The sequence below is a fragment of the Manis pentadactyla genome, chromosome 2 (assembly GCF_030020395.1).
Source record: "Manis pentadactyla isolate mManPen7 chromosome 2, mManPen7.hap1, whole genome shotgun sequence".
NCBI classification, from domain to species: domain Eukaryota; kingdom Metazoa; phylum Chordata; class Mammalia; order Pholidota; family Manidae; genus Manis; species Manis pentadactyla.
In genome coordinates, this window is record NC_080020.1 from 17,697,930 (window position 1) to 17,842,108 (window position 144,179).

Below are 144,179 nucleotides of genomic sequence, written 5' to 3' on the forward strand. Positions count from 1 at the left end.
TGCATATGCAGTAAGCTAGGGCTTCGTGGGCCCCATAGATTTTTGCTCCCTTTGCAGAGCCTGCTTTGGTTTTGTGGAGTATGTTGGTCTGTTCAGGAGCTCAGAGTGCCACATGTATGGACATGCCATTCATAATGTGGTAGAGAATTGTTTGGGGAGGGTCTGAGATTTCAGGCCTCCTGGAGAAGTTCTGGAGCAGAACGCAGGTCTTTGCCAGTCAGTGCCAGGGAGCACACCCTTACACTACAAGCCCTGGCAGCATAGCACCTCCAGCTTCCGCGATGGGCCTAGAACCCACATGGGCCACTGAGCCACACTTCTGTTCTGGAGTTCTGGCCACAAATTATCTCTGTGGAGCCGGATTAGGGCTAATGGTGGTGTGGGTTGCTGGTTAGGTCTCCTGGCCCTTCCTGCCCGTACTATCCTTAGTGATGCGGGGTTCTTGTTCACGGAGCCAAGGAATAAACTTCACAAACACTCAAGGTAGGAGAGCAAGGTACAGGCTTTTATTTAGAGATAAAGTAAAAGGACAGAGCTCCTGGCTCATGCCAGGAGGGGACAAGAGAGTCCGGGATGGTGCTTGTCTAGGGGGTTTTATAGGCAGTTGAGGATTTTTGAAAACATGAAAAAAGGCTTAGGGGTGTGGACTTGTTAAGTGGTCCCTGAATATTTAGAATTAACTTAACACAAGCAACTTCCTGCTCTGATTATTTCTTCCTGAGATACCAGCATCTTGGTCTGGGGGCATATGAAACAAGGCCACCTGCCCAGCCCCCAAGGTGGGCTGAAGTATTGTTTGCTAAAGAGTAAGTTAAGAATTTCTAATGTCTTAACTTCTTGGGTATTAAAATGTAATCTTGTCTTTAAAGTGGAGTCCTTCTTGCCTTTTACTGTGTTATTTATGGCTGGGCCTGCATGCTAAATTAGTTGCCCAGTTTGCAAATCACCTCATCAGATCTGAAGGAGGAAAGACAGCACATAGGCCTGGGCCTTTTAGCACGCTAAGGTGAATCTTACACATGATTACAAATGATTAGTATAATAAAAACATGCTACTCTTCTTTATCTGGGGAATATTAACTCATCTCACAGGAGAATGACTCTAGAGCTGAATGTTTAACACAGAGTTTCAGTAGGGGGTTTCCTTGCATGTAGTTACACTGTTCTGACTGCAGATATTCTGCCTTGCTTTTTCCGGAGGCCCTCACGCTACTCTGACTGCACCCACGGTCCCTGTCGCATCAGGACTCCTTTGGGCTGGGGTGCTGCTGCTTCTCTAGGGCGAGGCGGCAAGGCGGCGAGGCGCTGAGGCCAAGGCGGGAGAGTGGCTTCTCCTAACTCTGGACTGTTTAATTTGAGGAGCGCGCAGACGCTCGCGGAGGGCCTGAGCAGCGCAGTCACAGCCTCCCAGCGTGGGGTCGGGAGAGAAACTGGTCCGGACTGGGTAGGTTTCAGCCAGCGGGCGTCGCGGGGCGTGGGGGTGCAGGGAGCAGGGTCGGAGGTGGGGGGTTGTACAGGGGAGAGGGGACCATGGGGTGCGGAAAGAGGGGCTGCGGGGCTGGGAGAGAGGCCCCGCGGGGCACGGGGCCACGGGAGAGGTAACAGTGGGGGGGCGTGGCAGGAGAGAGGGGCTCAGGGGCAAGGAGTTGGGGGCGCGGGGGCGTGGAGTGGGGAGCGGAGAGGAGGCGCGAGGGACTCGAGGGGAAAGGGGGCTGCGAGGAGCAGTGGGGGGCGGGCGGCGGGGCTCAGGGGGCGCAGCAGGGAGGAGAGGGTGGGCTTTGGGGCGAGGGGGTGGGGCCTCTGCTTTGTGTTGCCCTAAACGGAGCGGCGTAAAGCCAGCGGAATGACTTCGCTCTCACCTCTCCTGGGAGGCTTTTTTGGTCTCCCAGGCTACAAGTTGCTTTATTTATACCTATGGGTTTACAGATTCTTATTTAATTCTATTCATTATAATCCGTTGCTATAATTATTTCATTGCCCAGCAAATTATTTGGTAGCTAGAGATAATCTGATTCTAATGATTTTACACGGAGAGACAAAAGACACACAGTAGCCAACACAATACTGAAGAGAAGAACAGAGTTGGAGGACCGATGCTACCTGATTTAGAGACTTAGTAAAAAACTACAGTCGTGGAGAGAGTGGAATAGGTGGAAGAACAGACAAATAGATCAATGGAACACAATAAAGAACCGTCATCAATATAGTCAGCTGATCTTTGACAAAGGAACAAAGGCAATAACAAAGGAGCAAAGACTGTCTTTTCAACAAATGGTCCTGGTGAAAGTGAACATCCACATGCAGAAAAATTAATCTAGATACAGACCTTACACCCTCCACAAAATTAACTCAAAATAGACAGACCTTAAGGTAAGATGAAAAATTACAAAACTCCAAGAGGAAAAATTGGAGAAAATATAGATAACTTTTGGTTTGATGATGACTTTTTTGATACAGCACCAAAAGCATTAACCATGAGAGAAAGAATTGATAAGCCGAACTTCAATAAAATTAAGATTATGCTCTGCAAAAGACACTGTCGCTAGAATAAAAAGACAAGCCATAGGGTTGAAAGAAAATATTTGCCAAAGACATATTTGATAAAAGACTGTTACTCAAAATGTACAAAGATCTCTTAAAACTCAACAATAATAAAACAACCTAATTAATAAATGGGCCAATAACCTTAACAAATACCTCAGCAAAGATATATAGGTGGCAAAGGAGCGTATGAAAAGATGCTCCATCTCATATATCATCAAATAAATACAAACTAAAACAAAAATGAGCTCACTATACTATTAGAATGGCCAGAATCTGGAACACCAACAACACCAAATGTTAACAATGATGTGGAGCAACAGGAATTCTCATTCATTGCTGGTGGGAATGCAAAATGGTATAGCCACTTTGGAAGACAGTTTGGCAGTTTCTCAAAAACTAAACATACTTTTACCATATGACCCAGCAGTGACTGCTAGGTATTTACCCTAAGGTGTTGAAAATTGTGTCCACACAAAAACTTGCACACACATGTTTGTAGCGACTTTATTCATAACTGCCAAACTTGGAAACAACCAAGATGTTCTTCAGTAGGTGAATAGATAAACTGTGGTTCATCAGGACAATGGAATAGTATTCAGCATGACAAAGATATGAACTATCAAACCATGAAAAAACAGGAAAGAAGTGCATATTGCTAAGTGAAAGAACACAGTCTGAAAAGGATACATACTTTACAATTTCAACTATATGACATTCTGGAAAGTGCAAAACTATGGAAAGAGTAAAAAAATCTGGTTGCCAGGGGTTGGGTGGGGAGGGGAATGAACAGGTATAGCATAGAGGAGTTTTAAGGCAGTGAAAATATTCTGTATACTACTATTATGGAGGATACATATCACTTTAATTTTTCACACCCATAGAATGTACAACCAGGAATGAACCCTACTCTTAAGTTCTGGACTCTGGGTGACAATGATGTGTCAATGTAGGTTCATCAGCTGTACAAATCCCATTCTGTTGGGGAATGTTGATAATGGGGGAGGCTGTGCATATGTGGGGGCAGGGAGTGAATGGGAAATCTACCTTCCTCTTAATTTTATGGTGAACCTAAAACTGCTCTAGAAAATAAAGTTGAAAAAAATGATAGTACCTACCTTAAAAGATTGTTATGAAGAAAAATGAGTTAATAAGTGTAAGGCAATTAAGAAAATACTTGGCAGATTTTGGTTTGTCACAACTGAGCGTGGACGCTATTGGCATCCAGTGGGTAGAAGCCAGTAATGTTGAACATTCCTCATAACAAATGAATATTTGGTCCAAAATGTGAATAGCATGAGGTTTAGAAAATCTGCTCTAATGCTTCTGAGGACCCTGGTGTGGATGGTCTAACCTCGGGAATGAGTGTACCTAAAGAAGACAGGAGGACTTAGACCTGTGGTTCTCCCACATACTGAAGTGAACATTAACAAGGACGATATGGAGACTGAGCAGTGGCCAGAAGGTGTGAGAACACCAGGAGAATGTGATAGTACAGGAGCCGGAACATTGTTTCACAAAGGTAGGAGGAAAGTGGTCAATAAGAAGAAGAATATTTATCGTGTCAGAATATTTTTCAAAGGTTATGCTTTAATTTACTTAATATGCATAATAACTCTGTTAAGTATTATTCCCATATTATACAGATCTACAATGTCAAATGCTGCTGAAAGATCTGTGATTTGAATGTTGCATCTGATAAAGTGGAAGCTGTGACAAGAGGCTTCAGAGGAAGGGAATAAAGAGATAGACATCTGATTAGTTCGGCTGAAGGTGAAATCAAGTGGTGAGCAAATGGAGACAAAATATAAAGCATCCTTCTTTCTTTGTTTCTTAGTAAAGAAATAGCTAAAGGACAACATATGGTCTAGGAAGGGTTTTTTGCTTTATTTTTAATTGAAGTATGGTTGACATTCAATATTACATTAGTTGCAGTTGTAAAACACAGAAATTTGACATTTGTATACATTACAAAATGCTCACCATGACAAAATAGTTACCGTCTGTCACCAAAGAAATTACAGTATTATTGACTATATTCCTTATGCTGTACATTTTGTCCCCATGACTTACTTATTTCATAACTGGAAGTTTGCACCTCTTTATCCCCTTTACTTATTTCATCCATCCCTCCTCCCTCCCTCCTTTTTTCTTAAAGATGAGTTATATCAGCAATTTGTTTTGAAGACAGAAATATTTTAATACAGATCAAATCATTAACTTGGGAAAAAGATTAGATAACTGCAGAAGCAAAGTACTTTGAAAGAAGATACTATCCAGGGGCTTGCCCTTAGAAGAGATCATTGGCAATTCATTCATTTTAACAGGCGGGAAGGTAGCATATATGCATATATAACTGCACATGGAATTAGGTTGTTAGATTTGGGGTTGACAGAATGAGGCAATGTTATTCTGATTGTGCCTTTTTCTTTAATGAAATGAATAGAAGTTGACAATATTGGTTATGATTAAGTTGAGGAGGAGTGTTTATCCGGCGAGAGAGAAAATAGTGTGAAATCATTGTATAGGAAATTAGGTGAGATAAATAACTAGGAGCTGAGGTCCCACCTGATATTTGTGGTTGTGGGTAAATTTGTAATATTTCCAGAATATCTCACCTGGCTTTAGTGCATATGCTTATCAACAGGCATTTCTCAGCGGTGGAGAAAAGTTCATCTCCATATCAATGGGTAATTGCCTGGGCAACAGAGGGCTTATCTGAACCTGAGAGGTGAGGGGGAGGGCTGGTTGGCTTCTGCTGGAGCAGGAGAGAGAAATGCCCCAGACTGCAGTTTGTAAGCAATAAATGGGTTTTAAACTTTATTTCTCCCTTCGACTGATTTTGGTTTTGGAGGTGTTTTGTCTTGGGATTTCCTCTTCCTGGACTTACAAATGGGTAGACTGGTTTCCCCAATGACTCACCCTTTCCTTCAGCAGTGGTTGCAAAATACCCGTCACACCTGAGAGAACCAGGCACTTCTGGGTTGGCTGACTGTAGCAGTTAGGGCAATTTGACCTAATCAGGGTGATTTAGCATACTTCCCTACTAGCTGGGAAACATATGCAGAGCTCCAGCAGGTATTACGGGAGCTGAGCATGAGAAGTATCATCTATAATATGGACCCTGAGGGCCCCAGTGAGGAGTTGTTCACCACGGAAATGAGAAATCTGGTGCTGCATACAGCTCCCCCATGCTTCTTTGGGTCCCTAGTGACCATTCTTGCCCCCCACATAGGGCAACCTAATGCTTAATCTAATAAGTGAGATTACTTGCACTATAGCAAATCTGGGAGAGGTTGAAACAATAAGAGCATGGAAGGAAGTATGGTCTACAATTGAAAGAAGAGGTTCAGAGAGCCCCGTGAAGGTCTCGAGGACCCAGATGTGGGTTGATTTGATATTTGATAAGTGTGGGGGTAGTAAAAGAAAAACTTGATGGGCAGCCCAATAGACTCTTGTTAGAACTGTGGCACCAATTAAAGTCAGAGCAGAGGTTCCAGCCACTGAAGTCCAAGACATGGAAGCTGGAGGCAAAGGCCCATGTCCCGCCCGTGTGCCTGCAGGACTTCCTGGGGGACAATACTCAGACCCTGTCTGGGCCCTAGCTCCCACAGGAGGGCATTTGGACATTGCCATTTGACTGAGGGGGGGGTTAAGTCCCCCACCATGGGGACCATGGGGAATGTGGTGGGGACCAGAGGCCACATGTTGAATTAGCAATTCATTGGTCCCCTGTGAATGTACAATGTGTCTTGGTGCTGGTGGACACAGGAGCTGAATGTTCTCTGACTTAATGGCAACCCTGAATGGTTTCCTGGGACCGCTGCTGTGATAGAGGCTATGGGGTTAAGGTAGTTAGAATGAAGAAAGCCCAGATCCCCTTGGAAGTAGGGTGTTTACCCACTAAGGAGTATATTGTGTACATTTCTCCCATCCCTGAATCTATTTTGGGGGCAGATATCCTGCAGGGCCTGTGGTTACAGACCACTGCAGGTGAGTTCAGACTGAGGATGTGTGTGGTAAGGGTAAGCACACACCTGCAACTCTTCCTGTACCTCAGTGGGTGACAAATACTATACAGTATAAATTCCCTGGGGGGCACAAAGAAATTGGAGAAACTCTAGAGGAGCTGGAGAAGGTGGGCATCATAAAGCCCACTCACAGTCCTTTTAATTCCCCAGTGTGATGAGTGAAAAAGCCAGATGGCTCCTGGTGCATGACCATGGACTACAGAGAACTGAATGAAGTCACACCCCCTTTGCATGCTGTTGTCTCCCCTAGAGCAGCCCTTATGGACACCCTCAGGCATGAGTTAGGGATGTATCATTATGTTGTGGAAATTGCTATGTTTTCTTCTCTATTGACATAGCACAGAAAAGTCAGGAACAGTTTGCCTTCACATGAGAAGGCCAGCAGTGGACATTCACTGTCCTTCCACAGGGATACCTCCACAGTCCCACCATCTGTCATGGACTTGTAGCCCAGGACTTGGCCACATGGAAGAAACTTCCAATAGTGTGGTTGTATCACTACACTGATGGTATCATGCTCACATCTGATTGTCTTGCAGGTTTAGAAGGGGTAATTCCTAGACAGCTGCAACATCTATAAGAGAAAGGATGGGTTGTGAACAGCACCAAGGTTCAGGGATCTAGTTTGTCTGTAAATTTCTTGGGGGTTGTCTGGTTGGGTAAATCTAAAGTTATCCCAGAAGGAGTAATAGACAAGGTCCAGGCTTTCCCCACCCCTACCACTTTGGCAGTATTACAAGAGTTTTTGGGTTTTGTAGGCTCCTGTTGAGTGTTTATCCCACACTTGGCACAAATTCTGAAGGCCTTATCCTATTTGGTACAAAAGGGCATCAGGTGGGGCTGGGATAAAATGTGTGCAGTTACCTCTACCGTTGCAAAGTGGACAAACTAGATGTCTGTGCGACTGGGGCCTCTGTCAGCAACTTGCAAGCCATTTGCTTTGGCATCCCCATGGAATGATGCAGCAGATGACGTGGTCCAGGGCAGAGGGCACTGTGGGCTGTGGGCTGTCAGGAGGCCTTCCTCTGATATTTGAAGACGTCAGCAGAGCCTGACAGGAGTGCATTATGTGAGTGAGCCCCACAGCAACCTGGAGACTACATGACCTGGACACCTCAACACATGGGCCAGTGATGGCCGGCCCTGCTGGCACCTTGGGGACAAGGCCTGGAAGCTGGCCTCCTGTGGTCCTGGAGTAACTGCAGAGCAGCCCCTAAAGGTCAGGGTAGTGCACCCACATAGCTGGAAGGTAAAAGCACTTTGCGGGGAAGTTTGTTTTATTATTGTGGCCAGTGCCTGTGCTTCTAGTAGCTCCACATCCACCCCGTTCCTGCCACCATCTTATCACAGGACCACTCTCTGCACACATCCCACCTGCTCTACCCCATCACAAGACCACTCTGCATGCATCCTACTTGATGGACAGGAGTTGCCTATGCTGACGTCATTAAAACATGTGTTTTAATGCTGTTAAGGTTATTGTCTTCTACAGTCCTTGTGAATTGGGCCCACCTCCTGGCTACAGCTGCTGCTTGCTGAGTGTGCACTGAGCTCCCTACCAGCTCAGCAGCTGGCCTCCTGTGGAATGGGAGAACTATGGACTTAATCTGTGTAGGACTTTGAACCTAACTGGATTCTCAGGCTTGAGGATTATCATGATGTTATTGCTACCTGTATGTCTGCTGTTACTGTATATAATTAATCTGGTTACAGTGCTCTAGATTTCTCACAGCAGAGGCCATTATGGAAGATGGGAAGCATGTAGATTGTGAGGTGAGAATTCTGGAGGGATGGGTTGTCGGGTAAATTGCAGTATTTCCAGAATGTCTCGCTTGACCTTAGCCTATTTACATATACCACAGCTTCTGGGGCGCAGTGAGAAGAGAGGCAGTTCTCCCATCCCTTCCATTGCCTAATTGGTCTGGTGCCTGTCAGTCGCTGGGGACCTGTCTGTGGAGTTTCTCCCAGAAGGGGCGGGTGGAGAGGTGAGCAGGCACTGTGACCCCGGGTGTCTGGGGAGATGGAGAGCTCCGAGGGGGCTTTCCCTAGTGGGGACTGGGAGAAAGGAGAGAGCACACACGAACGGAGCCGGGCCTCCCAGTGAGCAACAAAAGGGCTTCTCCCAATCTAGCCTTTCCCTAGACTGATTTCAGTCACACCGGTTTATTTGCCCCTGGCTGGGAACACTCTTTTCTCCCAGAGCTACAGGTGGTCACGGGGGAGAGAGAGGGTAAAGAAGAGGGAGAGAGGGAGAAGGGGAGTTTATGTTGGCATGCTTTTGGGAGCTGGAATTTTTATGGAAAGAAAGAGGAAAATGGTCTCCTGGTTGCAAGGGATCATGGAGAATGTTGTGTATCCCATCCATAAGTCCAGTGACATATGGGATATAGGAAATAAACCCATTCACTTCTCAGGAAGGCTGCAAGGAAGCAGTTTTCATAGGAAAATCATGTTCCAGTTAAAGCGGGAAAGTGAAGTTCAGAGGAAAAATTAAGGACAGGGGATTTTGTTGATGACAGAGAGTGTTTCCAAGTGCTCACTCAATAGAAGGCTTTGGAACAACTGAGAGGAGGGAGGGATTGGGTCAGATTGAAGAATTTACAGAGCTGTATGGGGATTAGAGTCTGGGTATTAGATTTAGGGTGGTAAACTGAGGTAAATAGGGATTAGTCCTGATGGTGTTCTATTTTTATTTTTTGGATAGTTAAACTTTTTTTTTGGTTTAAGCTATAATTTAAATAACGTAACCTTGACTCTTTTAGTGTACCATTCTACCAAGTTTTGACAAGTACGTAAGATTTTGTAGCCACCACCACCACAATCAAGATATAGTTCCACATTTCAAGATTTCCCTGTGTCCCCTTGTAGTAGCTCCTGGCCACCACTGTATTCTGTAACTACAGTTTTGCCTTTTCCGGAATGTTATGTACACACTACATAACCTCTTGGGTTAGTTTGTTCCTTATATCAGTAGTTTATTCCTTTTTATTTCTGAGCATATCTTAGTATATGAATGTACCACTGCTTATCCATTCACCAGTTAGACATTTGGGTTGTTGCCAGTTTCTGTTGATTCAGATAAAGCCCCTCTAAAGATTAACATACAGGTTTTTGTGTGAACGCAAATTTTCATTTCACTTGGATGCATAGTTAGGAGTAGGATTGCTGTTCTAAAGTAAGCATATGTTCAACTTCATGAGAAAACACTGTTTTGCAATGACTGCTAATTCATTTCCTTTTTACATTCACTGAAGACTTATCATGTGCTAGGAGTGGTACTTGGCAGGATCGAGTAGTTTTGTAGACACTCTGTGGCTCGCAAATCTTAAAATATTTGAAATCTGGCTCTTTAAAGAAATCGCTCGTTGACCCTTGTCACAGAGCATGGTCCATAGGAATTCATGTCTAGTTGTACTACTTTCATAAGCAACTTCATGGAGTCCTTCTCTGAGCTGAATAATCAACAGTACAATTATTTCAGAGTTCATTGATTTATTATGAAATATAATACCTTGCTCTTGAAACTGGGCAGACATAAACGTGTTTTTATGTTTCATTTACTGGGAAATATCTCGTTATTCAATGCTATATATAAAATCTGCAGGTTTCATTTTCCTGTAGTCATTGAAAATTGAGCTGGATATCCATAAAAGAATATGGATATTCCCTAACTCATTGTATTTTCACACATCACCCAATTTTTCCTTTAACTGCAACCAACAATCTAGTCTCCGTTACGCGACTGCGAAACTGCATTTCTCCGAGCTCCGGGCTTGGAACCCGAACGTCTATAATGTCGTGCGCACGCGCGTGCTAGCTACAGAACCGTTGGCGCCAAGGATGCGCAGGCGCATTGGTTCAGGCGACGGCGTCTCTTCTAACCGCGACTTGTGGCCGCGCCATTTTGGATGTGTGGCCGCTGCGAGCGTGAACCTGAGCAGGCGGGTGCCGGCGGGACCGTGTAGCAGTCCTCTCGCTCTCCTTATTCCGTTTCCATAGGTATCTATAGAGACATAGATACGGCTCGAGGATCACGATCACATCCGGTATCGAGGTGAACTCACTACGATGATGCTACGAGGAAACCTGAAGCAAGTGCGCATTGAGAAAAACCCGGCCCGCCTTCGCGCCCTGGAGTCGGCGGCCGGAGAGAGCGAACCGGCGGCCGCCATGGCGCTCGCGCTGGCCGGGGAGCCGGGGCCGCCCGGCCCCGCGCCCCCGGAGGATCGTCCCGACGAGGAGATGGGCTTCACCATCGACATCAAGAGCTTCCTCAAGCCAGGGGAGAAGACGTACACGCAGCGCTGCCGCCTCTTCGTAGGGAACCTGCCCACCGACATCACCGAGGAGGACTTCAAGAGGCTCTTCGAACGCTACGGCGAGCCCAGCGAGGTCTTTATCAACCGGGACCGCGGCTTCGGCTTCATCCGCCTGGTGAGTGTCGGGCCAGGAAGCGGCCGCGCGCCGCCCGCGGGGGGCATCCCCGCTCGGAGGGGGCTCGGGGCGCGGGGCCGCTTCCTGCAGGCTGACGAACGGAGGCCTCGGTCTCACCCGAGATTTCATCGGGCAGGAAGGACCCACCGGCGGGCTTGCTTCTTGAAAAACTCCCCACCTCGTTCTTTGGCTTCAAGCTGACTTGCATGCTTGTAACGGTGAACCTCTTTTTGCCTCTCCTCACCTCAGAGCAGCCCGCCATTTACCTTAAACTGCCCCCATTCCTAAACTCAGCAGCGTTGGGACGGTGTTGAATTCTTAGGTATCTAATGTGTCCCTCCCGAACCTTTCTGGAAATCTTAACGTTTTTGCCGGGAAAGACGAATTATATATACTATTTTTATTTTACTTATATATTTTAGTATTGCAATTGTGTATGTTTTACCCCGTTGTAACTTATATCTTACAAAGTTTTCAATAACATGCAAATATTGTGACTCCCTTATTTATATTTTAAGAACAGCTTGAAGCATAAGGGTTTACAGTTACAGGACAAAATCTCTGTTAGGTTTTCCTGTGTGCTTTGTGGTAATCAGTGTCCGTTATACAACATTATTGCAACTCATATTTAGATGCTTTTTTTTCTCCCAAGAAAATAGGTTTCTTGAAGACATTTTTGCATAAATAGGTGATTTTTGTGTGTTTGACCCTTTCTAGTTTGACCCTCAAATTTTATGTTCATTGCAGTTCATGGGAGCTTTCTTAATGGAATTTCAACTTTGAAAATTGGATTCTCTCCGTGACTGAACAAAGCAAATTTAATATGTAGAGAAAGCTGATTGGAATTAAGTGACATTGAATTTTTTAGGTATTTGAATATCTAAATGGTTTCAAGAAAAGGGTAAATTTTCAAAGGGTATTAATGAGACATGGAATTTACTTAAAATTCAAGCTAGGTAATGCTGTCCTGAACATAAAGTTACAAATAGATTTTATTATCTTTGGAATATTAGTAAAACAGTTGTCACTTCATGCAATTATTTTTAAGTTTCTACAATAAGGTATTACATGCAACTTAAATTTTCCAAAAGGATGTTACTTACTTAACATTTTCATAATCTTTAGCTCTGGCATCATCTTGGTCTATTCTGAAGTTGACATTCTGGGGGAAGAATGGTAGGACTGCATTGCCCTTTGTTTTTGATGACAACAGTTAAATAAGCCAAGAAACATTTTATTGACACGCAAAAGTCTATCTTTAAAGCTACCAATAATCTTTTCTGCTTGTGTGTATTAGCAGTGTCCAGTAGAACTTCTTGCAGTGATCGATATGCTTACGTATCTGTGATGTCTGGTGGAGTAGTCTGCTAGCCGTATGTGACTGTTGAGCACTTGAAATGTGGCCATTGAGGCTGAGGACTTGAGTTTTAAATATTATTTATTATTATTTTAAATTTAAATAGCCACATTTGACTAGAGACTATTTTGTTAAACAGCACAGCTCATTCCTTTTTCTTTCTTTAAAAAAAATCTCTATGGGATTATGAAATGGAAGGTGAGAAGGGCTTCTGCTGTCTGCTTCTTAGGGATATGTTCCTCCAAACTTGTCACCCTAAATTTCTGTGTAGGAAATCAGAAATCAGAATTTAATTTGCAGAGTTGGACTTTATGGATAACTGTTCTGTTTAATATGAGCTCTATTATTAACAGGTAAATTTAAAAGCTTTAAGTATTTCTGAGCTATTATACATATTTTTCTACTTAGGAAAATCATACAGCATGTACCTAATATGAATATAAATAATGATGTAGTGACTGTATGTGTATTGGTGGTGTAGTGGCGCTAAAGTAGTGGTGTGATTATATTTGTTTTTTTTTAGAAACAGTTTTTACTTGTTCAGTAATAAATCTTTAAATGCAAATAAACTTTCTTAGACTAGTAGTTATACTTTTCCAGTTAAGTTGTGAGGTGGGATAGTATTTTTGAGGTGGTATAGTGTCACCATTCCTATTATGTGATGGTGGGCAAAGAATTGAAATGGCAGTTTCTCCTAAGGTTCTTTCTAAACCATATTATGATCCCATGGGACATTAGGGATGAGATAGACTGTGTGTGTATTTTGGATACATTTTGTGGGATTTCAGACCCAAAACCTTAGGTTTTTGACTAGTTGCGGACAGTTTCGATTGTATAACTTAACTGAGAAGTCGTAGTGCATTTTAAATCTAGTTTAATGTTAAAACGAGTATTGGTTTGACCTGAACTCAGTTTCTGCTTTTTTTTTTCCCTCTACTTGTAGCTTTAGTAAGCCAGATTTCTGGAGCAGTGATTCACAGAAGTGTGGTTCCTGTCCAACAGCTTCAGGTCTCTTCCTAGTATAAGCAGAAGACAGCTTGAATTATTTTCCCTGCTATTCATGCTAGCATTGTTGACCCTAAATCATCTCAAAAATTGTCTTGCTTCATCAGTTAACTGAGAAATTGTTAGAAGTGCAAATTCTAGGGCCTCACCGTAGATCTACTTGAATCAGAAATTTTAGGGTAGGGGCCCAGCAATTTTGGGTTTCAACCAACTCTCCATGTTATTTTTATGCTTGCTAAAGTTTAAGAACCATTCTCTAATGAAAGAATTAAACATCAACTGAATTTACTTATTTAGTTATTGAATACTAAATCCCTTCCCCTCATCTGCTTTTTTTAAATTATGGAAGGATATATGCTTCTTACAGAATGTTCAAATGTTAGAGAAAACATAGCAGAATCCATTTAGTGGACCTGACCAGCATATAATTTCAAATCAAGATATTCTAGAGAAGTTTTCTTAATTACAATATTAACAGTAGGGAATGATCTTCCCTTCCTCTAGTAAACTTACTAAGTGTGATCATTGTTTAACCTTTGTGTAATTATACAGTAAAAAGCCATTCTGTATATTGTATTGTAAATTGAGTTTTTCATTTAATATATCTGTGACATCTTTTCATGTCATTACATTCTTTTTAATGACCATACTGTATTTCTCAGTATGAATGTACTGCTAGTTAACCAGCTTTCTCTTAATTGACTTGAATGCTATTTCCATTTTGGATCAGTGGATTTCCTTAACTTAGTACTTTTGTAGTGGGGAATTTTAACCAATAGTAAACTGTGGGAGAAAAGATCACGTGCTTTGGAAAGGTTCTAATGGAAATCATTAGTCCCTAGTTCAGTCCCATCTTGGGGTAGTCACTTAGCTTCTTTTTGTTTTTTTGTGTATTCCTTTCAGTTAAGAATCTATAGTTTTACTTTTTATGCAGTGATGCTGGGATACCAGTTGGAAGCTAGGATTTATGGCATACTGGTGGAGACTGAATTCTGAATAGATTAAGATCTATATTTGAAATAGGATCTTGGGCAAGTTAATTCTCTAGGCCCGTTTCCTTATATGTGAAGTGGGGACAGTAACCATTTCATAAGATTGTTGGTGAGGGTAATGAAAAGTAATGCATGTGTACACACACGTTGGTAATGGCTGGCATGTAGTAAATAAGTACGTGGCACAAGCTATTCTGAGGGATGAAGTAAAGAAATCTTTGGTTTCGTTTCAAATATGTAATTTTAAATGATTTTACAGATGCTTAAGAAAATTTGACTTCATGGATAACTTTACTGTTTAATCTGAGCTGTTATTAACACATAAATTTAAAGGCACGTTTGGAGCAGCAATTCTCAGATGGTTGGTTTTGCTTCCCAGGGGACATTTGACAATGTCTGAAGACATTTCTGGTTGTCAAAAGGTGGATCTTCTGGCATAAACATCCTACAATGGCCAGGACAGCCCCTCACCACAAGAATTACCTTGCCCATAATGTTGGTAGTGCTGAGGTTGAGAAACCCTGATATAGAACCATGAAAGGTACAAATTTTGAAAAAGGATTATGGCATTTAAAATTTCTGACAGCATAAACATTTTATTTGGCCACAAAGTATTACAAATTGAACTCTCTGCCATCAGTTAGACAATTGATTTAACGTAAAAATTGCTTACCCTGAAAAAACAAAATGTGTGATATTATGACTATATCAAAAAGGAGATGCCCTTTAGAAACACAGTTTTAGAGTCAACACCAGGTTCTCTCTATCCTCCTCCCACTCAAATTTCAGATAACAGAAATGAACATCCGTACATCCACCACATAGATTTTACAATTAAATTTTGCTGTGTTTTTCACATAAACATCTCTCCATCCATGACTTGAATCTTAAGCATGCCAACATGCTTATCATTAACTAGAGTCCAGTTTTTTAAAGGTATTTGAAATCTACATACAGCAAAGTGCAGACATTTTAAGTGATTGTAGACATACCTGTTTCATTAAAACCCCAAGATACAGAACATCATCATCACCCTGTGAAATTTTTCTTCATGTCTCCCTTCCCATCCCCAGTTATATCTGCAGCATTTTAATTCAAGGCTCCATTCCTAAAAAATCTACCTTTGAGAGTTGTTAGATTATATGACGTATTAGGTACAAAGTACTTATCACTTGTTAAGTATATTCATTAAATGTTTGCTGGTATTACTGCTGCTATTAGAGTAATAAGCAAAATGGCCGTTTTGAGTATCTGTAAAAAGGTTATATTTATCTTTGTAAAATTAGTTTAGATTTTTGCATAAGTGGAGTAATTGAAAGTTGTGAACATTTTAGGGACTGAATAATGACCTAATGTGATCTTAAGACTTTTCCTAAGACAGTACATTTGTATTCTTACAAATGCATATAAAGCCTATTTCAGTCCTTCCTGGAAAGTTGTCAACACAAAGAAAAAGAAAATATCTGTATTAAGTTTATCAGCTTGTTTGTTTTAGATGCCTATATTCTGTTCCAACTTGGAATTCTTCAAGGAGGAAGTTCTCTTGTGATTTTAGCAGTAAACATATTTTCTAGTTCACAGTAAGTGCATTTGCACTGCTTCTCTATATAATGGAGAAAACTCTATAGGCCATGAAACGTATTTGCTTCTGTCAATATAATGGTGAGAAACGTGTAACCCAAGAAAGTATTTCAGGAGAAGTGGTTAAAAATACCTAATAGTAGTTTTTACAGATAATGTTAAAGAGAAATGGAAATTAAAAGTTAAGGGGATTTGTCTGGCTTTGGAGAGATAGGATGATTAATTAAGATATGAATATCATAAAAGTGTGGTATACAGAGAATTAGTCTGTTTTCCATAATAGTTTCTGGTAACTGGTACTTTGTTTTGAGTGATGCAGTATTTCTTTTAATATATGTTGGAGATTTTAAAAAGATACTGCTTTGAATATTTAATTACTGATAGTCTGTTTATGAGCAGGTAGTCTTTATAAGTGATTCTGATTACTTACAACAGGACATTGGGGTTGGGATTTTGTATGGTTGACTGTTAAACCACACAGTTAACTGTGTGGGTCAACTTACATGCGATTTTTTTTTTTCCAATAAATATAATGGCAAAATTTTTGAAGATTTGCAACAATTTGAAAAATTTGTCTAGCTTTCTTTATTGTAAAATACAGTAATATGTGTTAATCAACTGTTTACGTTACTCTCAAGGCTTCTGGTCAACATAGCTATTAATAGTTAAATGTTTGGGGAGTCGAGTTATACTTGGATTTTTGACTACGTGATTGTTGTTGCCCCAGCCACTGCATTGTTCAGGAGTCAGCTATACCTGAAATATTTAAGATTACTTATTTTTGAATAGTTAATAAAATGCATGTGATAACCAAAATTGACACAGAAACAAAGTGACCCTATCAGTCATTTTCTAAAGCTACCAAACTCTCCTCCCTAGAAACAAACCACTACTTAAAATTTGTGTTGCTATTATCTTTAAAAAGTGATTTTTCCTTCTAAAAAGGAATCCAGAACACTGGCTGAAATTGCAAAAGCAGAGCTGGATGGCACCATTTTGAAGAGCAGACCTCTACGAATTCGTTTCGCTACACATGGAGCAGCCCTGACTGTCAAGAACCTTTCTCCAGTTGTTTCCAATGAGCTTCTAGAGCAAGCATTTTCCCAGTTTGGTCCAGTAGAGAAAGCCGTTGTGGTTGTGGATGATCGTGGTAGAGCTACTGGAAAAGGTTTTGTAGAATTTGCAGCAAAACCTCCTGCACGAAAGGCTCTGGAAAGATGTGGTGATGGGGCATTCTTACTAACAACGTAAGTTTCAAACATCTTGTCATTCTTTTTTGCAGTTCTTTTATTCTTTTCTTTGTTCGTGGAGTTCTCTTTACTTCTAGTTCATACTTTCTTGGTATGTGGTAAGTAGGTGTTGAGTAAATAACTCAATAAATATAAATAAGGAATTTTTGTGTATCTAGGAGTCAGGAGTGATACCTTGTTTAAACTTAAGTGTATTGCCTGTTGATTATCAGGAATGTTTCACAGTATCATTTTGATTCAGCTTACTGAATGTTATATGCAAAGCAAAACTATATTTAAATAATAAATGAATGATATTTTAATTAATACTTACATATATTTTACATACATTAAAATGCACCCAATTTTAAATGTAGAGCTCATTGAATTTTAACAAATGCATGTACTCAAGTAACCTATCACCATAATTAAGATATAATTTCCATCATCCAACAAAAGTTCCTATATGCCCTTTTGTAGTTATTTCTCACCTCATCTGTCAATAGACCGCTGTTGATCTTTCTGCTACTATAAATTAGTTTTGCCTTTCCTGGATTTCACATAAATGAAATCATATAGTATATACTCCTGTGTGTCTCATTTCTTTTACTTAGCTTAATGTTTATGAAATACCATCCATATCATTATATCAGTATTTTGTTACTTTTTATGGTTGAGTTGTATTCCATCATTGGGATGTAGCTGCAGTTTGTCCTGTGTCCTGGATGTCCTGATTGCCTCTTGCGAATGAAGTTTTTACAGACATTTGTGTGCCAGCCTTGTGAATATTATGATTTCATGTGGCTTGGGTAATATTTAGGGGGTAAATGCCTGTTTATAAGAAATTGCAAACTGTTTTCCAAAATGTTTGTACCATTTTAAAACATTCCCTCCAGCAGTGCATGAAAGCATTCTAGTTGCTCTGTATCCTCAGCAACAACTGATATTTTCAGTCTTTTAGATATTCTGTTGAGTGTAAAGATGTCTAATTGTGGTTTAAATTTTATTTTCCTAAAAATTAGTGATGAGCGTCTTTTCATCTGGTGTTTGGGGCTGTTTTATATCTTTTGTGAACAGTCTGTTGAAACATTTTGCCTCTTTAATTAGGTGGTGTGTCTTCCTGGATTAAGGTACAAGTCTAGGTATAAGTCTGCATTGTGACTGTTTCTTCTAGTGACTTGGTTTTTAATTTTCTTAATAGTGTTCTTCAAAGAGTGGAGCTTTTCGTATTTCATGAAGTCCACTTTATCAGTTTTTCTCTCTTAATGGTTTGTGCTGTTTGTATATTACTATATGATATCTTTACTTTTCTAAAGTAGCAAAGCTTTTGTCACATTTTGTTGAGAAATTTTACAGCTTTTAATTTATGCCTGTGATCTATTTTGGGTATGATGTGAGGTAACAATTCATTTTTATTTAATAGGATACACAGTTCTAGCACTGTTAATTGAAAAGATTATGATTTTCCCCTTTGTTACCTTTTACCTTTATCAAAAATCTGGGGGAAAAAAATTGCCCTTGTTTATGTTTCGTTGATCATTATGTCTGTTAACCAGTACTGACTGTACTTCCTTAATAGCTTTGTCCTAAGCTTTGAAACCAGGTAATATCGCCCAACTTTATTAATTTTTTCATCATTGTTCTTGTTATGTCTTTGTATATCATTACTTTAAACCCAGCTTGTCAATTTAAAAACTGCTGGGCTTTTGATAGGTACTGTGTTGAATCTACAGATCATTCTGAGGAACATTGACATCTTCACAGTATTTACTTTTTCCAATCTGTGAATGTGGTGTATCTCTCCATTTACTTTAAAATATTTTTAACTGCAGGCATACCTCAGAGGTAATTGGGTTTGGTTCCAGACCACCACAAAAAAGCGATTATCGCAGCAGAGTGAGTCAAGTGAATATTTTGTTTTCTCAGTGCATATAAAAGCTGTATTTACACTATACTGTAGTCTATTAAGTGCATTAATTAGCATTATGTCTGAAAAAACAATGTACACATCTTTATTAAAAAATACATTATTGTGAGAATCCCAAATTGTCACATATATGAAGTGAGCAAACGCTGTTGGAAAAATGGCTCTGATAGAGTTGCCTAGATTGCCACAAACTTTCAATTTTTCAAAAACAAAAACACAAACTGCAAGACCTGAGAAGCACAATACAGTGAGATATGCCTGTAATTATAATAGTCCTTCAACCTGTTGCCATATTAACATGCCTTTCCTTTCAGTTCGTCCATAAGGAAGTCCTTAGTCTTCAGACTGGATTTGTAAAAATTTCTTAATTGAGTATTGCATTGATTCCTTTTATCTATGATAACTGCCCGCCTTTGACACTTCTTGTGCTGTTGATTGGTCATTAAAATACTTTAGGGTTTGGGGAATTGTATACAGAGATAATGTAAAAATTGTTTCTTGGCCTCATGGAGCTTAGTTTGGTGAATTGTAAAGCATTTTTCGATTTGTTTTTGATTATTTACTTTTCATGCTAAAGCTGTAACTCATGCTGCATCTGCTATTTTACAACACTGCCAGTTTGTTCTCATACACTTTGGTTTTCCTGTCCTCCAGATCCAGGTGTTGCTCTCCATTTCATTCACATTTTGCTAAGATGTTATATCTTCAGGAAGCTATTTTATCTTAAAATACCCATCCCTTCTGCACCATCACTGATGCTTTACTTTCCAGTTTATTTTTCTTCATAGAACCTAACTGTTTTAATTTGCATGTCTTTCTCTGCTGTAGAATGTAAGCTCCGAGAGGGCAGGAACCTTGTCTTGGTCAACACCTTAATCCCAGCACCTAATATTCTATTAATTCCTGACCACATAGTAAGGTTATAATAATTATTTAAGGAATGAAGGAACTAAAGCAATAGGTAAGGCATGTGATTAGTATTTTTATTTTTCCACTGCAAGCTTTGATTAATTGGTGTTAGAGGTTATTGGCCAGACATTGGTAAATGATAACAATTTTATACAAATGCTTTTTAGAATAATTCAGTAAAGTTTTGAGGGAATGGGCTAGGTGTTGAACATTTCATTATCTGTCAGATCTTTCATAATTATGGTCTTTTGGATTTCCACAACACTGGTTATTTCAGATGAGAAAATTGGCCCAGAGATGTTAAGTAATTTGCTTAAAATTGCACAGGTAAAACACGTTTGGTCTGATGTCAAATCCTGTGCTTTTTGTACTGTAAGAGAAGTGGTTTATTCTTTCTGTAGACACTCCTTGCTCAGGAACTTGGTTAGTCAAACCTCATAGAACTCAGGATGCTCTTCCTGCTGTTTGGATAGTTGGTCTCAGCTAAAGGGTCTCTTCAGGGAGAGGATTTTCCTGACTACCTTATCTAGTGAGTTCCCTCTGTTGGCCTTTCTGGCAGCATTTTTTTCTTCTTAACTTTAAAAATGATTATTTTATTTGTTTACTCATTTTTTTTTCTTCTCTTGTAAGACCTTAGGGATTTTGGTATCCCTAGCTCCAAGTACAATCTTGGTACATATTAGGTAGTCAAATATTGATGGATGACTGACTGAATCTCATATATCTGAGATAATACAAGCAATTTATAGGAGTGGTATCATAAGAGTTTAATTTCTACATGTAGACATCTTGTGTGATCAAAACTTCTGTGATAAGTGCTTTTAAGTTGTCATAAAATGTATACTATATGTGGTTTTAGGTAAACAGCCTTGTGTAGTACATAAAATAAGCACACATTATGCAAAAGTATGTGTAAATTACATATTTTTGCTGTTTTGAAATGATAGAAGAAGCATTAAAATGGGGAGAAAAGGAAAATTTAAAACCTTTACCTTTAATGGTATGTCCACATCTTTAAACACTAAGAGTCACACCAAGATGATTTATAGATGCTCATGCCCTAGAGCTACAGGAATTGAGTAGGACACTATGCCTAGATTATGCCTAGAAATTGAGTAGGCATGATGATAGGTGCTCATCATGAAAGTTAGATTTTCTCTCTCTGGCCTTTTTTTTTTTTTAAGCTCATTGCAGGTTAAATTAAAATACAACATTTTGCCACTTTTCTTTCCCCCACTGTGTACACAAAATTTTTTTGCTAATTAATTTGAGAATCAGCTATAGGTACCATACTTTACCCGTGCAATGTAGTACTTGGTATGTATCTCCTAAGAATGTTCTCTTATACAGCCACAATCTAATTGTCATACTGAGGAAATTTAATGTTAGTATACTATTTTAATCTAATATATACAGTTGGTATTTAAGTTTCCCCCATTGCCTAACAATATCTTTAAAAACTTTTTTCTATCTAGTATTCAGAGATTAAACATGGAATTTAGTTACCATGTCTATAATTCCCTTTTGTCTGTAATAGTTTTCTAAATGACAAAAATGTCAGTGTCATGACACTAGTATTTTTGAAGAGTTCAGGACAATTGTTTTTTAGAATGTGCATTGATTTGGATTTGTTTCCTTTTAGGCTTTTAAGGGTTTGCACTGTTACTCTCTTTTTTAACTTTGTAGGAAAGAAGATTCCAATATATAAAGAACTTCATTTTTCACTACTTATTTTATTACCTTTGGGATTTATTTATTATAGTAAACCCAAGAATTTCTCATTAATAGGCATCCTCTTTTTACAATGTTTTCCTTACATTTATGTTGTGAGCTGTTCTCATATCATTAAAAATGCTGTATAGTACTTCATTATATTTATGCCAGACTTAACTATTCATTTATGGGACATTAGACATTTTATTACTAGATATGTAGGTTGTTTCCCTTTTTCTATGATAAAAACAAGCCTTGTGACAAACATTATGGGTACACATTCTTTGTTTCCTAGGTTTATATTTTTATTTTGTTTCTGAATAGGATTTAGGTACTGGTTATGTAAAAGCTAAGATTCTCTGACTAGATTTTTATGGGCAGACTTACTCCAGAATTTCCTTGGAAAAAGCATAAATGGTTTCCTTTTAAAGTATTTGAACTTTGGTAACCCAAACGCTATTAAAAGTCAAGGATTCAAGAGTGCAAGACTATTTGTAAAGCCTTAAACTTTGGAGATACCCTCCTGACTTGTATTACATGAGGAATAATCTCTTTTCTGTTATGACTAGTAATGTGGCTCAAATTCTTGTTGGGTGTAGCATTACTGTATATGCTAATTATTTGTCCCTTTTATTTTTGTTTTTTTTGGGGAGAGAGAAAATTTATTCCTCCCTATGCCTGTTCTCTTTCAACTCTATATTTCTGTGCTATTGATTCAGGAGAGAGACATTTGTGGCTTTAATAGTGGTTTTTAAGATTGACGGCTAGATATTTAAATAATTCTTTAGTGTAAAGTAAAAACAAATTAAAACTTTCTTTTTTTGATCTGTTGGCAAAGATTTAAAAATATCCAGTGAATGAAAGTGAAGCCACATGACTATTTTTAAAACTCCTGGTGCTAATAGAAATTGGTTATTTTGTTTCTGGATGGGATTTAGGTACTGATTATGTAAAAGCTAAGATTCTCTAACTAATGTAACAGAGGTATATTTTAAGTAAATATTTTGACTCAAAGGTTTGGTGTGTCCCTTTATATCTGGTTTATCACTTCATTTCTAATAAAACTTGGACAGATAAATTTCTTAGCAAATGGTCAAGTAAATTATATGTACAGTGGATTAATGTGTAGTTACTTTGCAAAAAATATTTCATGACACTGGAAGATAAAACACTCGAGAAAAATTTTTTAAATGGAGTACATACCATAAAGTCAGAAAGTAGACTAATAGTTGCCAGAAGCTCAGGGGCAGGGGAGTGGGGAGTTAAAGGTTAATAAGTTTGGGATTCCTTTTTGGGGTGATAGAAATGTTTTTGGATTAGATAGTGATGTTGGTTGCACATTCTAAAAACCACTGAGCTGTATACTTAAAAAGTGAATTTTAGGTTATGTGGATTGTATCTCCATAAAAATAAAAACAAATTCCATCTTTGTTTATGGAAGAACATAATGGCAGTGCACATATGCTGTGTTAACAACTGCTCAAAACCTTTTCATTATAATCATTAATTTAGCAAGAAAAAAGGAAGGACTCAAAACTAGATGTATGCTGTGATAAACCTTGTGTTATTAAACTAGTGAGAAAAAATGTGAGTATGTCAGCAGAAGTTATAATTGATGAGTATACTTACAGGTGTATCTTGGGCATCTTCAAGGCCATTCTGAGGTTTTGTGGATCTTAGGAAGACTCAGGTCTCAGCAATGTAGTCTTATAACTAAGATTTATTACAGTGAAAGTATACAGAAGAAAAATTAGTAAAGGAAAAATGTACATGGGGTGAACTCTGGAGGAAACTTGGAAGGTAAGCTTCTAAGACTCCTTTACCAGTTGATTCACACAGGACCTGCTTAATTCCTCCAGCAACTAGTTGAGACAGCATGAATGAAACGTTACCTGTCGGGAGGTTCACCTAATCCTAGGTGTGTGTGTATGTGAGTGGGTAGAAGGTGGAGTGTCAGTTTTGTATTCCCATTTATCTGACTTTACCAAAATTTCAGACTTAGAAGGAAACAAACTCAGAAGGGTCAACATAAACTATAGTGTACAAACAACTTTGGCACAGAAAATCAGTCCTATTGGTTAGGGTGATGGGATAGCATTGTCAGGCCTGCTATGTTACTTTTTTCTGCATATAAGTGATTGTTCCACTAAGAGTTTTTTATACTTTACTATTTTATACTTATGTTTAAAAGGGATTACTTTCCAACATTTTATTTGCTTCATCACGTCTTTCCATTAAATGGGATTACTTTTAGATTCAGAAAAAATATTAATAAAAGCAGCATTGCAATATTTCTTTTTTAATATTGGAAATGAGATTATCTAGACCTACCTGCTGGTGGTAGAAGTATAAATTACAACTTTGTGGAAAAGCACCCTTAACCTTCAGTATTCAATCAGTGTTAATTGGGTCCAATTTTAGTTTTTACTTTCTTTTTTGAGCAGTCCTAATTATTTTTAAGAATTGATTTTTATTACTTCTTCTTGAGGTCTTCAAAATAACAAATCTAAAAAGTAGAATAAACTCTTTTCAACCTTAAAATTATCATATGGGTCCCACTGAGTCATTTTATAACTTTAAGATAGAGACTTAAGATTTTATTTTTCCTCTGTCATAAAACATCTTACTTCATCATCCTAAGAATTACTCTTAAATTCTCAACTATTTTTTAAAAAACAAATGAAAATCCCTTACAAAATGGTGTACGTTTGCATAGATGATTTAGTAGTGAAACAAATTGTCATAATTACATAATCCCTCATTTTTTAAAATTGCATGCACAAAATATGGTATTGTCTCTTAAATCACCATGTTTTTAGTACTGTATATTTCACCGTGTTCTCACAATTCTAAAGAGGTAGTCGAACAGGTGAGGAATGATCAGTTATAAATAAGTTAATCATGTATCTTATAGAAAAGATGAAAACCTTGAATGCAGGCCAGTTGCTGTACATGCATACATCTGAAATGGTGGCATTTTATATACAGGATGTCTGAAGAAAGCATGTATAGGTGATTCATTCTGTGTTAAATTATGTATATCTAGTGGAAAGGAAAATTAGAAATAGATGTTCATGAAGCATGATCAGAGGTCTTCTCCAGATGACAGGATTTCATGGGACTTACATTCTTCTATAAAAATTATTATGCTGTTTAAATTTCTCCAAAATGGAACATTTATCACTTAGACAACCAAACTGATGATTAGGGACAAAGTGAGGAGAAAACCTAAAGATAATTCCAGATTTAACATTGTGGTAGACCACTTTGATTTGTTCTGTCAGTCTTTTTTTTTACATACAATACTTACCTATAATTGTAAAAGAGTTAGTTTAATAATTATACCTATAAACAATTTAAGTTAGGTTTTAAAAACTTTTGTTAACGTCTGAAGATCAAAGTGGAATAAACAAGATTGGCAAGACAACAGGGAATTTTCTACAGGGAGTTGTTGATACAGTGAAACCATAAATGTTCACATTTTTGCATATATCCCAGAGAAAACATGACACAATTCCTTAAGGACTGTGTATACCACACATGGTCTTTTTGTATTATATAATGTGATAAATGTGGTTTTGATTGATCTTTGCTCACTTATTCATGTATCTTTTTAGAAATGGAATCACAGGAACAAGGCATAAATATATACCATTTGCCATGTGTATGAATTGGTCAGGTTTTTCTCAGGGCTGTACTCCCCCCCAGCATGTATAAGAGTGTGGCCCATATTCACATGTGAAAATTGAAAATTTATAGTAAAAATTAGTTGACATTATTTGCGAGTGTAGACGAGATGTTACTCTTTTTTTCACCATTTCCTTGACTTCATAAAATTAATCTTGTCAATTCTAAGTAACTTGTCATATTCTGAATAACAAATGTATGTGTTTCTTCTTGAGTCTCCTTTCCTGATTTTTCTCTTGGGTGTTGGTGTCCTTGTGGTATTGAGGTGGCTGGGTATGACTTCTGCTTTTATTGGCCTCTGCTCAGGTGTAGTTCTTACTGTCCCTATTAACTATTCTGATATTTGTGGTCCTGCCATGGCTTCTAGCGGGTATGTGGTCCCTATAGTGCATCTTCTTTTCTATGTCCTTGGGTACCTGTGGGTTCTCTTAGAAGTTCCATGGGTTGGGTGGGCCCAGAAGCTCTCAGTTGCTTTCTCAGACTTTTGTGGGTTGTGTGTAGTCTTTGCGGCTGTTCTCATTTTTTATTTCCTGTTTTAACATGTTGGATATGAGGTCTCAACCTTGGAAATGGAGGCCTGTTGTTTTCCTTTTGAGTTCCTACTCAAGTTTATCTGAGGTTTCTGTGATCTCAGTGTCTCCACCACCCCATGTTATTCCATGCCTGCTTCTGATTCTTTTGCTCTGAAATGTCTCTCCTATTCCAGGAATCATTTTTAAATAATGATTTTTATATTTTTCCCTACAGTTCAGGATTTAAACTCTCATAATCTTTCTTGATCTTTACTTAATTGTGAAGGGAAGCTTTTAGAATCCCCTTAACCAAAGCACCTTCACCTTTCTGGATCTTTTGTTAACACCTCAGAAGTTAAGTGATTTGTTTTTCTCTGAAGCATCTCTGTTTAGAAGGCAGAATAAATAGATTTTACTGCTGCTTGCCTCATGGGAGACTGATAGAAATATTTTAGTATCAGTATATCATCCACTCCACTTACTGCCCTTCTTATTTGTCTTTCCCCAGTGAACTTTCCCTTCCTCCTGTTTAATTTAGGAAAATAACAGAGGGTTTTCAAGTTAATAGCTTCCATCATCCACTCTTCTTGTCTTTCTCTCCTCCCAACTTTCTCCTCAGTGTGTTGTGTCTTTTGGTTCTCCCTCCTCCTTTTTTGCTTGGCTGATGTCTTTCAGGTTTCATTTTAGGTTTTATAAAGACTGAACCAGACTGTTAAGACACAGAGAGGCAGGGAGGTGGGTGGAGATGCAAATTTGAGGCAGTGGGATCTGGGGATGGTGATACCACATACGTAAACATGAGTTAGGTACTTGTTCTTTTCCATCATACTTTGTAAAAGTTAACTACAGTGGTTATACAGGTTCCTAGTTGTTGATCTTCTTTTCTGTCATCTTGAATAGACAATGTTCTAAATTTAAACAAGCATCTCTCACTTTTACATTTGTGTCTAGCACAGCAAATATTTATTGACTGGTTTTATGAATGTATATGATAACTTAGGAGACATTTTTTTCAAGAGAGAAATTTTCCAAGTACATACATATCTTGGAATTATATTTATAAGAGGAAATTTATTCTAAACACTCTATTGTATTAATTTTTACTGATGCTTTTTACCTATCCAGGACTCCTCGGCCAGTCATTGTGGAGCCTATGGAGCAGTTTGATGATGAAGATGGCTTGCCAGAGAAGCTAATGCAGAAAACTCAACAATATCATAAGTAAGATTTTATTAATAAAAGGTATTTTAGCAATCAAGGGTATTTATTACATTGTATTTGTTATCAAGTATTGTTGACTGTAAGGTGTCTTAGTATTATAATCTGATTAATAGAGTGGTTTTGTCCACATGGAATGCTAATGTTCTTTTGTATATGGGTAAAATAGTAACTTAGAAAAGTTTCTACTTTTTCTAACTCTGCAGGTGTGGGTAGGTAGGAGGAGATTGTCAGTAATTATGCCAGAGAAATAGTGAAGTCTAGGTAACATGAAAATACTTAATTTATATGCTTCAGCTGTATTATAAGTTAAAAGAAGACTTTATTGAAGAGCAGAGTAAGGGAGGACCTAGTTAAATAATGTGGTACAAGATAAGAAGACCTCTTAGGGGTTAAAAAAAGCTTATTTTCAAAATGTATATTATTCTTTTACCAATTCCTTTTCACTCAATATGAAAAATATTTTTACATAAGTTGTTTATGTGAACATATTGTGTTGCTTTTGACCTATCTCTTGCTTATTATGACAAAACCATAGCATATTTTCCATGCATGAATTCAGCAAATATTGAAGCGCCTTTGTGCCAGGCCCTGTTCTAGGTGCTGTGTGACTGAGTGGTTTCTGCCATCATGAAGCTTATATTTCTGGTGGTGGAGAGATACAATAAAGAACAGATGAAAGATTATAAAACATTCTAACTAGTGAGGAGTACTACTTAAAAAGACCACTAAAGTAAGGTATAAAGGTGTAGGTCAAAAGTAGGCATGTTTAAAGCTGATTAATACTAGCAAATGGTTCTTGAGAAATATACCAATTTACACTCATTGGTGTTTGTATAAAAGTATTTTTCTTCATCCTGACAAAAAAAATTCACGTTACAATTTTAAGATCTGATAGTCTGTTCAAGATGGTATTATATGCATGTTATTTTAATTAGCATTCTTTGATTTTAGTGTAATTGCATGTTTTCCCTTGTAGTTAATTTAAATGACAGAGTACTTTCTATATGCCTGGTACTGGAGATGTATCATGAACAAAATAGACCAGAAATTCATGCTTTTTGGGGATGGTAAGGAAGTAAATAAAATGAGTAAGATACATATGGCAAAAAGAGACAGGGCAAAGTGGTTGCTGGGACACAGAGGAGTGTGGCTGTTTTATAGACTTGGTTAGGGAAGTCTGTTTGAGAAGGGTGACATTTGATGAGCAGCTTGAAGGAGAGGGAGAGGAAGCTAGCCATGTAGCTATCAGAACAGGGATGGAGTAGAGAATAGTGGTCCCACAGTAGGAATAGTAACTATCAGGGCCTTGAGGGGAGGACTCTGGCACTGTTCCAGGAACAGTAGAGAAAATCTGTTTAGCCTGGAGCGTGGCATATAAGGGGGGCAGAGTAGTAGGGATGAGGTAGAGATAGGGCATACTAGGAGTACAGATTATTGGGCTTTGTAGGCTGTTGAGCTACTTTGCCTTTTGTATTTTAGAGAAAAGAAGGAGCAGAGTAGTGACTTAAGTTTAACAGTAGTTTCCTGGTTGCTCTTTTAAGAGTAGATTGTGAAGAGTCAAGGATGGAATTGAGATAATAGCGATAAGGTTAGGAGTCTGCTAACATTAAGTAGTCACAATGGTGATAGTGAGAAGTGGTCATATTCTGGATATAGTTTGAAAATAGACATTGGCTTTGTTGATGGATATTGAGATATGTGAGCAAGAGAGTTAAAAGAATGATTACGAGGTTTTTGGCCTAAGAAACTGGAAGTATGGAAATGGTGCTAATGACTGATTTGGAGAATCCTATGGAGGAGCAGTTTTGGGGAAGGAAGACAGAACTCTGTTGTGGACCTGTTAAGTTTGAGATGGCTTTTGACCATCCAAGTGGAGATGTCAAGTAAGTAGTTGGATTTATATCTAGCATTTAGGTGAATTGTCTGGGCTAGAGTTATCACATGTGGTAGAAAATTATGTCAAAGGACTGAGCTGTGGACTATTCCGAATATAGAGGCTTGGGAAGATGAGAAGCAATCAGCAGAGACTGAATGGGAGTAGTCATTGGAATAAATGGGGGGTGTGTCCTGGAAGCAGGGGAAGAAAGTATTTCAGGGAAGAAGGATCAGTAGCAATTGCTTGTCATTCATAACCATTTAAATTTCTCTTATAAGTCTGTTTTTCAAAGACTGATTTTTCTGTTCACTTGACCTTTTTTCTGGTTAAAGCTTATCATTACCTATTTGAAATAGAGCATACTTTTGGATTCAGAAGTTAGAGAATTCAAATTGTAAAAGGGTGTTACAAGAAGTGGAATTTATAGGTAGTGTTTGTTTATATAATGATTTACAGGCTTACCTGGTTTTAGTGCACTTCACTTTATTGCACTTTGTACTGCATTTTTACAAATTGAAGGTTTGTTGCAACCCTGTGTCAAGCAAGTCTTTTGGTGCTGTTTTTCAAACAGCGTTTGTTCACTTTATATCTCTGTCACATTTTGGCAATTCAAAATATTTCAAACTTTCTCACTATTATTTGGTTATCTGTGATCAATGATTATGACTTGCTGAAAGTTCAGATAGATGGTTAGCATTTTTTGACAAAACATTTTTTCATTAAGCTATATACATTGTTTTCTCAGACATTATGCTGTTGCATACTTAATACACTATGGTAGAGTCTAAACAAAACTTTTATATGCATTGGGAAACCAGAAAATTCATTTGGCTTATTTTATTGCAATGTTTGCTTTATTGTGGTAGTCTGGAACTGAACCCAGGATATCTCCAAGGTATGCCTGTAATTATCACAGCAAGCCTTATAAAATTTTTGTTATACTCCCAGTTTTACTGCTGAAGAGTTTTGCTCAGAAAGGATTGTTCACTAAGAATAGGAGCCCCAATTCTTATTTAGTTCTAACTTCCCCAAATCCTAATCTTTTCAGTAGTGTTTCCCTTGGGAGAAAATGAAGAACTTTTTATATTTATAGTCAATGTCTGATTTGTGAACTGCTGACTAATAATTCTTTATGAAAAATAAGTGGATGGTAATCCCCCTATATCTTTTTCTTTTTCAGAGCCTTAAAAAGAAAAAAATGCCAAGTCTGGTTTTTAGGCATAGAACACCTAAGATAATGGTTAACTTTGATTTTCCTTATATACTTATGAAGATGTTTGAAGCTGTTTTCTTACTACATTTTTCTCTCTGTGACAACATCCCCATTTATCTCCCAACTTTGTCCCACCCATCCATCTTCCCTCCCCAACCCAAAATACAAGTTAAAATTTATGATTGCAAGGCACCTATACTTTTATTGGTTGGGGTAGGGATTGTTTTCTGATCAGTACTTTTAAATAGAAACTGTGATATACAAGAATAATTTAAAAATTTATTTGAATTTCAGCACATTCATAGGTCTTTATCTTTTAAAAAAAATTTTGGCTATTTGTTTGCTCATCATTCATTCATTCATTCATTCAAGAAATAAATATTAAATGTGTACAATGTACCATATACTAGTACTTGAGGTACAGCAGTTACCAGACATAGTTCATGTTCTCATTGAGTTTACAGTCTAGCAAGGGAAACAAGCATTAAACAAATAAAATAAAATTGTAGTAAGGTAGATCTTTATTTTTTGGCTTAGCCAATTAACCTTGCGAATAATACTCATACTCTGCTTTTATTAACTATCCCTAAAAGTTACTACTTTTAGAGAAATAACTTCTGATTCCAGGCACATTTGATTAATATATTGCAGACTTCCTTCTGTAAAATTGTTGAGTGAAAACCAGAAAGGCCTCATTGGAGGTGATAATTAGGGGAGTACAGGTTGTGGCATCAGATTGCTTAGGTTTGAATCCTGGGTCCGTTACTTATTTATTAGTTAGGCAATTTCTCAAACTAAGGCTGTTGAACTGCATTAGAGTATTGCCGTGAGGTAGTTCATGTAGAGTACTTGCTTGACACAGTGCCATGAATACTGTATATATGCAGTAAATAGTAGTTCTTGTTATGCTTACTTGTTGTTTTACCTTTTAAACATACACTTCTGTATGTTTTCAAATGTAAACTTAGGGAAAGAGAACAGCCACCACGTTTTGCTCAACCTGGGACATTTGAATTTGAGTATGCATCTCGATGGAAGGCTCTTGATGAAATGGAAAAGCAGCAACGTGAGCAGGTTGATAGAAACATCAGAGAAGCCAAAGAGAAATTGGAGGCAGAAATGGAAGCAGCTAGGCACGAACACCAATTAATGCTAATGAGGCAAGGTAAAAATGGGTTTTCATATAGATGTGGTATGATTTTTTTTTTTTCCCTTGGGGTTCATTCTCCCACTATTGTTTCAAATTGCCAGTTAGGACTTTAGAGACACTTGGAACTCCAACATACTAGAAACAAAAATCTCCCTTTTCCTAGACAACTTCCATTAAAAATGAGTTCTTTATTACATAACCTACATAAATAGTATTGTTGGAGGTAATTAAGATTGTTAAATTTTTCCAGTAGCAAATACATGATTCTGCTGGCAAAAGAGAAACAGAGTGGTTAATTCTTGGTTTGTACATATGGTATGTCACATACTAAGATTTTGTTCGGTGGAAGAAGTAGGACAAATGCCGGCTATTTAAAATTCTTACTACATTTCAGAGGGATGGATAATCTTTCACAGAGATGAAAAAGATTCATGTGTGTTAGTGGATATGGGGATTCAGGAAGACTGAATTCTTAGTTATTGGCAAGAACGTTTTAAATACTTCAGACTGAGCAAACTGAATTTCTAAGAGCAGTCAAAATGGTGGTAATTCACACCCATATTCACTGGTGACATATCCAGCAACATGACAAACTGCTTAAATACATTTCAGAAGCTCACTTCCCTTTTCCTCTTAGATTTCTTTTTTTTTTCCAGAATTTTTTTTTTAATTAAAGTATTATTGATACACAATGTTATATTGGTTTCAAATACACAACACAGTGCTTAAGTTTCTTTTTGTGCATATTTATCTTCATTATCTCTCCCCGTCTTCTGTCTTTAATTCTCCAAATAACTTTTCCTGATTCTTCCTACAATTCATCTTTTCCACTATACGTAATAGTTTTATATTTCTTAAAATAAACTTCTGATTGCTTTCTTTTTTGCTCTTAAATATTTTGTTTTGTTTTAATTTAACATTTGTCTGCTCCCAGTGATTGAGGCACCACAGATGCCTGCTTGGATTTCTGTAGTAGCCCACCAATTGGGCTTGCACCATCTAATTTTGACCTCCTCTAAGCCTTCTTTATTTCTTTAAAGGGTGAAAATTTGATCATCATTCATTGCTAAGTCCTTGGTAGATTCTTGTTTTCTCTAGGATAAACTGGAGGTGGTTCCCGTAGCATATTGAGTAAATGTTTATTGAGCATTAAAGATAAACTAAGTTTGAAAATTGTTATATGAGATAAAGTTGCAGAATCATTGGTTGCTTAGAGCTGGAAGAGAGAGCTTCAAGTTTATCCAGCCTGGTGGTTTTATGGTTTTAAAATTTGGTTACACATCACAATCAACTGGGAATTTAAAGTTTGCTAGGTATCATAGTTGCTCTAGTACTTCTCTCCAATGTGAATTGTTCTCTGCTTATAGCCTGTTAGGCACTTTGCCACATGATTTTCTATAGTCATGCCTTAATTAGGAAATAACACTGATCACATGTGAAAGCATTTGTATTAAAAGATACTTGTTGCTGCTACTGACAACAGTAGTATGTATGCCAGTCATTACTTCAGCACATATTTAGTGTTAGTTGTAGAAGTCACTGAATTACTGAGGATGTCATGGTGATGACAATGAACGACATTTCTTTAGGCCTCATGGAGCCCTTGTGAACGCTTAGAAAACTGTCTCATCTCAACTCCTTAGGGCATTTTGGCTTTTGAAACACAGTTTTGCAAAGTTCCCATGAGCTTTTTTTTATTTCATTGCTTTTTGTTTATTCGTAATCCTGTTACTATTTTAATTTATAATATTAGAAAAGCACATTGCTGAATGTGTTCTACCACTTGCTTCTGTTTACTTCTGCTGAAGCACATCATGTATTTCCTCCAGCAAAAGTCTGCAGGAGATAAATTTGTTTCAGTGTTAAAAAAATTTTCTTTTAAACTTCGGAGTTTTGTCTCTTCTACAATTTTATATTTCATTCAGCATTTCTTAAGAGTGTGTTCAAGTAAGAAAGTGACTTTAGGTGTTATTAGTTCTGTCTTTCTGCAGAAATGCAGGGCTCTATATCTGATCTGTTATGAACTAAAAAGCTCAGACAATATAGAAAGTGTCCTTTCCCCTGCCTCCACTTTCTGTTTTTTTGTAGGAATCACTGTTTCTTCTGCATTTTAACAGTTTCTTTTGTATCATTTAATGAAAAACCTTGAATGACAGTAGATGTGTATTTAGAACCCAGAAAAGTCCACCTATTTTTTTCTGCACTTTGCTATTTTATTTCCTGCATAAGTACATAAATATAGATTACATATAAATAAATCTGCATCTTAATGTCTGCATGATAGTCCATTAAGTGGCTATAGTTAGCTTAGCTCATCCTCTATTGATTGATGTCTAGTTCTCTTTCCAGTTTATTAGTAACTGCTGCAAAGAATATTTATGCATGTATCTTAGTAAATTTTTATAAATATTGATTCTTACTGAACACACCAGTATCTTTTAATAATTGCTTCATTTATACTTTATTGTTTATTTAGTCCTTTCTAGAGCCAAATCCCATTACACTTACTACTACACATTACTTTTTTTTCCTTCTCCATCTATTTTTGATCATCAGTATAGGGGGCACTTCCTGAATTTTCTTTGTGGTTATTTTTTTATGTTACCTTTGTTATTATAGTTATGTAACCCTCAATAGAATGATACTGGCTCTGCAGTGCATCTGGCTATTACTCTTTTCCTTTTCCACCGTTGCATTTTACTTGATTACATTATCATTCTTTATGTATGCCTTTGTACTGGTAAGTCAAGTAATAAAAGTATATTTATTTCCTTTAAATAATACCAGTTGATTCCTTATTACCAAAGGAAAAAGAACAAGAAAGAGGCATGTTTGGCTCCTCCTTTGCTTTTCTTGTCAGTATTTATTTTGCTTCTGATTTTTCTGGATTTATGTCATTGACTTAATATTTTTTTTGTTTTATTTTTTATTAAGGTATCATTGATACACAATCTTATGAAGGTCTCACATGAGCAACATGTGGTTACTACATTCACCCTATTACTTAGTTTGTTTTTAGTTTTTTAAGGTGTAAAAGTTTTTTTGGTGAGAGTATGTAAGTTTCACTCTCAGTGACTTTCAGTTATAAAATACAGTGTTAACACATGTAACTAACACTGTATTTTTATCTGAAAGTTTATACCATTTTAACAGCCTCTCCCTATTTCTCCCATGTCCCAGCTCCTGGCAGCCACTTTTCTATTCTTGTTTCTGTGTTTGACTTTTTTTTTTAAACTTCTCTGTTTAAGTGATACATGCTGTTTTTGTCTTTGTCTTATTCCACTGAGCATAATTCCCTCACATGCCATCCATGTTATTGCAAACACCAGGGTTTCCTTTTCTCATGGCTGAATAATATTCCTCTATGTGTGTGTGTGTATATATACACCACAATGTATATAAGTATACATATACACACTACATCTTTATCCATTTGTCCATTGCCAGACACTTAGATTGTTTCTGTATCTCGGGTATTGCGAATAATGCTGCAGTGAAAATGGGGGTGCAGATAATCTCTTTGATATCCTATTTTCATTTCTACTTAATGTTCTTTAACCATAATTCTCATAGTGTTTAAATCTTACTCCTCTTTTAAATAGATTCATGACTTTCCTGTTTTCTTGATGGTCTATGTTTGTTCTCATGATTTCTTAAAGTAGGGTTCAGAGGACCAATATTCCTTGAGTTCTTACATGTTCTAAAGATAACTGTCATCTCTGTACTTTAAAACTGGTGCTTCCAGACTCACAGAACCCAAGAATGGACTACCATTTACCAAAGAGAAAGGGACTGGGGAGGATGTGTCAGAAGGGGGGAAAAGGGACATTACGATTAACACACATAATGTAGTACGGGGGGGACACGGGAAAGGCAGTATATATAGAGAAGACAACTAATGATTCTATAGCATCTTACTATGCTGATGGACAGTGACTGTAATGGGGTATGTTGGGGGGACTTGATAATAAGGGGAGTCTAGTAACCATAATGTTGCTCAAGTAATGTACATTAACGATATCAAAATAAAACAAAAAAACTGGTGCTTGAATGGTATAAAATTCATGGGTCTTTTCCTCCCTGCCTTTCTTATATGCTTGATAGCATGTTTCATTGTCTTTTAACATTGAATATTTTTGTGGGGAAGTCTTGAGATAAGCAAGAATTCTTTTCCCCCTTTTAAGTGTCTTGATCCTTTTATCAGGCTTTCATGTGAATTCTTGATTGTTGAAGTCTAGTATTAGGCTATGTTTCCCTACCAGAACTTTGTTATGAGAAATGTTAAGCATTAAAAAAATTGAAAGACTTTTTTTTTTTATTAAAGTGTCATTGATACACAATCTTATGTTGGTTTCAAATATACAACACAATGGTTAAACAGTCATCCATATTATTAAATCCTCACCCCTTCTAGTGCAATCACTATCTATCAATGTAGTAAGGTGTTATGAAATCATTAACTATTCTCCATGCTGTACTACCCTCCGTTACCAACTTACATTGTGATTGCCAATTATTGTGTCCCTTTAGCCCCTTCCCCCTCCCCCCACAACCCTTTCCCCTTGGTAACCACTAGTCCCTTCTCAGTGTCTATGAGTCTACTGCTATTTTGTTCCTTCTGTTTTGCTTTTTTTTAAATTAAAGTATCCTTGATATACAATCTTATGTTGGTTTCAAATACACAACACAGTGGTTCAACATTCACCCATATTATCAAGTCCTCAACCCCCTTCAGTGGAGTCACTATCCATCAACATAGTAAGATGTTACAGAATCATTAACTGTATTCTCCATGCTGTACTACCGTCCCTGTGACCAACCTGTATTGTAATTGAGAATTATTGTGCCCCTTAATCCCCTTCTCCCTCCCCTCCTACCCTTCCCACTCTCCCCCACTCCTACCCTCCCCCACTCCGGTAACCGCTAGTCCTTTCTTGGTGTCTGTGAGTCTGTTGCTAGTTTGTTCCTTCTGTTTTGCTTTGTTTATATACTCCACAACTAAGTGAAATCATTTGGTATTTTTCTTTCTCTAGCATAATACTCTCTAGATCCATCCATGTTGTCGCAAATGGCAGGATTTTTTTTATTTTTATGGCTGAATAATATTCCATTTTGTGTATGTACCACATCTTTATCCATTCATCTACTGATGGACACATAGGTTGCTTCCATATCTTGGCTATTGCAAATAGTGCTGCGATACACAGGGATGCATATGTCTTTTTGAATCAGGGATTTTGTTTTCTTCAAGTAAATTATGAAATACTTTTAAGGTGTTCACTACTTAGATTCTGTTAACATTTTATCATACTTATTACATCATCCCATCATCCTTTCTGTATTCAAGATGTATCTGTAAATATTTCAACTTTTCCTTGGGACTAGATGCCCTTTCAGTCTGTAATTGAAACTTAAATTTCTGGAAGTAGACTTGTCTTAGAGAACAGTCAGTTTTTCTATTTGAAAATTTGCAATTTGAAATTTCAACTTGAGGATATTACATTGAAACACTTTGTTATAATCTAGCAAATCAGTTTTAAATTTGTGTTTCCCTCTATTCCCTTTTGCTGTGTACCCATATTTGTAGTGTATTGAAATCATAGATAAATTTTATGTTAACACTAAATTGGTTAGGTAGACATTTAAAAATGTTATTTGGTCTAGTAATTAGTTACAGCGATGTTGGCATGTCTATGGATGTATTTGGATTATTATTTTAAAGAAAAACCCCTATGTGTGTGATTTAAGATCAAAGGATAACACCTCTAATTATATTTTTTTTTGGTAATTTTTTCCCCAGAAGAATATTATCATAACAGTTGTACAAATACATAAGCTTTAGTGAAACTTTAGGAACTTTGGATATTGGCAACTTAAAAGAAATAATTTAGTAAATGTAAAATGGTAGTCTTGTTTCAAGTGGATAATGCTCCTACTTGGTATCAGATAATGTGCTTATCTGGTAATATGAAGTCAGATCCTGTGAGCTAATTATTATAGCACAGTTACAGGTGAGGACACGAGATCTGGTTAAAGCAGCTTTCTCCCCTGACACATCTTAAAGGGAGAGGATCCAGTTGTCAGAAAAGAAGCATTCATGTTCTTATTCCTTTTCGTGGAAGAAAATGTAATGCATATTTTTACATTTGTTGTTATACACAGTAGGAACTCCAGGATTTAAGAGCAGCTATCCTATGAAACCGTGATAAAATCATTACAGGATATAGTGGATTGACTTTCTTAGATAATTAATCTATTAGTAGGATACTTTTCATTGTTTGGCCTATTGAAGCATTTCCTTTTAGGAATATAAGTAGATTATGTATTTTTAGTTTCTGCTAGGTCTCTCCCACTCAAGTTTTGTTCTTGAGGAGTCGGCAAAGATACGATGATAGTGTGAATGTTTGTCTTGTTTAAAACAATCTTGTTCAGGTCACTCTTTTTCCCTTTCAAGAATTCTCTCATTGCCCACCTTCATAAGACATTGACTTATGAAGGAGGAATCTTAGGCTAATTGTATTGGGAGGGATGGTCTTTGGGTTTTATGTGTCTTATCTCATTATTCCTGTTCTTTTTCTGGTCTGGTTCCTATGTGCTCTCTGCTGATGTCTGTCAAGGCATCATTTTAGGCTTTGCGTCTGCTGCTGAAAAATATTGTTTGTTCAAAAGGATGGAAATGAAAATGTAACTACCATTTATTCTGTTTTTGTATGTTTTAGGCCCTGTGTAAACAGTTACTGTGGATTTTAATTTCTTAACATTACAATGAATTTTTATTATTCTCTTCATACACATGAGGAAATAGGCCTGGAAAGGAATTTAATCTGATAAACTACACAGTTTATAATGTCATATTATAACATGATAAAATAAACGAGAAGCTAGCTGCATTAGTATGAATAAGTTACCAAATATATTGTAGGTACTAGAGAATGTAAATGCTTATTGATAAAAAAATAGAGAAAGGGAAGCTAAAAATACTAATGTGTAATCAATATTTTATAGATCTAATGAGACGTCAAGAAGAACTCAGACGCTTGGAAGAACTCAGAAACCAAGAGCTGCAAAAAAGGAAGCAAATACAGCTAAGGTAAAAACATAATTGTAACATATGTGAATATGTGTAGTTTTCATTGTGTATTATTAATAAAACTCCCCACTGCCTATTATAAACAAGTAGTACAAGTTAGAAAACACAGAAATAAAATTGTTCATTTTTTATTACACTTAGGAAATTACTCCACAAACTAGCATAATTCTTTATTGTTAGGATTTTTTTAGCTGGTTATGCATGCTTGGATTGCATACACTACGAATTTACCTAAGGGGCTTAGACATTATGGCATGGAATTTATTGTTAAAAACACACTATGATTTACTGGATCTTTTTTCCAGAGATGGATATGTTTGAATTGCTATTAGTTTAAAATTTTTCATGCATGTTACACTACCATAAATATCTTTATGCATCTTTGTGCTTCTGATAATTTGTTAAAAAAGATTTCTGAAAGTGGAATCTGTCATGAAAGGATTTACAATCTCAGTATGTAAGAGGCAGCTGTGATGGTCAGATTAAAATCTTGTATGTTAGGTAAGGAAGTTTGGAGACTGGTTGATAAGATGTATAAACAAAAATTAACAACTTTCTTTGTACTTGGTAATATTTAATTGTGAAATATAATGTTTATTCTTAAAAGTTTTAAAAACTCATAATTATGAAATGTTATGAACCAAAGCTATGATAGATTAAACTGAAATTTTGTCTTTGAAAATACTATAAAAATAGTAAGTGCTTGTGGTAGGAAGTAAGGTATCCATGGCAAATAAAAAATAGAGAAGAAAGTGAAAAACTGTGAATTGAGTGTGAAGTGTCTTCACAGTCTGGAGATAGGTAGTATTCAATGTCTTTTAATGTACTTTTTACAACTTTGTACCTGATTCTATCTGTATCTTTCCTTCTCCTCTTTCTTCCTTCCTCCCTTCGTCCCTCCTTCCCTTCTCCCCTTCTCCTCCTCTCCCCCCCTCCTCCCCTACCCCCCTCCCCTTTGTCTTGGAGCTACTATGATTTTACTCTAACCTACTTATTCTCAAATTATGGTGTTTGGACAGGCAGCATCAGCATTCTTAGCAGGAGAATTGTTAGAAGGTCTCCAAACCTCTTTCTCCTAAGAATAAATCAGAAACTGTTGGGGTGGAAACCCAGCCACCTGTGCTTTCATAAATCCTGTAGGTGATTATGATGCATCCTAAAGTTTGAGGACCCCTATTGTATACAGCTTTCCACCTCAACTCCTTATACAAGGGAACTTTTCAACTTCTTTCTTTTTTGTGTAAAGCATTCAGGTATTTCTGCTTTTAAAAAGAAAAGGATACCACCTCTTCCCCAACATAAAAACCTGTCTAAATCCAGCTTTCTTCTCTTATATGTATACTTGACATCTAGGCCTTCAGAGTTAGTACTTTACCCATCACATGCTGAAAAAAATAAATAATTAAAACCAAACAATGTGGGAGAACCCAAAATAGGTTATAAAAATATAGAAAATGAACCTAACTGTATTACAAATGGATAACCGTATCACACTGAAAGGGGACAGGAAAGAAAATAAGGCACCTTGGTAACTTTGGCAAATAGTATCTTGACTAGAATACATAGGTTTAGTGACAGGAAGAACAATATATATGTTCTGTAATCCAGAGGGTAAATGTGTTTCTTAAAAACAAGAATATAGGTTAGTGATTCTGATAAAAATGGCAGTAATATTTTGTGTATGTACTTTGTTCCCCATCTTTGATCAGGCCTTTATTGTATATACTATTTTAAATGAACAAATTAGTAAAAATAGGTGATGAGACCAGTTTTCTTACTGTTAAGGAAAGAAAGGAGAAAGGCTAAAATAAAAGGAATCTTTTGGTGTTGGAGTGGAATCCAAGCTACCACTATGAACTCGGTGGTATTTAATTTAGATGGGTAGATAGATAAATATAGGTATGTGTATATGTGTGGGTTCATATATGTATTTCATAGCCCTATCTACCGGAAGCAGGGATGCTTCAGTAACAGTGAACACATCTAGTGCCCAGATTTATGTTTCTAAATATCACTTTCAATAAAAGGAACCAAGGTTTTTTGAAGTGCGTGACTCTAATACTGAAAAGTCCAAGATGAGTCTGGAATAGTTTGTGCCAGAGAGTAAAAAAGTATTCAAAGAAGGATGGAACATACTGAAAGAACACAGGAGCCAAACTGAAGGCACTCCTGATGGCCAAAGTTGAAACAATTTCAGGAACAAAATAAAAAATAATAGTATTAGGTTTTTAAGCTGTAGAATAAAGTAAATCCATAGTGATAGAAGTAAACAAATAGAGGAGAATGGACAATTTTTCCTTACAGAGAATTCCAGTTAAAATATGGAAGGAATGAGAGAATATTATCAATGGGCAAGTACAACACTTACTAGTGGATGCTAGTTGTTGAATAGAAACTTGAGAAGTGGGATTGGCAGAGCTTCAGATTTGTATTAGGTACAGAAAGAAAAGTAGTAAATTTAAAGTGAAAGAATTTAAAGAAATGCAGCAGACATCACCATACCAAAGTGTTACAGTTCATATCACCTGTAGTAAGATGCTGACACCAGGAAGCCCTTGGTATGGTACACTGAGAAGGCTGTAATGTCATGGTTTTCTTGCCGTAAATTTATAATCTGGTGCTAATTTTACAAATTTCAGAAAATTTAAGACAAACCAGAATTGAGGGACATCCTGCAGAATACTCAGTTCTTTTTAAAAGTGTCACATTCATGAAAGATCAAGAAATAATGTTACAGACTGGAGACTAAGGAGAAATAATAATTAAATAAAAGATGGGATTCTGGATAGGGTCCTGGAACAGAAGGACATTAGCAAGGAAACTGGTGAAATCTGAGTAACATCCATGGTTTGAGTGTAGCCAGTGTTAATTCCTCATTTTTGTAATTGTATCATGGTTAAGATTTTAATATTAGGGGATGCTGCATAAGGGATATATAGGGATTCTGTTCTATTTTTGCAACTTTTCTGTGTGTTTAAAATTGGGGGAAAAAATAAGTATTGTAGGTATTGGGGATTCATTGGGGAACAACAGAGACAAGCTCTGCCACTATGGAACTTATGGTAATGCAGGAGAGAGGCAGACATTAGTCAGAATGATCAGATTATTAAAAAGAAAGTAAAGTATATAGAAACAGTTTGGAGTACTTAATAAGAATTTTTAATAGGTTATCTGGTCTCATAATAGGTGAAATATTGGTTGCTTGGTGTAAGTATTCTGTGCACGTGGTAATTTTTCATTGAGGTTTTTCAGTCTTTTTTAGTATGTAGAAGCATATCGGATTCAACTTGAAATTTACTTAACTATGTACTAACAGTAAAAATACCTAAACAATTAGGTTATAATTTGATGGGTAATCTTTATGTTTGGCTATATTCTGGCAAATACAGGCAGTGACAACTCTGTTTACAATCTTACCCTGTGCCTGATGGTTGGGGAGTTTCTTTTGAAAATAACTAAGAATCTTTTTTTTTTTGGTAGATAATTATTTTTTATTGAAGGGTAGTTGACACACAGTATTACATTAGTTTCAGGTGTACAACACAGTGATTCAACATTTATATACATGATAATTCTATATACCAGCTATCACCATACCAAGTTGTTACAATATTTTGACTATATTCCTTATGCTATACATTACATCCCGGTTACTTATTTATTTCACAATTGGAAGTGTGTATTTTTTTGTGTGTGTGTGTGTGAGGGCATCTCTCATATTTATTGATAAAATGGTTGTCAACAACAATAAAATTCTTTATAGGGGGGTCAATGCTCAATGCACAGTCATTAATCTACCCCAAGCCTAATTTTCGTCAGTTTCCATTCTTCTGAAGCATAACGAACAAGTTCTTACATGGAGAACAGATTCTTACATAGTGAATAAGTTACATGGTGAACAGTACAAGGGCAGTCATCACAGAAACTTTAGGTTTTGCTCATGCATTATGAACTATATAAACAGTCAGTTCAAATATGAATACTCATTTGATTTTTATACTTGATTTATATGTGGATACCACATTTCTCTCTTTATTATTATTATTTTTAATAAAATGCTGAAGTGGTAGGTAGATACAAGATAAAGGTAGAAAACATAGTTTAGTGTTGTAAGAGAGCAAATGTAGATGATCAGGTGTGTGCCTGTAGACTATGTGTTAATCCAAGCTAGACAAGGGCAATAAAACATCCACACATGCAGAAGATTTCTCTCAGAACAGGGGGGGTGAGGTTCTAAGCCTCACCTCTGTAGATCCCCAATTTCTCACCTGATGGCCCCCCTGCGACTGTGCCTGTCTTAGGTTGTTCCTCCCTTGAGGAATCTTACCCGTCTCTGGCTGACCAGTCATCTTCCGGAGCCATACAGGGAAATGTAAAGTTGGTAAGTGAGAGAGAAGCCTTATTGTTTGAAAAGGTTAGCTTTTTACTTCTTTGCATATTTATGCCCTGTGGCTTCTTTACCCAGCATTTGTCTTGAGGTATCTTTACCACTTGGAAGAATTATGGTACTCAGTAAATTCGATATGAGGCATGAATTCTATTTAAGGGTTGTAATTAGGAAGGAAGAAGAAAAGCTATAGAAGTAGCAGGCGGAAGAAAACTTGGGAAGATTGATTATTTCTTTGACATATCTTCTTGTAGAGTAACTTCAGCATGTATAGGTTTTAAACTACTAATTAAATTGCGCACACACATTAACATAATAGTAGTACAGTTACATAACCAAAGCAGACCTATAATTACCAGCCATCTCCAGTGAAACCAAGAAAACCAGTTAGGCACCTTAGGCATTTGTGAAAACTTATCTATGATATGATGGATATTGTCCAACTGAACTTGAACAGTCTGAGAGAAATCAGACAAATTAAAACAACCCATTCCTGGGGACTGTTGCACATCCCATATGTTCTTTTAACAGTAGATAGTCTGTAACTAAGAATCTTGATTAAAGAAATGTGAACAACTTGTCTTAAAATTGAGTAGTTTTACATCATCTGTCAAGGAAAGGAAAAATATTATGTTTAAAAGTTTAGTACTAATAATCTTTAAATATACCCTGTACTTTCAAGACAAAGCAAATAAAACTAGCTGTTAGGCTGAAGAAATTTATCTGACTGAGGCTGCTACCATATAAAACAGATTTAATTGTCAACAAGCCAGATGGTTTGCACTTTATTTTTCTTACACCTTAGTTGGAAGATTGAAAAGATTGGCTTAAGAACGCACATTTTGAGATAAATTAATTTGGAAGATACAAGTTTGTGGTTTTTCTTTCAGCGATGCAATTAAACTATTTTATTTTTTGTGTGTCGCACTTCTTCAGAGACTGTGGCAGTGAAGAAGAAAGACCAGGATGAGCTGGTTTGAGCTGTGCCTTCACCACTTAGTTGTTCATTTATTCCTTTCTTCCTTCTCTTACCGCCCTCCTACTCACTCACCTATCTATTTACTCCTTCTTTCCCTTATTATGTCATTGGACATATTATAAAGATCTTATGGTATGTTGAGAACTGCAATAGGTGTGGCAGGCATAGTGCTGAACAGTAACAGAGAATGACAGGTTGTTGTTAATCTGTTGCTGATACCATAGCTTAGTACCTAGAGCCTCAGTTTTTCAAAATACAAGAGACCTGAAAATAATTAGTATGCTTCAAATGAAAATAAATTGTAAAATTGAGCTTTTATCAGGTTCCAATTGATTATATAACAAGAATGTTAAAATTTGTCACACTTCCTTACTTACTAGTTCATTTGTGAATATGACCTAAGAAGTTATTCTTGACCTAAAGAGACATTAAATACAAATACAAGGATGATCAGGAAAGCATTTTGTGGAATAGAAAAAAATTAAATGCAAACGTGTGTACAATAGGGGATGTTCCTGTATGCTGTCTGTGTGTACATTTGGATTATGGAGTTGTCAGTGTGGTACGAGCACAGTTCAGTTCAAAATAAAGTAAGAAATTCTGGAATTTATAGACAAAGGAATGGGAAGAGAAAATAACAAATGTTTAAAATGATTTTACCTTTTTACTATATTTTTTCTCCTAATTTGTAAATCTGTTCTCACATTATTATCAGAAAAGTGCTTCTACAATGGGAGAAGTACATACTCAGTTTAGTTTGAAATATTTTATTTGGTTTTATTAAAAATGTTATGGCAATACATGCTTAAAACAAAACTTAAGTGATGCACATGTATATAAAATTAAAAGGGTAATGCTCCTGTTACCCAGATTATTATTCCCTGTGTGATAAAAACTTTTTCATACCCTTTTCTTCAAACAGATGATTTTTAAAAGCCATAATAGGAATGCTGTTCTTTTACTTGCCCATTTTCTGACAGCGGTATTTTAGACATTCGTGTCAGTAAATGCTAATCTACCTCTTTGAAACAATTGTGTTTCTTGGCATCAGTGAACCATAATTGTCCCCTATTCATAATTGGTTTTGCCCTCAATGTTTTGTCTTTAATTAATGCCACAGTGTATAGTTGTGTATACATACATCCTTGCATACTTGCACAAATATTTGTTTAGTTTATTTGAAATGGACTTGAACATCTAAAAATTTGTGTTACAAGTTGGCCCTCAACAAGATCATTTTTGCAGTTTTGAAAACCAAAAATGATTTGAAAATCCAAAGCTTTTTCATGTATCATTCAGTGGCAGGATCTGATATGAGCCTATTTGATGGCAAAAAGTGACCTACACTTACATTGTGGCTATGTCAAACCTTTATTAGTGCCATACAATGTGAATGTTCATCTTACTCTAGAAATATTAATGTGGATATTGACCCTTTTTAAATTTGGAAAAACTCAATTTCTAAACACATGTGGCTTTGGAGGTTTTGAATAAGGGAATTTCTAACCTGTACCTGTGTATATTTTTAGTAGTATATGAATATGAAAATTATTTTTTTAAACTAAAATTTATGAGTGTGTCAATGTCCAAGAAATGGATTAACCAGTTTAGTTGAGTAATCAGTTTACTTGAACAGGGTTGTATATTGGGGACCTAGAGAAAAGTCTCAGTAGTCCAGATTTTGCTTGATTTGTTGCCTTGTGGTGTAACCACAGTCCTAACAGCCAGTTTTTCTGCTGGCTGTGGGAGATGTCACCATTTCATTCATTTGTTGGACTTGTGTTTAGGATGACTGTTGTATAATAAATGACGACAAACTATCTTGAAATTAGAGTATTACACCTTTCTACAAAAGGGGCTTATAAGAGCAGCCTGGAAAATGAGCCCTATTTAGTGGGCATCAGCATGTTTATAAAGTCCTCACTGTTAAAAGTGCTTTCTTGTTTTTGAGGGGAGGGTGTAAATATTTGAATTGCATTGATTTAAATGCCAATATAATGTGAGCCTGTACGTCAAAATTATTTTGTAGGCTTTCCCTCTTAAATGTAACTACTAAAATAGTAGTTCTGCACATACATATAGTTCAATTCTCTTTTTCTTCTGGCATGGTTGAATATGCCTGTAGGGTAGAGGTGGCATACTTTTTCTATGAAAAGGTTAGATAATGAAGTTTTGGGGTTTTGCAGGTCATTTGGTCCCTGTCTCAACTATTTGACTGCTGTAGCTTGAAAGTAGCCATGGACAGTAAAGAAATGATTGTCCTACAAAACTGTACTTTACAGAAACAAATAGTAGGCTTATACCTGCTGTAGGGAATTTCCTCAATGTGTTGATGAGATGGGGAGAGAGGGTTTTGCTTTCTTTTACACAAGAATTTTTGTCTTGACAGTGTAGTACTTTGCAGTGGTTTCTTTCAAGGTAGGTTGTGAGTGTCTTTAAGTACTCTGCTATGCTAGTGATAGATCCCAGGCTTTTCTTTTTATACAGTAATAGAGTACATGTTTGAGCTTTTGGACTCTTAGTTTCTTGACTGTAAGCGTATCACTATCTTAGTTACATGTTTTTTTTTACCCTAGCAGAGTTTCTTTATTTCTTCAGTTTATTTAAAGACTTAGAGCAAAATAGGAGGAGGAAGGTAAATTTACTAAGAGAGTCATTTTTCACAGATTTAGCATAATGTAACTTGAATAAATGATTCTGTTTTGCTTGAAATAACATATCCAATTATGGCTTACATGTCAACCATGCTGAAATTCTTATTTAAAAATCTTTCAGACATGAAGAAGAGCATCGTCGTCGCGAGGAAGAAATGATCCGACACAGAGAACAGGAGGAGCTGAGGCGACAGCAAGAGGGCTTTAAGCCAAACTATATGGAAAATGTAAGTAAAAAAATACTAGATAAATGATTTTGTATTGTCAGATGGACAATGTATATTTAGAATTCCTTAGATATACTGTTTTATATAGTCATTCCTAAATTTTCTGAATTTCATGTTTGTTTATATTAAACTAATGATTTTCTTAACCCCTTACAGGAAGTAAATTAAAGTTAGTTTCTAAAGATAATATTCATGTGTTATGAAAAGGATGTAAACTTTTCTCCACTTCTAATTTAGATGCTACTAAATTAGAAATCTTGATAAATCCATCATTTCTACTTCATTGATTTTCACCATTTACTGATATTAAAAATTACTAATTTTGGAAGATTTTAGACATATACAAAAGTAGACTAGTATGTGCTCATCACCCATTTACTGATACTAAAAATTACTAATTTTGGAAGATTTTAGACATATACAAAAGTAGACTAGTATGTGCTCATCACCCAACCATAACAATTATCAACATATGGCTGAACTTTTTAGCTTTATGTATACCACATTCCTGAATTATTTTGTATGAAATCCCTTTGTATGATTTCATTCATAAGGATTTCAATATGTATATGCAAAAGAGAAGGACCCTCTTTAAAATTGTCTTTACCATATCTTAAAATCTGTCTGTTCTTAATATTAACTAGTAAAAGCCCAAAATTGTCCAGGTTTTATAAAAGAGAGAGAGAGAGTGTGTGTGTGTCTGTATGTTTTTTAATACAGTTGGTTTCTTCAAATTGGCTGATAAATGTGTTCTTTAGTCTGTAGGTTTTCTTTTTAAAATTTTTCCTTAAGAAACAGCTTCATTGTATAAAGTATCTCCCATTCTGGATCTGCTGATCTATCTTAGCAGTTATTTTTAAGTTCTTTATGCCTGAATTTCTCCTAAACTGGAGTTACTTCCAAAGACTTGATCTGACTCAGGTTTTTATTTTGGGGAAGCAAAATGGTAAGGCAAACAAGGGTACCTCAAATATGTTAAAATCCACAATACAAGTTCTTCATGATAATTAACAAAGAGTCTGATTGTCTACCTTAGATGAATGACAGCTTAACAGCTCATTCTGTGAAATACTTTCTAGTTATTTTTTTCTCTAGCTGTTAAAAAGCTATGGTTCTTTAATAAGTTTCTAAAGCTAAAACTATTAATTCAAGGTATGGTCCCTTTTTCCCTGACCTGTCTATCCCATTGCTTTGTCCTTAGAAAAATTTTAAACTTTTTTTTTTTTTTATTAAAGAGTACAAATACAGTAAAGTAAATCCTAAATTATATAGCAATAAGAAACTTCTAGCTTACCTTCCATCAAATAAGTATCGTTTGAATGGAAATCGTGGCATTTAAATACAGTTAATTAGAGAAGTTTATTATTATGTCATTCTTTTAAGTTTAACTTAATTGATTTTTAAATTCTATTACCGAATTAGTTGAGGTTTTTGAAACATTGTAATTTTGGGGGGAATAATTTCTAGTATTAGTTTGTAATTCTCTTTTCCTTGGATAAGTAGCACTTGCTTATGACATATTTTAAATTTGGTTTTAGGTGTTTTTGGTTGTTACATTTGAACATAATTTGCTGAATTTATCAATGTGAACATATTTTATGATGTTATTAAAGAATGTGGAATTTCAAAAATTTGTCAGGCCTGTATTTTGACAGCTAGTAATAATAGTGTTTTAATCTGCAGATATAATCAAGATATAAGCTACATACAATATATTTGTTAGGGAAACTTTTATTTTATTCCATTGAGGAAATATACCTGAACATTTATTTTACTAAAGTGCTAGCTTATGATAAACTTGGTGAAGTTAACTTGCTTAATACCTTACTTAATAATTTTCTGGTTTCATAAACATTATATTCTTGGAGTAGATGTGTAGCTATTTGTAATACTGTCATGCATAAATTATTTACAGGACTAGAAGGAAATGAAACTTTACTAGAAGTACTGTTAAACTTGATTAACTTGGCTGTATCACAAAATTGATTGCAGACTTTTTATCCTTTGAAATCATTTGATAATTTTTAGAAATTATAAGTTTTTTAAATATGTTAAGGACATTTAATGAAGGTATAATTAATGAAAGACAGTTTTAATTTCACTTTCTTATTCAAAAAGTATTTGAAAATGTTGCTACAATTTAAAATGGAAATAATGCAAATTCTTATTTTAATTTGAAAATGTTTGTATATTTAAAATTAATTTTAATGGGTAAAATTTTACAGATGTCCAGTGAACTTTGAGAATAAATAAACTAGTAATTTAAAAGTACTCATGGTAGATTTATTGGCATTTCAAAAATAGATTTATTGTTTTATAAAATTATGCTCTTAGAAAACTTAGATGATTATATAATTCAATATTAAGATATTTTGTTTTCAAATAGTCAAAGTATGTGTTGCATATTAGAAGCATCATAAGATTAATTTGGCTAGAGCAGAGGTCTGCAAACTGTAGCTGGGAACCACCCCAGTTTTCATACCATCCTACCCCAGAGCTAAGAATTTTTAAAGAGTTGGTGGATAAGGGAAAAAAAAGAACATTAGTGTTTGTGGCCCACAAAACCTAAAATTTACTCTTTGGCCCTTTACAGTAAAAGTTTGCTGAACCACTGGGTCGGAAAATTGTTCACTTTTTTTTCTAATTAGTATTCATGTTAGGCCTCAAAGTTATTCTGTTTTTAATTTTCTGAAGAGGAACCATATTTTAAATAATACATAACAATGGAATTCAATATTTAGGGGAAAATAGAATCTTTATTCTACTTTTAGATTTTTTTGTGATTAGAAATTATGAATAGAAACAAGTTAATATTTTGGTGTCAGCTTCATAATGCTTGCTAATACAAACTGAGTACTGAAGAATTATAGTATGGCATAGTATAATCAAGTACTAAAGAAATATAACAGCTCTTTACAGGTCTCAGCTTTTGTGTTAATAGAAAAGACATTGAGGCAATTATTGAATCATTTATTCATTTATTTTGAAAACTTTCTTTGGAAAAAATTGTTAAACAGTTTTAACGTTTTTGTTTTTAAAAGCTTTGAAATTAGGCTCTCTTATGTGCTTTCTCTTTTTTTACTGTTGAGTTTAAAGGGAAGAATCAAATGGTAAGTGTTCAGTTTGCCCACGTAATAAGAGCAAAGTAGATTTACTTGGTTTGTTTAACGATATCAGCTCTCATTTCTTTCTCATATTCCTATTAGAAATATTCCAACACAACTAATAATATGGGCTTTGAATTATAAAATAAATACTGATTTCCATATTTTGTGTCTTGGATAATTATTAAGAATGTTAACAAGATGGGGGAAAACACCCCCCATATCTATCTGGTCATGTATTTCTTTGTTAGCCTTCAGCTTCATTGTAATTTTATGACATGCAGTGAACATATGGCACATGCAGTGAACATTTTTAGAGTCTCAAGGATATGTCAGCACTTAATTAGAAGTAATCATTTTTATTTCATACCTTTTTTCTCCAAGTCACGCTCTTTGATAATAGCTCTGATAATTACAAATTAAACTTTATTTTTCACTCCTGTAGCCTAATTTATTTTTGATTGCCATAAAAGTATATTTTTTTATGCTGTGCCTTAAGTACATTTAGGTTTATTTTTACCATGATGTGAAGTGTATTTTGAACCATTTTATAGGTAGTATTACAAGGATGAAATTTTCTATTACAGTTTTACAGCCTTTGGGACACATCACAAGAGATTATTCTGATAATAAGAATGTATGAAATTGTCCTTTATGTTTGTCCTTTTGATTTTTTTTGTATCAGTTTGATAGCTCCACTTACTGTAAATTTAAGTACTGCATTGTACCAGTCTTTATTTGTAATACAATTTGGGTTGGAGTAAAGGGGAGATTTTAATTATAATATTTTTTAATGCAGTTTCCTAGAATAAACTTTGCTTTCTTGGGAAAAAGATAATGTCATAAAGTTATCTAAATGTAATTTTAGTCTTAGTAGTTATATAATTATAAATACTTTGTTTAGGAAAAAACTGGGGCAATGTTTAGCTTGGTTGCTACTTTGAAGTTTCTTTTTAGAAGTTTATTTTTCTGGTATGGTAAATGTAATTGGTTTTTAGTGAAGAAAAGAATAACCCTTTATATCTTTTTTAAAATATATACATGAATAGATATTGAAGAATTTTTTATTCCTATTTGAGTAGGTGGGAATAGCCCTCGATATTTGAACACACATACGTAATAAACCTGCGAATATAAATACGTATTATATGTTTAGGCAATAATATGACCGAGTTATGTTCCTTTGTCAGAGGTGCTGCATTGTGGCTCTCTGGTATTATGTAATATGGCCAAAAGTATCGAGGAGGCATAGCCAGAGGCTAAAGATGTAATGCTTCTTAGGTGGTAGTGTTTTTCAAATGAGTGCATATTAACCACTTGGAGCTTTTTAAAAATGTGGGTTCTTACAAATCAATTCTTTGTGATCCAGGTAGATTCAGATATGTTGACCATTTATCACATTTTTAGTTAAATCCATTAGTTTTCAGCCTTTGGGACACATTGCATTAGATCTTTGCAGCATATCTGCGGAAATTAAGAAAAATGCCTGAGATCCAGTCCACCAAATAGTTTGATACAATGGGTCTGGGTTGGAGCCGTGGGATCTGCATTTTAAGAACTCTTGCTTGCTTATTTTCATTCGCAAAGGTAGAAAACCACTGCCACATTTTAAGATGAGTATAGTAGTAGTTGAAATTTTTTATGGGATCTGGGAGTTTAAGGAGGGTCTCAAAGTCATTCAACATGGGAGACAGGATTTATACAGTTAGCATAAATAGCACAATATTCTATGTAAGTAATAATCTGTGGTATTTTAGTGTGATAACTTTTAATCAGGTTTTCAGCCTGTATATAGAAGAGGTATCATTGTAAGTGATGCATTAATTTTTAGTCTTTTAGGTATTTCATCTAAACCTGGGGATCAACAGACTGCGATAACCCAGTCCAAATCTGAACACTGCCTGATTTTACAACAGTTTTATTGGAACAGCCATGTTTATGTTTAGGTCATGATTGTTTTGCCTAAAGTGGCAGGGGTAGACTCGACTAGTTGTGGCACAGTTGTATGAGCCTATATCAAGACTGTATCGCATGCACAGCCTGAAGTATTTATTATCTGGCCCTTTATGGAAAGGGTTTGCTGACCTCTGATCTAGGGCCAGTCTGAGAGTTGGGGCAAATCTATAAAAACTGGCACATATTAACCAAACTCATAAAGAGTTTGTGAATTCAAATGAAATTACTAACTTATATGTTCTTTTCCAGTGATTTTAGAAGGGTCATTGAGCAGAGCACTTCATATCCTAGAACCGAGGCTCCAGAAGAAACCAAATTACTGTCCAGAAGGTTATAAATCAGAGCAAAAGTTATGGGAAGAACTGATAAAGTGTCACTGCCCCATAGCTGATACCTTGGAGGTTTCAAATCCTGTATGTTTTTGGTCAGTAGAGACATAAAGCATTATTCTTTCCCCTTGGTTAGTATTGCCAAATTTGGCCTGCTACTTAATCATTTGTCAGTCTCTTTTCCTCCTTCTTGAGTTGGCATTGTTTCTCTTACTATTTGCCCTTGATTTAGTTATAACCCAACTTTCCCTGATGTGCCATGTACAAAATTCATAACAGGAAGTCCTGCCAAACATAAAATTTCATTATTAGGTGCTAGCAGAAGGAACTGATCTCAATTGTTACTAATGAGTAGGAACAAATATGTTTTCTGAAACATTTTTGTGAGAAGTTGCCATTTTGTGGTTTCCATATAGTCATCACTCTCCTCTTTCTTCTATACATTTTTTAGTTCTAACAAGTGATTTGATTGTGTTACAGTAGAAGATTGTTTATTTGGAAGTCTAAGCACCTGAAGCATTCAAACAGGACATATTTCACAAGTGATTTTTAGCCTCTTCATCCTATGGAAATAACTAAGTATTTATTTGCTGTAGTGGTTTGTGTCAGATTTAGGTGTGACCTGCTGGGCAGGATATTACCTCTTGCTGGTATAATGGCAGCCAGTTCTGGTGGTTTGGATGTGATGGTGAAAATCAAAATGGACAATGACAGTTAAAATTACAGTGGTCTCATATATAATGCTCTAGTTGTGGCCAGTTTTTTTATTGTTAATTAATTGTTTTCATTTATTTATTCACTAAGGTAATTTGATTTCCTAAAATGAGCTAAGAACATTTCTGAATATTTGGGATGGTACATAATTGGAACTTGACTTAGACTTTTGTACCCAAATGAAAACAAAGATACATATTTATAATATTTACATATGCTCTTGGAAGTGATCTTTAGGATTTTGACTATTTGGGGTATTTGGGTTGAAGATATGTGTCAGTTTTAACCAGCTGTTGGAAATCTTTGATCACTTCTGAAAAGGGCTATTTAATAGTTTTTAATAATACCTAATCATATGTAGGGAAAACTTAAAGTTTTTATCCAAACTGATGAAAGTGAATATGAGTACTGTTTAAAATTACTTTTTTATAACGCTTAAAATGGATTGTCTCAAGCAAACAAGATGTTTGGTAACCGTAATCTTCAGTTACAATTATAAGTGGTAGATTTTTTTCTGTTTTATTATTCATATTTAATAGTCTTCTGAATGAGTCCAGATGGAAATGATTACTGAGTCCCTTATACACCATACACTCTCTACCAGAGGATATTATTTTACTTAACTATTTCTTACTAAGATGACTCTAGTGTCTTTTTTTTGGTCTTAACCTTCCATTAGAGTTTCAGAGGGGCTCATAATCCTGAAAATTTTCCATTATCTCTTTTTTTCCCTCCTGGAGAATATCTGTATATACTCAGCACATACATAATCTCCTCCGACTACTCACACAAATGTGATCCTATATAATTTTTAGTTCTCTCTTTTAGTACTTTACATTGTTTTCTGATTGTAGGTACTTAAGTGTAAGCTGCAAGAATTAAATGATGGATTGATTTCTTTTTTTTCCAGATGCCAGTGTAGCTCAGTCATGTTTTCAGTGTTCTTTATGGGCACTATACCTTGTTATTACTAATGTTAAACATCAGTAGTTTTGAAACATGGGTGGCATTGGGGTGCAGCTGTTGATGCATTTTTATAGACTTCATAATAGAATCACATAACGAAGAGTAAATTTTAAAACAGTCAAATAACCACCAATTTTTTGTGCTTCATTTTCAGCACACCTAACTTTTTAATATGCAGATTGCACTTGAATATCCTTTCAGAGTATTAGACTTATAGGAAGACTTTCAGGTTTCTATTTAGTAAGAAAAGTTTGTTCACTGTTTTCCTGTGTTCAAAACACAGTGCTAAGTACCATAGAATATAAAGAGAAGAATTAAACCGAGGGTCATGCCTTCTGCAGAGTACCTGTACAGAGTATGTTAAGAGGTACAACTAAATGACAGTTTAGAGAAACAGTCTTTCTAGGGAGTGTCAGAGGTGTTACCGAGTAGTTTCAGCACTGTTGCGGACCTCATTTTGGGTGTTTTTTTTTTTTTCATCTTCTTAACTGATACAGTTAGTTTATTATCCCACCATGTTGTAGGTATACCTCATGTCTTTAATTTGAAAGAAATGGTAAGTTCTCATCTTTCTTAATTCAGAATGGTAAGATCTTTTAGCTACTATGTACCGTCTTTGAGGGGTTGAAGACGAGGAGAGTCACAATTAGGAAATAGAAATGTTCAACTAAAGTAACATGTTTTTGGAAATGTCCAATATATATAATATGAATAATAATAATTTAATTTAATTATTAAATAGTTTGAATTAGTAACTAGATTTTAGGAAGACATAAAAATTCAACTTGTTGCTTCTACTTCGTGATTTCTTAATGTAAGATTTAGAGTGCCTTACCAGAGTTGTCCTACAAAGTGATTATGTAAAAAAAAATTTTTTTTTAGGCCAATGAATATCTAATGTCTTCGGTACTTCATATTGAGGGCATTGAAGCTCTGTAGTATCACCTGAAATGTCAGAATTGTATACCAAATCAAACTAGGTTAATGTCAATATATCCATAGTTAATTATTAAGTAACTACTAGTGGTAATTGTTAAGGAACTTGGGTTTATAAGCATGCTCTGCTGATGAAACACATTTATTTCCGTTTAAAATTTCAAATAACTGAAAAATATATGGGTATATTTGCTTCTTTGTCTCATGGTATCCTTTACTATATTGTGCACCACATTTCAAATCCTGTTTTTGCTTTTGTAAATTTACCATGTTTCTCACAAGATAACTTTTGCATTTGGCTTATTACTGCTTTTCCTAAATCCTGCTTTTAAACAGTTATAAACCTATTATAGTAGTAGCTTCTCAAATTATAAATTTTAAATAACTTCTTGAATTTTAGTTAGCTATCACTAGATATGTAAAAATTAATTGTATGTTGAGTCTGTTGCTTTGAGTTACCTACTTAGAAACAGTATACAATTTGTCAAAATTCCAAAGCTTCTGATAGACTGCTAAGGTAATTTGTTTTAATGCCTAGTATCACAAACAGAAAAAGATACTCTACTCAGTTCTTTATCCATTGGAACACATCTGCTTTGTTTGCTTCTTCCACTGCTTTCTTCTGTTGGTGAGACCAATTTAGAATTGCTTCTTATGAAGTTTATATCTGTTCTTTTGTTTCATCTTTCATATCTTGATCTGGCCAATCATGGTAGTTGTTTTGACTTTGATATGGAATTGTACACACTGAGAGTTTATGGATAAATAAATGGCAGACCAGACACCAGTATTAGGTGAGCTTTTGTAAGATACTGTTAAAAGTATTATGTTTGTTTTGTAGCTGATACCATCTTTGCTGATTTCTTTAAGCATTTGGGGAAAAAAAATGAAGTATTCCTAATCAATTTCAGTTTTTAAAAGTGCCTCTTCAGAGACAGCTTGTCGTGACAGTTGAAAATGATGATCTTGAAAATGTCCTTCAGATATGTAGATTAAAGATAAAATTCTCAGCTGAATGTAAGTTTAATTCTTCTGTCTCTTGATGTCTGCTAGATTTTATGTAATTACATTTAATTCATCTTCAGTTAGAAAGCAGCAGTTAATTTTGCTACGTGAGCAGTTGAATTTGTCAGTGACATCAGAGTAAACTCATTACTAAGCTGCCTGAACTAGGCTTTAAAAATACATTGAATGAATCTAGTTTCTCAGGTACATGTCTTAAGGTTAATGAGTATGGTCAGCTAAGAATAAGTCCCCCTGTTATATTTGTTTGTTGCCTGTATTTCTGATTAAGAATTTAACAAGTAACATATTTATTATTTCATGACTAAAACTTACGGTGTAAATTAAGATAGAATTGATTATCCAAAAAGAAACATTCTGAAGTTTTTTTTACTTTACTTTTTAGAGTAGTTTTAGGGTTCACAGCAAAATTTAGAAGAAGGTGTAGGGATTTCCCATGCACCTTCTCCTGACATGCACAGATTGCATTACTGTCACAGCCCCACACTGCAGAGTGGTACATCTGTTGCAGTTATACCTGGATGCGATTATACCAGCAATAGGTAATGACGTGGAGCAGGTCATGCCTCGTTACCCAAAGTTCATAGTTTAGGGTTCAGTCTTGGTGTTGCATATTCTCTGGGTTTGGACAAATGTATAAAGACATACACCCACCATTATAATATCATACAGAAGAGTTTCACTGTCCTAAAAATCTTCCTTAACTTATCCTTTCAATCACTGATTGTTTTGCTGTCTCCACAGTTTTGCCTTTCCCCCAAATGTCATGTACTTGGAATCATACAGTATGTAACCTTTCCATAGTGACTTCTTCACAGTGCACTTAAGGTTTCTCTGTGTCTTTTCATGGCTTGATAGCACATTTATTTTTAGTGCTGAATGTTCCATTGTCTGGATGTACCACAATTTATTTATTCATTCACCTATTGAAGGACATCTTTGTTACTTCCAAGTTTCAGCTTTTATAAATAAAGCTGCTATAAACATCAATGTGCAGGTTTTTGTGTGGATGTAGTTTTCAACTAACTCCTTTGGGTAAATAACCAAGAATGCTGGTTGCTGGAGCATATGGCAAACATATGTTTAGTTTTGTAGGAAACTTACATGATTTTCCAAAGTGGGCACAACATTTTCTTTCCTACCAGCAGCAAATGAGAATTTTTCTCCACATCCTTGCCTGCATTTTGTTATCAGTGTTTAGGATTTTGACCATTCTAATTGCTCTGTTGTATCGCTCCTTAATTTGCATTTCCCTAATGATACATGAGTCAGTGTTTCATTTTAATCATAATCATGATTATAATCATCATTGATGATTATAAAACAGGAACAATTTCCCAGTACTCATGGATGCAGATATTTTGAAATGCATATATTCAAATTGAGGGGGAAAACCACCATACATTGTATATATAGAAAGTCTGTCTTGTTACATAAAACATCCTTCCCTACCACCTTTTTTTTTAAAGCAGTGAATGATAAAATGCTTTGAAAATTATTGTTTCTAATTCCTTAAATTAAAAATGTTAAGTTTTCTCTGTTGTGTTGGAATTTGCATGCTATTATTTGAGTTGTATCCGTGGGAACATGTTTTTACCGTTTAGTTTAAAATTACCTTTATTAAGGAAAATTTACTTTGTTGATGTACATCTTTCAGTATCTTGATTTTTAAATGAGTGAATGATTTCTTTGCAAAGAGGCCAGTTTTTTGAGCTTTTGTCTGTTACATCTGTTTCTTATTATTTCCCGTAATTGATTTTTCTATTCTAAATATGTTGTTTGTTACACAGTATTTCCAGATACTAATAGTTCCTACTTAATTTCTCCATTAAAGTTTGGCTAGTTATCTAATAATCTTATTTTTCTTTTTTGTAAACTTCTCTAGTGAAAGAAAGATCTATTTTCATGTGCTAAATGTAATTTATTTTTAGGAAAAGTTTTAGGAATATTTGATGATAAAAGGTTGGATCTTGTTACTTGCTAGTATACTTACACATTTCTCTAGAATTATGTTTCCTTTAGTAGGTTTAAATACTCTATGTCAGTATTTTTAGATAAGGATTTTTAACTTTCTTTATTAAGAACTGGAATCTAAATGGCACATGGTGGTTCCTAGACAGTATTCTTAGAAGCTTCTGTAGAGACATACGAGAGGTCTTTACTAATTAAAGAATAATGATTGTGGTAAGACTACATTCAAATACTTCATTCAAATGAGAATTTAGATTGAAGTGTAGGATGAACATGGTGTCATTGATTGAAAAACGTTCCAGTTGGTATTATGTTAAGGTAATAACTATTTAGTTCACTGTTTCCTAAACCTTAGGCATTCATATTATACTTCATTTTAGCTTATTTTTGTATGATATAATTCTTATTTAAATTTGGTTAACTAAAAACAAAAAAGCTACAAAATCACAGATTGATTCCTAAATGTTAAATATTAATGGGAAAAAAAGCCATAGTCTATATAAAATAGTCATCAAGTTCTGCACTTCAGTGTATACTGGTTTAGTTGATGTACATTATGCAGATTTCCTGTAACTTTTTATTTTCATGAACGAATTCCAGCTGGAACTTAAAAAGTGGTTCTCAAACTTCCTGGTTTTAAAATTCCTTCACACTGTTAAAAATCACTGGAGACCCCAAAGACTCTTGTTTAGCTATATCAGTGTTTACCACGTTAGAAGAGAAATTTGAAAGAAAATACATTGTAGTGAGAAGAGTGGCCTTATTTTACAGGTTTTGCAAATCTCTTTACTGTTCTACTTTAATGTGGTGGGAAGAGTGGAATTGTTTCACTGTTACGTAGATTTTTTCAGTGTTTTTCTCTTATAAATTGTTGGTTTATGTTTGCTTCTTCACTCCATCTGTTGCAAAATGCTCTTTTGGTTAAAGTATATGAAGAAAATCTGGCTTCACATGAAGTAATTAGTAAATAGTGATGAATATATTTTAACCTTTTCAGTTTTAATTGTAGATATTCTTGTTTGATACTGCAGTAAAACTTGATAAGCAGGAGTTTCTTAAAACCACTCTTTTGCATTATAATCCATTGGTCTACTTGGAACTTGAATGGACTTTAATCATGCATGATTTTGTAATGTCATGTACCAAACATTAGAAAAATGTTAATCCACTGAGTTATGCAAATCTTCCAAATTAAAAACAAATCACATTTCTTAGTATTAACTGCTGATCTTGTAAGGAAGTCTGACAAATACAGATCTCCTCTGCTATCTGAAAGTAGAGTGTTCCTGTGACACCTTTTGTAAGCTGAAATGATGAAAAGCAAAGAAGCAACTACTGTAATCTATATGAAAAAACCTTGAGCATTCCCAAACCTAAGAAATAACCTCTTAGGCGTCTCTGATACCTTAGAACACATCTTGCTTGCTAAAAGATACATAGAATAAATCAGTACAAAGCACAGGTATTCGCAGACACAGTTTAAAGCTGTGTCTGCTTGATGCTGAGTGTAATTCCCAGGGAAAGAGCTTGGCAGTGCCACTCTCCCTGCACTGGGAGTCTGCTGTGTCTGTAAGGGCTTGCTTGAAGACAAATGCTGAATGCGATTTTCATTTTTCGCTTTTTTCTGTAAAACTGAAAATCTCTTTGGATTTCTTTTGGTTAGTGAAAACAGGGACTAATGTATGAATTATAAAAAGCAAAGTGCAGTAACACGAACTTTCAAAAAGCAGGGGATGCCTGTACATAAATAAGTAATCACTTTGTCTGTCAAAAGTTGTCGCAAGTAAAAACCTTGTTTCCCAAAAAAGGGTCTCACTCAGTTTGGAACTCAGTCACAGGAATGGTTTTTCTTGAAATAGTCTACTTCAGAATGTAGCAGAAGTGCTTTAATATATACATATATGTCCTGTTTTGTTGCATAGAATTACAGGCATGTCTTGTAGATACTGTGGGTTTGGTTCCAGAACACTGCAATAAAAGTTAATATCACTTTATTGTGATAAGGTGAGCCAAATAAATTTCTTGGTTTTCCACTGCATATAAAAATTAGGTTTACACTATACTGTAGTCTGTTAAATTGCAAGCATGTTATGTCTGAAAAAACAGTGTACATACCTTAGTGAAAAAATACTTCATTGTCAAAAAATGCTAACCATCATATGAGCCTTCAGTGAGTGGTAATCATAGATCACCATGTCAACTATAATGATGAAAAAGTTCTAGATATTGTGAGAATTACCAAAATGTGACACAGAGATACAATGTGAGCAAATGCTGTTGGGAAAAATGGAGCTGATAGACTTTTTCTACACAGGGTTGCCACAAACCTTCAGTTTATAAAAACTGTGGTATCTGTGAAATGCAATAAAATGACGTATGCCTGTTTTTAAGATGTGCTCAAGGATCGTGATTTAATAAAATTTTCACTGCTTCATCCAGGTATTAATAGTTGAAAATTTTTAACTGCTATTGTGAAGAATACATGATTACTGTTAAGAACTGGATGCAAGTGCCTTTGGTTTGTGGTAAAGCACCAGGATTTTTGCCCACCACCTATCCACATGAATGTCAATAGAGTGAAAAGCCCAATTAGATTGTAGTATTATAACTGTTTTAATGTTGATAAGACATGAAATAGTTTTGAATTGTGCATTTCCTGAAAGAGTCTTGGGTACTCGTAATACTCCATGAGCCACGCTTTTTGAGACTTGTTCTTTTAATGGAAAGCTGCTTTGATGTATGGTTCAACAAATAAGCCAGACTTTGTTTACTTTTTTGTTCGGTTGTGAATTTAAGCATACTTCAGTGACAAGATTTTAGGCATACACTGCATAATTCTTTTAATGGAAAGGCACATTTTCTTCTAAATCCTAAAAATAAATTTAAAATCTTGCCTCTTGTTAATTTCTGTTGGAATTGTTGAAAAATGAAGGTGCTTTGTGAATATGGGAATTTTATGAACTGGCAGAATTTTATAGGTCAGCCCAACCACTTACTATATGTAGTTATGACCTTGAGTAAGTTATTTAACAGCTCTGTGCCACAGTTTTATGATTTCTAAAATAGGATAACAGTAGACCTACTTCATAGGGTTGCTGTGAAGATTAATTGAATTAAAACTATGTTCTCACATCTTTATCATTTTACTGCGTTGTAGTTTTAGAGATTTTGTTTACATGTAAGTTTCATGTCAAACCACAACTCTTTAATTTTTGAAAAATTAAAGCATCATTAAAATTTGTATTTAAAAAATATCACATATATACTAGTTCAAATTTAAAGTACATTAGAAGTAACTCTTAGGAGAAGTGAAGGCCTTGTGTATTGCTTTTTGGTGGATACACAGTAATAGTGAACTTTGAGTGATTCTCTACATTATATATCAAGTTATAATAAATACAGTCTTAATTTCCATTAAACTACCTTTACATATTATCTCTGCATCTAATTTTACTAAAAGTATGTACCAGTGGATTTATAGAAAGTTACAGTAACCTTAAGACATGACTAGGAAACTGGAAACTTCTTTTACTTTTAAAATAGTTTAAAAATGGTCTGTCATCTAATTATACTATTTTTCTTAATCTTAAAAGTAAAGCTGTATAAAATAGTACTCAATTTAAGGAAATGTGGACATAACAATAAATTGAGTGTACATATATTTAGTGGAAAATGCTATAGCATACAACATGAAATGGTATTTTAACAGTGATATGCTACATAGCATGGATTACCATAAGACATTCTGATAATCATATTAAAGATGTTAGAATTGGAACCAGTTCTATAATAGAGCATCAGAAAGGGAGTGTTTGGTCGCTGTTGAATAGTTAACTTTAAACCTTAAATCTCTTTAGTATGTTACATTTTTCATAAAGTTCTGTTAATGAAGAAAATGGAATAATAGAATATTTTAAGAGCAATTAAACGTAAGTACTTAATTTCTGGACAATAACCAAATAAACACTGTTATTTCAGAAAGTGATAGGTAAAGTTGAAATTATAAAGAGACAATATGAGAGGCTGTCTGTCCCCATTCCCACCATTGGTGAATCATAGGCATCCAGCTTAGGTAACAGTATATAAGGGGGGTTTGAAAATTGAAGCCTCAGACAGAGTATAATAATTACCCTCTGTTCGTGGTTAGATGTCATATTCTTAATCTTCCATAGTTAGGGCACATACAAAAGTAAAAATACAAATTTATGCCCTGTCTTCCAAAAATGTCACGATCATAAAATCTGTGTGGTTCACCCTGTGGTGGTGAAATGCAATCGGATTTCAGTAACAAGTATCTGCTCTAAATAAAACCTGGAAGATTGTGGGTATGCTGAAGCAGTCCATCCTGTATCTAGTGTAGGTTCTAGTAATAAGAAAATGACAACTTGGTTTGATACTGATAGTAGTGTTAAGTGTTATTACAAAATAGTATTTTCCATATAATTGGGAAATTTATGGGCTCATCAGTGATCAGTTTTATAAAGTAGTCCAGCCTTTTTGCTGGTCGAAAGTAGTATCCATTAATAGTCAAAAGTTTTATGAGAAGAGGCAAGTTTATTTTTAGGAAAATTAAATAGGTTTGAGAAAATACTGGGCTTTAAATTTTAAAAATAAGTTGACAGAGCATTTCTTCATGATGCTATGTAAGTGGTGTTTTTCTTGTACTGTAGCTTCATTAAGATACCTTTTGAAGCATCCCCATTAGTTAGATGTACAGTTGATTTACTGCTTAGTGGCATTTATCCATCATAGGCTTTTATTTTCTGTATTTCTAGCTTTATAGGTGCTTTTCGCCAGTATTTTGTGTTAAGTGAAATTTTAATCAAATGATTTTTAATATATTTTAATTGCTTTTATAATTAGGAAAATAATATTCCCTTTAGATTTAGACCTTATTTTATCTCAGAATGTTTGATTACTACCTTGGACACACTTGTCTAAACTGGAGATCATAAAATAGTGCAAATTTCAATTGTATGTTGGATAATTACACCTTAAGATTGCATTGAAATTAATTCTGTATAACTATTTAAGTAAATGATGAGTTTTTAAGAAGCACTGTCTGTACTGAAATTTAACACATTTTGTACATTGTATGACCATTTTGTTGTCATCGTTAACCTTAAGAGCATTTTGTTTCAGAACTGGCCAACTGTGTAATAACATTTTTATTTAGGTTTCCCAGTAAAACCCTAAGGGACGCAATGTTATGTCAGCCTTTCAATAATTGCCTCTGTGTGTGTGTCAGTAGGTCACAGGTTAATAATGCTTGAATACTTGAATAAAAATGCAAAGACGTATTATAATATTTCAAAAATTAAAATTGTCTATAACTTTATTTTTAGTTTATACCCCCATAGCTGTATATGTTGTATCTACGTTTGAATACTTTTTTTTATAAAAATGGTTAACTGTCATTTCTGTTTTAAGACTTTAGTGACCTGGGAGGAAGAGGTAATTTGCCTTGGTAGTTATTATTACTAGACTTATTTTCTTGCAATCTAGGTAATTTTTGCAATCTTTGATCTATTGGAGTAAAAATGTTAAAGCTATTTTTAGTAGATTTTATGTAATCTTTCATTGATAATCAAGGAGTTATAAACTGGGCGCTCTAAGCACTTGTATATATCAAGCCTGGGAAACTGAAGTTTCTTTTTTTGGTGTTCTTATTAAGTATACGGTGTTTGGAAAATTTTTAAAAATTTTAATGGAAAGTGATATCCAATTTATTCTTTTCTTTTTGATTTTAGATGGGAAATGTAAAGTCGTAAGATCGATAGGTTGACTGTGACCACTATGTTTACTTACAGAGAGAACAGGAAATGAGAATGGGTGATATGGGTCCCCGTGGAGCAATAAACATGGGAGGTAGGGATTTGAAGCAAAAGGCTTCTGTAACTTACTTGTAATTCTTTGGGGAACTGTACATGCTGTTTGTGGTACCTACATATCAGTAACACAATAATATTTGGAACCAGTATTTATTAAATTGGGAAAAAAAGGTATAATAAACACATACGTAAGAACATTTATCATTTTGTTTGGGGGCTAAAAAGATAGATTATGTCTTAATAGATTTAATGTAAGAAACCTGTAACCAGGTTTTGGTACAATTTGGAACTTTTTCATTATAATATAGCTATATTGTTGCATTTTTAAAAGTCAGATTTCGTGCCTTAAAATTGGCTTTTTTACCTTGGAAATTTGGTAGTTTCTGAGTTCCAGTGTTTTTAAGCTTTTTGAGAGGGTTTTATAATTTCTCTCTTTTGTATAACTTCGAAGCTATTTTTGTTTTGCTGATTGTTTTCCTTATTTTGCCCTAACTTACAGTATTATGCACAGAAATGCACCGGAGGCATCCATGACTTGACAAGGAAATGAGATGTGTCTTGCACACTTAGGCTGATGCGTATCTTTAGAGTTGATATAAAGTTTTTTAGAAAGTGCCTATTTAAACTTGATTGGCTGTATTGTCAGGGAAAGTATCAAGTAAATAAGTTGAAGGAAAAAGTGTGTAATGTTTTGTCTTCATAGGTCTTATTGGAAATATTCATTTAAAAATTAGGTAAATTTTACATACTCATTTCACATGGTCCCAACAGAAGGTGTCATGAAGTAAAATCCATAAATCAAATGTACATATTGTTGTAAAGTTTACATTGATCTGTGCATTATAATACACATGACATGCACACCCACTGAGAAAATCCAGATTGTACTTAGAACATACAGTGTTTGGAATAAAAAATGTTAATGCATCTAATAGGTGGAATGAGCATTTTTCCAAGATGAGCCTTTTCATCTCTACCTCTCATGCCAGTTTTTTTTGCCACCATCAACCAGATCATCTAAAATTACTGATTGCTGTTTACTTGGCTACTTTCCTGAGCTACTGAAAAGAAGTTACCAAGTATCTCGGGTGTGCAAGGAAGCATGAAACATGGCCCTTTCCCATAAAGAACTTAATTGTGAAGTTATTAAGACAGATACATGAGTAATTAGTGAACAAAAAGTACATAAGTTCTAAACTATGAAGCACAGTTGAGTAATTCAGTATTTATGTCTTTTAAAGTAAACTGTGGGGTGGTGTTTCATATAACCCAGGCAGTTTTAAGGATTGTAAGTGTAAGATTGTTAAGAATTGTAGGTAGTTTGAAATTCTGTTGTAATTATTAGATTGTCATTAATGTCAGAACCAAACTTGAGATTTTTCTGATGTTGCAGAGACCCTGAAAACATTGATTGACTGCTTGATAGTCATCTTTATCCGAAGAATTAGGAGAATATGCCCTTAAGGGTCCTTGTTTAATTAGGAATTTAAGAGAATTAAAACATTTTATGTCATTTTATTCACCAGAGAACCATGTACATGTGAGCGCTTAACTCCTCTAAAGTTCAAACCATTTAATTTTCTCCTCTTTACATTTTATTCAATGTGAGACTTTATCCAAGCAGTTTACTGGAGTTATGAGTCATTATCATGCAGTTGAATGTTGCTTTTGAGTCAGTAAATTGTCTTAAATCAAGTTACATTGATGGAATGTGGCAGTAGAGTTTCTGGACCATTGTAATGTACCTTGTGAAACATAGATTATAAAACTTCTTTTCAGAGGACCAGAGAATTCTAAAATTTCTTAGATCTTTAAATTTAGTTTAATAGCCATGTGGTGGATGATATAGTTACAAAAACAAGACTACTTCAACTACTTATAGTTGAAAATAACTATTTTTGGTTTATTTTATTATACCCATAGTTGTATAGCTGTATTTGCATCTCACAAGTTAGGTGTAACAGCCATGTTCTATTAAATAGAGAATAAAAACCTGAATCCTTGATCTGTTCTTTAGAGGAAAATTGAGGGAAGAGTCCTCCTAGATACTGTCTCTACCCTTCCTCATTTCCATTGTGGGAGATGTTGTGGAAATCTGGTAAATTTTTTAATTTATAGCTATATGCTAAGGGAATAAAAATATTCTTGGACAGTGCAAATTTATTAGTAAGAACATTTTGAAATTAAAGAATTGATTCCTTTCCTATGAAGCTGATAGGTTCCTGTGCATTGGCTTTAAGAAGAGTAATGGCATGTTGCCAGGGACTGGAAGGAAGTAAAACTTCTTTCTCTCAGCTGCTACCTGGACTTAGCCATATGTAGAGTTCATTTGCTTACATTTGCTCTACATGCTGTGTAGTAGGTTTGAATGAAAACTTCAACTCCTGTTATAATGTGTTTTTGAGAAGTTGAATTTTGAGTATAATAAAATTGACCTACATAATGAAAACCTAGAGGAAAGCTCTAAGTTGGAGTCAGTCTCTTTTAATGAATTTTGAATGATAAATGCACGAGTACTTTAAAGTGAAAAAAAATTAAAGATACCTAAAAATGCCTTAGTTGAGGCCGTTGTAAGTATAAGTATTATAGCTCTAACATGAGGCAGATGTATACCTTTGATGAAAAATTTGAAGTATACTTGATGCCATTTCTAGAATTTCAGCATGCTGAAAAATTAAAATAACCATATTAATATTTTATCTGTGATTGGTTGAAGTTGCTTTTAAAAACAAATTTTGTCATGATTCCTTTCAGTTGTTGAGATTGCATATTTTTACATAAATTTAAGAAACTACTTCCTATAGTTTTTGGGAGATGTTCAGTAACTGTAAAAGTTGAGAGGTTAGTTACAGTGAATAAATATATATACGTTTTATATATATGTACATACATATATATACACACACACGGAAGTGTTTTTTCCTTTCACAACTTAATTCAGTTCACATGATAATATTTTTAGCCTTGACTTTAAGAAATTAAATGTTTTCCTAAGGGCTGATCCTTTGGTTTTAATTTAAGCTGGTACAGTGTGGTTGCCATTTTAAATGAAGTATTTTGTTAAAAAGCAGACAATAGGAAATAGTACTGAGTTTTTGAAAAACTTCAAGTTTTTACAGTCTCTTTTGTCCTAAAACAATTGATAGTTGACTCACTTGTTTTATGTACATTTGTTTTGGGGATGAAAATTTTATAGTTTAGGTCCTACTTGACTACAGAGTAGAAAATTGAGTGTCCCATTCTTAAGGAAGAAAAATGATTTTGGTAATCTTGCTATATAGATTGCATAAGTACTGTTAAGTTTTTAATGTTTACTAAACTAAGATAGGACAGCTCTAAGTACAGATTGTTTTGCGTAGATGCATTTAGCCCAGCACCTGCTGGTAACCAAGGTCCTCCTCCAATGATGGGTATGAATATGAACAACAGAGGAACTATACCTGGCCCACCAATGGGTCCTGGTCCTGCCATGGGACCAGAAGGAGCTGCAAATATGGGAACTCCAATGATGCCAGATAATGGAACAGTGGTAATGTATCATAAACATTATTTTGATTATATTTAATAATACCTACTTCTGCCCCAAAGGTAACTTCACACTTAACATAGTTTGGCATCATTTGTTTTGGCAGTGAAGATCAGTATCCAATGAAGAACAAGTACTTTTGTGAAGTCATGTATTCATTTGTGAGAGGCAAGTTTTAAGTATCCCAAGTTAGGAATACCATCCATAGCATGCTTTTTTGTACTTCAGTAAATAGCAAATACATATGTTAATTAAAGTTATTTTTTTCAGTGCTTTTGTGTTCGCCTCAGCATTCAATGTAATGAATGGTCAAATATTTTATAATTGTGTTCTTTTCCTGTGAGGACTCCTTACCTTTGGTGAGGGACAAAGCTCCAGTATATTTGAAGACACACATTTTAGTAAAAAGATTGTTTATCATTAATTTCAGAGAATTCATTTTAACTGTAAAATAATTTATGTTGAAGTTTTAAAATATACTGTAAATTTACATTGTTGCATTATAGGACTACTAATTAACATTTGTTACTAAATTTAAAGTAGACAATTTTTATGTCTTGGTTTAAGAGTGTGAAGATATCTTTGTGTGGGTTAAATATTATAAAAACAACATTTTTCAGTTGTAATTTTCATTGTATTTGATTATCAGTAGCAAGACTGATACCTTTTTTTCATTTTCCCTTAGTCATATTTAAATGAGGCTTTATGTTGGCAAAATATGTTTTCATTTGGTTTTTGTTAATCATTGACACTTTGAAAAGGAAAATTGATTGATATATTTCGAAAAGGCAGTTTAGTTTTAGAACTACCACATCAAATCTTAAGGCACCATTGCTGCTAAGAAAGAAAAAGCACTGTCAGTTAAACTCAGATATGCCATCAGCTGTAAATCCATCCTGATCTCAGAGATAATTGGAAAGTGAGTGTGCATCTTGGGAACTGATGGATGCAATGTTTTATCGTAACAATTATTGTAAGTGCAATCCTATTAAGAATTTGGAAAAATTGGACATGCTAAACTTTTTTTTTTTAATGCATAATTATACAATTAGATAGAGGCAATGCCATGACTAGTGTGATCAGATGGCACATAATGTAATTAACTAGTGTACTTGTGTCCTTCATTGAAGGCTGAAAGCTAGTAAAGATTTGCACTATTTTGGCTAAATTGTGTAGTCCATAATCATCTACGTAGTAATTTAGAAATAATATTTTAACTGGCCCATTTTTCCCACTGTAAACTATCTAAATATCACCCTTGGTCTTTTTCACTCTGACATTTTACTTCTACATAGGAAGTTAATTCAACCTTTGAGATTAATATATGTGGTTATCATTGTGAAGTTTTTTTCAGAATACATCATTCAGATACCTAATTGTGCTATTAGTAAATAGTACGTGTTGACAAACTGTCAATATTAAAGACTCAATTTTCCTGATAATATAGTCTTTCCAGAAAAACACCTCAAAAGTTTTCATTTTGGGATTATAACTGTTTATGCTAGTACTTCTACGTTAAAAGCATTGCTGTTGAAATTTGTAAAATTTTAGTTTTTCAGATAATGTAATGATGATCCTGTTTTGGCTCTCTAATTTTTAAAAAGTATTTTTAGTACACAGCACAGTTACATACAATAAAAACTTTAAAAAGAGAGATAAGAACAGTATTATAATACCAGTTTGGTTTAAGATGGCATTCACTTCATAAAAATAAGTTTGTTTTGTTTTTTTCATGAAATGGGGCATAGCATTAGCAATATGTAACTCTTCAGATGCTTTTTTTTTTTTTTAACATAGTAACTAATTAAATTGCTCCTTTCTTCCTTCTATGTGTGATCCTGATTCTGCTGGACTTTCTGCTGAACTTCATGACACCACCACTTGGGATTTTGCCAATTTTTCTTGTCACTTATATTTGGCGTGTTCCAAATGGACTTCATATTTATTATATGGTATTATAGCACAATGATAGATTTCCGCAAGGACCACCATCACAGATGGGATCACCTATGGGTAGTAGAGCAGGTTCTGAAACCCCTCAAGCACCAATGAGTGGTGTAGGTCCTGTTAGTGGTGGTCCTGGTGGTTTTGGTAGAGGAAGCCAAGGGGGCAACTTTGAAGGCCCTAATAAGCGTCGTAGATATTAAAAGCTCTTTCATTCCTGGCTGTCTGGAGAAAAAAATTCGGTGGTATGCCTTTACACTTTTACCTGTTACCTGGAAGAAATGGTTTTATTGTTAATGTATGCAGACTTTAAAGTTTTTCTTTTGTACAACTTGAGGTTTTTGTATTTTTCTTTATTCATAAGCTTTGTAGATTAGAATGGTAATGATGATGCTCATCATTGTGAATGTTAAAATGTGTGTGACTTTACCTAAATATAAGTATGCCATAGTACTGTGAAATCTGTGTAGTTACTTACTCAATAAAGAAATCATTTTGGATAATTTAAAAATGTTAGTGGTATTCTCTTACAGTTACACTAAACTTCACTGTAACAGTAATACTTGCTTGCTTTAACCAAAAGTCCAGCCCTTTGAAAATGATTTTCTGCTTTTTAGTTGTGCAAGTAGTACTGTAGAAGCTTAGTAAAAGCTAATGTCAGTCAAGTGGTGGGTTGATAGAGTTTTACCTTGGGGAGGGGTGGGTATGGGAGTTTACATTTGTATAAACCGTTGATGTTCTGTGAAATCAGATTTGCTGTCTACATTTCATATAGATTCTGAAGGAATATTAAGGATATCTTTGTCCTGTGCTGATTTTTCCAAATAAATCTTTTGAATCTTGAAAACAAAACAAAAAAAAAACCGTTTGAAGGCAAATCTCTTGCTTGTAAGATAATGTCTATTTTCTGCTGTCATTTATTTGGGATCAATATCTTGATCTTACCTTTTTTAAGTTTTCTTCAAAATTAGACAATACTGTTAGGTTGGATGTTAAGTGAGAGTTTGCTGTGTGATTTGGAGAAATTAGGCATTTCTTTAGAATGTTGAGTTTTAGAAGTACTAAATATGGCCTGACTCTTTAGTGTTGTAAATATTTTCCTCTGTTTGTTAAGTCTCCGCAGTAAAACTTATCTGACAGGCTAGGTATGCTTATCTCCAAGGAATACAGTTCAAGTGGTGATTTCAAAAAACAATTAATTTGAGAATTGGCTAGGGTCATGGAATAAGATTAGATCTCTCTATCGAGTGTGTTAGTTCAAGTTTGGGTTTTCAATAGTAGAAAGAAACTGATTTTATCACATAATTTTTATTCCGAAGCAAAGTCCTGACCATACTTAAAATTTTGTATGTTAACTATGTTTAATTTAAAATTACATTTAAATAATACTATATTTAAATTAAACCACAAATGCAGTGTATCAGCCATTGATCAGAGCATAGTTATTTGTCGTATAACATTTCACTGTATTATTATATCATGCTTCTAGCATTTTTCTGAAGATTAATGTGCTGTTCTTAGATGAACACTGTGTAAATATTACCTCTCATTTTTGACATGGTTTCTGCTTTTGCTAGAAGTCATTCTTTGGAAAGACAGACATTTGGTTAATTATTTAAAATCTTGCATAAAAGTAGTTGGGTGTAAAACATAATTGAGATGAATTCTTTTGTACCAATTAGATTTTTTCTTATGTATTTTTCTATTTCAGGTGCAATTTTTTTAGATAATATGGATGGGATTATTTCCTAAAATTTGCAATAGTCCCAGGCTTTTTTTTTAAACAAAATCTTTGATTAACATGCTTTGGGGATTGTAAAACAGTAGTCACTGACTGCTCATCATGTTTTCCATGAGTATGAGTTGGCAGGGAGTGAGATTTGTTTTAACTTGTTACATTAGTTGCACCATGGGGAGTTTTAATAGTAGCTGTAATTTTTAATTTATCTATTGTACTTATATGTATCTTTCCCATCATCTATATATAATCCTTAGGCAATCTTGAGCATTGTATTTTCCTTCAAAGCTGAATTAAGATGGGGAGAATCCTTTGATGTTAATACCAAGCTATCTTTGGCCAAGGCTGTGACATTCTGTAAGATTGATTCAAGAACATTTGAAAGCCAGTGCACAAAGAGATGTCCTAATTTCCTGAACATTCTAGTGTCCGGCTCAACTCTGGCTCCAAGAACAGAGTTCTACACAGCTTTCCCCTGCATCAAGAAAATCCTTGTTCCAGTACTTACCAAATGTACCCTGGGAGCAGTCAGCTTCTGAGTGACAGTCAAGTGGAGCATCTGTGAACTCCTAGTTATTCAGTTTTTAGTGTTTTGTGTAGTTAAAAACTTTGTGGCTGGTTCAGTCAGTATTTTTTCTTGTGAATTAGTATACCAGGGAATATATTTGAATGTCACTTGCTCAAAAGTGGTAGATATAAAAATAAAGAATAGTATTAGCTTTTCTAAATAAGTATGGATTTGTTGTACATGCTACCATAATTCTTTCCATAACAAAGGTAATAGGAACAATTTTAATTCTATAACACTACAATATTATGTTTCTTTTTGTGTCATGATTTGAAACACTGAGTTTAAAGTCTGCAGGACTTAGGTTTCATATGCTGTTAACATGTAATTGTGCACAAAATAAAGGAATATCCACTTTCCTAATTGTTTTATTTTATTTTACCAGTGTTTTGTCAGAATTTCCCCTTTTTGTTATTTTGAAAATAAATGGATTTTTGTCTGGGCAGATGTAGATTTTAAAGAACTTGAGGTTCACTTGTATTTCATAAAGCTCAATTTGTTCTTGAGTTTTTGGATTTTTCTATTTAAAATCAGTGCTGAGCATTCAATGGGAGAAATTAAATATATTAATGTATTACTAATATTAGGGAAAATGTCTGTTTTAGCTGGAATCACCGTTTAATAGAAACAAATATCAAGGACAGTAACAAACATTGAATCATGTTTCTCACATGGTAATTGAAATTATACCTTTACATTTTATACTTGTTGACTCAGTAACTTGATTTTATATGTGATGTCTGTAATAATTGCTAACTATCAGTGTGGTTGATTAATGGTCACTAATTAAAAAGTGGGATTTAGGTTAATAATTACAACCTAGATTCCAAATGAGAAAAAGAACATAAATGTGTGATCGAAAGGAAATAGTTTGTGAAGGAATGTGATCAAATTATGTTCAAACCTTTAAAAAGTTAGAAATTGTCAAATTGAACTGGTTATTCTAAAAAGGGACTCATTATTTTACAAAAATAAGAGGCTATTTCCTGGAGAGTATGGTGGTATTGAAATGTTTTGTATTTGTTAAGAGTTTTGTTTATATAATCTAATGTATGTTAAATTATTTGAGAGGGTAGCAATAATTTAAGAAGTCAGTCTTCTTATTTTCAAGAATAAAATAATGGACACCCAAATGCCTAACTCCAAGATTCAACAGTTTAAATGTTTCCCTGTATTTACTTCATAGATACTTATAGATGGACTTACTTGGGAGGAGTAGCAAACAGTTTATAGTAGCAAGTCCTTCCCTTAATGGTGTATAGCCCAGTATGGGTTGATTTCATTGTAAACATGTCATGATTAAATACATTGAAAGTAGTTTCATATTTTACAAGAGCATTATTTCTTTTCCAGCACCATTCATTACTAAATTAAAAAAAATAGGAAACAATTTTAGTGTGCCATTTTTCACATACTGTTTTTCCCAGTTATGTAAAATGAACTATGCACACAATTTTCCAGTTGAATATGGTCATATAATTTATAGAATGTCATTTCTGGGGAAATAATGAAGAATTTCTTTATTTTTATAGTATCTGATCTTTTAAAAAAATAATATCTGACCGTTAAAAGCTAGATTTATACATTATAAGTTCTACTAGCTCATATTTTTATATCAAAAGTACTGTCTTCTAACTAGGAAAAATATTTTGAAACTTCTGTTTCCTTGGTTACTGAATAACAACATTAATGATTGAAGCTTGAATTTTATAATAATATTTAAAGGCTCGATGGTACTGTGTTATCTTGAAAATATTATTTGACCTCTTGTCTTTTTCTTTAAGAGCCATAATTATATTATCAATATTTCTAAGGGTTTTAGGTTGAAACTTACTATTTGAGTATATTTTTATTTATCTGGTAGAATTAGAAGTATGTACTTTGTTTTATGATAGTTTTCCTTTTCAGTAAGAGAAGTCTATATTTTCTAGGTGGAGGATACTACATTTCTTAAAGTAATTTAGCCAGAGTTCATAATGCACATTAAAAAAGATTTTTGAAGTATATTGTTTATGGCTTTAATCACCATTCCCATTACTAACTCCTCCCTCTGCAACAGGTATCATATTTTGTTGACTGTTTTTAAAAATCTTAACTTAGAATTGCTATTTATCTTTCTGAATTAAAGAAATGAATTTTAAAAGAGGTAGTATTCTGTTTGGACATGTAAACAAGATTTCAGTTCTGTTTCAGTCCAGTCACCCAAATTTCATGTGAGGCACTTACGTCTCAAATTTAAGACTTGAATATTGGTAGAATTAGGTAAAATTAAGAAGTACTTACTTTGAATACATGATTTCTTGGCAATTTTCTTATTTTTTAAAAAGACAGTCTAGATAATTTTTTGTTTATTTGTTAAATATAAGGGTCCTGCATTGCAGCAACAGTAATGTAAGTGGACCATGTAGGTGGTTTTGAAGACTTTGGAATTGTTATACCTAAAATTTGTTTCTAGCTCTGAAATTGTCATTACAAAATCAGCTGTGTATTTTATTATATATTCCACATCTCTGTTTAAGGTATAAGACATTTATATGTGGTAGTATCAAAAACTCAAATGAGTAGCTACAGTGATCCTTTATGTTTTATCTGTGACTGGATCTCTAAGATACCCTTACTCATTCTGTTTTCTTCAAAATGTCAACCAAGTGAACTTGTGTGAATGTGAACGAGATTTTGTGTATATCTTTGGGTTTTAGAAGAACTATGTAAATAATCCTATTAACTTTACCACTCTCAGCCTATGAGTTTCCTGCATTTTTATTTTTATATGCTTATTTAAATAATTTATTTTCTTCAAATTCTTATTATCTCATACATGAAAACAAAAGCATCTTACTTTCATTACACATTTTGCCAGAGTAATTGTAGTTAATCTTTCCTCGGTATTTTGGGATTATTAGATAATGTAAATCCTTATCAAATGTTGTCTGTTTTTATGTGTTGAGAAAAACAATCTTACAGAGAGTGATTCTCTTTTGATAATTTCTGATTGTTTAGTGTTGAAGGCGGTAGTAACTTGCTCAATGGTTACTTACTCAATGTTAATTCTTATCAGTCATGTAGCATTTATGAAGGAGCCATGTCATTCAAAATTTTACTGTGTCCATTTATTCATTGTACCAATATGTATTGAGGGGTCATGTTTTGTACTGGACCATGTACAAAACATGTACATGTTTTGGACCCTTTCTCAATTCTGAGATGCAACAATGGAAAACGAAAATCCTTGCCCCAAGTTACAGGACAGCAGCCATTGACGTCCCTCTAAATTGGTGGTTCTTAGATTTCAGTGTGTATTAGAATCAGCTAGAGGGCTTATCAAAAACAGTTCTGGGCCCATTCCAAAGTTTCTGACTCCCCATATCTCAGAAGGGTCTAAATAATGTGTATTTCTAAACAAGTTGGAGGATGATACCGAAAACTTGGAAACAGAATCTCACTTTGAAAACCTCTGTTCTGAAGTGTCAGTGAAAACAGGCACAGTAACATTTCTTTAGTTGGTTGATTTTTATGGTTGGTGGCATAGATGACTCTTCTGGTAAGTTGTTTAGAATCCCTGGCCAAATAGGAGACAATCCAAAACGCTCCCAAACTTCCCAGCTACTTGCCAATTGAAAAGTAGTCTAAAAAGCCCATTTTTCTTGATTAGGCAATGTCATGGGTATTGAGTGTTAAATCTTATACATAATATGTTACTTGTTACGCTTCACTGAACTAGGATTCTGTTGTGTTCACAAGCCTACTTACTCAAGTGAAGAAGGAATATAGAAAAGCACATTTTGAAAGATTTGTGAATTTTTTTCACTCAAGTGATTTTCAGCTATCCATACTATATGAGAAATGAAATAATGTAATTATTTTTGTGTTAGTATATTTGAACATGTTTATGCCTGAAAGGTAAGGTACTAAAAAACTGTCCTGGTCTTTCCTTATTATCCTGGTAAAAATGAATAGAGTCGACACCATTTTGATGGATTAAAATGATGACCTGACTTTCTTGTGTGAGCTCACCTGCATTTCTAGATTGAAGATAAAGATTTGATAAATGAATTATCTAAGACTATGAAGTATATTTATTGAACGCAATTTCCCGTGCTTTGCAGCTTCAGTATTTATTGTGTACTTAGAAAGTAATGTCCACCAAGGAATTCACTAAATGGGAATCGTTAAGTAATTTAATGGTAACAAACTATAGCCTGCTTTGTGAGACCTTACAAAGATACATGCTACATATGCATGTGATTGAAAGTTTATTCAAAATGATGCAGTACTCTAAAACAAATTGGTCCATAATGAGAGCATATAGCTTATAATGTCAATAGTTCCAAAAAAACTGCATCTTAATCAGTGCAAAGAAACAATTACCTGCTTTGTAGCCTTCTAAAAATATCAGAAGGTGGTTTCTGGGCCATTGTGAATGTCCTCTAAGAATATCTGTGTATAGGAAACAAGTATAGAGACTTGTTTCAAATCATAATCCACATGTTACCTGGGTGCCTCTGTGTCCTCCTTCCCAGAGACTACCCTAGCGCCCTCTCAGTTTTCCCAGGAAATCCACTTTGAACAAGCTCTTTGTTTTTTTCTGAACTAGAAATGGGTTTGACTCTGGGAGCACATGTTATCTGTGATCAAGAAGTCATTTCATCTGCCTTTCATTTTTTAACGTTGTACCAGCATACCTCTCCCTCATTTATTATATTAAGAAATTGGATTTCTTGCTCTTTGGAAGGCCAGGGCTTAAAGAGACTGGGCTTCTATGCCAAGGGTGGCTTATTAATCGATTTTCCAACTGAGGAAATCTCAGGCAGGCGAATGAGAGCACAATTTTGTTTTATCCTTCTTAATATAATTTATGTGGATAGATTTCTTGACACATTTGTTTTTCCTGCTGATTTTCTTCAAGAAATGATTATTTTAACTCCTATGGCAATACCTGGGTACTACAATGACTTATATCAACAAAAGTCAGAGCTTAACTTTATTTTTTAGGTATATAATTACAGAAAAATAGAAGTTTTGTGAAAGGAAACTCTTAAGTTTCTACTCTTGTTTTCTAATCTGTACAGTAATGAAGCTTTCTGATTCAGATTGTTTTCCCCACAGTAGTCCACCTTATCTGCAGGCATCATTCCAAGACCCTCAGTGAATGCTTGAAACCGTAGATGGTATCCAAACCCCTATATATACTGTGTTTTTCCCACATATACCTATGATAAAAGCTTAACTTATAAATCAGGCACAGAAAGAGATGAAAAATACTAGAGCAGTTTAAAAAAACACTAATTCACAAAATTGTCATTTGTACTGTACTCACCCTTCTTGTGATGACATAAGATAAAATGCCTACATAATGAGTAACGTAGACACTGACAGTGTCAGGGTACTATTGGCCTTCTGATTATATGCCTGAAAGAGGCTCACCTAATTCCAGACTGCAGTTGACTGTGGGTACCATGAATAGCAAAACTTTGGATAAGGGAGAGTGCTGTTTTCCCCTGCCACCCAACATGTTTAACAGCCTTGCTGGTACCCTGCTAGGAAGCCATAGAAGTTTAAAATTTGTAATTGCTCTGTTGCTACTGTTTAGTTATGTGCATGATTAATCAGGAAAATTAAAAAGACTTGTCTTTTTGTTATCTTGCGCCATTAAATCTTCTAAAGTACTAGTAAGGAATATCAGAACTTTGGAAAATGACATGCTCCAAATTTGGGGGATGGGAAGTGTAATATAGAAAGTACATACTCAGATTCTTAATTTCTGTCTTGCAGTATAATGAATGTCCTTATATTTTAGGAAGAGTAAGCTTAACCTGTGTCCTAGTATTTGTGCTACAAGTGTTAGAGGTAAGGAAAACTAAGGTATAGTTCATGTTATCTTGTAGATCTGTGAATGGGTGAGATACTTCCTAGGTTGATGGAGAATACAGCTCTCAATTTGAATTATTTTCAGTTACTTGGGCAATATGGAAGACCACCTGTCACAACTAGTTTGTAGTCATTCTTTTTTATAGGTCATATAAGATTGATACACATACTAAATAATTAGCAACATTTGAAACAATACTGGTTTTCTACAGTTGCTATGGTAACAGTAATTTATTGCACCCTAGACACTGTCAATACAGCTGTGCACAAAGTAGAACAACCGTCAGTTCCCATGGCACTTGTGCTTTTAGACCTAGAGGAACAAATTGACAGAGTTGAAATAAGTTAATGTAGTCATAAGGGGAGGGAAAATGACAGCTACTAATCTAGATAAGGGGAGAAAATGCCAGTCTCAGTAGACTAGGGACAGCATCCTTTTTAATCTGTGAAGTGGATGCTGTTAAGTCCCCTGTGACCACAGGTGGCTGTTGAGTCTTTGGAACTGAGACTAATGATACTGTTAACTGAAGTTTTAAATTTTATTGTAATTCAGTTATCAATACAGTGCTGAGCATATTTGGAACAACTTGGGTATGTCAATCTACTGCATCTTAAAGTTAATGAAATATAAATATAGTATTAAAGGAAATTTACCACTTGAATTAGATGTGTAAAATATGCATGGAACTGCAAAGACTTAGTATGAAGAAAAGCATGTAAAATATTTAATTATATGGCTGTGTTGAAATGGTAATACAGTCAACTCTTGAACAAGGTGGGGAAAGGGGTGCTGATCTGCACAATCTAAAATCTGCATATAACTTGATTCCCCAAAAGTTAACTTATCTGTTGTCTGGAAGCCTTATTGATAACAGTCAATTAATCCATCTTTTGTAATGTGCGTTTTATATACTGTATTCTTTCAATAAAGTAAGGTAGAGAAAAATTTTTTTCAGATTGTCACGAATCTCAAAAAATTTTGCAATAAATTTATTGAAGTAAATTGTGTATTTAAGTGGGCCCTCCCAGTTCAAATTCATGTTCAAGGGTCAACTGTATTTTTGGGTACATTTGGTTAAATAAAGTACACTGTTTAGCTAATTTCATCTGTTGCTGTCTTTCCTCTTTAATGCAGCTTTTAAGAAGCTTAAAATAGACATTTTGACATAATATGTTATTGGCATTTTTCTAATGGATGATGCTTGTTTAGTAATTTTGTCAAAAAATTTTCTTACATGACTAATCCTAGAATCTCTTTATATAGTATGTAATTATGTAATCGACTTATTTTATCTTTTTAAATGAGTGATTTGAGATTGCCATTTAAAATTTGTTAAGCATATATTTACCATTAGGTGACAGGGTGAGATGGATTTCCAATAGTATAATTACTTGGTGTTTGTGCAGGAGTGTAAGAAAGGAGTTTGAGCACCCACTTCTCAGGAAATAAATTGTGCACATTAAGTTAACATTTTACTCTTTTTGCTTTTGTGTTTATTATCTTAACTTGATATTCTCCATAAAATATTTAAGCAAATGTAAGTCCTGAAAAAGTTTTACTGTCAACAAGATTTTCCTTAAAACTTGTGTGTGAAGTTTCTGTGTTCATTTATTTAACTTCATCCCACCCAGGATGTCAGTTCTAAGACTGGGGATTTTATCTGTAATGTAGTGATTTATCCCAATTTCTTTACTTCGTAAATGTTCAGTGAGTGAATGGCAACAACAGACACACAATGCTTACTAATGAAAATACAGAAATGAACAAAAATAGTCCCTGCCCTCTTGGCATTTGGAGTCTAATGGGTGTACAGCTGTAAGCAAATTTTTAGACCAACCAGTAATAATGAGGGGGATTAAGGAATAATGCTCTGAAAACTTAGAAACATATATCTCCTTATGTTGGGAAGGCTTCACTAATGTAACTTTTGAGCAGTTCATGAAAGTAAGTACTTGCTTGTTATAGGATTTTTGGAGGGGGATCGGGCAGGAAGGGTTGTGGGTTGTTGAAATGGTGTGATCAGAGGGCTGGTAAAGACTAGCATTGATCCTGAGCAGTTAATAAGGCACTGTCCAGGGGAGGGACGTGGGAGTGGAGAAGGGAAGAAGTAAAGTTCAGATGAAATTCTGGTTGACCTGAGTTACGGAGGTTTAATCTTTATGTTTTACATAACTGGCCATCAGGACAGTTACTTTAAGTACAGGAGTGACTGGGTCAGAAATAAAAAGCAGAGAGACCACACAGATAATTGATCTGCATTGATCTACCCCCACATGATATTTGAAAGGATCTTCAGTGTTGGTGAGGTGTTAAGATTTCAGAGAGGAGTAACAAGTGAAGGGATCTCAACTGCACTGGTGTGGTGTGTTGGTGGGAGAGGGAGATGCAAAGTAATCTGGGAGTTTCTGGTTTGCATGTAGTAGTGATAACTAATTGAGATGCAAGGTAAGTGTGTTTCGGACTGGGGATGGGGGGGTAGCTGCTTGAGGGAGAGGAAGGTATGTATAATCCATTGGATTTTTTAGTATTTTGGTTTTGAGTACCTGTGATGGTTTGTTGGAAAACCAGAAAACCTCTCTACCTGGTTAATACGGTCTCAAGACATTGTCATTTTATTACTGAAGATGACTGAAATACCCTCCAAACTTGTCCTGCTTTTACTTTTGCTCTTGCAATTTGTTGTGCACATGATATCTAGTGCATCCTTTTAAAACTTGAAGTAGGTTGTGATCTCTTTCCTTTCTCAAATGCAGTAGCATTCTGTCTAAAGTAAAATCTAACATATTGTAGGCCATGGGACTGAACTTGATCTGGTCTCAGTCTGGCTTTCCAACCTCATCTACCTTCCACCCCTTGCTCAACTGAACACTAAAGTGGTTCTTCTGCCTCCAGGTACTTTAGTAGGTCTCTTAAAAAAAGAACAGGAACAGTTTCTCCAATAGAATTCGACATCACCTCTATCCATTCTTGTCACTTTGTCAGTATAGGATATTTACTAGTTTATTTGCTTATTGTGTCTACATTGTATTCTTTTATCAATGTTCCCAGTACCATAGCACAATACAAGACTCAGTATCTTAACTGAGTTAAGGCCAAAAAACAGGAACAATAGTAATGGCATAGATTTGACAGTAAAGTTTTCAGTGCCTGAGTGTGGATGGGAATCCCAGATTGCTCGCTCACTCATTCATTAGGTACTGAGCATTTTGGTCTCAGCCTGTGCATGTTCATAGTGAAGAAAACAAGTGGTCCGTGCCTTCTCTGAGCTTGAAGTCATAGTGGGTGGCCAGGGAGATAATGAGAGGAAATGACAAATTATTACACAATTCCATCAAGGGTCAGAGCAAGAAGAACCAGCAGAAAACATGAGTGGATAGCCTAGTTTCTAATAGAATTTGGGAGAATATGTACCCTTAAATATGTCCAAATAGAAATATGTCTAAAAAGAAAGTACTGAGAGAAAGGGAGAGAGGGAGGGAAGAAAATGTAAATGTATAAATGGGAGGAGTCCACACCTTTCTGTCTGAGGCTGGAGAGTAGAGTGGATGAGGCTGGTGGAATGGAAGGAGACCAGTTTGTAACAGTTGGAACAATGATGAGTTCTTATAAACTTTTAAAACTGAAAAAAAACCATTTGTTTATTGTCTATATCCATATGGGCTTTGGTGTTAGTGGAACCCCCTACATTTCAGGAAACCGGAGGAACTGGAAAGTTTAAAAAACCTGCTTTAAGTGTCTGAATCCTATTCGTATTTCTCTTCAGGAAAGCAACAGTTTTTCTAATTGAATATAAAATGAAAGCTACAGATTTTTAAAGTTTACGTATTTGTTTTGCATCTTTGTTGATGTCCATTGAAGAAAAGATTAGAAGCAGCCAAAGTGGGACCAGTTGACTGCTAAGTGTAACTCTTCAGGAAATACTCAGAAGGGTCTCGTTAAAATGCATGCGTGATACCTGTATACACTTCTTATGTATGATCATATACACTTCTATAGACACTGAAGATCTAATTATGGTAATTCCTCTAGTAATTGAACTTTAAAATGTCTAAGTGGTAAAAGTTTCTAGGAGAAATGATTCAGTAAAACTTGGATGTTATGAAGGGAACACCAAGTCCTCTTAGAGGCTTTGATAAATAAATTGGGCATTGTACCAAAAAGAGATTGAGAAACTATTTTGTACTAATACTGGGAAGATAAAAATATTAATACATAAACTTGAAGAAATGTTCCTTTGAGTTGGTGTTTTATGTTGATGGCTCCTATTTAAGAGTGGGTAATCATTCCAATACTGTGGGGTTTAAAGGCTTCCGGTTCCCTTCCACCCCATCCACTTGCTTGCGTTAGTGTGATCTTTGGGTTAATATTTATTACTGTTCAGTTGGTTGGATCATAGGGATTTTAAAAATTATATACAAAATAGGCAGTTTGCTTTTCTGGATTGCCTTTACAATGATGACTTGAAATGTTTCTAAAAAGATTAGATTTACATTTTTCTTACGTAGACACCACTCAGTTCTTGCATTTTGGTTTTTGTCTTCTATTCAGTATATTTAGTATATTCTTGTATCCTGGACTATATATTTTGTAATAAATTCAAATCAGTATGTGGGGAGTTAGAATGGGAATGCTGCCACGTCTGATGAAAAATTAGGAGCTAAATGTATAATGCAGTATTTGGAAAGGATTTAAACTTTTTTTCTAGTTTGTGTTAGGCTACAGTTTTGTTAATAATCAACATGTTTTATTTCATTCGACTTGGGTGGGCAAATAAATAGAATCAAGTCAAGGCATCCAAAATTGGAATCAAGTCCATGTAATTTTTTCTATATAGCTAATATATTAAATATTTAATACATTTCTTTAAACCATGGTTGTATTTTATATCTTTGGGCTTAGTAGTAAGGAAAGAGAGTTGGTTTTTAAGACCATTAGTTAGCTGTTTGAACTATTTGTTATACATGTTTCCTAAATTTCCCATGCTCTTCATTATCCTGTCTTTACACTCAGCTCCCCCTCATCCATTTGGAGGCCTGCCTTTCTCTGCTCTGTTCTGAACTGCTGCCCTACAGAACAGCTGCGGCAGAATCATATCCCTTAGAACTTAAGGGCTCTTCCGGGTGGTGTGTGCGCTCAGCTGGACTGTCATTGAATGAACACTTGAGAATTCATTTTGATGGGTTACTCTGATTCTTTTCCTGTTTGTCCTTTAGTTATTTATTTATTTAGGGTAGTATGCACACAGACGGGTTCTAGTACAACAATGATTTTTGCCTTATTTTCTATTATAATTTAATCACATTGTTAAAAGTAGGCATTAAAATGTTAATGTATGTGTTTTGTTGCTGTTATACGATATTGGATATATGCTAACACTGTATTTGGTCAATAAAATGATATTTAAAAAATGGGTAGGGCCCATGAATGAATTTTAAGAGATTACATCCTTGTTGTATTTGGAAAGACCCTAGGTTATATTATACGCTAGAAGTTGTTAGAGATTCTGAATGACTAATTGTGCAGTAGGTATGGGTGACAGTGGAATATTAGCTCCATTTCGCAAATGAAGCTATTTGCTTCTTTAAAGACCGAGGCAGCCAGTGTGCAGTAGATAGGTGTTCCTGTTCTTCAGCAACTCCAAGCTCGAGTGGTAAAGATTAGAATGCAGTACAATAATCAGGATACAATGCAGAAAGGGCCTAAGAGGAAACAGAAAAGGATGGGAAACATAAATAGGGATAGCACCATTTAATAATTTGAGCTTTCGTGAATTAGAAGAAGAAGAATTCAAGAAGGTACACGTGAATACAAATAGTCTTGGAATCGTGTTATCAATAAAGAATGCATTTGGTTATCAGCTTGTTGGGAGTGTTACATGAGTAGGTTATCTAGTATCCCATTTCCCATTTTAAAAAATCACCTATTTGTACAGTTCAGTAGCAGTGCTGGATATTCTTGGGTGACTTGACATACTATGTATGAAACCAGTTCAGAATTGTTAAAGGGAGTTTGGAGAAGAAAAGTGACTAAAATAAACCAATTGGGAGGGATTTGCGTAGAATGAGTGAAAGAGAATGTTACTGCTTAGGGGTGGGAGAGTTAAAGCACCACTCCAGGACAAAATGGGGAGAATTACTTATCTAAACAATAGTGCCCAAGTACTGAGGTGGAGAAATGCCTAAACATCATCAGGATGAGTGATACCTTGTTTATTGGGAGCCGACACTCTCTGAGAGGGCCCGCAATGAACAGACTCGGAGCTGATAAATGTGCATCAAGCTTGTAGTTATCCAAAATGAAGCTGGAAAACGAAGCAGAGATTTTATCCCATGATAAGGAATCATAAGGAGTTTTTTTTTTTGCAAGAATGGTAGGTTTGTTTTCATAAACATTAACTAGATTGTGGCAAAGATGCATTTGTAGTAACAGACTGCAGATAGGGAAACCAGTATATGGTAATAAGATTTGAGAAAGTAGAAGTCAAGACACAACAATTATGAAATGGTCAAGACGTGGTAGTTAATTGGATGTGTACGTATGGATTATATGGAGGAAACAAGGGTGACTGATATTTAATCAAACGGCAGGTAATTTTGGTGCTGCCAGCTTCCAAGAATAGTAAAGCAGCATGGTCAGGATGGAAGGCTTCAAATCTTTGTGACTTCCAGAAAGGGTGTTCAGCATATAAAATTGTGATGTTTGGGAAAAGGTCCTGGCTGGAGAGTTCTTGTCATCAACAGAGTAAGCAACAGTTGATAAAGTGTGAGATATAAATAGCTAATCAGTGGATGATTGATATAGGTTAGGATGCTGGGATCTGGAACACTTCTAAGCCTTTAAGCCTATGGAGAATATTGAGGTTTCATTCATTAGTTACAGAAACAAGTGTGCTGAATAAATGGACATTTATTAAAGATTATTCATTGTATTTATACTTGGTCAATGGTCAGCTTGAGGAAATGTGGAAATCAGATGTAGACTAACCCATATTATTTTATTTCTCAGACTTAAAAGTTACCTAAATAGGCCCTATATTGTAGGCATCACTCAAGTCCTTTGAGATCTAGAAATAACCACTACACCATTGGATTTTAGGAAGCATTAGCACCTAATAAAAATCAGCCAGCCTTCAAATACTATCCATGCAAAAACTAATACACTTTCAAATTTCAAAAATAACTATGCACATGATACACAAATGGAAAATACTGAATGGTAGTGAAAGCAAATTTCTGCATGCTGTCTATCATTCATCTTGATTCTCTGTCCAGGAGTAACCCATTATCACTGATACCTTGTGCATCTTTCCACAAGTTTCTGTGCATTCACAGGCGTATTTTTGTACACCCTTAATACATATGCAAGCACATTGTATACACAGTTTATTTTCTCATAATCTGTTTAGGAGATTATTCCTGAGTGTAGATGGGAATGTATATAAATGTGTAATAATCTCCTAAATTATACATATAAATGTATATGTGAGAGAGGGAGATCCCTAAGGAGATTAGGAATGTATATAAATGTATAATCTCTTAAATTATACATATAAATGTATATGTGAGAGAGGGAGATCCCCTACTCTTTTTACATGTATTGGTAGGTCATTGTATGTACCAGATCATTTTTGGCCAGTATTTAATTGACATACCCACCTAGTAAGACTTGGAAATGTGTTTTGGACTATGTATATAAATTTACCTTTAGGATAAAGCTTGTAGTGAATGAATTATCTTTGGTCATCGGGTATGTATATTTTTAAAGTCTTTTTAGATGCTGCCTATACTATGGATGGTGGGAATTTACCTTTATTCCCTGGAGTCCTCAGTCAAATGCATGAAGTCAATAAAGATCAGATGATCATACAAACTGATGGCATTGTTACAGGTGACAGTAAAAGTTTAGGAATAGAAATTACATGATTGTATTTGGGGGAGCTTTGGAAAAGTCTCAGGTTTATGAATGCGAATTCTAGCAATTAGACACAAGTCTTGTGCTTTAAATACTAAATTATGTTAAGTTGATGCCTATTCCATTAAGTAAGCTACATTAATGCCTTCAAGAGAGTTATCAGTATGAGTTTTTAAATGACATGATGAACATTAACAATTTGCCTCACGAGAGATCTTACACTGAATTTAATAATGGCTTGCTTTATTCTTTTGTGAGAGATTGGGGGACATTTGACTCAAATTCAGAAATTTTCCATTTAAAAAATTTCTGTAGTTCTCCAGTGATGGGAATGGGCATTATTAATGTTGCTGTGTCCAGATAGCTAAGTTGAATTTCGCTTATTAAATATGAAGAGTAGGAAGAACCATAAAGTTTTTCTGCTAGAAGAATTCCCATCTTTGGGTTTCATATTACAATTTAAATTGGAATTTAAAATGGAATTATTTGGAAATATTGAAGTGGGAAGATACACTTAATTTACAAAACAAAAAGGTTGGAGGCTGTAAGATTTTATATTCTACCTAAAATTAATTTAAAAAATTAAACACCTTTGTTCATTTGCAAAGAACTGTTATTTAGTGATTATTATATAAATGTGAAGACTTCATAGCAAAAGGAAAAGGATTTTTTAATTAAAAAATTTATGTCTCAGGATTGTAGCTTTAAGGAGTTTTGTATACATTGTTACCCAAGGACTTGAATGAGTGCAAGTTTGCTACTGAAAAAAATGGAAATCTTGACTAAGGGTCATTTGTTCCACCTTACAGTTCATCATAACTGTGATGTGTTATTTCTCCAAGGTATGGCTGGAAAATAAACATTATTTTGTTTTTTGAGCACATACTAGGGCAGGAATCAGAACTGTTCTAGACACTGAGGATGCAGCCAGAAATATATTTTACTGTAGGTTGGAGAAAATCACGTCCGTTTTAGCCAGGATGGTCAGGGGAAGCTCCTCTGAGGAGAAGACATACGAGCTGATGATACCTGGATGATCAAAAGGGGACGCAAAGTTGGAGGTGTGGAGGTGAACCCAATTCAAGCTGAATTGAAAAGCAAGGGACAGGAACATTCAGTGAACAAGGCAAGGGTGTTTCTCAAACTTTTTTTGTTTGTTTTTCTATTTGACCCCTCCCACCCCTCAATGAAATTTTAACACCACAGATAGCTTTTTATGTACTGTAGGTCTGTCCTATCTGTGCTTTATACATGACAAGACTTAAGATTTTTATCCTCCCCTACTTCCACCTCCAGCTAATTTTCTCTCGTTGGTGACACAGCCCAGTCGAGAAAGCCAGATGCAGAGCGGTGTATGCCGTGGTGGATAGCTAAGACTGTTTTCTTGATGGAATGAGACTGGAAAGACTTGGGCCAGGTAGTGATGGGATCTAGTTTATGTTTTCAAAATGAATTTTAGTTACTCATGGAGACTTGACTGAAGAAGAGCCAGAATAAAAGCAGGCTAAACAATTAGACTAGTAAGGAGAGGTGAGAGATACTGGTGGCGTGGCCTGCAAAGATTATTGATACATAGATACAGGAGGGGAAATAGAAAAACAGGGGAGAGAGAAATGGATATAGTATTAATGATCCTGAAGTATGTATATTACTGGTAAAAGCTCAGGGAAAAAATTCCCTCCCCAGTGAAAAGGGGCAGTTGCCTGTGGAACCCACTAACTTCTCAGGAGATGGTCCTTGGGAAATGAGAAAATTGAGTCTGATTTTTAATCTTGATATCATTATACATTTCCTATTTTTCAGTCATTTGGTTATAATAGATCATCACACTCACACAGTTTTAGGATGGTAAAATCTGCAGATTTATTTGAACTTTTTATTTTGTCTCTGTAGAAACATGTTCCCATATTTTATGCCTTCCATTCCAGACATTTTACTAGAGAATGTGTTAAAAGCCTGGCTGCGCTTTCTTGGTCTGCTGCAATAGTAGAGATTATGCATTAGTATGTGAACATTTTCAGTAAAATTCTAATTGTTTCTGTTAGTATTAAATGGTTGTTTTCTCATACACAGTTATTGGGCCCTCTGAGATACTGTCCCAAGGCACAGGGCCTCACAGGTGCTTCCTGAATGTTTGTTGAATCAGTGAAAAGGCAGTTTTCTCCAATGCCACACCGGAGTTAATAGAATTAAGTTGAGATTTCTTCATACCACAGATTTATCTCAAAGTTGAGTGTAATCAATAAGCCCTGACAGTGACTGAAAATGCCAAGTAGGAAATACCGTCTTAAGAAGTGACTGCAGGGAGCTAAGGTTCACACGCCTTTTAGAAGATTCTGTAACGCCTTCCTTGCTGAGGGAAGGTGTGAAGTCCTTTGGGCTCTCATCGAGAGACCCACTGCACACATCTGCAGCTTTTGTAATATACTGGGAATATATTACATTTGCAAATTGTGGGGAAGCACACAAAGTTTGATGAGTGAGATTTATGATTATATATTTATTTTATTTTTATTTTTTTATTTTGTTATCATTAATCTACAATTACATGAATAACATTATGTTTACTAGGCCCCCCCTTCACCAAGTCCCCCCCACACACCCCATTACAGTCACTGTATCAGCATAGTAAGATGCTGTAGAATCACTACTTGTCTTCTCTGTGTTGCACAGCCCTCCCCGTGCCTCCCGTGCACACATTATACATGCTAATCGTAATGCTCCCTTTTTACTGGCCCTTATCCCTCCCCACCCATCCTCCCCAGTCCCTTTCCCTTTGGTAACTGTTAGTCCATTCTTGGGTTCTGTGATTCTGCTGCTGTTTTGTTCCTTCAGTTTTTCTTTTGTTCTTATATTCCACAGATGAGTGAAATCATTTGGTACTTGTCCTTCTCCACTTGGCTTATTTCACTGAGCATAATACCCTCTAGCTCCATCCATGTTGTTGTGAATGGTAGAATCTGTTTTTTTCTTATGGCTGCGTAATATTCCATTGTGTATATGAACCACATCTTCTTTATCCATTCATCTACTGCTGGACACTTAGGTTGCTTCCATATCTTGGCTATTGTAAATAGTGCTGTGATAAACATAGGGGTGCATCTGTCTTTTTCAAACTGGGCTGCTGCATTCTTAGTGTAAATTCCTAGAAGTGGAATTCCTGGGTCAAATGGTATTTCTATTTTGAGCTTTTTGAGGAACCTCCATACTGCTTTCCACAATGGTTGAACTAATTTACATTCCCACCAGCAGTGTAGGAGGGTTCCCCTTTCTCCACAACCTCGCCAACATTTGTTTTTGTCTTTTGGATGGTGGAGATCCTTACTGGTGTGAGGTGATATATCATTGTGGTTTTAATTTGCATTTCTCTGATGATTAGCGATGTGGAGCAACTTTTCATGTGTCTGTTGGCCATCTGAATTTCTTCTTTAGAGAACTGTCTATTCAGCCCCTCTGCCCATTTTTTAATTGGATTATTTGCTTTTTGTTTGTTGAGGTGCGTGAGCTCTTTATATATTTTGGATGTCAACCCTTTATCAGATCTGTCATTTATGAATATATTCTCCCATACTATAGGGTACCTTTTTGTTCTATTGATGGTGTCCTTTGCTGTACAGAAGCTTTTCAGCTTGATACAGTCCCACCTGTTCATTTTTGCATTTGTTTCCCTTGCCCGGGGAGATACGTTCATGAAGAGGTCACTCATGTTTATGTCTAAGAGATTTTTGCCTATGTTCTTTTCTAAGAGTTTTTGTGTGTTTTTTTTGGTATCATTAATCTACAATTACAGAAAGAGCATTATGTTTACTAGGTACCCCCCTTCACCGTCACTGTCCATCTGCGCAGTAAGATGCCATAAAATCACTACTTGTCTTCTCTGTGTTGCACAGCCCTCCCCGTGCCCCCCCCACACTATACATGCTAATCGTAATGCCCTCTTTCTTTTTCCCCGCCCTTATCCCTCCCTTCCCACCCATTGTCCCCACTTTTCTAAGAGTTTTATGGTTTTATGACTTACATTCAGGTCTTTGATCCATTTCGAATTTACTTTTGTGTATGGGGTTAGACAGTGATCCAGTTTCATTCTCCTACATGTAGCTGTCCAGTTTTGCCAGCACCATCTGTTGAAGAGACTGTCATTTCCCCATTGTATGTCCATGGCCCCTTTATCAAATATTAGTTGACCATCTATGTTTGGGTTAATGTCTGGAGTCTCTATTCTCTTCCACTGGTCTGTGGCTCTGTTCTTGTGCCAGTACCAAATTGTCTTGATTACTGTGGCTTTGTAGTAGAGCTTGAAGTTGGGGAGTGAGATCCCCCCCACTTTAGTCTTCTCAGGATTGCTTTGGCTATTCGGGGTCTTTGGTGGAGATTTATGACTATATTTTGTGGGGGGTTTTATGCCTTGTTTTTGTGTTTTCTGTTAATCTGGTTTTTATAGTATAGATTTCTCAAACCCAGTGGTAATAAATAGGAAAATAAAGCAGCTTCAAAATGAGACAGGTATCTAACAAATTTTTTTCTCTCTCCCTTGTGTTTTTAGACTTGCCAGTCCCTTTTTATTTATATATTTTTATTAAAGTATCACTGATATACACTCTTACGAGGGTTTCGCATGAAAAACATAGTGGTTACTTCAGTCACCCATATTATCAAGTCCCCCCAGCACCCCATTGCAGTCACTGTCCATCAGCATAGTAAGATGCCACAGAGTCCCTACTTGTCTTCTCTGTTACACTATATTCCCCGTGACCCCTCCACACACCATGTGCACCAATCATAATATCCCTCCCTCAATCTCCTCCCTCCCTCCCCACTTTCGCCCTCCACCCCTCCCCTTTGATAACTACTAGTCCCTTCGAGTCTGTGAGTCTACTGCTGTTTTGTTACTTTAGTTTTGCTTCATCGATATACTCTACAAATAAGTGAAATCATTTGGTACTTGTCTTTCACCACCTGGCTTATTTCACTGAGCATAATACCCTCTAGCTCCATCCATGTTCCAAGTGGTAGGATTTGTTTCTTTCTTATGGCCGAATAGCATTCCATCATGTATATGTACCACATCATCTTTATCCATTCATCTACTGATGGACGCTTTGCTTGCTTCCAGATTTTGGCTATTGTGAATAGTACTGCAGCAAACATAGGGGTGCATATGTCTTTTTGCATCTGAGATCATGTTTCCTTTGGGTAAACTCCTAGGAGTGGAATTCCTGGATCAAGTGGTATTTCTATTTTTAGTTTTTTGAGGAACCTCCATATTGCTTTCCACAAAGGTTGAAGTAATTTACATTCCCACCAGCAGTGTAGGAGGGTTCCCCTTTCTCCACACCCTTGCCAGCATTTGTTGTTGCTTGTCTTTTGGATGTTGGCCATCCTAACTGATGTGAGATGATATCTCATTGTGGTTTTTATTTGCATTTCCCTTAAAATTAGTGATTCATATGCCTGTTGGCCATCTGAATTTCTTCTTTGGAGAATTGTATGTTCATATTCTCCACTCATTTTTTGATAGGGTTCTTTGATTTTTGGATGTTGAGGTGTATGAGTTCTTTAAATATTTTGGATGTTAACCCCTTGTCAGATATGTCGTTTAAAAATATGTTCTCCTGTATTGTAGGATGCCTTTTTGTTCTGTTGATGGTGTCCTTGGTGTACAGAAGCTTTTTACTTTGATGTAGTTCCTTTTGTACATTTTTGCTTTTGTTTCCCTTGCCCAGGGAGATTAGTTCAGGAAAAAGTTGCTCACGTTTATTTTCAAGAGATTTTTGCCTGTGTTTTCTTTTTACAGTTTTATGTTTTCATGACTTACATTCAGGTCTTTGATCCATTTCGTCTCTACTTTTGTGTATGGGGATAGACAATAATCCAGTTTCATTCTCTTGCATGTAACTGTCCAGTTTTGCCAACACCAGTTGTTGAAGAGGCTGTCGTTTCCCTGTAGTATGTCCATGGCTCCTTTATTGTATATTAATTGGCCATATATGGTTGGGTTTATATCTGGGCTCTCTATTCTGTTCCATTGATGTATGGTTCTGTTCTTGTGCCAGTACCAAATTGTCTTGCTGTGGCTTTGTAAGAGAGCTTGAAGTTGGGGAGCGTAATCCCCCCAGCTTGATTATTCCTTCTCAGGATTGCTTTGGCTATTTGGTGTCTTTTGTGGTTCCATATGAATTTGAGACCTGTTTGCTCTAGTTCATTGAAGAATGCTGTTGAGTTTTTTGATAGGGATTGCATTGAATCTGTAGATTGCTTTAGGCAAGATGGCCATTTTGACAATATTCTTCCTATCCATGAGCACGGGATAGATTTCCATTTATTGGTGTCCTCTTTAATTTCTCTCATGAGTGTTCAGAGTATAAGTTTTTCACCTTTTTAGGTTTATTCATAGGTATTGTATTCTTTTTTATGCAATTGTGAATGAAATTGCTTCCCCTATTCCTCTTTCTGCTAGTTCATTATTAGTGTATAGGAATGCAACAGATCTTTGTATTAATTATGTATTCTGCAACTCTGCTGAATTCAGTTATTCTAGTAGTTTTGGGGTGCATTTAAGTTTTTTTTGTGTATAATACCATGTCATCTACAAACAGTGACAGCTTAACTTCTCTTCCTTAGCATCTTGGATGCATTTTATTTCTATGAATTGTCTGATTGCCGTGGCTAGGACCTCCAGAACTATGTTGAATAAAAGTGGGTAGAGTGGGCATCCTTGTCTTGTACCCGATCTTAAAGGAAAAGCTTTCAGCTTCTTGCTGTTAAGTATGATCTTGGCCGTGGGGTTGTCATATATGACTTTGTTATGTTGAGGTTTTTGCCCTCTATACCCATTTTGTTGAGAGCTTTTATCATGAATGGATGTTGAATTTTGTCAAATGTTTTTTCAGCATCTATGGAGATAATCATATGGTTTCTGTCCTTTTTGTTGATGTGGTCTATGATGTTGATGGATTTTCGCATATTGTACCATCCTTGCATCCCTGGAATAAATCCTACTTGATCATTATGGATGATCTTTCTGACATATTTTGAATTCATTTGCTAAGATTTTGTTGAGTATTTTTGTGTGTATGTTCATCATGGATATTGGTCTGTAATTTTCTTTTTTTGTGGTGTCTTTGCCTGGTTTTGGTATTAGAGTGATGCTGGCCTCATAGAATGAGTTAGGAAGGATTTCCTCATCTTCTACTTTTTGGAAAAGTATATAAGGAGGATGGGTATTAGGTCTTCACTAAATGTTTGATAAAATTCAGTGGTGAAGCCAACTGGTCCAGAAGTTTTGTTCGTAGGTAGTTTTTGATTACCAATTCAATTTCGCTGCTGGTAATTGGTAATAGATTTTCTGTTTCTTCCTGGGTCACTCTTGGAGGGTTGTGTTTTTCTAGAAAGTTGTCTATTTCTTCTAGGTTATCCAATTTGTTAGCATATAATTTTTCATAGAATTCTCTAATAATTCTTTGTATTTCTGTGGTGTCCATAGTGATTTTTCCTTTCTCATTTCTGATTCTGTTTATGTGTGTAGACTCTTTTTCTTGATAAGTCTGGCTAGGGGTTTATCTATTTTGTGTATTTTCTCAACGAATCAGCTCCTTGTATCATTGACTTTGGCTGAAGAAAAGTTGCCATAATTTTTTTCTAAAATATTTTCTAGATTTCAGTGTTATTTAATATTTATAAATGGTAAATTATTCGTACCTGTTTACTTGAACATGACATTATTTTATGTACTTATTTCTTTTGAGTTTCTACATGAACTTCAAAATAATCTTTTTGATTCTTTAATTTTAAAAAACCTAAAATCTTGCTTTTTAAAAGTTTGTACTAGCCTGTCACTTTTTCAGAATTTTTGAGTTGTTTGGTTTGACAGCCTCAGTTTTCATAAACTTTACATTTGATAAGCTCCTTTCTAGTTAGTCCATCCTACACAAGAGACAACCACTGTTCTATTTTGATCATCTTAGATTTTTTTTCTCTGTTTTTGAACTTTGTATAAATAGAATCTTACAACATACACTCTCGATTCTTTCACTCAACATTGTGCTTTGGAGATTTATTTGTGTTGTTGGCATGTATCAGGAAAGTTGCTGCATAGTATACCATAAGTGAATATGTGACATTTTGTTTTTCCAGTCTTCTGTTTGATATACACTTGGAATAGTTCCCAGCTTGGGGTTATTATGAATAAAGCTGCTATGAACATTCTTCTGTAAGTTTTTAATGCATTTCACTTTCCTTGAGGAAACTGTCTAGGAATGAAATTGCTAAGTGTAGGGTATGTATATGTATCTATGTTTCTTAGAAACTGCCAGTTTTCCAGTTTATACTCCCATGAGCAGTGTATACGATATTCTGCTGCTCTGCATCTTTGGCAACACTTGATATTGTTGTCATGTTGGTTTTAGCCATTGTAAGTAAGTGTGTAGAGGTTTATCAGTGTAATTTTTATTTACATTTCCCTAGTAACTTCTGATGCTGAGTACCTTTTCATGCACTTTTTGGCCAATCAGACCTTTTTTAGTGAAGTTATTTTTGCCTTACCTTTACCTCAATGGTATTTATACAGTAGTCCCCCCTTATTTGCAGGGCGTATGTTCCAAGACCCCTGGTAGATGCCTGAGACTGTGGCTAATACCCGATCCTATATGTACTATGATTTTTCCAAAATGATAGGAAAAATATATCACACCTATGATAATAAATCAGGCAGTGAGATTAACAATAAAAATAAAATAGAGCAATTATAACAATACACTAATAAATTTTGTGTGAATGTATTGTCTCCCTCAAAATAACATACTGTGTTGTATTCACTTTTCTTGTGATGTGAAATGATAAAATGCTATATGGTGAGGTGAAATAAGGTGATTCACATAGGCACTGTTAGCAGGCTACTATTGATTTTCTGACAGTATGTCGGAGTATCATCTGTTTCTGGAACATTGATGAGTGCAGAAAGTGAAACTGGATAAGGGGGAGCTAAACTAGGTTGTGTGGTTTCATTGCTGTCTGATACAAAACTCAGTCATTTTTCTATAACCTATGAGGTTAAAAAATGCGTAGCTTTATTAGCATTCAGAAAAGCCAGATGATGTTGGGAATTGAATATTTACCTTTATTGTTCATATTGAATATTAATATTATGGATTTCTGCTTTTTGCAAATATCAGATGAAAGATGGACATCATTATATAAATTGAACTTTTATTATGATACCTGGTTTGCTAACTTGGGTGGAAAATTCAAGAATTTGGTAGAAAGTCAAAGCCTTAGTTATTTTCATTTTGTAAATTTGCAGTCTAAGTTATGTGAAAAGTAAACTTACTGAGAATTTTATGTCTAACATCCAGTTATTTGTTCATTTAATTGAAATTGTGTTCTGTTATGTAATATCACTTGTTCATCAGTTGAAATTGTATTACACCGAAAAGCAGGATGAATTCGTAGGTGTATTGTCAAGTGTTTTACTGATATGATGCTTTTGTGGGCATTTTCTCAAGTTTCCTTGGGAAATGATGTATTTTGAATTTTTGGTCTTAATCTGTTATTCTCTTAATCACACTCTATTTCCCTATAATCTCTGAGGATATATGCTTCAAGAGTCTTTTAGTTGCCATTGGAATAAAACTACTTTCAGCAAAGAGTATACTACATATTTTGACTGTTAAAAATTGCCTGTAATAGTAGCATTTGGCTTATTTGGCAGCCAGTATTATGGTCTGTGTCGTCATGAAGGCCAACAATCAAATTTAGTTACGAACACTGTTCTTATATGAGATCTGATAACACTGTTCACAAATACGGATACCCCCTCCCAACTCCCGACCCAATGTTTGCAAACCTCCTAACATGTTTCTGCGAAGGGAAGCTCTACTACTATTTATTTATTATTTTGGTATCATTAATATAAAATCACATGGGCAACACTGTAGTTACTAGATTCCCCCTATTATCGAGTTCCCACCACATACCCCATTATAGTCACTCCATCAGCATAGTAAGATGCTATAGACTATTTGTCTTGTCTGTATATACTGCCTTCCCCATGGCCCCCCTTTCGTTATGTGTGCTAATTGTAATGCCCCTTATTCCCCTTCTCCCTCCCTTCCCACCAACTCCCCCCCTGCCCCGCCCCCTGCCAGTCCCTTTCCCTTTGGCAAATGTTAGTCCATTCTTGGGTTCTGTTGAGTCTGCTGCTGTTTTGTTCCTTCAGTTTTTTCTTTGTTCTTATTTTTTTTTTTTTTTGCAATTTGTGCTGATACTTTATTTTTTGACTTTTTGACTTCTCTTCCATTTTTTTTTATTTTTGGTATCATTAATCTACAATTACAGAAAACATTATGTTTACTAGGCTCCCTCCTTCACCATGTCCCCCCCACATACCCCTTCACAGTCACTGTCCATCTGTGTAGTAAGATGCTGTAAAATCACTACTTGTCTTCTGTGTTGCACAGCCCTCCCTGTGCCCCCCCACATTACACATGTTAATCATAATGCCCCCATTCTATTTTCCCGCCCTTATTCCTCCCTTCCCACAAGTCCTCTCCAGTCCCTTTCCCTTTGGTAACTGTAAGTCCATTCTTGGGTTCTGTGATTCTGCTGCTGTTTTGTTCCTTCAGTTTTCCTTTGTTCTTATACTCCACATATGAGTGAAATCATTTGATACTTGTCTTTCTCCGCCTGGCTTATTTCACTGAGTGTAATACCCTCTAGCTCCATCCATGTTGCAAATGGTAGGATTTGTTTTCTTCTTATGGCTGAATAATATTCCATTATGTATATGTACCACATCTTCTTTATCCATTCATCTACTGATGGACACTTAGGTTGCTTCCAATTCTTGGCTATTGTAAATAGTGCTGCGATAAACATAGGGGTGCATCTGTCTTTTTCAAACTGGGCTCCTACATTTTTAGGCTAAATTTCTAGGAGTGGAATTCCTGGGTCAAATGGTATTTCTATTTTTAGTTTTTTGAGGAACCTTCATACTGCTTTCCACAATGGTTGAACAGGTTTACATTCTCACCAGCAGTGTAGGAGGGTTCTAGGGGAGCTTTTTTTTTACTCAACAAATCAAGTGTTTTGGCTTGGGACAGTAAAAATCAAACTTTTAACTTGCATACAATTCTTATTGACCCCATTTTATCCTAAAATTAATTTAAAATGTCACTTTTGTCCAAAGTGCTGTCATACAGTCTTGTTACAGTTAAGCTTTAAGATCCCAGTTGAGAGAGACTCTTCTAATGCAATTTTTTCCCCTATATGACAGGATCAGTTTGATGGAGACCGCTATTCTTCAGCATCAGAAAATGTCAAAAGTCCAAATTCCTCTCTTTGTGTATCAACTTTTTAGAATTTCACAAAATTTAAAATGCATATTTTGAGTATCATTGAATGGATGAATGTGGGTAATAGCTTGCTATAATTATTAGTGTTATAATCCAGTGTAAAGTTGATCACTTCTTTGTGAGACCACTTCTTTAGTCAACTTTAGTGATTGAATATTGAATTCAAGTCATAAAATAAACCACCCTTTTTGAACTACCTATTGGCCACTGGGAATTGGCTGATCTGGAGATTACCTTCCTAGGTTTCAATATAGTTAATCCTTCGTGAATTGTTGGTCACATTTTTGAATAGTTTAGAAGTCTTAATTAAAATATTTAGTATTCTTGTATTGTTTCATTAAGAACTAAGTAATCCAGTGTCCACTTCGGTCTATGATTCCATTTATTTTTCTTGTCCACCTTAACTTTACCAAAGGCAATATATATGGAATTAATACATTTACAGTACCACCTTAAGAATGCTAATGACTTTAGGAAAAAGTTTCATGTACAACAGAATGCTAGTTAAAGTTGGAAATATATATAAAAGGTAGGTTTTTGTTGACTTACATAGCATGCCTTATTTGAAATAATGCCCAGGATCACTGAAGTACATTAGAGAGGTCTATGAATTCTCTTGTTACATGCAGAATTTTATATACATATTTTTGCATGAGTAATATCCAGGGGGAGATTTGTATTTCATTCAATTCTTAGGTGAATTTAAGACACAAGTGGTTTGGAGAACAATACCAATTTAGGGCAGTTAATTACACTATTTTTGGATCATGTACCCCTCAGCATTTAAAAAAATTGAGCACAAATGTGTATTTATTTGTAAATTATAATTGTCCTACTGTACTAATATTTCAGGTGTGTCATAAAAACATTTTTATAAATATGAGAACAATAAACATAAACCTGTGTCCCACTGAAAAATCTGGGTTGCATGTACTCCCTCTGGAGAGCATTGGACCAGTAGGTAGTAACATATTTGTGTGCTCTGCCTTGGTACAAGTAGGATAAAATTTTGTAGATAAGTAGAAATGATCCTATGTAGCATTTTGGATTACAAGGCTTCAAGCTGTGGGTTGCTGAGGGCCAATAAACCATATAAATGGGCCTACCTATATAACAAAGGAAGAATTTGGCAAAATAGACACTCAATATTTTTAAATCATAGTAGACATTAAGATTTAGTGTTTAGGGTTTAATGGTATTCAATGTTAAAATACAAAAAAACTGAGTTGAATTTTAAGTCAGTTGATGTCCTTTGAGGAAATAAAGATTTTTCATGAATGGAAATAAACGAGATCAAGGCTTGAAATAGCATCTGAATGGAAGCCGGGTTCTGTTAAGAACTTCAATGGGTTAACACTTCTGTATTTTTATTTATTATTGAAACTGGCTTTTAAAAGTCTTAAATCTGATTTTACTGCATTCCTAGGAGTATAAAAGAAAACATGGATGAAGCTCCCTGAAACTTGGCTTCGAGCACAAATTGAAGTTTGTAGACTAGGAAGTGCTGGTCTGTTCCCTCAGGTCAGTGTCCATCCTGACAGCCTGCTCCTTGCTTCGGAGATTCTTCACTGTCTTCCTGCTGCTGACTTTGGACTTAACGAACATGTGGAAGTCCCTGTGTTTTGAGTTAGTGGAACAGTGAACAGTTTATAGTAGAAGCTCAAACCTCTGCTTCTCTGCTTGTTTCACGGTATCCTGGGTCACTGCCCTGTTCTCCGAGCAAGGTCGGAGGTTGTTTTAGTTTCAAATTGCCCTCGTCTTTCCTCACTGGTAGTAATGTGTGTATTGATTTGTCTTTAGGTGAAACTGGACTAGAAATGTCCAGAAATTAAGAGTGGAAATGACGTCTTAAACAGGTCTGTTTACTAAGGGAAAAAAAGATTACCTCTTGGGTGTTAGTGATCCCAAGCCTAAAATTTTAGTCTTGTTAGAGCCTTTCGAAGGTGTGTAATCTTAAAAATGATTTATCATCATAAAATCAGATCCATGCTAGGGATTCTAGCTCATTTTCCTTTGTGCTTTTCACCCTTTTGTAGAGGGTAACAGTTTTAACTATTAAGTTAGACATGAAATTTTATAGAAACATTTACATATGTGATCATGATGGTATTATTTTAACGGTGGTGTAATACTGTCGTCCCGAGAGATCATAAAGTATTAAGTATATTTCTTTCCTATCTGCCTTATTTGGTGATGGTTGGTAATAATTCTGTTCTTATACTACTATAGGATTGTCAACAATACCTGAGAGTTTTGTGGAAGTACAGAAACTCAGTACGTAGAGGAGCAGCGGCATCAGACTGCCGATTTCAGCGAGCTCCCTGGGGCTTTGTGTTCACATTGTGTGAGAAGCACTGATGCATAGCAGATTTAAGAGATTTCACCTTTTAAAAGTATCTGATACCTCATTCAGCACAAAAATGAGACGTCTGTCCTTTTAAGAACCACTGCTTTTTAGTATTAACACATTTAACTCTTCAGGTACTTATCTCTGTACAAGCTCACCAAAAACCAGATAGAGAAATAATGGATTAGTGAACAAAAATCTGTAGGTTAAGGAAAGTGATTGTTTGATAATTGTTTGGCCTGCTGCTAAGTGACTAGCCCAGCAAATTATTTTCTTTGTAATTGAAACCTCTTGGTTCTTCCTTTAAAAAATCTATCATGAATAGTAATTCCTGTTTACTAACAAATAAATTTTTTTTTTCAGGCCGACATCATTCTGTGGGAGAAATGTTTTTAATTACAGGGGAGAAACAAACAAGAAAACAGTGAGTTTATTATTCTGTATAAACAACTTATGGATATATATACAAGCAGTCATAACCTTGACATTTATATCTTATGGGCAGATTCTCTGTTTTAGTCTCTCAAATAGTGGGAACTTTACATATTCATTCATGTTTTGTTTTTTTAAACGTATATTCCTATCCCTTTGTGTGGTTTTGCTGGTTAATGTTAGGAAGTACAGAGGTAGCATGCACACAGACTAACCAGTGAATCCTCCTTTTCAACTCCTTGTAAACAGGAACCATTTAGAGGGATTTTTACCTCATGTAGCCTGCAGTTTTGACTTAGTCCTACTCATAACGTTATGCATTGTTGTGAAAAAAATCATGTTTTTACTTAAATACGTATCCTGGCCCAAGGAAAGCAAATAATGGGGAATATAAGCAAGGTAGAGAGACGTGGTAGGGCAACAGAAAAATTTCCTCCCAAATTAATGAATTACTAGGTTTAGATTTCCAGCTGTGGGTCCTTTAGGAACCCAGGACAAAGGACAGATGACTATTTCCCAATTTTGTTTTTTGTCCTGATTGAGTTATGAACTCTGTCATAATTTTCCAGCTTGCTTGTCCTGTACTCAGAGGAGGTAGTCAGGCCGAGAAACCCAGTCTGGTCTGAAAGGAGCATTCATTGTCTGCAGGTTGGCCCAGGACAGAGCAGTGCGGCGGGCCTTCAGTGATCTTCTGCACTTACTTCACATGATTTGGGACTGATAAGGTTTTAACCTTAAAATAATTTTAGAGGTTTTTATAGCAGTGAAACTAACTGCATGAAATATTAAGATTTCCAAAATTTAGTATTTCGTTTTATAAATTACATCTGTCTGGTGCCTGTGGTTCTGCTCTTCTCTGGTCTGTGCTAATCATGCTCCATGAAATTTTCTACTTCTCCCAGTTTTTATACAAAGCACATTAGACTTTCACAATGCTTACAGAGGTCCTCTGTTAATCTTTTAGATGTGAAATCTTGGCAGCACTTGTGAATCCTCAGTTAACTTTGAAAGCCACTGGTATAATGTTGAGTAGAATTCTAAAAGTAAACCTAAGCTTCAAACTGTAACCTCCTGACACTCCACTGAATAAATTCTACAAATTGAATTAGGGTGGGAATGACTTGAGAAGATAGTGTATTGAGTAATTTCATATTCCTGGACTGAAATCAAACTCCCCATTTAATTGTAGTAGTTCACATTTATTTAGTAGTATTATGTCCTGGGTACTTCTCTTTGGTACCAGCTATTGCAGATAAAAGGTGTGATGTGCCTATTAGAAATACTCCTTATGAGTAGACTGACCTGAATGGTACAGTGAAGTTAAATTCACTGAATAACCTGGTTATACTGTCCTTAAAACCTCAGCAACACCAGAAAGGACTAATGGCTTTGGAGTGATTTTTCTTATAATGGCTTTGGAGTGATTTTTCTTAAAATTGAGGAAAAACGATGTATACTAATTGCTTTTCAGTGAGTCTGGCCAAAGGGTGATGATGTGATACCTGACCTGCTGTTCAGTCAGATCATCCTGGCCTAGATGAAGCTGTTGTGTGTTCTGTATAGTGTATACTTTAACTAACTATATGAGGGAATTGCTGTTTTTGACCTGCAGTACTAAGCATATCTGTAAACGTTCTGCTAAGTTACTACTTGAGAATTGGTTTTCCAGAGAAATTATTGCTCACATTTTGTACATACAGTTGACCCTTGAACTATGTGGGAGTTAGGGATGTCACTCCCACAGCTGAAAATCTGCATATAACTTTTGGCTCCCCCCAACTTAATAGCCTACTGTTGCCCAGAAGCCTTAACAGTTGATGGACACATTTTATGTTGTTTGTATTGTTGACATTTCTTGATTGTGTGCCTAAGTTTTTTAACTTTTTGTAATAGATTTGTGTACATTTTGTGGTAGTAATGGTAAATTAGACTAGTATCTACATACATTTCATGCATTCATGACATACTTTTTATTTTTTATTATTTCTAGGCTATCTAGTTCATATTTCTTCAAATGATAACAAAGCTCCAAACACTTTCCACTGTATTTACTGAAAACATGTGTGTAGTAAGTGGACCAGCGCAGCGCTCAGCTGTTCTCCAGGCAGCGGCATCTGCGAGGATTTAGCTGCCTCGTCAGACCCAGCAAGGAACAACTCTCTCAAGTGGAAGGAGTGGCCAGACGGTTCAAGAGACAGAACTTCCATCCTTAAGAAACTGGAGCTTTCCGCGTTTGCATACTCTCAAGGACAAGTGTGATTTCAACTGATGAGAGAAGCTATGGTTTAGAGCAAAACAACTGTATTAAACTGTGAGGCTCTAAGGTATTATCCTATAGACACAACTGTTTCCAGAATTTACTGGCGTATCTGGCACAGAACTCGTAGAAGCTGATATACACAACTTTTAGGTAATGTTACCCCAAGTTAACTCAAACCTTAACGTTGTTTCCCTGACCCTGCTTCATTAAAGTAACTTGCCCATTTCCCCAATAAATACTGTTAAAAGACTTTATCCTATTTCTTAGCCTAAACAACCTAAGGGAACTATTTCAGGTTTTCTACTTGGTTTCTATCCTAGATAGCCTTGCCTCCCTTCATATTAGTGTATCTAACGTGTTCTTGTAAAGTTGTTGCCATCTTAGGCATAATTTTGAGATAAGAGAAATTTTCTTAAAAAAAAAACCCATTTCTCTTATGTATATGGGATCAAGGTATTACTGTTCCCCTTAACATCCCTGGTCCATATATGCACTGTTGCTAATTCAAATCTCGTAACTTTTTTCTAGAAAGCTATTGTTTGTTAGTACATGATTCAAGATGATAACCAAAAAAAGTTAAAATCCTAGCTATCATTTAGGTGCCTCTTTAGTATCCACCTTGAGGTCCTGATACTTGAGATGATAGAAAGGAAATATAGACCACTGCTGTTTGGTGGAAAACACTGTAGGAAAAGGCAACTTTAGTATGTGAACATGGTTCTCTGAACAATGTCAGTATCAGTACACCATACGTGGTCTAATATGGGACACTGTGAAAATTTCTCATTAAAATTATAACCAGCCATAAAACCCGTCAGGAACTGAACAGCCTTACACATTCCCACAGTCTAGACTCAGCTTCATTTATCACTCTGTTAGATATTTCTTGAACCGTGTTGTCAGACCAGTGGGAACTCCACAGAAGCAACGACTTCACAAGACTGTGTGCTGAAGCTGGGCCGGCCTTTAAAGGGAACAGAATCTGGTTTTTCAAAATTACCTGATGGAATCTAAAAAAAAAAAGGCTAAAAGTTTACCACATTCCCTTTCGGGCCTCACCTCATTATGTCTTGATATATACATTTTTTGCTGTATCTTAGATTCTGATTATCTTTATTTACAAACAATAAACTGCAAATAATACAGTCGTCATGGTCACCTGGGATTTGGGGGCAGACCTCCTACCATGTTAGATGAGTGATACACTTCAAGGGTGGTGATTTCACATTTTATAGTGCTTGGGTAACCCAAATGTATGTAGCACACACACACATTCCTTTTTTAAAACAAATTCACCAAAGCTAGAAAATCTCAAGTAAAAAAAAATTTTTTTTTAATTTTCTTAATCCTATTCCATTCCACATTGTGGAAAAACTGAAATAAATGCAGTTTGGACACAACACCAGGATTTCAGAACACTGGTATAGATAATTTATGTTTTATAATATGTCAGAACACCAGGTACCATCTTACAGACTCCAACAGATGGTAGGCCTTATTAAACTGTAAGAGGCTCACAGATGAAGTGTTAGCTGTGCCGGAATCCCAAACTGCCTCCAAGAGAGTATTTAGAAATGGAGAGCGACTCCGTCCCAGCCCTCGGCTTGCTCACTGCAGCTGCACTCTGTATGCACCTATTAGCAATTTAACCTATTGAAAGAAAGAATACACATACATCAGTACAGAAGTGTAGCGTTCTCCTTTCCTAGAAGAGGGGAAAAAAACACGCCCATCACTTGTTTCTCTATTTGGCAACATTTTCAAATCGGTTATCAATTTAGGTTGTTACATTATCACTATTTGAATAAAAAATCCAAGTGCTTATAATTTGAGTTTTATGTCATTTTAAATTGTACTATTTATCATATTCAGCTTCATTTTACAAGGACAGGTTACTTACATACATCTGGCGAATAAGGAAATTTAGAACACATCTCACTGTTAGATCCCACAGAGTTGCATGCTTCCCATTTTCAGTTAACCTTCTTGACACATCTGTCCCAACACATTTTAGATTCAATAGGTGCATCCACCCAGCACCGCTACCCCAGGGAGCACATGTCTCTGGGACAGGCATACCAGGGCTACCATGGCACTGGAAAACGTACTCTAATGATGACAAAGTAATCTGGGGTAGCATTTAAGTGACAATATAAGTAAAGGATTTTCACCTTAGCACAGGGTGCTTCTGTCAACCTTATGAAGAGTTTATTGGGGCCTGCAACAGGGCTGAATGAGTAAACAAAATGGCTATCCTAGGGAAAGAGAAAAAGAAGTTATTCTTAATTTATAATATGTACTTTAAATTCACATTACCTATTCAAGGTAATACATTCAGATGGTTACAAAATCAAAATGATATAAAAAGCCAAATAACTGACTCCATGCACCATCTCCTTCCAAACAGGCAGTTATTTTTTTGTCAGTTTCTCATGGATACTTCCAATGTTTTTTTATTGTAAAAAGCACGTAACAAAATTTACCATCATAACCATTTTAAGTGCACAGATCACTAGTGTTAGCAGTTCCTCAAACGTGTACACCTAGACACAGCTAGACTGTCTAAGAATATAACCTTATCTTAAGAGACCAGAAATCTTTTAAGACACCTGTGATGTAAAAGGATGTTTTGTATTTGACTTTACATTAAGGCAACATGCTGTGATTCCTTTCCCCCTTGATTTATTAAAAAGATAAATGATAAAACACTTGTTTGTAGGGCTTACTTGGAAAAACACTATCCAGATAAATCTTTAGAATTATACGATATATCCAGCCATATGCAGCTTAAATGTTAAAAATCTTCACAACTACTTAATGCAACTTAAAGAAAGAACTCTAAATTTGGCAAAAGAATCATACACGCTAATTCTTCAAGAGTACTTTATGTTAAAATTTATACTGCCACTAATAGATTATATATTTTTATTTTAAAATGTTTGAGTAAATCAATTATGATTGAATAAAATTACACATTAAAATGAAGCATAAATACAACCAAATACAGTGGTTGTATTTGAATCATGGAAAGATGTTTTCCTTTTTCCATTTCCTAAGCTTAAGTGAACATTTGTAATTATAATGGCAGAAAAAGGCATATTTAAAATTAAGAATTTATATTCAGAATGTTAGTTCTGAGACATGGCAAATGTAATTTAAGGGAGAGAGAGATCAAAGATTTTCACTGACAAGATTTAGTGTAATTTTAGTTTATGAGTATGTGTTAGTATCTCATTTCCAAAAATTGGTTTACTGAGTTTTAAATTGCTGTTTTAATATGTTAATTATAAGTCATTGTGAATGTAATTTTCAGTAATGAACTATAGAAAATCTTACCAGGAAAACAGGAAGTTGAAATTTATCATTTAAAACCACAGCTTGTACACTACATGGTCCACAGAGCCGAGCAATAACTTCTTTACCCAGAAAGTTTGCATGGAAAATAAACAGCAGAATGCCAGAGCCTGCATAAGGGAGATGTACATTTTAATTGAATCTGAACATGAGCCAGGGAGGAAGGACACCCATGTGGTGGTGGGGGACCCTGAGCCAGCCCCACCCACCACCCACTCAACAATCTGAGCCCTCCAATTTTTTCAAACCATAGAACCCTTTCTATTTTCTGTCCAAGTGAATTCCTACTGATAGACTAGACTTTTTAAAATAAGCTGTATTTTTTAAAAAACCGTTATTGGAAAGTTACTGCTGAATGAATAAATGTCATGGAAACAAACCCACGCTGTTTATGGGTCAGAGTGATTTTCCATTTTCTTCCACATGCTATTTTTGCCTTTTCCAATTTTTGTGATTAATACTAAAAAATCTTACTTTGAAAGAACAAAGAGATTTGAAATTTTCACTGAATGCCAAAATATTCTGCAAGATCGTTTTTTTGAACAAAAGCAGTACTTTTAAACAAAAACTAAGTATATGAGCTCTATGACCTTTCTGGTAAGCTAACCACTTTTAACATGGTACAATACCGATCCAAGCCAGTTACAAACAAGGAGACTCCGTAAGGGTGACCCCCCAGAGCCATTTGCTTAATGCTCTGGTCTCAGGAAAAAAGGGCACACTTTTTTGTTTGGACTACTTTACCTCCCCTTTCAAACTATTTTTAAGGTGACATACTGATTTGCTCTCTAGCTTTAGAAAGCACCTTCCCGGCCTAAAGCACTGCGGATCCAGAGAAGGAAAGGCTGTCTGCAGACAGGGGAGGAGTTTCTCTTTGACCCTCCCCTCAGCTCCACCATGAACTCGGCCGGCACACAGGTCAGGTCAAGTGCTCCGTCACTGTCTGGCAAGGACGGCTGGTTGGTCACTCTTCAGAACACACTTGAATAGGGAGGTCTGCAGTGAAATCCTATTGGAAGATCCTTCCGTTAAGGTCATGTTTGTATGTCTGCCAACCAAAATGAGTTCCCTTTAAGGGAGGGGTGTCCACAGTGAGCTGTGCTCTAACAGACAAATGCTGGAATTTCACTGGTGATAAAATGACCCAAGGGACCCTAACCAATTTGCTAACAGTTGTTTCATGGTATCAGTATAGACTTTCAGCCAAATTATTAAACAAGATGTACAGTTCTAAAGAGCCACAAACATCCTCAAGAGACCAAGGTCAGTGTTAATCACACTTTAGTGTGATTATTATACATGCTAATTATTATACACAATGGAATTTTCTTAACATTTTGCTCAAAGAGAGAGTTCCATATTTATAATGCCACATTTCAAACAGAGAAAACAGGCTTACCTTCTGGTATATTCTGTGGGAGTTTGTAATTGAAATCTGTCGAAAAATCTGGCCCCTCACAGAGACGATGACATGCTATTGGAAAAACCGGTTCTAGTAGAGCAAGACGTGCTTCAAAGTAATCCCTTATTGTTTCTTCTGCTACTCTTGAAAGTCTAATAAGTAAAGAGTTTTTAGTATCAATTTAACTTCCCTCTTCTCGTTTCCCTCATCAGTTTTTCTTAGCACTCGGCATCTGATCCACCGTATGTCTGCCTGTCTCACTGTCTATGTCCTCTGAGGGGAATCTAGGTTCTAAGCGGACAAGCTGTCTCTTCCTCTGCTGTCTCCATCTCTCCCCTTTTGAATAATAGTGCCTGGTATACAGTGCTCAATTCATACTTGTCTAATGAATAAGTGATTAATTTGGAGCAGAATTAAGAATTCTGTTAAAAAATAAACTGAAGAATTGCTATACACATTCTCTTGATATAGTACTTAGTTTAGAAATTGGTGATTATGAGTAGTGCTACTACAGAGATTTTTAAAACTATTTTGCTGGGAAGGTAAAATCTTACCTGGTTTGCCCAAGATATTCTGGTTTTAGGGGTGTTAAGTCCTAAGTCCCAGGAAATCCTTTCTTTAGTCAGTTTTCAAGTAAAATCCAGCATCCCAGGAGCCCCTGAGCCTCAGGCAAACCAGGAAGATGGGTCACCTACTTGCTGGCTACCTATCAACTATCCCCCAGGAACAGACTGAGATGAGTGGGCTTCGCAGGACTCCATGCAGCCACGAATCACCTGGAATCAACAAGGTGCTGACCGAGACTCATGAGTGCGTGGGTCTAAGCACCTGCATCTCTAGCAGGCAACAAGAGCAAGTGGAGGAGACCACACCTCAGTAGCCAGGGTCAGGAAAATCTACCAGGACGTTTCACCTGAGGATGACAGGACATCTCCAGTAAAATTTCAGATGAATAGAAAAAACTATGGTCAAAGATGCATGCAGAAATCACTGGCTGGGTGGGGCTCCCAGCAAAGGATGTCAGAGCGGTCAGACACACCAGGCACATACCCTTTCTTGGCCTTTGCCTTTTCTGTCTTGTGTTTGAAGTCTTACTTTCTGCTTAGGATATAAATTGTACACCTGGAATTGCAATGATCTTACAGGCATTTAGATCAAAGCCATGTCCCAAGGACGGTGGACGAGGAGGCGGGGAGAGTGGCTGCTCCTGCCTGAGGCTGCAGACCACTGACTCCGTTACACAGACACTAAGAACTTGTGTTGCTCTTTGTGAAGTTTGTTAGGTGTTGCCAAAATAATTCTTAAATGATAGAAAGCTACTAAATTACTTGTATGAACTTCCAATAAAAGAAAATAATTTAGAATGCATTTGAAAATGCATGAGCTTGAATGGATAAGCTGTGATCCCTCCCCTCCTCCCCTCTCTACGGCAACCACCAGTGTGTTTATGTATCTGTTTTTTTTGTTTGTTCACTTTTGAGATTCTACATATTAATGAAATCATATGGCATTTATCTTCTCTAACTTATTTCAGTTAGTGTCATACCTGATTCAATTGTGTTACAAATGGCAAGGTTTCATTCTTTTTTATTCTGAAAAGCAAAGAATATACAATTCCAAAAGTAAAAACATCAGCGGTTGCCAGGGGTTGGGGAGAGGGAGGGAAGACAGGATTTTAGAGCGGTGACTATTCTGTACGAGCACAAAGCAGATCCATGTCACTGCACGTTTGTCCAAAGCCAGAGAACTGACACCACCGAGGTGCACCCTGAGGTGCGCCACAGGCTCCAAGCCGTGCACAGCCCTGGGTGCAGTGCTGGCAGCACAGGAGGCTATGCCTGTGGCCGTCTCTGTGCTTTCTGCTCAATTTTACTGTGAGCCTAAAACTGCTCTAAACACTTAGGTCTATTAACAACAAGAACTAAAGTGTAAATGCTGTTAAGAAAATGTTTGTGAACCTGAGATTTTAAGGATATACCCCAGGCAGGACAGTGCTAGTCCGAAACTTTCTAAGACCTCTTGCAGAAAATAACTTGCAGAAAAGTAATTCATCTGTCACTTATTAAATTCAAGATCTTGTGAGAACAGAACCTCTCAGGCCTCCTACTTGACAATCTTGTTCTGAGCAGTTACACACATGACATTTCAGTCATGATGTGTCCTATCAAATGACATTAACCTTTGTGACTTAACCATGGGACATTCTCTTAACACTTACGTCTCTAAATGACTCTTGAGCAAGTCATACACCAACACGTTGTTACACTGCTTTGCAAAATGCAACGCACTGTTTTGGTGCTTTGACAAAATATTGCAGTCAGCTCCACATTCAATCACAAGCCGTACGATGTCCGAGTTTCCTCTTTTACAAGCCTACATTAGGAAAAGAAGAGAACTAATTACTTAACTGTGAAGTAAGGTACCGACCAGTCAGCCTTTGTCCTTTCTCCAGAGGTGGGGAATTCTCTCCGCAGAGGGCCTGGGGATGTTGGACCACAGGCGAAACCTGGGGTTGGGCCTCACTGGGCCTATGACGTAAACCGAAGTGGGTGCTCCTTTCACTCTAGGAAAATACAGAAATCTGCATCCGACAGTCATTTCTGCCCCGTGTCCACACTCCCAGCACCTGTATGGTTAGTGCTCTTTGAAGAATGGTTCTGAATTACCACACTCAATCAGGCTGAAAGGTGAAGTTTAAAACAGTTTTGTAAGGATATGTAATAGGTGCTGACTGTCTACTCTGCGAGACCCTGATCACAGAGCCAACAACCCTACTTGGCAGCAGAGCCCAGGTTTTCCAAATAGTGATCATTTTTTTCTCATCCACACAGATTTCTCACTCACTGCCTCCTGCTTTTTTGCATGATCTCAGTCCCTGTTTTCTCTGAGGTAGTCGAGCTATGCTCTTTTCTTTTTCTCTTAATATCCTGGGATTTCTTTGTGTTTCAGTGGTGGGCAGTTCTCACTGATTTCCGTGGGCCGTGCTGACCCTCCAGACTAAGTCTGTGAACAGGCAGCCTGGAAGAGCAACGGCTTTTTTGCGTGCTCAGTGGCCATTCCCACTAGCAGGTCTGGAAGGCTCAGCCCATGCAGGCCCCCAGCTAGGTGACACCTTAGCTCCATCCCTCAATTCATTTCTTCGCCGACTGATTCCTCACCAAATGGGCAACTTTGAAAAAGATACTTCTGTCCCCAAACAGAACACATGCCAGGCTTCTCTATGCCCTGTCATGCTCACGCTGCCCATCCTGCATCGGCTCTGTGTCCTGTGAACAGAGGCACCAGGTCAGAGTGCCTACCCCTCACTCTCAGACAGGTTAGTCTGGGGAATCTCTAAAGCACCTCTTGGCACAAAGTAATTTCAAACTGTTCCAAACAGGTACAATTTGAATTCAGCAAATTTAAGATGGAGCTGTGACACTGTTTAATGACCATTTCTTGGGCAAAAATATCTATGTCCAAGGATCTCTTCCTGTCTCATTACTAACCAGCCAGGTGACTTTAGGTCACCCTTAATTCTGAGTCTCAGTGTTTCTATTTGTCAAAATGGGATAATAGTGCTGCTTCTGTCTCACACATTGAGCTGAAATGGAAACATAAAGGATGGGGACCAGGCCAATGAACTCTCCCACGAGAACACAGGCATTTGTCTGCACCTACTCAGGGCCAGTTTTTCTACGGAATAGGGGCAACTGCAAGGTCAAAGGCATATGTTTTGGCAGATACGACAAATTGCCCCTCAAAAGGCTGCAACCGAACTGTCTGGAGATGTTTCTGGTTGTCAGAACTGGTCATGGGACCTGCTGACACCAAGTGGAGAGGGCAGAGATGCTGCCAATCATCCTACAATGCACAGGGCAGTCCTCACGATGAGGACGACCGGCCGCCCGTGCCAGGAGTGGGAGGGCTGAGAAGCCCTGCTGGACCCCCAACAGCAGCCCCACAGGCTTTCTCCACACCCTCACACTCTGGTAAAAACCAATTTTACACATTATTTCCTGAGATGGAAAGTTTTTTATTTTAGTTTCTGAAAATGTTTCCCCATGTTTGTTTCTTCTAATCCTAAAATTCAACAGAACTGATATACTATACTAAATCCTTAAAATCAACTAAAACCCTGCCTTTTAGGAACAAGTACCTAAATAAATAAATTAAGTGTAGATACAATGCAGTCGTTAAATGGATTTAGCAGTCTAGTCAAATACACACAGTTGTTACACAAACCTACTTTAAGCTCCTCTCCAGGAAGAGGCACCAAACAGGCCCAGGGCTGACTTCCCTCTGGGCCCAACCCCTCTCCCTTCTCAGCAAGGCTCCCGTTTGAGCATCTGCCTGTCACCCCCGCAGCCTCACAGACCCTCCAACCCAACCAAGCTCCTCCCAGACGAGGGCACCGCTGCTCTCTGTGGCACCAACCCTCAGGAGCTTCTCAGCCTTGTTGCCCTTTGATGCTCTGCCCCAGGGACGCAGCTGGCGCCTTCTCCCTCTGACCCCAGGACTCCTCTCCTATCTCTTCCTCTACTTCTCGGGTCTCTCCTATGCGATCAATCACCTGCCATGTCTGGCCTTTCCTTCCTTTCCGACTCACTACGAGTGATCGCAGGCTCAGACAGTGGCTATGATCAGGGCTGACCCTGGATCTCAATCTCCAGTCCAGAACTCTCTCCTGAGTGAAAGATCCACACGTGAGACAGCCGAGCATTTGTAGCTCAAATGCAGCAAGCAGAAGCTGGGTACTCCGAGCTTAGGAAATAGCATCACCAACGTCACCTTCTGTTATCGAACTACTGTGAATTCTGCCCCAAGAAACTGGTCAGTCTATCCACGCCTCTCTACCAGGACCACAGACGTACAAACCACTGCTTACATGTCTGCACGCTGCCTGTCTTTCTATCCACCCTCCTACTAGGGGACATTAAAACCCACCACCACCACCACCACCCAACCTTTACTCTGGTTATATTTTTCTCCAGCATTAAACCTTTAATGGCTCCCAACTGCTCTCAGGATGAATTCCTGATTCCTTATCATGGGTATGGAAAGTTTCTGTGTTTACTCCCCTCCACACACACCCTTTATGCTCCAGACTATTTTAGTATCTGCTATTTAGAATCCACCTGGTGATTTCTTAATTAAGATAAAAGTTAAAATTCATGCTTTGAGGAGCCACCTCTACTCTAAACATATGGCAATAACAGAAACACATAAAGGAAAATTAAAACTCAAAAGTAGGGCTCCTGAACAGAACAAAAATGAAACAGAATCATGAGCAGAGAGCAAGGTTTAAACCCCAAGTGTAGAAGAAGGCTGAAAGGCAGATGAGGCCTTCAGAATAACAGATTCAAGTCCAGACATGGCCAGGCCCGCTGCTCACTGGGGGTTGTCACCAGGCTCCTGAGGGGCTCATGAGAGGAAGTTGAAAATAGGTAATGCAGAGAAGTACCTACTCGGGCCATAGCCGCCACAAAGCCGCACCCGGAGAGGGGGCCGTACCAAGCCCTGCGGCTCCGAGTCAGCACCCGCTGTGGTCCGCCAGCATCTCCGGTCAGGTACCTACAGCTACTGCAAGGACAGGCCAGCATGCGCTGGGCCCCACCAACCTTACACTCCAAACCACCTGCAAACTACAATTCCAAAACCGCATGAAGAAATTTGAGGCTAAGGAGATGAATTCACCAACATAAAATACTACTGAGAATACAGGTGCTCTTCCCACTGCCAGGCCTCTGCATTCCACACACCATGCCCACCCAGCAGGGCTCAGCCACCACTCACATCCAGCCTACGGCTCCCCAAATCCACGGGCTGAGCTCGGCACCAACGTTCCCACCACATCCCGCTCACACTGAGCTTTGACTGCGAACCAACTATGCTCGTCTCCTCCTCCTCTTCCAGGGTCCCTGAGTCCCGAGACTGTCATGTGGAACGTGACCCGGCGTGGGCATATGCTGCACCTGAGGGGTGAGGGGACAGGCAACCCCGGAAGTGCTTACCTTCATCAGTGCTGTCTCGCCATTGCTCTGCTGGACATTCACAAAAGCTCCTGCTTCCAAAAGAATAGCCACTGTAGTTAAAAAGTTCTATTAAAGAAAAAAAAACACACAAACTTAATTCCCTAAATTCTTTCAAAGTAAGACATTTTAGATGTTTTGAAATTTTTAGCCATTAGAAAAAATCCTCAGACCCTATCCCAGGCTAGTGGGTGAACACAGCACCCTGGGCCCCCCACGGTGCAGCTCCCCCCACATTGGGCCGGCGCTGCCCGGGTGGCCCCATTGCTCTGGTCCCCACATGGTGGCCACACACCCTTTTGCCACCAAGTTCAATCTTAATCTCAACTGGAAAAGGTTTTTAAAAGGTTGCAATCAATATTACTACCTTAATCAGAGTCATTTTTTAATACAAATCACTTCCCACTACATAAATTACATTGTGAAAATTAAATTACAAAAAGTACTACTGTTGATTAAATAAAGATCCCTTCGTGGTAAGTCACAGATGAACGGAAGTAGGAAATCTTAAAGCTCTTGACTGTGTGGTGGCGACACTTCACAGAAACAGATCCCGGCTCTGTGTGAGGCGGGGCCGCCGACCTTCTCCGCCGCGTGGATGAGCGCCGTGGTCCCGTTCCTCTGCCGGCCGTTCACTTTGGCCCCTTTCCGGATGAGGAGCCGCAGCAGGTCGTCCTGCCCGCCCGCGGCGGCCAGCATCACCAGTGTCATCCCGCTCGAATCCTTCATTGATTTTGGTTAAGGAAAAACATGTCAATGTTTAATCGGAAAAATTTCGGGACTAAGTCTTTTCATTTAGGAGGTTTCAATGTGAAATCACTAAAGTGCATTGACTTAAGCCTGTACTTAGGTTTTCCATTAAAATACCTAACAACCAGAAACCATAAAATTTTACAACTTCCATGTTCTAAAGGCACATCAATGCTGCACATTTATATTCACTTAATTGGTACAAATATATAAAGCCAGAAATGACCACACTATAGGTTCACATGAGCCCATCCCGTTGATGACAATCTCAATGAATCTTGTCTGAATTAGACAAATGCTGGCCTATATAAACCTAACTATTGGGAAGTGAGAGTTTGCTCTAAGGATAAGAAGAAAATTCAGAGTAAGAAAATAGGTTACTGATAATGATTAGTTTCTAAGAGGCAGGATTTGAACAAAGATAATATATGTAAATTATATAATTATTAGCTAAAATATTTTCTATCACTAGTTGAATAAACATTAGAAAACCAACCCATTTATTAAATGCCATTTGATAAAATCAGATTCCAACAATACAGGTTAATTTGCCTAGTCTGAAAATTCACCAGAATTTGCCTGTATAAAAAATCTGAGGAACACAAATCTAAGAGTGATTTCTTTCGGCAGAACCACTTTAGAGAGACTCAAGAAAATCCACTAAAACTGAGATAAGATACTGTAATCACTTCCTCATTTGTTAAGTCTTTTTACCACAAAACATGTTATAGAAAGTTCCATGAAATTACTAGGTTTATTAACAGACAAGCTACATAAGTATTAAAATACAACAAAAGGCATATGATAAAATCCAACATCTATTCCTGATAAAAACTTAAGCAGCTAAAAAAGAAAGTTTAATAAAGGCCATCCACAAGAAAACAGCAGCATGACAGAAACACAGTCTTCCTGCTGAGACCCGTGCAGGTCACAGATGGAGGTGATCATGTCTATCATCACTATTATTCAAAATGTCACCAACTGTACAAGACAAGAGGTGGTACTGGGAAAAAGAAAAAAAAAAAAGCTATTTTCTGGAAGATGATTAAATCCTTTACCCAGAAAAATACAAGGCAAGTAACAAGAGAGTAAGAGAATTTCATATAGTAGAGATCTCCTTCTCCTTTTCTCTCTCTTTCTCTCTCTCTCTCTCTCTCTCTCTCTCTCTCTCTCTCACACACACACACACACACACATACACACATCAACATCTCTGCCAAACACATGTAATAATCAGAAAACCAAATGTAGGGGTAAAAGATCCTACTGATCATAAAATAACTAAAAAAATTAAAAAATATGTAGGAATACACTTAAAGTAAATATGTAAGAACTATATGAAGAAAAAACCCCATAAAACTGCTTAATGGGATAAACATGTTCCTAGATGGAAGACTCAAAATGTAAAAATGTCAGCTGTCAAACTGATCTATATATTTCATGCAATTTTAAAATCAAAATTTCAAATTGTTTTAACACTAATCTCAAAGGATTAAACCTAAAAAATTCACAATGAAAGCAAGAAAACTAAAGAAGAAAATTTAAACACCTTTTCTGAGCAAGACAGTGACACCTAAAAGTCATAAAGGAAAAGACAGATGTGAGCAGCTGAAGATAAAAATCCTCCAAGCAGTGAGATTCCAAAAAAAAACCAAACCGTTTAACAACTAGGAAGAAAGGGTGAAGATGCTGCCACATAAAAAAACCTTAAAAGTCAGTATGAAAAACCACCACCACCCAATATAAGAGGGGCAGTTGATACAGGCGGGGAATGACCCTCAGAACACAACTGGGAACTAAACAGAAGGAGCCATTCTACACAGGCAAACAGAGCACAGCTGAGCCAGATGGCCATTCTAGGGGGCTGGAGTCACAGGAACCCTAATTTTCTACAGTGTTAGCACTTTATAAAGTGAGCATTACTTTTATAATTAAAAAATGAAATAAAAACAATTACTTTAGAAGAGCTACTTTCCATCTTTAATTCATGAGATTGTATTTACAAAGACCTATTACCTCTTGGTCCAGGTTATAGTCTTCATTTGAATTAAGTGCAACCTTCACAGCGATATAATCCCCATTTTTCACAGCATCCCTCAATAAATCTAAAAATGAAAGAAAAGATAAATTAGATTTTATATATCTAGATTCATATCTACGGAGCATAATTCAAACTACTCACTACTTGGAACTGCTTCTGTTGTAGTAAAAGTCTCATCTTCCCCATCAAGATGCTTTTGAAAATCTTCTAATTTCATCCATTCCAACTGCAAGTCCATGCCCAAGCTCAAAATCTGTTGTTTGCCATCTGGAACAGAGAAAAGCCTTATTAATATACATTTTTCTAGACTGTAAGAAAATACAATGCTATTTTGTTAAATTTGTGGTGTCTCAACCAAAACTTTATGTATGCTTTTAGTATGTCATTATGTAACTGAGTCTTCAACTTTTCTTCTGGCAAATAATAAGAACTATCCATATTTAGATGTCATAGTGCTTCAAAGGCATAAAGATAAATAGGTAACCTATTAACTAGTAAAATAGTGAAATATGAATTTTAAATACAAATCAACTACAAAATTAGGTTTAAATAGCTCAAAGAGAGAAATTACAGCGATTCAGTAAGAGCAATCTCTAACATTTTCTCTGTCCATTCTTCCTGATCTACACTGCTTCCAATCTCTGTAAGGACTGTGTAAATCAGACCTGTATGTAAATAAAAGTCATTGCCTATGGATCCTTCCAGACCCGTCCAAACTGCCTTGCACACCACAGAGCAGGAGCCGGCTTCCTCCCTCATGGGCCTGATCCACGGGCTCACGGACTCTGTATGTGGACATGTGCACCCCTTATTGGCAGGGCAATAAAGGAGGTCTGAGTATAAACTCCTTCGGGAGTATTTAAAATGACTGTGCTATTTTAAAAACTGAAAAACATAAATATTTGATGGTATGAGTCAAAGGATTTTCACATAAAATAAATTCCTTAAACTACACAGATAGGCAGCTAACCTTGCCATAGAAATGAAGTTTGTAAATGATGTGCAAATAAACAAAGGAACTTTTCCCAAAGACCTCAACTCCAACCAATACTTCTCTTTGCCACCTCCCCAGGCACGCCATCACAGAGCAGGAAACAGCCTTTGGAGCTACACATCCTGGGTCTATATACCAGCTTCATGTCGGCTGTGGGGCTCTGAGGGAGTCACATTAACGTGCTGTACCTCACTTCCTGAATAACAGTAGTGGTAATGGCCAAGCACCCAACAGTCAGTAAGAAGTGTTACATTATTCACGAGTCATTTTGTTTCTCAGTGTCTTACTGTACTGGGTAGACCTTCGTATAATGTTGAATAAAATGGTGACAGAGGCATCCTTGTATTTATTTAGATTTAAAAGAAATGTTCTCAATGTTTCACCACTACAAAAGATGCTTGCCAGTTTTAATGCTCTTTATGGACCGGGAAAGTTTGCTAGGTTTTGTTCTTTAAAAATAATGTTACTATATCAATTTCTGCTTTACTCACTCAATTCCTAGGGAATACCTAACTTGATCGTAAGCGGTTACATTTTAACACAAGGCTACATTCTATTTGCTAACATTTTGTTTGAGATTTTTACATCTGAGCTTATGAGTGAGCCTGGCTTTTCATTTTCCTTAGTCATATAGTTTTTGTCTGGTTTTGATAGTGAAGTTGGAACAGGCTCACAGAATAAGTTAGCATTGTACATTTTTAGGAAGACCTTTTTATAAGTTTGGCAAATTTTTGCATATGAAACCATCTGTGCCTGGTGTTCCATCTGTAAAGCTATTTTAAATTACTATTTCACATTCTTTAATAGTTTTAAGGGTATTCAATTCTTTTATTGTTTTAACCTGGACATAATCTATAATCATGTTTCTTTCTCCACTGGAAATATTGTTGAAGTTTTCATTCCTTTTTCCCTTAACCAACAGTACCTGAGGCTTGTCTATTCTATTGGTCTTTCCAATGAACTAATTTCTGATTTTATTGCTATTCTACTCTTGTAGGTCATCACTGAGAGGACATGGCTGCTGGACCTACTACCAGGACTTGGGCAACTGGAGGATCCCCACCCTTGCCCCTATCCTTGGAGGTCTATGTTCTGCCCACCGATCTCACAATTGGAACCTTTTCAAGGACACATTCTTCAGAAAGCAAGGTGTTGCTGAGACCACCTGGACTGATTTTGTGACTGAGTTCTATTGTTCTATTGAAGCCTCCAGAGAAACTTTGAAGACTCTGGCAGGCAGCTGCAGAGATCTACTGGTTTTGTGGCCACCGAGACAAGCCTTGTATGTAAGTTCCCTTGCCACCTACCAGTGTAGAGGGGTCTGCTTATTTCTTCAGTCTCTCCCTGCCCTCCTTGTATGGGGGCCAGTTCAGATTTCACCTGAGAATCTCCCAAGACTGTGAACCAACACCTACTGCCTGTTCTTTATTGCCTGGTTTCCCAATGGCAGTGCCGTTCTGGGCGTTAGCCCTCTAGGCAACCCACTTCCCCACTTTGTTTATTCTGTCCTAGTTATATAAACAAACATATGCATCTTTTTATTACTCCTCCCACAGCTCCCACCATACACGGTCCTTCCCCTTCTCAGATACTTGTAAAGTCCTCAGGATAGCATTTACAATTTAGTAAATTGTAATTTAGTAAATAGTACTATTTAGTAAATGTTACTGCAAAGTTAAAAGGCCAGAATACAAATGAGTCCATATTTCAGAGTTTTCTGCAAGAAATCTAATAAGATATATAATCAGACAGCTTGGCAAGACTGGGTAAGGTAGAAAACCAGAAACTTTTATAATTTTAAATGTGCTGAGCATATTATAGGGGCTCAGAAATATTTGCTTTATCAATTTAGAAATAACAGAATGACCTAATCTTTGATATAAAAAATCAGTCATTTAGGACATTCAAATAAAATGTTCTTCTCCATTACTTTCTGAGATCAGAATTGCAGTGGGAAAGAAGAATGGGTGAGAGAAACGGCTGGCACACTACCTGAGAGAATGGTGCAGAATGAACGCCTACATGCTCACCGGAATTCTCATCCGCATGGCGCACACCGTCCGGACCCTCTTCATCACCTTCTGCAGCTATGTACACCCAGGTGTCAGTTTCATCTCTAGTATTTCTCCTTTCTTTAAGCAATAGCTTGTTTTCCTTGGTTTTGTGATCTTCTGTGATTTTACCATCGAGTGGTATTTCTTCTCTTTTCCGATTATTCTCAGGAAAATCATTTTTTTCTTCTGGAGTTAACTTAAATAAATCAAATGCATTTCTGATTTCCTTAAATGCTGGTAAAAAAAAAAAACCTGTAATATGAGTCATGAATTTCTACTGCAATCAAAAGAAATCTGAGTATTGAAGAAACAGATTCTTTCTTAATTTTTAAGAATATCTGCCTTTGTTATAAAGCATGATCAGAATTACTACCAAAGCCATGGAGTTGTTTCAGTTTGTCTTTCTATTGGCTGCTCAATATTTAAAAAGGGTGTGGATTGATTTAATCCAGTATTTTGGCGTTCTCCCAGCTTTAACTAAGGCCCACTGAAGATGGTGCACCTCAGGATAATGTGAGCCATGCCACCAACCGACCTTCTGCTGACACAGCTGCCGGCAACTGTCCTGAAGCTGACCGGGTGCAAAAACGACCGCTGATGGTGAGTGGGGAAAGGACAGGCTCTAACACACTGGCCATGCACCTGATGCCTCTGAAAATCCACTCAGCTTTTAACTAAAGATAAAGCTGCAGAGGACTGGCAAAGCACTAGATCTAACAGAACTACTCAAAGAAAGGTAGAACCCAACAAGGTTAGGAAAAACTCTATTATAAACTCTGGGTACACAGCAGATAGACTTCAGCAGGGGATACTGAAAATCACACTCTCAGTATCACCACCATGAATGGAATGAATGTAGTCTGACTATATGTTCACAGTACAGCCGACTTACAGACACTGAGACATGCCTAGTGGTTACCAAGGGGAGAGCTTGGGGCGGGTGGGCGTGGGGGATAAAGAGGCACAGTAATTCACAATCACAATGTAAGCTGGTCACAGGGACAGCAGTACAGCATGGAGAAAATAGTCAATGATTCTGTAACACCTTTCTACGTTGACAGCACCTGGACTAGAGGGGGGTGAGGACTTAATAATGTGTGTAACTGCTGAACCACTATGTTGTACATCTGAAACCAATACAAGATTGTGTATCAACAATACCTGAATAAAAAAAATAAATAAAGACTGTATGTCACAGTAAAAAAGTACCTGGAATTGATGTGTAAGATACTAGGAGGAAGAAAATCTCAATCAGCTCCAGTGTTACAGTATTTTGAATCTCCAATCACTTTTTGAGGAATACCAAATTGATACAGTCCTTAAATTATAGTCACTTTATGCATGACCCATTGAAATGATTGCTCTTCCTATCTTCCATTACCCTTCCCCTTGCTGCTGAATCCCAGCTTAGGCTTAGAATCAAAATCTACTTTTAATATTATCTCAGATACATGAAGCTTTGGGGAGAAAACCCAGGGGAAATTCTCCGTGTCTTAGAATCATGCTTCCATGACTCTAGCTCTGCTCCCACGAGAACACGTGTCCAAGTACTTCTGGTACATGAACTAAAATATCCACTAGGGCTTGGAACACTGTAATGGCGACTGCTTTTATCAAGTACATGTTCTAGTAGTGATGTGTGTTACGGATTCTCAGTTATGGTACATGCTGATGTGATACAGAATGTATCTTGAATATCATATTTATACAAAGGACATGGAGCTAAATACAATGAACATACCAAACAGGTGTTAGTCTCATTTGCATCCACTATAAGGAGAGACATTCACTTTTCTGCCTTAACTAATTTCCTGTCTCTGGGCTTCTAATGTGCTCCATCATCATACTCCAAAGGACAAAAGAACAAGGTGAACAGAAGAGAAAAAAATTAATTCCAGAAAAAGTGTATATTGTTATGTAATAAACTAAGGTGAACGGTTAAACAAAGCTAGCAGAGGGTTCTGAATTCCCCAGTGATGACATTTTGCAGTTCTGTGACACCACATGTTAAAAAAGAGATTGTCCTCATAGTAAACTTGCTCCTGTGTATAAACGACAGGGATGTTAAACGGTTAAATGTCAGCACGCACACTCACTCTTTAATCCCTTTGGCTCTTTTTGGCCTCTCTCTTCCTTATCCAAATCATACCTTTTCTGGTATTTTTCTTTGGGTTCATTTTTCTTAGTCTCCTTCTCCTGAAAGAGACACATGTAAGACACAGAGCAAGAACAGAGAGCGGACACTGTCCTGTGATAGCCCCGAGGTCATGAGGGTCGCAGTCTGCGTCCTACTGCACAGGATACCCACACTGACCTTTTTTCACACTGACTGCTTCCTCAATTGAGATTATTATCCTGCAACCACGGTAACACAAAATATCAAATTCAAAACCCAATACCAGTTTCCTTCCAAAAAATATTCACCTATAGTCCTATTAACCAAACATAGCTATATTTGTATCTCCACATTCTCCCTTCTGATCTTTGTATTTTACATGGGTAATATTGTTGTTTAAAATTCATTTATCTTTACACTGCACAGAAATTTTTACATGACTTTATTCATATACATATATATATAGTTTTCTTCACCATTAACAGTTTGTAAACTTTTCTATTTTTACTGCATTGAACTCATGACTAATATTTCAATGGATATGTAACAGACCCAAGATGATACTTAACATTCTCTTAACCATTTCTCTCATGGCTACATAGTTAGACTGGTATTTTAGTGACGATAACAACATGGCCAGAAATATCTTTGTATACATAACTTTCCCCTCCCCTTTAAATGATATCTTTAAGATAAATCCACAAAACAGGGAGTAATGGAGGGGAAAAAAAATCGCCTTTTTTATAGCCCTTGATAAATATTGCATATATGCATACCTTCACTATGTGTGAAATGTTTCCATTTTGAAAAACCAGATGAAGATAATTTTGATAATAATGGGATAAACTATTAAATACATTTTTGTAAGGATTAAAAGATCTATAATGTTAGTGTCATCTATATACCATTATTTAAATTAAAAAGTGATATATTCTTAAGACAAAGGGGGAAAATATCAAGCAGGATAGAAAAGCTAATAAAATAAGCTGATGAAGCTATAAGCTTTACTACATAGTTCTACATGTCATGTTGAGTACCTCTAAAAAAGTCCTGAATTGTTCACAAATGAGCCCTCAATTTTCCAACTGTAGTTAGTCTAAAAGAAAGCAAGACTGAAGACTAGGAGATAAGGTGGGGAGGTCCAAAAACTGGATCGCCCTCAGTATCTGTAAGTGCCAATTACTGGCCACACATTAACTTACTACTGATCGAAAAAGTATTCTCACAGTTCCTCTCACCATTTCCTCTTCACGGCCCGTCTCCGGAGCGCGCGTGCGTGATGGAGCTCTGGGTACCGAGGGGCTGTGCCTGTCCCCCCACCAGCACTCACCTCCCCGGCCACCTCAGGGGGCCTGGTGCTCCTCAGTGTCAGGGCAGGAGCGGGTGTAGGCCTGTCTGACTCTTCAGTGTCTTTGCCTCTGTCTTGACGTCTTCGCTTTTTACGTCTGTTTTTCCTCTTTAGAAAAGGGTGCTTGTTTTCCAGCTTTTTGCTCCCCTTCAGTTCCTCAGTCTTCTGCAGTCTTTTATTCCGCTTTGCTTTGACATCAGCGTCCTCATCAGTGCTGACAGCGCCATCTAACTGTTTGTCAGAAATACTATCCTGCCCTGCATCTTGCCCGGCTTTATCTTTGACACTTTTCATCTTTTGTTTCTCTTCTCTGTTGTCAGACTGTAAGTCTTCACTGTCATCTTCCTGGAAAGGAGAATCATTAAGTACACTTGACTCAGATTCCCACTGAGATTCAACACATTTTTCCTTCTTAGTTTTTCTGTTTTCTTTGGAATCTTCTCTTCTTTTAGTCTTTAAATCTCTTATTCCACCCTTTTTAACTTTGTTTAATTGCTTTGTTTCTTTTGTATCACCTTTTTTGGGCTTTTTGGGTTCCTTTAATTCTTCTTTGGTTTCCAAAATTCTTTTCTTTGTCCTTAAATCAGAAACTAAACTTTCAGAGGAGATCTCCAGGTCTGGTTTGGATTTATCTTTTACTTTCCCAGTCTTTGTTCTTTTCTTTTTCAGATCACCTGGGCTTTTCCCGTCCCTATGCCTTAATTTTTTCTTCTTCTTCTTTGGAGACACATCTTCTTTTGTCTCACTTTGCTGATCACTATCAGAGTTTGTCTCAAATATGTCATTATTTAAGGATAGTCTCTATAAGATATAAAGATTTAAATACACATTAACATAGTAATTTAAAAGGTTTTGAAAAGTAGTACAAATGAAATCTTGTGGAAATATTTCTTTCCCCAAAGCAGTTTCTCAACTCTTTAAAATTACTTACCTAAATTGAAGTTGTATAATATTACTTATACCTGTGATTTAGTAAATAGGTCTTGGTAGTGATGATAAGCATCACTTTAAGAAAGCAGATAAACAGAGGTACGGGAAAAATGTGAGCACTGCTGGGGGTCCCAAACCAAGCAGAAGTGAACAGCAACAGGCTCATGAAGTGGGTTGCATGATTTGAACTTCAAAATGTCCAAAAACACGAAGGAAGTAATTTGTACAGACTTTCTTGGTTCTCAACAAAGTAGTTCCCAATCCAAACACCCAGGTTTTTTTTTAAGACTTTGGATCCTACAACATTTAAATGTGCTGTTATGTTTCAGTTATATATGTAGAATGAACAAGACTGCACAAATCTTACTTCCCAATTGATTTGATGTTACATAATTTGAAACAGTTCCTATGGAAAATACTACTTTCTTATAAAAAAAAACAAACTTAAGAATAAAGTATCTGTATAAACACAAAACCACTATGCCAATTATTTTAAGTTCTCATTTACCCAAAATTCTCTTCTAAATGACTTGGGCGGGGACAAAGAGAGGGAAAATAAAGGTGTGCTTTAAAGTTTTCCCTCCAGTGCCTAAGAAGTAAATGCCACTGAGGTCAGTGAGATGGTAGGAATGTGACGATGCTGGCATGACTTTCTGAACTCTCCACAGGAACTAGCCCATGTTCCCTGCTCCAGGACTTCCAATGATGAAGCCCCACAAAGCGCAGGAACTGCTGAGATCAGATTCCAAATCAGGTAGAAAAGGGAAAACAGAAACAAAGAGAAGATTCAGAAAGAAGTGTTCGTGTGTGCAGACTGAAGCCAGAGCCAGAAAAAAAATCCCCTAAGTCTAGGACCATGTTTTTTAACCTCTTATAAAAATAATAAAGGAGGCTGCTCAGGAGTCATAAAGCTAAAAAGATTATCTTGTTCTCCTCTCCTGCCTTTTAAAATTTCATAGAAAGATATTTCTTATGAATATCTAAACTATCCTGAAAACAACAAAAGCATGCCAGAAAGACATGCCCACAGTACAAGAGGGAAAATATACAAAAATTTTAGAGGCATCAGTCAGAAAGACCAAGCCACTTAAAAGAGAAAGAAACTCAGATTACTCATCAAAAGCAGTATTTTATGCCAGATGACAATAGAATAAGATGTTAAGATATTCAAGAAAAAAATGTGAGCCAAGGAATTTATATCCAGTCAAACTGGCTTTCAAGTACAAAGGCTTGAAACTGTTATGAAATAAAAGAGCTCTGGAATATCGTTCTCAAAAGTCCTTTCTACTACAGACTTGGTTCTAAAACCTTAGTGTGCATGAGTATACTGGAGGGCTTACCAAAACACCGATAGCTAGTCCCCACCCAACCGGGTGCACCCCTGACCTGAAACTGCATTTCTAACACCTTCCCAGATGAGGTAACTGAGGCTTCTGGCCTGGAGTCCACCACTGGACTAGAGAATAGCTTCAGCTAACCAAAAATGACTGGACAGACATCAAAGGATGGACAGGTAGAAAGCATTAAATAGACATGTGCTTTCAGAATTAAGACTGAATAATGGTTATGATAGTATGGTATGTAGTAACTAAATGCTCTGATAATATTCAGTGCACCTATCAAAATAATGGGGAGGGAGTGTTGATTCTGCATGACTCCTTAGAATTATATTATTCTAAGCATAATATTCTGCATGACTCTTAGAATTATAAACTAGTAGTAAAAAGACAACTTCAAATTAGATATGGAGGGGGAGGGAAGGCAGGGAGAAAACTGGTGCTAATTAAACAAATGAATCTGTTTTTTAAATTGGTAACAAAACCACAGAGAGGAAAAAAAATAATCCAAGTAACTGTTGGAACACTAAACATCCTTAGTGAGTATCCTGTAAGGACAAAAGAATTGCAAATAAACTAAGAATCTCACAGTAGAGAGGGTGTAGCAAATCTAAACTTATTTCTAATTATGGTAGGCTATGAGCACATGCAATGTTAATGGAACCCAGAGTTCTCATGTTGGAAAAGGATGTAGGAGTCAGGGCCAGTGAAAATGGCAGAAAGACCTTGAGGCGATGGACTGAAATTAATGAGTTTATGATTTAAAACAAGCATACTTTTTCCTTTACTTCTGTCCACTTTAAGGGCCTAGATATAATAATGCCCCCTAGCAGTAAGTAATCTTGGTTTCTAAATCCTACTCCCCTGTAAAAACAACTGGGATTCCCTGGAGAAATGGTTGATGCCAGGGTGGAGCAGGAAAGTATATAGTCACGCTGGAACACCTGTTGCCATAAGGCAATTATGTGAGCAAAACAGAGAGTGAGACATCAAAAGGACACAGGTGTCCTGAAAAGGCTCCTCCTAGACAAATTTGGAACTGTTTTAGCATTAACAGGAATAACAACAGTAAGGATTGAACACGTTGAATAAAAAGATTAAAGTGTGTATGATACTAAAAAAATTTAAGGGGGAAGGAGCTGCTCTTTATACTATACAAACTGAAAAATATTGAACAGTTAGAAAAACCAGTATTCTGCAATCACCACAGCAATAATAATTAAAGCAAGAGTCATCAAAGTATTTTAAAATCATAGGGTTGAGAGGTTGTTGGGGAACAAGAGCTTCTCAGTCTCAATGAGTACTTACTGGATTATTTATTATCAGATTACTTATTTTAAAAGGGAAAGAGTTTCTTTCTTTGAAAAGGGAGAAAAAATAACGGGCTTCACTTTAGCATCTAATTATAATTTAACGGAGCGGTAAGGGAGCCATCATGTATCTCCGGATGTAATGTACATTACCTATATAATACATCTGCCAGAGTATTTACACTGAATCTGATCAGGAGGAAACAAATCATGTAATTCTAATTAAAACTAAAAAACATAGCTTGTGATTTGACATTAATCAGCATTCACCTAATTCAAATTTGAAGAAAACTTTCAACGAAACAACTTGGAAAGAAAAGAGGGGAAGCAAACTCCACAGTCCAGGCAGGTTTATTGCTAAAACTGAGAGGGACCCCTGCTCTGGCCAGCAAGACAAATAAGATGTCTCCTACAGGCTAAGAGGCTTTATATGGCCAGGTTTCTGGCGGGCTTTTTGAGGGGCGGGTTTAGGGTAAAGGTGGGCTTGTGGCTTGCTGACGTGTCCTCTGGGGGATGCTTGTAGCCCAGGTAAGATGAAACCTAGGTCTCTTTGAGATGGTGGGTGGGCTTATTCAAAAAGGTGGTACTCCTGTCCAGGCTCTATCACAACTAACTGGCCTGACCTCCTAGAAAAGGGTCCATATCCCGAAAGACAATAAAAGGGTTGGCAAAAGGCTGTGCACTGTTTCAGACGAAGAAAACTGGAAAGACACAGCACTAAATGCACTGCAGGACAGACAGCAGTGAAGGGCATTCTAGGACAAACTAGCAAAGTCCAGATGAATGGTGCTAGTTTAATAGTAGCAGCTGCTTATTAGATGGCAGGACTGCTGATGTCCACCACTGAAATGTCACACTGATGAATTTAAATGTCCTGAGTGTGATGATGCAGGACAGCCTCTCTGTTGCTAGGAAGTCCGAGTGGAGGAATGCAAGGAAAGTCTGCAGCTTGCTCCAGGGCTGGGGCTGTCATCTCCCGACCCTAAAGTCACCCCTTTGCCTCAAGGAAGGCCTGCAGAAGAGCACTTAATGACTCCTACTTGCCCCACTTTCCCTCAATCTTAATGATTTCCATCCTCTTGAAAATCATTTTGCTAAAGACTGGTGTGCTGACCTCCTGAATAGCCTGTTTTTACTTAAATTTTCTACACTGGTAAAAGGGAAAAGGAGGGGGAAAAATAGGAAGAATAAATTTAATCTTGCTAGGCATATGACTAATACTGTTAGGAATGTAAAGTAGAAAGACAGACATGAACAGCTGGGGAAAGGAAAGATGTTAAAAAAAAACCAGAACTGCCCAAACTCAGCCCAGGTAGGGAGTCCCACAGGAAGACACAAAGGCTTTTCAGGGAGGTGACTTCTTGCCTATTCAGACCAGGCCTGACCTGTTCCAAACGGGTCCGGTCCCAACGCAGGGGCAAGGGACCAAAACTAAGAACCACTGAACCACATCCCCTCATAATCTCATTAAAATTGCGGTTTTGCCTGCACCCCCATGGATTTTTCTGTGTGCAATCTGGAAAAAGACATGCACACCAAGAGGAATGGGTGTAGAACTAGAGCTGTCAATTAAATGACCTCACCCTCTCACTCTAAGGAAGTGTCCCAGCTAGGTGGAGACAAACCTTCCCCTAAAAGTCCCGGGGCCTTTGCCTTGACTCTGGCCCGCTCCCATCTTCGAATGTATTCAAATAATACTTTCATTCTGCTTGGCTACTGCGTCTCTGCCTTTCCATTCTTTGTTGCAACAGGGACAAGGACCAAGACTGACTTCAATCCATAAGAGTATTACTTCAAAAAAACTTTAAACTAGAATCATAAAACTCTAAATTTTTTCAAAACACTTATAATTTTTACTTGGAACATAGTAGTAAGAACCACTATCCTGCATATGCCTCCAATTCCCCAGTCACTTCAATCTCTGGCCCAATCTTTTCATCTCAGACCCAGATTTCCAAAAGAAGACTGGACATCTTCACTTGGATGATGCAGGGGCCAAGGGCAGGCTGCCCCCAGATGTGTCACTGTGACATGAATTAGTTCAAAGTTGAAAACAAGGCCCAAAAGCCAGAGAAACTGACCTCTCCCACCCCCACCCCACATGCACAAAAAGAATCTTAGAGGACCTGCTCCAGGAAAAGAGCTATCTTCTTAGCTACATCAAAGTGTAAAGTGGGTGTGATAGAAAGGGAGGGATGTGGTTTAGTCATCTGTTAAAACTCCTCTCTGAGGGGGCGGGGCACAGGAGGGCTGTGCAACACAGAAGACAAGTAGTGATTCTATAGCACCTTACTACCTGATGGACAGCGACTACAATGGGGTATGTGGGGGAGGAGGGGCTTGATGACGGGGGGGGGGGGGGGGGGGAGTCTAGTAACCATAACGTTGCTCATGTATTTGTAGATTAATGATACCAAAAAAAAAAATTCCTCTCTGTGCCCCACTGTTTCCATGTGGCCCCATAAACGTTTGTTTACTGAACATTTACTCTTTCATATTCTTGAAATGTGAAATCGCTTCCATTTCTTTTCAAGTCTCAGACCCCTCTCCACTTCTCTTGGTTCAGGATGATGTATCTCGTTCTCCCTGTCTTTGGAATCCTTGCCTACGGCATCTATGTAATTTAACTGTTTTTTTTCTCCTGTTAATTTGTCTCATGTCAATGTGATTCTTAAACCAGTTCGAAGAACCTCAAGGGGTAGAGGGAATTTCTTCCTCCCCAACAATGACAAGTAAGTAACTAAAATCTGATGTGTTTAAAACTGGACTTGTTTCCTAAGTAACACCACCATTTACATAGGTTCCCACACCAGTCGTCTTAATTATCTGTGACACCACTTTCCTTGCCACTACATCCTGCAGGATGTGGAATCAATTCCCCACTCTATTTGACCTTAATCCAGCTCTTAACCTCTTCCCGCCAGCAGTCTCTCCCCATTTCAGAATCATGACCACAGTGTCTCAAGAATCACCTTCCTGCTAATAAAGGCAGAAGTGTGGGGAAAATGGAACTTTTGGATCAGGATTCCCCCTGGCCTTAACAGTGCCCACTGTGTATGATAAGAGCCTGTCTGCACATTTACGTTTACCCTCAACAGAGCCACTGGTCAGTCATGGGAGTACTGGCCCAGGGGAGGTCTCCCCTCTCAGTTCCTGATACATAACTGGTCAGGCATCTGGCCAGTCACCAGAGACCCTCCCACAGAGTGCCTCCTAGGGCTAGAGCAGGTGGGAGTGCACCCCTGGTGCTCCTGGAGATAAGCCTAAGTGTGGGAGCAGGGAGCTTGGACAGCAGAGACTGAGGAGAGACTGAGACCTACTGCCAGGGAGAACAAATCCCGCAATTTCCACCTTCTTGCCCTTGCCTTTCTTTGATTTCATCAAATGCACAGGTAACTTGCCTTGGGCCAGGAACCCTCTCTTGCCGGAAATACACAGAAGGAATGACAGAATTAGAAAATCACTATTTTCCAACATCTAATGAAATAATAGTTCTAGGCAATGATCATCAATAACTCTTAAAACCCAAACATGAAATGTTAAGCTTTCCAGTTATGGATCAGACTGAAAACACCCAATCTCAATGATCATATCAACCTCATTTTAAGTGAGTCAACTCAACACAACATGCTTTCTCTGTGCTGCAACAGGGAGGCACACCAGCACTTATGGACTATTCCTGCAAAAGACAAAACAAAACAAAACACCTGAATATACTCATGCTTCTGTATCTAGCTATCAGTTTATAGGAATATGGGGGATAAAAGTACATGTTAAAAGACAACCATGCACTGAGCCAAATATAGAATATGGGAAATTCTCTAGAAGAAAAGACCTGGTTTCTTCATCAAATAAACAACAAGGGGAAAAGGGGAGGTCAGGATAAGAAACTGTTACAGATTAAGAGAGATTTTTGAGATTATCAATGATATACAATGTGACATACAGTTTGAAAAAGACCTCTTTCAAATCCCATTTCAATCATATCACCAAAAAGACATGTTTTGGTTGTTTTGGTTTTTTTTGAGACAACTGGGAAAACCAAACATACTGTTAGAAGATACTAAGAACTAAGTGTAAACTTTTTATTTTGGAATGATAACAGTATGGTGATGTTCCAGCAATTGCTTTATCTACTAAAGCATTTTAGGGTGAAGTGATGTGACATAGGGTTTCCTTTAAAATAGTCCAGCAAATAAAAATCAGGAGGGAACATTTGGAAGAAAAAGAACGGTCATGTATCAGTAATAATTGATAACTGGGTGATGAATCCTAGTCTCGTCATACTGCCTCTCTCTATTGCCGTATCTTTGAACTTTCCTTAATAAAAGTCTTTAAACATCATCTTTCTAAAAAATAAATCTGACCATAATTTCCCTCAAAACTTCTGCAGGTCTCTCTACTGCCTGGATGGTTATGTTTCAACTCAGCTGCATGCAGATTCCTCCCCACCATCACTCCCATGCTTCTCCCCAGGGAGCTCCGTAACACCGCTCACTGTTCCCAAATGCCCTGTGCTTTTGCATGACTCTCTTCGCATCTGCCTCCCCTCCTAAGATCCCCTGAATTCCTCATCTTCTGGGCTTAGGTGAAATGATGAATCCTTTGTAACAGAACTTTTATGCTTATGTTAGGAAGCTAGTCACTCCTTCCTGCTTGATTTTTCCACTGCAAACAGCCACCTGACAATGTTTCTCACTCTGCATTTTAGTTTCCTGTCTGCCTCAGCCTGCCCTTCACTGTACTGTGAGTTCTTTGAAGATGGGGATACATTTAATTCTTCTTTGTATGCCTAGTGACTGTCACACTAAAACTGGAGTTTCTGAATGAAAGAACATGAAATAATTAGTAAACAAGAAGCTGGAGCTTTCCATTTTTTTCAGGTAAAACAACTTAAAACAATTCCAAATGCTGAAAATTCTAATTGTATAAACAAAAAAGATCCTCCATGGGGGTTTCCACTCATCACACTGTAAAAGTGAGTCTCTAAACCAACTAGTGTGTTGTCTTCTCACTCACACACCCTTCCTGCACCTTGTTTATTGCCTTTGCTTTGTCTGTCACCCAGCAATGCTCCCTGCCCCATTTGATGGCTGCCACAGCTGTCACTACACAGGGTGGGAGGGTCACCTGGAAGCTCTGAGTCTTTCTAATTCTTAGTCATCTGGGAAGAGCTCTAATGCTGGCTCCTTAGCAAATAACTTTGAAGAAAAGCTTTTTCTTTGTCATTAGACTATCCTATCCCCCAAGGCAGTTACAACATGTAGGTTTTTAATATAAAACAGGTTGATACGAATAGATTAAAATATAGAAGTTGGACTTTAGGCATCAAAATACTATGAAATAATTACTTAGCTGTGTTTTAAATGAATAGGTACGTTAGTTTTATCTGGGTGATCCAGCCCTGGAATACTTGGCAGATACAACGAACTTAGGATATAAAAATTAGATACCATCTGATGAACAGTTTATTATTTGCCACCAGACAAGAAGCATTAAATGACAGAAAGGAGTCAGTGATAATTTTAAAGATAACTATAAAGTAATCACAACAAAGAATTATAATCACACATACCACAAGTCAGAGTACTTTTAGTACCCTAGCTATCTGTTGTCTTATTCATTTTAATAGTCTCAGAGGTAAAATAAACATTTATTATCCAAATCAGGACAACTCTAAAAATCAAATGGGGATCTATTAATAATTAGAGCCAGTCAAAAGGCATAAACTGGGGCTGACTCAAGCAAATCAAGATATAACCACCTACTCTATTTACATACATGATCTTCATGCTGTTCAGTAACACTGTATGCAATTTGTGATGACAAAGAAATGGTGCTGCATTTGTGAAACATATAACATACACAAACCCCAATGTCACCTTTGGGAACAAGACCTTTTCAGCAGTGCAGCCACTGCTCAAAGCACTACTGGAAGTGTACTCTTGCACTGTCAGAACTCTTATCATAATGTGAGTACTATTTTGAGCAAAAAAGGAGGTGTCACTAGAAACTACTTTCTTGCATGACCTTAAAAGTACTTATGAAGACAATTTAGAAGAAAAAATTTAAAACCTTTTTGGGCATGGCACTATTAGAATAAATGTTTACTTCACAAAATGTACATGCTTACAAATAATGTGTATCTGGGTGTGCAAATACTAATTCCTTTTACATTAAAAGAGTATATATATATATTATTTTATAGCCACACTTTAACAAACTAAACAAATATTTCAAAAAGTTATCCCTAAGGAACAACCTAAGACAGGCACAGTCGCAGGGGGGCCATCAGGTGAGAAATTGGGGATCAACAGAGGTGAGGCTTAGAACCTCACCCCCCCTGTTTTGAGAGAAATCTTCTGCATCCGTGGATGTTTTGTTGCCCTTGTCTAGCTTGGATTAATACTTGGTCTATAGGTACACACCTGATCATCTACATTTGCCCTCTTACAGCACTAAACTATGCTTCCTACCTTTATCTTGCACCTACCTACCACTTAAGCATTTTATTAAAACAAAATAATAATAATAAGGGAGAAATGTGGGATTCACATATAAATCAAGTATAAAAATCAAACGAAAGGCTTCTCTCTCACTTACCAACTTAACATTTCCCTGTATGGCCCCGGAAGATGACTGGTTAGCCAGAGACGGGTAAGATTCCTCAAGGGAGGAACAACCTAAGACAGGCACAGTCGCAGGGGGGTCATCAGGTGAGAAATTGGGGATCAACAGAGGTGAGGCTTAGAACCTCACCCCCCCTGTTCTGAGAGAAATCTTCTGCATATGTGGATGTTTTATTGCCCTTGTCTAGCTTGGATTAACACATAGTCTACAGGCACACACCTGATCATCTACATTTGCTCTCTTACAACACTAAACTATGTTTTCTACCTTTATGTTGTATCTACCTACCACTTCAGCATCTTATTAAAAATAATAAAGAGAGAAATGTGGTATCCACATATAAATCAAGTATAAAAATCAAATGTGTATTCATATTTGAACTGACTGTTTATAGTTCATAATGCATGAGCAAAACCAAAAGTTTCTGTGATGACTGCCCTTGTACTGTTCACCATGTAACTTATTCACTATGTAAGAATTTGTTCTCCATGTAAGAACTTGTTCGTTATGCTTCAGAAGATTGGAGACTGACGAAAATTAGGCTTGGGGTGGATTAATGATTGTGCATTGAGCATTGACTCCCCTATACAGAATTTTATTGTTGTTAACAACCATTTGATCAATAAATATGAGAGATGCCCTAACAACAACAACCAAGAAAAAGTACACACTTCCAATTGTAAAATAGATAAGCAACCGGGATGTAATGTATAGCATAAGGAATATAGTCAAAATATTGTAACAACTTGGTATGGTGATAGCTGGTACTTAGAATTATCATGTATATAAATGTTGAATCACTGTGTTGTACACCTGAAACTAATGTAATGTAATACTGTGTGTCAACTACCCTTCAATAAAAAATAATTATCTAAAAAAAAAAAAAAAAAAAAAAAAATCAAACGAATAATCATATTTGACCTGATTGTTTATAGTTCATGATGCGTGAGCAAAACCGAAAGTTTCTGTGATACGACTGCCCTTGCACTGTTCACCATGTAAGAACTTACTCACTATGTAAGAATTTGTTCACCATGTAAGAAGTTGTCCGTTATGCTTCAGAAGATTGGAGACTGTTGAAAATTAGACTTAGGGTTGATTACTGATTGTGCATTGAGTCCCTATACAGAATTTTATTGTTGTTAACAACCATATGATCAATAAATATGAGAGATGCCCTCTCAAAAAAAAAAAGTTATCCCTAAAAAAAGCTACCTCCACACAAACACTAAAAGCAAAGTTATCTCTTATTATGAGATACACAGGTTATTGTTTCATAATTTTAAAAAAAACTGTTCGCTGCCAACAATATATATGATAAAAAATCATTTAAAAACAAAGGCAGAGTTTTTGGTAACCACGAATCTAAAGCCTGCAATGGCAATAAGTACATACCTATCGATAATCACCCTAAATGTAAATGGCTGAATGCACCAATCAAAAGACCCAGAGTCACTGATAGAATAAAAAAGCAAGACCCATCTATATGCTGCCTACAAGAAGACTCACTTCAAACCCAAAGACATACACAGACTAAAAGTCAAGGGATGGAAAAAAAAGATATTTCATGCAAACAATAGGGAGAAAAAAGCAGGTTACAGTACTTGTATCAGACAAAATAGACTTAAAAACAAAGAAAGTAACAAGAGACAAAGGACATTACATAATAATAAAGGGGTCAGTCCAACAAGGGGACATAACATTATAAATATATATGCACCCAACACAGGAGCACCAACATATGTTAAACAAATACTGACATACAAGACCCTCTATGTTTACTGAAAACAAAACAGAATGAAACCACCCACAAAACCCACAAAGGCAGCAGTAAAATGCTGATGTAACAGTGAAGTTCATCTGTGTCATCTGTGTCTTCAGAGCTCGAGGCAGACCTGGCTGCCTTATTTGTAGATTTTCAGTCCACTAAAAATGAAGGGCTGGCCATATTATACATGACTGTTGCACTGCATCTCAACTTTCTTTTTTAACTTTGAAATACCTAATGGTCAGCAAAAAGACAGCTATTAAAACTCTTAACGATGGTAAGGTAATGAACAAATACTATTTACCATGTATATTTTCTAATAACATTTAACAACCATCCTTTTGGTTATTTTAGAAATCATTTCTAACTTCCGTGATGCTTACCGAGTCCTAAGCAAGAAATGCTCCCAGACAGAAGTAGAAAAAGTGACAAATCAAATATCCTTACAGGTACAGGCTGTGATAAAACTTCTCCATAAGACAAAAATATTGGTGGATGGGAAATGTAACTATTTTCATTGGCAGCACAGCACACAGACAAATAAAGAGATAAAGCAGTTTTCTCCTACTGACTATTATTATATCTGCAGTAAATGAATCACAAAAGCTTGTGAATAGCAAAACTATGGGAAAAAGGTCAGTGACCAGTTGTATTTTTGCCAAATTCACTGACACTACTTCAGCAATTAGGCCAAAGAGTCATAGACTGGAACACCTCATAAATGAGAGGATTCATGAGACAGACCTCATGACACAGGAAATTGACTTACAGAAAAAGTCTTACAGAGATTCAAAATGTTGTGTGCTCAAATGCTCAATTATTTTAAAAAAGTAAGGATAGCTTCTAAGTTTTTTCTAAAAAGACACTTTCAAGTAGTGAAATATCTTCCTAAAGTTAGGACAAGGATTTCTGAGAATAAGCCTCAAACACACCAGTGTATAAGGAATCATTCTCATTCTGACCATCATCAGTAATTCTAAATCAAGATAGAAAGCTTCAAGTTAGGTTTAACCAGAGACCTGGTAAAGTGAAATGGGCAATAAAACCAGTATTCTGAAAGACATGACTTGTTGGGAGAAGTTTCAGTGAAATTGTCTTACTAACAAGGCAGGAAAGTGAGAAATACACTTTAGGAAGACTTCAATTAAAGAATCTAAAATTTGAGAGTATGAATGTGAACCAATTACTTAGTAAAACAGGTATATTAGTGTTTGTCTTAATGTTTTTAGGGAAAGAAATAGGGAAGTAGAGAATAGGCACCTATTTTGGAAAAGTGAAATGGAATTATGGCAAAGAATTTGGGGAGAGTCTCTACATTAATCTGAATGCATTTTTGTAAAGGGTTTCCTTTACAAAAAACTTCAAAGTATTAAACATTTTGCTTAGTAATTTAAAAACCGTACTTATTAAAGACCCTGTCACTATTGCATAAAATTAAAAAACTGGTAATTCCCGCCTGTAACAAAATTTCAAGCTACAGCTCAAACCAAAAGGCCACCAAGCATGGGGGTTAAGAGTGCAGCTGCCTGACTCTATCATTACTAACTGGTAAACCAGGCCTAGTTTCTTAACTTAGCTACTAGCCTCAATTTCTTATCTTAATCCATATAAAATGCTGACTCAGTGTTTGGTACATACACAGTCTAAGTGCTCAGAAAATACAAGCTGTCTTTGTTATTACTATTATTATTATTAACAACCACTACACATAGTCAGAACTGTGTTCTAATATTGTTTGGTTCCTTAAAAAAATACTAGATACTTTTTAAAATTTGGTTGCAACTCAAATTGTAGGGAGAGAAAATTCAATCCTTAAAATCAAGATTTCCATAAGCAAGAATCTGTTTCTTATAATAAATTTTCACTATATAGTTCTAAGTTCAAGAATCTTTGCCAGTATCCTAAAAAAAAGATTATTGCTAATGAAAAAGAAAACTCTAAAGGTAATAGCAAGAAACTCAGTAAGAACTGGTTCAACTTATAAACAGGAGCTATACATGAAATTTACATGGAAAAGTAAATGGGGAATTCTTACAAGATTCATAAATAAAGCCAATGCAATTACAGAGAATCAAGGATAAACAATGGACAAATCCCTTAAACCAAATTAGTGCATTAGTTTTAACATTATACTCCACTCTAGACCACCACCAAATTAATTTTTCCAAACTGTTGATGATAAAAGTTTAACTAATCCAACTGAGTTCCTTTAATCTCTTTACCCTTCCTTATCATCAGGAAGAGCTACTAAAAGGCATTAAAGTAGCTAAAAATTGAAGTGGGAACAGAAAAGAAAAAAGACCTGGATAATCAGACCTGTGAATAATCTGAAATGGATTAAAATTTCTATCTTTATCAAGTGATCTAAGAATTATTTTAATTAGCAGAAAAATCAGACATAATAAATGTGTTAATTATGTATGTTAAATATAGAAGTCTGCATTGCATCTGTAGCAATGAGAATAGCAAAAAAATATTCCTCAGGTATACAAAAACAAGATGTTCACATCATGGACGAACAAGTAAAGTTTCAACATGTCTTCTCCACCCCAACTTTCATTTTATTCTCTCCTACTAACTAACCAACATGCCCACACTATACTTGTGTGTCAGCTGCAATCAAAGACTGGCTACAGAAGAGAAGAGTTTGGTAAAAATTAATGGAAGCATTCAACTGTGTACATAGGATTTACAATTGGAACAGTGTATTTTATTATGTATAAAATTCCTTATCAGTAAAATTTACCCTACTAAAAAAAGAAAGAAGTATGAAATAAAACATACCTGAACATCTTTCTTGACTTGTTTAGCTTTGTTATCCACGACTTTCTTCCTAAAATCAAGAAGAACTTCTTTACAGTCCTCAAGATGAACCTCAGGCTCCCAGGTATCATCATCTGATGTGTATCCTTTCCATCTTACTTTGTAAAGGACTTTACCCTGTTATGCAAATTAAGAATGGGTAAATAAAGGGTTATTACTGACTTGATTAAAATTTCCAAAAACATACAATTGCTGAGAATATACGAATGAATTTTGAAATGAAGATTAAAAGTATGTTCATCACCTGAAGCAAGTGGCCTAAGGAAAAAAGTCTCATACTAAAAGTAACTGAAGAAAAGTGAACAAGCAGGACTACATCACACTAAAAAGCAACTGAACAGCAAAGGAAACCATCAACAAAATGAAAAGGCAACCTATGATTGGGAAAATACTTGCAAATCATATATTTGGTAAGTAGTTAATATCCAAAATACAAAAAGAACTCATATAACTCAATAGCAAAAAAAAGGATACAATTAAAAAATGGGCATTTTTCCAAAGAAGACATACAGCTAGCCAAGAGGTATATGAAAAGATGTTCAACATCAGTGATCACCAGGGAAATGCATGCAAATCAAAACCACGAGTCATCCCATTACATTAGTTAGAATTGCCATCATCAAAAAGACAAGAGATAGGCGGAGGATATGAACAGACACTTCTCTAAAGAAGAAATTCAGATGGCCAACACAGGCACATGAAAAGATGTTTTACATGAATAATTATCAGGGAAATGCAAATTAAAACCACAATGAGATATCACCTCACGCCAGTTAAGATGGCCAACATAAAAAGAATAGGAACAACAATTGCTGGTGAGGATGCAGAGAAACGGGAACCCTCCTACACTGCTGGTGGGAATGTAAGCTAGTTCAACCATTGTAGAAAGTAGTATGGAGGTTCCTCAAAAAACTCAAAATAGAAATACCATTTGACCCAGGAATTCCACTCCTGGGAATTTACCCTAAGAATGCAGGATCCCAGTTTCAAAAAGACAGAAGATGCGGTACATACACAATGGAATATTATTCAGCCATAAGAAGAAAACAAATCCTACCATTTGCAACAACATGGATGGAGCTAGAGGGTATTATGCTCAGTGAAATAAGCCAGGCAGAGAAAGACAAGTACCAAATGATTTCACTCATCTGTGGAGCCTAAGAACAAAGCAAAAACTGAAGGAACGCAGACTCACAGAACCCAAGAATGGACTAACAGTTACCAAAGGGAAAGGGACTCATAAAATAATTTTCCACATAAAATGAAGAACACCATTGTAGTGATATGCTTAACACTTGCCTGATTTTGTTCATATAACCACCAAGGCAATAAACTTTCCAAACTGAGTGCGAAGCACAGTCCTTCCCATTTTACCTGTAAATTTTTACCTGTCAATCACACCCACACTGCCTCTCAATCACTCTGCCACTGGAAGGAAGACCAAGCATCAGCATCTGGTAGGATTAGAAACTAAGAAAATACTGGAAAAACTGTTGATGTAGACTTTTAGATAATCCTGAAAATTCTCATACTCTTAAAATAATAATCAAGAGTCTACATCAACAAAGTTTTATGGCTCACCTACATATAGCTTGGCTAGGGAACAAGGACTCTATAAGCTGAAAATACATCACATTCTCTTTAGGAAAGTGAAAATTTCTATTAAATAGTGAAAATTACTCTTATATACAACTTTGGAAGAGCTTCAATGAAGGTGTATTTAAAACTGAAGATAGACAAAGGTGAAACAGCATGGTTGTTTAAAAAAAGTCTGTATGAATGGAGGGGAAAGAAAAGAAATCTTAGTCAACAGTATGCAGTACTGCCCAGAAAGAGCAGTATGCTTGGTCTCAGCAGAAACAGAGAAGAGTTATGCAGACTGCAAGAATATGCTAATTTATTCAATACAAGCATTAGAAACAAATGATCCTTATTTGTAGGCCAATTTATTTTTGTGTGTGCATAAAAATAACAGTAAATTCGGGGACGGAGCCAAGATGGCGGCGTGAGTAGAGCAACGGAAATCTCCTCCCAAAACCATATATATATATTTTTGAAAATACAACAAATACAACTATTCCTAAAAGAGAGACCAGAAGAAACAGCACAACAGCCAGGCTACATCCACATCTGCGAGAACCCAGTGCCTCACAAAGGGGGGAAGATACAAGACGCGGCCTGGCAAGACCCGAGTGCGCCCCCCACCCCAGCTTCCCGGCGGGAGGAGAGGACTCGTAGTTGGGAGGGAGAAGGAGCCAAGGACTGCTAAATACCCAGCCCTAGTCATCTGAACCAGGAGCGCAGACACACAGTGCATGCGTGGGGTGCTGGATACTAGGGAAATGGAACGGTAAAACCTGTGAGCGGGTCCCCGCAGCCAGCGCCCCTGGGACAAAAGAAAAGCGAGTACTTTTCGAAAGTCTTAAAGGGACAGGAGTCTCATTGCTGGATGGAAGTGTCCCAGCACACTCAGCCCAGCAGCTGGGAATCCCGCGGAACTCCAGGCGCCCTAACCCACTGGGCGGCAGCGCAGCTCTGAGGACCCTCACAATGATAAACAGCCTCCCAACCATTCCCCCTCCGGTGCAGCCCCGCCATAGCAGGATAGCAGCCTGAGAGCAGCCACACCCACAGCAAATGCCAGAGCCTCCTCTATAGCCGCCCAGGCCAGACTCAGAGGCCCTGTCAGCGTGCAGCTGCCCGGCACAAGCCATTAGGGGTTGCCGTTATCACAGGAGAGGAAGGTGAGCAGCAAGCAAGAAGGGACTTTGTTCTCCCAGCTGACAGACGCGCCAACAGCCCAGGACTACCTCTATCGCCATGAAAAGGCAGAAGAATTTGATCCAGATAAGAATAACCCAGAGGATCACAGGAAGATGGCGGCGTGAGTAGTTCAGAGGAAATCTCCTCCCCAAAACATATATATTTATGAAAATACAATAAATACAACTATTTCTAAAAGAGACACCAGTGAATGCAGTACAACACCCAGGATACATCTACATCTGCGAGAACTCAGCATCACACGAAGGGGATAAGATAGAAGCCGTGGCCAGGCGGGACCCGAACGCTCCCCCACCCCAAAACCTGGTGGGAAGAAAGGAGTCGTAACAGGGAGGGAGTGAAAGCCCTGGACTGTTAAACAACCAGCTCTAGAAATCCGCACCCAGAATGCAGACACAAGGTGCATGGGGTGCTGGATATTAGAGAAACAGAAAAGCAAAACCTGTGGGCAGGTCCCCGCAACCGGCGCCCCTGAGACCAAAGAAAAGCGAGTGCTTTCTGCAAGTCTTAAAGAGACAGGGACCCCATGGCTGGACGAAGTTGTCACGGCACACATAGCCAGCAGCTGGGAATCTTGGGGAAACTTAGGCACCCTAAACCCCGGGGAGGCAGTGCAGCTCTGAAGCCCCTCATGGCACTAAGCAGCCTGCCAGTTGTTCCTACAACTGGTGCAGGCCCCGACACACCGGCCCAGTAGCGGGAGAGTGGCAGTGCGTGCCGGGGATGGCAGCACCAGAAGGGACTGAGAGCAGATCTGTGCACCAACGGCACCAGAGGAGACCAGGAGAGGTTTGTGCTAGCCTGCAGCGGTGCGACCGAACAGCCCGGGCGCGGCTTGCGCACACCGGCGGCAGTAAAGCCAGAGGAGCCTGGTAGAAGCCTGCACGGAAGAGCACCGCGCGCACCTGTAGAGGAGTTAGAGGGAGCAGGTGTGCTCCCAGCAGCCAACCGGAATCCCAGCCCAACGCACATCCGCCCGGGCCAGACCCAAAGGCCGTTGCTGTCACACAGCTCCCCGGCAGGGTCGCTGCTAGCACGGAGGAGTGCACCTGGCATGCCTGCCACTCCCTGCAGGGCTCCACGCTGCTCTGACGGACACCCCGCCAACAGCAGCTTAGGGTACTAAGCCGGTGGCTGCTCCAGGAGTGCGGGTAACTGTCACAGGCAGGGGAGAAGGGCAAGGCATCCAGCAAGCAGGAAAGGACTTTCTTCTCCCCAGCTAACACACCCGCAACCTGCCTACAGCCACTGCTATCACCATGAAAAGGCAAAAAAATTTGGTCCAGACCAAGATACTTCAAACAACACCTGAGAAAAGATCTGCAGAGGCAGACCTAACCAGTCTCCCTGAAAAAGAATTCAAAATAAAAATCATAAACATGCTGACAGAGCTGCAGAGAAATCTGCAAGAGCTAAGGGATGAAGTCCGGAGGGAGATTACAGAAGTGAAACAAACTCTGGAAGGATTTCTAAGCAGAATGGATAAGATGTAAGGGGCCATTGATGGAATAGAAACCAGAGAAGAGGAACGCACAGAAGCTGATACAGAGAGAAATAAAAGGATCTCCAGGAATGAAACTATATAAAGAGAACATTGTGACCAGTCCAAAAGGAACAATATCCGCATTATAGGGGTACCAGAGGAAGAAGAGAGAGATAAAGGGAAAGAAAGTGTCTTTGAAGAAATAATTGCTGAGAACTTCCCCAAATTGGGGGAGGAAAAACTGTTGCTCAGACTACGGAGGCACACAGAACTCCCGAGAGACGGGATCCAAAGAGGACAACACCAAGACACATAATAATTAAAATGGCAAAGATCAAGGACAAGGACAGAGTATTAAAGGCAGCCAGAGAGAAAAAAAAGGTCACCTACAAAGGAAAACCCATCAGGCTATGATCAGACTTCTCAACAGAAACCTTACAGGCCAGAAGAGAATGGCATGATATATTTAATGCAATGAAACAGAAGGGCCTTGAACCAAGGATACTGTATCCAGCACAATTATTTAAATATGAAGGAGGGATGAAACAATTCCCAGACAAGCAAACGTTGAGGGAATTTGCCTCCCACAAACCACCTCTACAGGGTATCTTAGAGGGACTGCTCTAGATGGGACCACTCCTAAAAAGAGCACAGAACAAAACACCCAACATATGAAGAATGGAGGAGGAGGAAAAAGAAGGGAAAGAAATAATCATCAGACTGTGTTTATAACAGCTCAATAAGCGAGAGAGGTCAGACAGTAAGGTAGTAAACAAGCTAACCTTGAACCTTTGGTAACCACAAATCTAAAGCCTGCAATGGCAATAAATACATATCTTTCAATAATCACCCTAAATGTAAATGGACTGAATGCACCAACCAAAAGACACAGAGTAGTAGAATGGATAAAAAAGCAAGACCCATCTATATGCTGCTTACAAGAGACTCACCTCAAACCCAAAGACATGTACAGACTAAAAGTCAAGGGTTGGAGAAAGATATTTCATGCAAACAACAGAGAGAAAAGAGCAGGTGTTGCAATACTAGTATCAGACAAAATAGACTTCAAAACAAAGAAAGTAACAAGAGACACAGAAGGACATTACATAATAATAAAGGGCTCAGTCCAACAAGAGGATATAACCATTATAAACATATATGCACCCAGTACAGGAGCACCAACATATTTGAAACAAATACTATCAGAATTAAGGAGGAAACAGAATGCAATGCATTCATTTTGGGAGACTTTAACACACCACTCACTCCAAAGGACAGATCCACCAGACAGAAAATAAGTAAGGACACAGAGGAACTGAACAACACACTAGAACAGATGGACCTAACAGACATCTACAGAACTCTACATCCAAAAGCAACAGGATACACATTCTTCTCAAGTGCACATGGAACATTCTCCAGAATAGACCACATACTAGGCCACAAAAAGAGCCTCAGTAAATTCCAAAAGACTGAAATCCTACCAAACAACTTTTCAGACCACAAAGGTATAAAACTAGAAATAAATTGTACAAAGAAAGCTAAAAGGCTCACAAACACATGGAGGCTTAACAACATGCTCCTAAATAATCAATGGATCAATGACCAAATCAAAATGGAGATCCAGCAATATATGGAAGCAAATGACAACAACAACACAAAGCCCCAAATGCTGTGGGACGCAGCGAAAACAGTCTTAAGAGGAAAGTGTATACCAATCCAGGCATATTTAAGGAAGGAAGAACAATCCCAAATGAATAGTCTAATGTCACAATTATCGAAATAGGAAAAAGATGAACAAATGAGACCTAAGGTCAGCAGTGGGAGGGACATAATAAAGATCAGAGAAAAAATAAATAAAATTGAGAAGAATAAAACAATAGAAAAAAATCAATGAAACTAAGAGCTGGTTCTTCTAGAATATAAACGAAATAGATAAGCCTCTAGCCAGACTTATTAAGAGAAAAAGAGAGTCAACACACATCAACAGAATCAGAAACGAGAAAGGAAAAATCACGATGGACCCAACAGAAATACAAAGAATTATTAGAGAATACTATGAAAACCTATATGCTAACAAGCTGGAAAACCTAGGAGAAAAGGACAACTTCCTTGAAAAATACAACCTTCCAAGACTGACCAAGGAAGAAACACAAAATCTAAACAGACCAATTACCAGTAATGAAATTGAATCGGTAATCAAAAAACTACCCAAGAACAACACCCACGGGCCAGATGGATTTACCTTGGAATTTTATCAGACATACAGAGAAGACATAACACCCATTCTCCTTAAAGTTTTCCAAAAAAGAGAAGAGGAGGGAATATTCCCAAACTCATTCTATGAAGCCAACATCACCCTAATACCAAAACCAGGCAAAGACCCCACCAAAAAAGAAAACTACACACCAATATCCCTGATGAAGGTAGACACAAAAATACTCAACAAAATATTAGCAAACCGAATTCAAAAATACATCAAGAGGATTATACACCATGACCAAGTGGGATTCATCCCAGGGATGCAAGGATGGTACAACATTCAAAAATCCATCAACATCATCCAACACATCAACAAAAAGAAAGACAAAAACAACACGATCATCTCCACAGATGCTTAAAAAGCATTTGACAAAATTCAAGGTCCATTCATGATAAAACCTCAACAAAAAGGGCATAGAGGGCAAGTACCTCAACATAATAAAGGCCATATATGATAAACCCACAGCTAACATCATACTGAACAGCGAGAGGCTGAAACCTTTTCCTCTGAAATCAGGAACAAGACAGGGATGTCCACTCTCCCCACTGTTACTCAACGTGGTACTGGAGGTCCTAGCCACGGCAGTCAGACAAAACAAAGAAATACAAGGCATCCAGACTGGTAAAGAAGTCAAACTGTCACTATTTGTAGATGACATGATATCGTACATAAAAAAACCCTAAAGACTCCATCCAAAACTACTAGAACTAATATCTGAATTCAGCAAAGTTGCAGGGTACAAAATTAACACACAGAAATCTGTAGCTTTCGTATACACTAACAATGAACTAATAGAAAGAGAAATCAGGAAAACAATTCCATTCACAATAGCATCAAAGAATAAAATACCTAGGAATAAACCTAACCAAGGAAGTGAAAGACCTATACCCTGAAAACTATAAGACACTCTTAAGAGAAATTAAAGAGGTCACTAACAAATGGAAACTCATCCCATGCTCTTGGCTAGGAAGAATTAATATTGTCAAAATGGCCGCCCTGCCCAAAGCAATATACAGATTCGATGCAATCCCTATCAAATTACCAACAGCATTCTTCAACAAACTGGAACAAATAGTTCAAAAATTCATATGGAACCACCAAAGACCCTGAATAGCCAAAGCAATCCTGAGAAGGAAGAATAAAGTGGGGGGGGGTCTCGCTTCCCAACTTCAAGCTCTACTACAAAGCCACAGTAATCAAGACAATTTGGTACTGGCACAAGAACAGAGCCACAGACCAGTGGAACAGAATAGAGACTCCAGACATTAACCCAAACATATATGGTCAATTAAT

At 36.7% G+C, this 144,179-nt stretch overlaps 2 protein-coding genes and 1 long non-coding RNA gene across 6 annotated transcripts in view; 2 read left to right on the forward strand and 1 right to left on the reverse strand.

The window, feature by feature from the left end:
• The first annotated feature begins 10,452 nt into the window (after window positions 1–10,452).
• PSPC1 (paraspeckle component 1) lies at window positions 10,453–69,526 on the forward strand. The gene is made up of 9 exons (XM_036910186.2): window positions 10,453–11,006; window positions 16,887–17,188; window positions 27,044–27,139; window positions 31,197–31,393; window positions 38,384–38,468; window positions 46,610–46,715; window positions 63,525–63,582; window positions 66,905–67,074; window positions 69,033–69,526. The coding sequence occupies exons 1-9, from the start codon at window positions 10,641–10,643 to the stop codon at window positions 69,216–69,218; spliced, it is 1,566 nt and encodes a 521-aa protein (XP_036766081.1). The 5' UTR covers window positions 10,453–10,640; the 3' UTR covers window positions 69,219–69,526.
• A 26,178-nt stretch (window positions 69,527–95,704) lies between these two features.
• LOC130680204 (uncharacterized) lies at window positions 95,705–102,636 on the forward strand. 2 transcript variants are annotated; one of them, XR_008993235.1, is made up of 3 exons: window positions 95,705–97,970; window positions 99,160–99,220; window positions 101,219–102,636. It is a non-coding gene; the product is annotated as an uncharacterized LOC130680204 (long non-coding RNA). The 2 variants fall into 2 exon arrangements; XR_008993234.1 differs by lacking the exon at window positions 95,705–97,970 and having other exon boundaries at window positions 98,949–99,220.
• Window positions 102,637–102,799: 163 nt separating this feature from the next.
• Window positions 102,800–144,179, reverse strand: part of MPHOSPH8 (M-phase phosphoprotein 8) — a 47,448-nt gene continuing 6,068 nt past the window's right edge. The window contains exons 2-14 of one of the 3 annotated variants that reach the window (XM_036910184.2): window positions 136,318–136,473; window positions 121,541–122,359; window positions 120,191–120,290; window positions 118,071–118,328; window positions 115,188–115,313; window positions 115,022–115,110; window positions 112,838–112,978; window positions 112,238–112,324; window positions 108,463–108,617; window positions 106,242–106,396; window positions 104,825–104,952; window positions 103,660–103,743; window positions 102,800–103,138 (exon numbers count right to left, since the gene is read on the reverse strand). In XM_036910184.2, the coding sequence (XP_036766079.2) occupies window positions 103,097–103,138; window positions 103,660–103,743; window positions 104,825–104,952; window positions 106,242–106,396; window positions 108,463–108,617; window positions 112,238–112,324; window positions 112,838–112,978; window positions 115,022–115,110; window positions 115,188–115,313; window positions 118,071–118,328; window positions 120,191–120,290; window positions 121,541–122,359; window positions 136,318–136,473 (2,340 nt within the window). In that variant the 3' untranslated portion in view covers window positions 102,800–103,096. Of the gene's footprint in view, window positions 103,139–103,659; window positions 103,744–104,823; window positions 104,953–105,647; window positions 105,852–106,241; window positions 106,397–107,020; window positions 107,158–108,462; window positions 108,618–112,237; window positions 112,325–112,837; window positions 112,979–115,021; window positions 115,111–115,187; window positions 115,314–118,070; window positions 118,329–120,190; window positions 120,291–121,540; window positions 122,360–136,317; window positions 136,474–144,179 lie in introns of those variants that run through there. The other 2 variants (XR_008993233.1, XR_005029791.2) reach the window with 2 other exon arrangements.

Coding starts and splice junctions, on each gene's coding strand:
- PSPC1 (XM_036910186.2), top strand. CDS start 10,641: ATGATGCTACGAGGAAACCTGAAGCAAGTGCGCATTGAGAAAAACCCG. Junction 27,140..31,196: donor AAAACTCAACAATATCATAA/GTAAGATTTTAT, acceptor ATGTAAACTTAG/GGAAAGAGAACAGCCACCAC. Junction 67,075..69,032: donor TGCCAGATAATGGAACAGTG/GTAATGTATCAT, acceptor ATGGTATTATAG/CACAATGATAGATTTCCGCA.